Raw genomic sequence first — 143,145 nt, forward strand, 5'->3', positions numbered from 1 at the left:
CAGCACAGGAAAGACTCACCCCCATGATTCAATTATCTCCCACTGGGTCCCTCTCACAACATGTGGGGATTATGGGAGCTACAAGATGAGATTTGGGTGGGGACACAGAGCCAAGCCATATCACAGGCTTTAGCCTGAATGCTGTATATAGAGAACCGCCACCACAGACTAGCTGTATGCTGTATACAGAGAACCTCCACCACGGACTAACTGTGTGGTCTCAGACAAGTCACACAACCTCTCGGTGCCTTCAGTTTCCTAACCTATAAAATGGAGAGAATGGTAGCATTTATGCCCTAGGGTTGATATGAGAATTGAAGTCCTTAGCACCAGGCCTGGCACACACATGTCCAGTGAGTGCTTAATTTGCAGAGGTCTCTGAACCCCTCTTCCTGGGGAGCTGGAAAGCCCTGAACATGCATAGTTCCCAATCAATGGGGGAAGGACAGGACCCCAGATTGTATACCCACGAATAGAGATCCTAGCAGTTATTGATAAAGCAGAGGTCCCTAATCCCCGGGACACAGGCCAGTACCAGTCTGTGGCCTGTTAGGAACCTGGCCATGCAGTAGGAGGTGAGCAGTAGGTGAGCAAGAGCAGAGCTTCATCTGTATTTACAACTGCTCCCCATCGCTCACATTACTGCCTGAGCTCCACCTCCTGTCAGATCAACCTCTGCATTAGATTCTCACAGGAGCACAAATCCTATTGTGAACTGTGCATGTGAGGGATCCAGGTTGTGTGCTCCTTATGAAAATCTAATGCCTGATGATCTGTCACTGTCTCACATCACCCCTAGATGGGATTGTCTAGTTGCAGGAAAACAAGCTCAGGGCTCCCATTAATACTACATTATGGTGAGTTGTACAATTATTTCATTATATATCACAATTATATATAACAATAATAATAGAGACAAAGCACACAGACGTAATGCATTTGAATCATCCAGAAACTATCCTCCTCCCAGTCTATGGAAAAATTGTCTTCCACAAAACCGGTCCCTGATGCCAAAAAGGTTGGGGACCACTGCCCCAGGGTTGATGTGAGAATTGAAATCCTTAGCACCAAGCCAGGCACACACATGTTCAGTGAATGTTTACTTTGTAGAGGCCCCTGAGCCCCTCTTCCTGGGAAATTAGAAAGCCCTAAACAGACACAGTTCCCAATGAATGGGGGAATGAAAGGACCCCAGACTATACACCCACAAACAGACATCCCCCACAGCAATCGATAAAGAATCTCCCAGCAATTGATAAAGAATCTCTAGTCTCTGTCCATAATGAAAACAGCCCTAGCAACTCCAGCATGAGCCCCAGGCCTGCCCACCCACCAGGCCCCGCCCCTGGCCCCGCCCACCCACCAGGCCCCACCCCCGGCCTGCCCACCCACGAGGCCCCCTGGCTGACCGTGTTGTTGATGGTGTGCCAGGATATGTCTTGGATTTTCTTCAGCTGTCGCTGTAGGGGGTAGTAGGAGGCGACGCTCTGGAAGGGATTCTGGCTCAGGCCCCATTGCCACTGGACAATCTCCAAGTGCAGAGCCATGTCCCCTTGAGGGTCGAAGGAGATTTCGTGGTCCAGGAGAGTGAAGTTGACCTTCCAGATCTCCTTAAGCAGCTGGCAGGGTCAGAGGGAAGGGAAGTGGAGCTAGCATCAGAACCGAGCCAGAATTTTTCCTGGGCCTGGGAAAGATTCTACCATTCCACTAGCCTTGATTTCCAACTCGGTAATATGGAGGCAATAAATCTCCAAAAAGGTGGCAGTTTAGGAGTCAGTGGCTGAGAGCTCTGCTCTGGAATCAGATATATCTGGGTTCAGGCCTCAGCTCTGCCTCTTGCTGTGAGACCTTGGGCCTGTTGCTTAACCTCTCTGAACCTGTTTCTTCTTCTGCAAAGTAGGAGCAATAAAAACTATAAAAAAAAAAAATAAGTTCATCTATGTTAGGGACTTAGAGCAGAGCCTGAGACAGGAATCACTTCTACCAAGGTGCTAATAGAATTCCTTTTCCCTGGAAGTTACCTCAGTCATCCCTCTGGAACCCAATACATGAGATGAGGTACAGAGTCCACTGTCTCTGTCACCTGCAAAGGTCAGTTGGGATCTCCCCTGATCCCTGGGTCCTTCCTGTCTCCCCAGACCTTAGCGTCAGCTCTCATTCCAGTCTCTCCCCAGCCCCCCATCGCTCTCAGTAGGCAGCAGCTGGGACAAACTAGAGCACACTTTGAGGTGGGCATCCTCCAACCTAAAGTCCAGTCCCAGCTCTGTCCGCAATTTGCTGTGTGACTCTGAGCAAGTTTCTGAACCTTGCTGGGCTAACCCTGAAAGGACTTCAGCTCAAATATCCCATGGACCTCGCTCCTAGATTTTCCTTCCATAAATGGGAGTGTCCATTCGGCTACACCTTTAGGGCTGACCTGGCCTCAGGGACTGACAGACACACAGACAGGTAGCCAAGGGAGTCCGGTCCTGGCCTTCGCTCTTCCCTGCCCGACGGGTGAGGTCCTGATTCAGAAGGACTCTTTGGAATGTGCACAGGTTTCTAGGCCCAAGGGCAATGGTCCTTCGCACCAAGAAGAAGGAGGCTCCAACCAGGTGGTCCGCCTGAGGATGAGGATCAGGATGGCTGAGGCCCCTGGGAGTCAGGTCCTGGGTGTCCATGTTGCACCTCTGTAGTGACCTGCCCAAGCAGGGTTGAGCACCTGGGACTGGAGGGATCCAAGATATCACCCTCAAGGGGTCAGAAAGCACTGGCCTTGTAATTGTCCTGAGTGGGTGGGAGCCTAGACTATTATTGGCAGGGGCTTGGGCACCTTGGGGTTCCCTCATCAGGCTGAACCCTGTCTTCCCTTCCCCATCTAGCCCCACCCCTACCCCAGCATAAGCTGTATATTTAAGGCAGACTCAGGTCCACCTCTCCAGCCCCGCACTCTCTCCTGAGGCCAGCACTTGGTGTCAGAGAAGAAGAAGAGGAGTACATTCAGCCTCTTAGCTGCCCCAGGTAATTTGCATCATGATTGCAAATGCCCTCAGTAACTCAACAGGGTACATATGATTCCTTCCATTTAACAGATGAGAAAACCAAGGCTCAGAGATATTAAATGTGCCCAGGTTTGCACAGCTAGTAGTGGCAGCGCTGGGATTCCATTCCAGGTTTGATTGCTAAGCTCTGCCCAGCTCACCGCCACCTGCCTCACAACGTACGAACAGGTGGGCCATATCCGAGATGCCCGAGGGGTGGAGAGGGGTGGAGAGAGGTGTGTGGGGAAGAGCCAGACCACTGCCAAGGGCCCCATTTGTGAAATAAAAGGATTGGACCAGAACCTGAGAAGACCTCGCAACCCTGACCCTCTATGATTCAATGACTGGCTGAATTTTTTTTTTTTTTTTTAAGACGGAGTCTCACTCTCTCGCCCAGGCTAGAGTGCACAGGTGCTATCTCAGCTCACTACAATGTCCGTCTTCTGGGTTCAAGCAATTCTCCTGCCTCTGCCTCCTGAGCAGTTGGGATTACAGGTGCCCTCCACTATGCCCAGCTAATTTTTTGTATTTTTAGTAGAGACGGGGTTTCACCAAGTTGGCCAGGCTGGTCTCGAACTCCTGACCTCATGATTCATTTGCCTTGGCCTCCCAAAGTGCTGGGATTACAGGTGTGAGCCACCACACCCTGCTAGTCTACTGAGCATTTTTGCTGGGATGGCCACAAATTTGCCAGCCTGGATTTACCCAGACTCCCACTGATCTGACCCCACCACCACCATCACCACGGGCAGCATATCCACCCAGTGTCATCTCCAACTCTTCTCATCGCCCCCGAGGCCTCTCTCTCTGCCTCGCCTCTCACAGCGGTGCCCATCCCCACTACTCCAGCACTATTTCATCACCACCCCTGGCCACTCCCTAGCTGGGTGCCTGTCACCTCTTTAAACCTCAGTTTCACCTGTGTATGGGAGAGCACCCACATAGTCACAGTATCTGCTCAACAGTGTCTGTCTGGGCATGACTGAGAATTCACGTAAAGAGGTGAACACAGTGTCCAGCACATAAGTACCCATTCATTCATTCATTCATTCATCCATTCAATATTCACTGAGAAGCAACGCCAAGCCAGACCAGTGCCAGCAACTTGGGATATGGCGTTGGAAAGGATTGACAGGGTCCCTGCTCTCACTGGCCTCTGTTTGGGAGGTGTGGGGAATAGCCAATAAACAAACAAAGGATATCAACACAATCACAACTTGGGATACCTGTTACAACAAAAATAAACAGAGTGTCGTGGTGTGACCTGGCAAGGAGGGTGGGAGGTAGTAAGGACACCACATACCATTTTGCAGGTTGTGCCCTGCAAGAATGGGTCCAGTTAGGACAACTGGGAGGAACAGCTGGAATCCAGCCGACTCAGGTCACCAAGTCATGCGCTTGCCACAGGTCTGCGTCCATCCGAAGCCAAAGAGCATCGTGGTCTAACGTGTATGCACAAAAGGGTATCATTTTCTAATTCACACAAGGACTCTGTTTATGCCAGTGGAGACCCTGGGTGAAGCCTACATAGGGTGGGCTGGGCTCCCTGCTACTTGACTGCATCATCCCCCACCCCAGCTCTAAATTGGCTTGTTGGGCTGTCTCAAGAACGTCATCTCAGGGCTTGGAATGCTCTAGGAACTCCTGCTGCCTCTGGACAAAACCCCCCTCTCCTTCACCTGGCACTGGATGTCCTCCAGTATCACCTGCAGTTTGGGTCACCTCTCAGTCTTTGCCACTCGAGCCTGACCACGTGGCCAGGCCACCACTCTCCCACTCTCCTCCTGGAAGGTCCAGTGTCTGTTCACTCCCTACTTCAGCCCTGCCTTCCCTGACCCTCTCCCACCGTGATGATGCCCCTGCCCCGTGCACAGCTGCAATTTTGACTTCCTGCTGCGCTTGGCAGACAGATCTTCTTAACGGTCCTCATCTCCTCCTGGGTTGGTGGTCCCCCAGGCCTGGCACATAGTAGGTGCTCAACAAAAGGGATGGGACATCCTGGTTGCTATGATTGGTGCCCTTTGGTCTCTGCTGTCACCTGTCTTTCATCATAGCTCCTGCCAGTTGCAGCTGGGAGGATGCCTGGAAGGTGAAGTGGGAAAACCACAGCAGAACAGGCCAGACCTGGGTTCAAAACCAGGGTCCACCACTTACCACTGAGCGATCACGGGCTAGTCACTTTGACTTCCTGTCCCTCAGTTTTTCTACCTGTAGATTATCCTCACAGGAGGGTCATGAGTTAGATGTGATGTATACTAGGCATTCAGCGCCTAGTAGGCACTCAAAGAGCAGTAAAGCACCCATGATAATTATGTATATTATTAATGTAACAGGACATATAGCAATAGGCAGTATTTTTACCAGCTGGCACCAGAATTCCTTTTAAAGAATAAGTGTAATCTTTTAAAAGAAAAGTGCTTATGGTTGCAAGGTTAGGATCTGAGATTATGGGATAGAGAGGTACAATTAAATAGAATGAGAAAGAGCAACTTTCTCATTTCTTCAGAGCAAACTAATTTGTTCTGTTAAAGAAGTGAACACTTATTTGAAGATGGGAGAGGGATCTAGCAAGTGGCGAAAGGGGAGAACAAAGAGGGAAGATGGGCAGGGTTTAGGGAAGTGACTAAGCAACAGGGTGGGAGGCTGGCCCCAAACTACGAAAAAGCCAAGGAACCGTTTAAGAACAGAGATCTCCAATAGCAAAGTATAAAGTGTGCATCTCTAATGTAAATCCCCTCTGCTCCTCTGATCCTCAGTGAAACCTTCTATATCCCAGAAGGCTTCGTGGTGGGGGGGTTTCTGTGTGTGCCTGTGGATGTGGATGTGTGTGTTAAGCTAGAAGAACAGATTTAAAGTCTATGTCTGAACCAGGGTGACAGAGAACTAGGGTAATGAGAAGATCCATAAAAGCAATGCAAGGCCTTAGAGGGTCCACAGGACAACACAAGCTCGTCCCAGGCTCTCAACCCTGGAGAGACTGGGTCGGGGGGAGGTAGGGCGGCGGGGCTGTGGTTCCCACTGCCTGTGGGATTTCCTTCTGGTGAATTCCACCTGAATCTCCAAGAACAGACTACTATCTTGAATGGTGAGCATTAAATTAATTTAAAAAGCAATTTTGTTTTGGCATCAGGAAGGACTAGTGCTATGTGTCTGGAAGAATGGGATACCCGTGCCCTTTCACACCCATTTGCCCAGAACCCCAAGAGAGGAGGATGGAGGTGCCCTGCAGTCTCTATGGCAGCCACCCCCTCACCTGCCAGGGATAGACCTCCCTCTTGGTGCAGGTGCCGTGGTCACAGCCGAGGAGGCTGTGCAGGGCGTGGGCCACAGCGTAGACCGCAGAGTACACGCTGTAGACGACACGCTCCCCAGAGAGCCTGAGAACGTTGTTGAAGGACAAGGTGCCATTCAGGCAGCTGTCACACTCCTGGTTGCAGGTAGACCTCTGGCTGGTCCTGCTGAGGGGTGGCGGCCCAGCCTGTGGGTCTCGCACGCGGAACTCACTGAAGCCAGGGATGGGCACGCTCTGGATGGTGATGCCCAGGAAGGTACCCATGTGGCGCAGCTCCGTGAGGTTGTGCAGGACCGGGTCAATGGCCCAGGACTCGGAGGCGATCCACACGGCACCCGTGAAGTTCTGGCGCAGCACCTCATTGAAGAAGTTGTACAGGGTCAGGTCGGGTGAGAACACGACCACGACACGTGCCGTGCTCTGCTGCAGCTTGTCCACAATGGTCACCAGGCGCTGGCGCTCCTCTGACGTCATGTTCTGGTTGGGCTGCACTGTGGGCAGTGTCTCCTGGAAGGCGATGCAGATGTCGCCCCGGGCCAGGCGATCGCCAAGCAGCTGGCCATTGTCACGGCCATAGGTGTCGCCGCTCACCAGCACGATGATCCAGTTCCAGCGGAAGTGCAGCATCAGCTGCACCATGGCCTCGATGTGGTGGTCGGCGCTGGGTGCGGTGCGCAGCAAGGCCGGGAAGCGCACCTTGTCTCGCAGCTCATCGCTGATGGCACTATAGGTGATCTGCGAGGGGAGGGGCCGTGGCATGAGCGAGTGCCCCACTGGGTGCTCTGCCCCCACCCCAGGGCTGTATCCACCATCATCATTTGGGAAGCACCTAGTGCAAGCCACCCCAGGGGTAGGTGGTTTACACCATCGTCAAGCATCGTGGTCCCCAGGTAGCCCCATGCAATAAGAACCTACTGTTTGCCGGGCCCTAGGGCCAGGTGCCTTACCTCAGCCTCATCATGATTATTGAGCACCTACTATGTACCATGCTCTGGGCCAAGCCACATACACCATCATCCTCATAGTCATCAGCACACTGGCTTTTAGTGAGAACCACATCCTGGGCTAGGTAAATGACATAGCCATCATCCCTATCACCTAGAAACTCTTACTGGGCACAGCACTTTCCTCCTCCCCCTCATCACCATCAGGCTCAGCAACTAACCACGTTTCTTCCTTCTGCCTCCAGGGCTCCATGGTTTTCCTCCCAACTCACAGAGTGTTCCATCTCCTTTCCTGGCTCCTTCTCTTCTCTATGACATCTTAATCTTAAAGGACCCTGGGCTCAGGCTTCAGTCCCTGCCTCTTCTCCAGCTGCTCTCCCCCTCCCTTGGTGGTCCCATCCAGCCTCACGGCTTTATATCCCATTTCCACACCAACAACTCCCAGCAGATAGCCCTGGCCTGGACTTCTCTCCTGAACTTCAGATGCATACCACAACTGCCTGTCTGACATCTCAAACTTCACAAATCGAAACTGAACCTTTGTTCTCCTCTGAGCCCGTTCCATCCACACCCTCCCCCATCTTGATTGATGATGAATCCATCGTTCCAGTGACTCAGGCCAAAAACTCTGGAGTTGTCCTTGACTCTTCTTTCGCACACAGGTCACACTGGATCCATCAGCAAATCATCTTGGCTCTACCTTTAAAATATATCCATCCAGTGCCTACCAGCTCCCCGCTCCCTCCTGTCCAGCCACCATCATCCCCGGCCTGCACTGCAACATTACCCACCCACCTTTCCCCTGCAGTCTAAGCTTAACATGGCAGCCCGGTGACCCTGCTCACACACACGTCCGGTCACTTTACTCCTCTTCTCAGAACTCAATAGCTCCTAACGTCACCCAGGAAAAGCCAGAGTCCTTGAAGAGCCCCTAAGCGCTCAATCATTTATCTGCACACCTGTCTGATTTCATCTCCTTCTCCTCTCCCTCTGGCTCCAGTTGTGCTCATCTAGTTCCACGAACACACCAGGCACCTCCTAGCCTTGGCACTTGCTAACCCCTCGTCCTGGAATGTTCTTATCCTAGGTCCCTCATGGCTCCCTCATTCCTTCACCTCCCTCAAGTCTTTGCCCAATTGTCAGTGAGACCCACCTGACCACCCTGTTGAAAATTGCAATCTCCCTCTACCAACCCCTCCTTTCCACTGATGTGCCAGAGCCCCCACATTTTTATTTTATTCATTGCACTTCTCACCTCTAACATCCTGCATCACCTATTGTTTGCACTTATTTTCTGTCTCTCCCCACTAGAAGAGAAGCTCCATGAAGGCAATGATTTCTATGTTGTTGCCAGCTGTACCCCAGCACCTACAACAGTACCTGGCACATAGTAGGTGCTCAATAAATATCTGTTACATGAATGAAAGAATGAATTCAGTCCTCAGCTAGATGCTTCATGTAAAAGTACTAACATTAAACAGTAACAATCACAATATTCGTGACTACCTAACTGTGTGCCACGCTTTTTGCTAGCTGATCTTTAATGAACATGTAGCCTGTACCAGTACTGCACTTGGCACTTTCAATCATGATTATGATAATAGTTATAATAATAGTCGTAATACAAATCACTCTTTCGTGAGTACCTACTGTGAGGCAGACCTTGTGCTAGGCAGCTGTACAGAATAATACTAAGCACTTCAAGTTTTTATTCCTGTGTAAGATGCTTTATAAAACAACATTATTTACCACCTACTGTGTGCTAGAAATTTACACAGGTTGAACCACTAATCTTCAGATAGTCCTGGGATGGAACGCTTATCATCCCACTTTACAGGTGAGGAAATTGAGGCCTAGAAGAGTTAAGAGATTTGCCAAAGGCTTCACTGTGGCCAAGACTCGGTGCCAAGTTGCACAACCAGATCTGCCCACTTCCAAAGCCTGAGCCCTTACTCCATAAGCTGGGCTGTCTTCTCAAGATTTGGGCTAATGCCCTGACCCTGCTTCTGGTCCTATCATCACCTCCCATGATTGTTGGAAGAAGTGGCCTCTGAGGCCTATAGACAGCCACTCCTCTGCCCCACTCCCCAGGGCCCAGGAGCCTCACCTGTGGAAGGAGAAAGAGGGAGAGGAAGTTGGCCACAGTCATGACAGCGTCGGAGTTGTCAGGGCCAATGACAGCCACCACACGGGGCACGTAGTTACTGTAGTTCTCTTGGATGGGAAGGAGGTCATCTTCCTGTGCCAGGAAGTAGAGCACCGGCTGGACGTTGTTGGAGACGTAGCACACATCCACCATCTCGTAGCCTAGCAGCACATCAGGCAGCAGGCTGCTGTCATTGTTGATCTCCTCCACCGCAAAGCGCATGGCCTGCATGAGGTTGTAGCCTATCACCTTCGTTTCATACCTGGAGGGGCCACAGCAGTATGAGATGGAAGCAGATCCAGATTGAAGAAGGGAGGGATAAGAGAACCAGTCTGCTCCTCCTCCCTGCCACAGGAAAGCCAAGGCATTGACTGAGAAGGAACCGCTCCAGAAGACTCCGGCATTTTCACCATGTCATTGTCACCATACCACATCTCTAGGATCACCATTGCCCATATGGCCACCACTGACACTATTATCCATGTGGCCATAATGAATACCATCCCTATAACCTCCATTGCCACTCTACTGACGTCCACTAATGTGACCACCATTATCCACTAAAACTTCCATCATCACCATCACCACTATCACCATCATCACCCACTACCCGTATTACCAATATCACCACCAGGGCCATCACTGTCACCACAACCTTGTGACCATCATCACCACCATCATCACCATCACCACGACCACCATCACTATCAGCACCATCACTATCACCACCATCATCATCATCACCACCATCACCACCACCATTTTCACATCACCATCACCATCACCACTACCATCACCAGCGCCATCAGTAACACCCTCACCACCGTCACCATCACAGCACCATCATTATCAGCATCACCATCACCACCACCCTCATCACTATCATCACTACCATCACCAACACCATCACTAACACCATCACCACCATCAGCACCATCATCAGCATCACTACGATCACCACCATCACCATCATCAACCAACACCATCACTAACACCATCACCAGCATCACTATCATCGCCATCATCACCAGCACCATCACTAACACCATGACCACTATCACCATCATCACCCACTATCCGTATTACCAATATCACCACCAGGGCCATCACTGTCACCACAACCTTGTGACAATCATCACCACCATCATCACCATCAACACCATCACCATCACTATCAGCACCACCACCATCACCACCACTATCACCACTGTCATCAACATCATCATCGCCATCACCACCACCATTTCCACCATCACCACCAACATCACCACCACCATCACTACCACCACCAACACCATCAGTAACACCATCATCACCATCATCATCAGCAGCACCATCATTATCAGCATCACCATTATTACCACCCTGTCACCATCATCACTACCATCACCAACACCATCACTAACACCATCAACACCATCAGCACCATCTTCAGCATCACTACGATCACCACCATCACCATCATCACTACCATCACCATCATCACCAATACCATCACTAACACCATCACCAGTATCACTACCATCACCATCATCACCAACACCATCACTAACACCATCAGCACCATCATCACCAACACTATCATCAACACCACCATCACCATCATCACTACCACTGCCATAATCACCAACACCATCACTAACACCATCACCACCATCAGCACCATCATCAGCAAAACTATCATCAACACCACCATCACCATCATCACTACCACTGCCATAATCACCAACACCATCACTAACACCATCACCACCATCAGCACCATCATCAGCATCACTATTATCAACACCACCAACGCCATCATCACTACCATCACCATCATCACCAACACTATCATTAAAACCATCATCATCATCACCATTATCACTGCCAGTACCATCATTACCAACACTATTACCACCACTGCCATCATCACTACTGTCACCATCATCACCACCGTTACCACCATCATCATCACCATCACCATCATACTTTTTCTCATTGTCATCATCACCAGTATTACTGTTATCAACATTGTCAGCATCATCACCATTACTTTCATCACCATCACCTTCATTATACTCCCCACCATGGTCACAAGCATTAGAAAATCCAGCATTGTGCCTGGTGCCATCACCTTCACCATTCTCAAGCCAGCATATAATCTTTCCCAATTTCATAAATAATGCATTTCTTATAGTCAACCCTTAATCATCTTTTGCACTGTCCTACCTTTCTCCTTGTCTCCCACAATACCTTCACCCTCTCTGCAAGAGGTCACTGTTTTATAGTCCCAGGCTGGTTCTATGTCCCAGCCTTTGTGCTTACATGCAGATGCACCCAGCCGCCACAATCTCCAAGTGATGCCATCATCCCAAGGGGCTCATGGAGAAGGTGGGGGAAGAGGAACTCCCCTCTAGGCCCCAAAGCACCCCTGCCCACCCAGCCACAGCCCTTGGAAGATGCAGTCTGAGAACTTGATACAGAAAAATCACATTCTGCCTCCCAAAGGATTTCAAATGGGCTTTTACATGGACCCATTGGGAGTCCCCCAGTTGCCAAAGTGGGTGGGAACAGTCTTGATCGCCTCTAAGAGCCCTCTAGATTTGAACATTCTGTAACTCTATTTAAAAAAAAATAAATGACACTGAGATGACCCAAGTCTCAGTGTTTCAGAGCACAATCGTCAAAGATTTTGGTAACCCGTGTTGTATGAGGCCTCCCCGAGGGCTAGGAGCATGGATCTAGAATAAGGGGGTTGGCAGTGAATGGGGAGGAGTGCTCTAAGCCCTTGGTCCTGGCCTAGCTCCCAAGGACCCACAGGACCAGACCTGGCCTCCCACCCCATCCCCATTGCCACTTCCAGCCCCACACTGGAGACTCACTCCTTGCACATGGGCACCTGCAGGTAGTCAAGGTGAACAATGCCCTTCATGTTGGCATGGAGGGTGAAGAGGCCACCCAGGAGGTAATCCCCAGGCAGGTAGAAGTCCGAGTTTTTAGCCGGCTCAGCCAGGACCCGTAGCAGGAAGAACAGGGAGCAGATGGTCGTTGCCCTGGGCCGCATGGCTGGGAAGTGATGGTCTCAGGAGGTAGTCCTGCCTCACTGGAGAATTGGTGGCTTGACACCAGGGTATTTGCACAGACATTTACATAGCGATGGTCGTGCCACGGACTGTGGGGCACCTGGAGCAGGTGGAGATGTTTAGGGGCCCAGGGGGAGGAAAGGAGGCTGGAATTACAATGATTCTTTCTTAGAGCATAGTGGGGCTAGGTGGTCTAGGGGAACCCTATTTGGAAGGAGAGAGAGCATCCTGATAACTTGGCCATGCCCTGGCCTTCTGTCACTTGTCCAAGGACAAGTCTCGTCTTCCTGACATTTCAAATATTTCAGGAGTAAAGGACATAGGTGCTCTCAGGAGACAGAGTACTGTGGCCAAAAGAGCCCAAGCTCTAGAGCCCAGCCAAGTCAGGCCAGGCATGTAGTGATGTATAGGTGTTCAGCAAGTGGTCGCCATTGTCAGTAAGAATCAGGCATCATGCCGGTGTTTGTGGTTCATCATCTCATATAATGGTTGCATCTCATATAAGGGGACTATTACTAACCCCATTTCAAAGATGAAGAAATGGAGGCACTGAGAAATTAAGAAATCCAGCCCGGGCTACCTGACTAGCAGAGCTGAGATTCAAACCACATGGCCTGACTCCGGGGCTGGTCCTTCATCGCCACACCACATGACATCACAAAGTTAATGCTTTTGATAGAAAAAAAACAGTAATGGTGGCCAGGTGCAGTGGCTCACATCTGTAATCCCAGCACTTTGGGAGGCTAAGGCAGGCAGATCACAAGGTCAGGAGACCGAGACCATCCTGACTAACACGGTGAAACCCTGTCTCTACTAAAAATACAAACAAAATTAGCCGGGAGTGATGACAGGTGCCTGTCGTCCCAGCTACTCGGGAGGCTGAGGCGGGAGAATGGCGTGTACCCCGGAGGATGAGCTTGCAATGAGCCGAGATTGCTCCACTGCACTCCAACCTGGACAATGGAGCAAGACATTGTCTGGAAAAAAAAAAAAAACATAACAGTGGAGAAGAGGTTCGGGGAAGGAGTGAGGGAGGGGTGGTCTCACTCCCTCTGAAGGCTGCCATCAGTCAGCCTAGCAACACCCGCTCTGGGTCCCCCATCCCTTGGGCCCCACACCAAAGGGCAGGGTTGTGGGCAGAACAGAAAGTTGAAAATTCCTAAATTCATAGGTGAATACTCTCAAGGAGTCAGAGGCGGGGAGGTGGCTCCAGTGAATTAGGGACCCACTGGAATCAGAGACCCTTTGTCCAATTAGTGCTATTTTGTTCCTTTCCAGTCCTAACAACATGTGGCCGAGGCTTAGGGAACCTGCCACACACCATGCGCCTAGAATGGGTCTGTCACAGGCACATACCCGGCTGCTTGGCTCCGGGGTTCTGATGGGCAGAGGCTTCAAGGTACAAAAAGGTGATTGAAAACCCCGTGTTCGGCTGGGCGCGGTGTGTTACGCCTGTACTCCCAGCACTTTGGGAGGCCGAGACAGGCAGATCGCCTGAGCTCAAGAGTTCGAGACCACCCTGGGCAATGTGGTGAAACCCCGTCTCTACTAAAAATACAAAAAAATTACCTGGGTGTGGTGGCAAACGCACCTGTAATCCCAGCTACTTGAGAGGCTGAGGCGTGAGAATCGTTTGAGCCTAGGAAGCAGAGGTTGCAGTGAGCCGAGATCGTGCCACTGCACTCCAGCTTGGGCTACAGAGTGAGACTCCATCTCAAAAAATAAAAATAAAAATAAAAATATGCTCTTCCCTGCCCCACCCCAGCTAAGCCCTGCTCCTCCTTCAGGGCCCAGTCTGAGCTTCTCCTCCTCCTAGGAACCATTCGTGCCCACCAGTTCAAGGGAAACTCCCCTGCTCTGAGCAGCAACAAGCCTCCTGTCTGCATCGTCACTGGACACTGGCTACCAGCCCTACATTGTTAACCGGATCCTGCTGTGAGTGTCCACTCTACTTGGGGAACCTTGAAACCACGTGACTTGGACCCACCTGGAGTTGACATGGGCTATTTGCTGGATGAGCACGTGCAGGTTCCTTAACCTCTCTGAGGCTCTGTTTCTTCCCCACTGAAACAAGGATAACAATTCCAGCCTCATGGATTTGGTGTAGGAATTAAGTTAAATAAAACTGGGGGGTGCGGAGCAGGCTTGGAGAAAGGGGAGTTTGCCAAAGTGCGAGGTTGTTTCTTTTTACGACGAAATCAGCAGCCGCAGGGGGCACCGTGGGCTCCGTGACCAGCTGAAAGTGCCCCTTTGTGTCCCAAAGCGTCTTGAAGTTACCCTGAAGGATGTTGGATGTCTTTAGCCACTGCAGAGCCGAAGTGGCACCTACTCCCCTGCCCCTGACCTCTCCTGGGGCAGGCTCATCCCGTGGGCCTGTAAGCAGACAGGGGGAGGTCTCCTGGTGCTACAGGAAGAGACAGAATTGGCTGTGTGATCGGGGCCTGTCCCTGCCCCTCTCTGGGCCTGTGTAAACCAGTGGATGGGAGGTGGGGACTCATACAATAAAAGGAAGCGCCCTGCAAGGGGTGTTTGGAGGTGCGGGTTCTGGGCCTGACTCTCCTCTCTCTGGATCTCAGTTTCCTCATCTGTATAGTGGGGAGCCCTTTTTTGCACTGCCCGTGTCTGCCTCCATGTCTGCTGGCCCAAACCCCAGCGCTGACCCGCCGCTGCCTCATGGATTCTCTCTACACCCTCCCACTTTCCACACCACACCCCCCGCAGACCCTCATCACCCCCTTTCTGCACCTCTCCATCTGCCCCACACTGACTGTTGAAAACCCCATACCACAGCTCTCAGTTCATCACTCCTCTGCTCTAATACCCGCCGGGGGCTCCCCGTCACCAGCTGGATCAAGTCTGAGCTCCTTGTTCTGGCATTTGAGGCCTCTCCAGGCTGGCCCCAGCTCACTCATCCTCCCTTTCCCGGTCTTCCCAGCCTGGTCTCTCCTGCACCACTTGCCACAAACCACAGCCACACTGGCCTCCTTGGGTCTGGGGCCTTGGAGTATCTTCCTGGGATAGCATTCTAGGGGCCTCCAAGGCCACAGATGCCTGCCCTGCCAAATACCTAGGGGTTTATGAGTGGGTCATAACAACGAATAGCGCCTTTCCCAGAGTGTGATTTATTGTTTCTGTTTTTTAGAGACAGGGTCTCTGCCACCCAGGCTGGAGTGCAGTGGCGTGATCAAAACTCACTGCAGCCTCGACCTTCTGGGCTCAGCTGATCCTCCCACCTCAGCCTCCTGAGTAGCTAGGACTACAGGCACGTGCTGCCACACCCAGCTAAGTTTTTTAATTTTTCGTAGAGATGGGGGTCTCTTTATGTTGCCCAGAATGGTCGTGAACTCCTGGCCTCAAACGGTCCTCCCTCCTCTGCCTGCTACAGTGCTGGGATGACAGGTGTAAATCACCACGCCAAGCGTGTATTAAATCCACCCAGAGTCTGTTAAATGCCAGACATTGTGTGAAGCATTCTATATACATTATCATTTAATTCTCACAACTCCCCTTCAAGGTAGTCATTTTTACTACCATTTGGAAGATGAGGAAACTGAAGCTCAGACAGGCTAAGCAACTTTCCAGAAGTCACAAAGCTACTAGGTGGTAAAGCCAGAATGTACATCCAGGCTGCCCAAGCTCTTAGCCCCAGTGCTAAGTGTGTTCTGCCTACAGAAGCTGCCACTGCACCTCCTGCCATGGGGGTTCCCGGATGGCCCTGCCCTCCCTCAATGCAGGTCACACCCCAGGTGTTGGGGAAGGATTCGTTCCTGGTACAGCCACAAGAAGGCACCTATGACTGCACATGTCAGTTCTGAATTGGGGAATAAAGAGGCCAGGAGGCCCTGGAATGTTCTGGAGACTTCTAGAAAAGCCACATTATTTGGCAAAGCTTAGGGGTGAGGGTATGCCAGAGAGAGAGAGAGAGAGAGAGAGAGAGTATCTAAGTTAACTGGGAACCACAGGATGTAGCCCTGATCTCAGGGCACCCCCTCCCCTGCCCCTGACCACTCCTGGGGCAGGGTCATCCTGTGGGCCTTTAAGTCAACAGGAGGAGGCCTCCTGGTACTGCAGGAAGAGGCAGAATTGGCTGTGTGATCGGGGCCTGTCCCTGTCCCTCTTTGGGTAAACCAGGGGATGGGAGGTGGGGACTCATAAAACAAAAGGAAGCGCCCTGCATGGGGTATTGGGACGTGTGGGCTCTGGGCCTGACTCTCCCCTCCGTTTCCACATCTATAGAGTGGGGAGGCTCTCTTTGCCCTCTTTGCACTATCTTTATCTGCCTCCATGTCAGTCGGCCCAAAGCCCCAGTATCAGGGTTTGGGACGGGGAGGGTGGTAGGGAACAAGAATGGCTAAGCAAGCTGTTAATCCAGTGGGCATCAGCTGAGCTGACTGTGTGGCATCCGGAGACAAACCAGGGCCCCAGTGAGGCCAGTGCACACTGGAAGACACCAGGGAACCAGGCCCATCCGCAGTGTGATGTCTTGTGTCAGAGCTGAGAGAGCCTACGGAGACCCACAAACCTACCCAGTATACAGATAGGGAAACTGAGGCCTGGAGAGGGCCAGTCACCCCAGTCCAGAAAGGCACATTGACTTTCAGGACCAAGTTCTTTCTGGACCAAGTCCAGAAAGGCAGATTTCTTTCAGGAACAAGGGACGAAGGCTGGGATTTGAGCCCTCTACTCTAACAAAGTCAAACAAAAGTGCATCAGGACAGTGTGTGATGCCACTGGGATAGAGTAAAGAGGAAGGAAGGCACCGACCAGCCAAGAGCTCCTTGGGGGAGGCAGGGTCTGTGCCGTGAAACATGGGACAATGATGGTGATAGTGAGCACGAGCAATTTCTGTTTTAATGTGATTTGAATGCTCATGATCCGCCGGGTGCTGCGCTGCCCCTCGCCATGCTGCGCCATTCTGTTTTATTCTATCTTTCTTTCTTTCTTTCTTTTTTTTCTGAGATGGAGTCTTGCTCTGTCACCCAGGCTGGAGTGCAATGGCACGATCTCGGCTCACTGTAACCTCCACCTCCTGAGTTCAAGTGATTTTTGTGCCTCAACCTCCTGAGTCGCTGGGATTACAGGCATGTGCCACCACACCTGGCTGATTTTTGTATTTTTAGTAGGGATGGGGTTCCACCATATTGGTCAGGCTGGTCTCAAACTCCTGACCTCAGGTGATCCACATGCCTTAGCCTCCAAAAGTGCTGGGAATACAGGCGTGAGCCACTGTGCCTGGCCTATTCTACCTTTTAAGGTGCTACTATCTCCTCATTTTGCAGAAGAGGAGATTGAGGTTCAGAGAGGACCAGTAACTTATTCAAAAGCATTTAGCAAGTATGTGGATTGGAACACCCCAACACCCTGATGGGGGCTAATGGGAGTGGTGGAGACTCAGGGGCTCCGACGAGGAAGAAATAATGGGGGTTCCATTGACAGGAAGAGCTTTTTAGTGTGGGCTGCCAGTATGGATAGATGATGTCTCTGAAGACGGAAATCTGAAGGTGCACTGGACAGAGAGTCAAAACCCTGGTCCGGCTCTGCCCCAACTTGCGATGCAGCCCTTGAGCAAGTCAATTCCATTCTCTGGGCCTCATCCTCCCAGCTGTAAAATGGACTCAGTGCTTTTTAATGGTTTGGGGATGAGCATCCTTTTGAGATTCTGATGAAAGCTCTGCATGCCAACACACCCCCAACAAATGCAGCCATGCACCCACATCCAGGGCGTAGCCAGCCCTTGAGGCTCATCTGAGAACTCAACTGAGATGACCGGCAAGGTCCCCTCAGGCCATGATGTTATCTAGGAGGGGCAAACGGATGCTGTCCAGAGCAGTGACTTCCCTGAGGACAGATGCCTGGGAATGCCTGGGAATGCCTGGGAATGTCACTGGGATTATCCTTCAGTGCCGCACACACAGCACGTGCCCCCATGTGGCTGGACACAGCGCAGGCCAGCCCCAGCCATCACCCTCACCGTCTGGTCCAGGGCCTGCCATCCCCATGCTCATACCTGCGTGGCTGCCAAGGTGACCAACAGCCATGACAGACTTATGCAAAGTCCACGGGGGAGGGAGAGAGGGGTGAGCCATGGAAACAGCGAGCCAGGAGCTGCCCATTTGCCTTGGCATCTGCTTCCCCTGAGGTGCACGGAAAGGAAATGGGCATGTCAGCTGGATGGGGCTGCCCTGAACATCCTTCCTCCCCCTGCCCTGTGGTTGGATGGGGGCTGGGGCACAGGGGGAGCCCCCAAGAGGGTCCTGACGCAAGGGACTGGGGGATACATCAGCTGCTGCCCCTGCCCTACCCTCTGATCTGTCTCCGTCTCTCTGCTTGCATATCTCTCCATTCGCTCCTGTCTCCTCCTTCCCCACCCACCATTCTCTCTCTCTGTTTCTCACCAGCACTCCATACTCCAGGACAAACCTGGGCTGCTAGAAACCCACCTCCAGTCTGGCTTATGATGGGGAGAGGGTGAGCATGCAGGACCACCCCAGGAAAGGTCTGGGGGATGAGCAGTCCCTAAGCCAATCCACTTGATTCAGAAGCACCTCGGAGGAGGGTTGCTGGGAAGTCTTCAAAGCCAGTTCTCAGAGGGCCCAGCCTCATCGGCATTCCTCACCCGACTCCTCTGAGACAAGAAGTCCAAGGAGTGGAGGGGTGTGGGCTCCTAAGACCTGAGGAAGGGACTCTGCTGTGGTTGGGGTACTCTTTTGCACTCAGGGATCCATTCAAGCCTCCTCACCAAACTTTGCTGAGTGATGGTGAGCAGGTTGCCTCTCAACCAGCAAAAGAGCTGGAGGTCTCAAATGACCACAAGCTCAATAAGAACCAACAGGGTAATAGTAACTAAAGTCTAAAGGAAAGGAAGCAGCTTTTATGGAGCCTCTGCAATGCTTTCAAACATCACCGCATCTGCTCTCCAGAGTTCTGTGGACTTTTTATCCCCATTGTACAGATGAAGAAATCAAAGCTCAGGGAGTTACGTGGCTTGTCCAAAGTCACTGGGAATTGACTCTTTTTTTCTTTTTTAAGAGAAAGGATCTTGCTCTCTTGCTCTGTTGCCCAAGCTGGAGTGCATTGGCATGATCATGGCTCACTTAGCTTCAATCTCCTGGGCTCAAGAGATCTCTTGCCTCAGCCTCTCAAGTAGCTGAGAGCACAGTCACACACCAGTATGCCTGGCTAATTTTTAAACATTTCTTTTTGTAGAAGTGGGGTCTCGCTACATTGTCCAGTCTAGTCTGAAATTCCTGCCCTCAAGTGATCTCCCTCCTTGGCCTCCCAATGCGCTGATATTACAGGCAAGAACCACCCCGCCCGGCCTGAATTCACTTTCATGGAACTCCAGAGCTCTTAATCTTTCCATTGCATTAGTGTAAGCCAAGTGAAATTTAAGATTATAGCCAAAAGAGCAGATTGTCCAGAACAAGAGAGGTGATCATCTTGCCGTGTGATGTGGTGATCAGACCTCACATGGGTGTATGACCTTAACAGTACTGCCTCATGTTGACTGACCTGTTCCTGGCCACCAGGCCCAGCAATAAATCTGTTTTCATGTTTCAGATCATTCAATCCTCCTAACAACTGTAAGGGATGAGTACTATCAACATTACGTCCCCATTTGACGGGGACTGAGGGTAGACTGAGGCCCAGAGAGGGGATGTGATTCAGCCAATGTCACACAGCCTGGATCCCATTTCAGGATGATTCCAGAATGTACTCCCTGGCATCACCAGAGCAGGTCACTAGGTAGACGAAGATCCAGAAACGATATCCCACAGAGAGTAGCTGAAGGAATAAAAGATGTTCAGCCTGGGAAGGAAGAGGCTCAGGGAGATCTTGATGGAAAGTAAAGGGCTGGGATGAGGACGAGGGAGTGGTCCTATTCTGTGGGGCTCCTGAGGCCCCAGCCTGGCCCAAGGGACAGGGGACAACAAGCAGGCTTTGACTCTTCAAAGCTTCCCCACCTGTAAAATGGCCACAGGCACCCTCAAATGGTGATTAAATGAGATAATACATCAAGCACCTGCTCAGTAAATGCTCACCAATAAATGCACTCCAGTGCTGATGGCTTCATGCCTGGCATGGTACTGGCAAGAGACCCTCAATTTTTTTTAATTTTTATTTTTGAGATGGAGTCTCACTCTGTCACCCAGGCTGGAGTGCAATGGCACGATCTCAGCTCACTGCAACCTCCGTCTCCCAGATTCAAGCGATTCTCCTGCCTCAGCCTCCTCTGTAGCTGGGATTACAGGTGCCCACCACCACGCCCGGTTAATTTTTGTGTTTTTAGTAGACACGGGGTTTCACCGTGTTGGCCAGGCTGGTCTCGAACCCTCAACCTCAAGTGATCCTCCCGCCTCAGCTTCCCAAAGTGCTGGGGTTACAGGCGTGCCCTCAATTTCAGCCCTAGTGAAAGGCTAGGGTCTATGACTCTCTGACTGTCAACTAAGACTCTAATCTGACTCACTGGGGTTCCAGTTCTGGCTCTGCCACTTGCTGCGTGGCCTCTTCTGGGCATTTCCCTCGCTGAGCCTCACTCTCCGTCCAGCGATGCCTGCCCCGATGCACATCCCGGAGCAGGTGCCCAACAGAACGTCAGCTCCCTCCAACCTCTATGGACCAGACGCTCAGGGAAAGAGGGCAGCTGCCTGGGCACATAGGGCTGAGGGAAAGCATGGCAGAGGCCTGGAACAGCTTTTTGCTCTACCTTGGGTGCCTGAGGGGCATGTGGTACCTGCTCCATCATCCAGGGGGCTGGCAGCCCCCCGGACACAGAAGGATAAGGCTGGCTGGTTGTGTTCAGAGCCATGACAGCAGCAATGCCGCCTCCCACCCATGCACAGACCACCCAGAAGGATGGATTCCTGTGGGGGATGAGGACAAGGGGTTGATGGTATGGTCATCAGAAACAAGTTCTGTTCTTCTCTGTCCCTTACTAAGCAGGTCTCTCTTCACCTCTGTAAGCCTCAGTCCTCACCCGTGAAATGGGGCTAAAATACTATCTCACAGGCCAGGTGGTCCAAGGGAATTCATAGGAACAATTGACCTATTAATAGGTGCTCATTTAAATCTGGCTTCTCCTCTTTCCTGGAAACATACCTATCTAGGATGAAGAAGTGTTGAGGTTGAAAATTAAAAGTTCACATTGATTGGGCACCTCGCCCTGGCAGGCCATGGGATGCAGCGTTTTGTTTTTAAGTATTTCATTTGGTCCTCAGCTCCTGGAGGAGTCTGAAGCTGGGAGGTCAAGGCACAGGAACCAGGGGCTAAGGGTGGGATTTGAGCCCAGCGCCTGTCCAGCTCCAGGGCACCGTGCGGTGGTGGTAATGGCCAGGGGCTTAGGAGTCAGAGGTGTGGGACTGAAACCCAGTCTGCTCATTTCCTATAGGCATGTTAGTTACTTAACCCATCGGTGCCACAGTTTCCTCCTTTGTAAAATGGAAGCAACAGCACCTACTTTATGAGATTGCCGTGAGGATCCGAGGCCATGATGTCCGAAGCATTTAGCCCAATGCCTGGCACACAGCCTGTGTTCAAACAACGGTGGCTTTTATTATTCACTAATCTGGCCCCTAAACAGAACACCCAGGAAATAAGACGATGAATTCGGGGAGATGAACTAGTGAAAATGAAAACTCTCTGCAGAGGGTGGGTCTGCCTCCTGCCGTTTCCCCTGACCCCCACCCCCCGGGAGCTCCAGGTCAGCGTGGTGGCCTGCAGCCAGCACAGGTGGCCCCTCATTTCCTTAGAGGGCATGCTCCACTGGCGGCCCGTGGGACAGTGGTGGCAGGGACATCCGGCCTCAGTCAAATGGTTCATGCTCCAGGCCCTGGCCCTGGCCACAGCAGGGAAATGAAGGGGCTTCTTGGGCCACCGCAGACACAGGGACTTACTGTGGTGACCATGCAAAGAGGCCTCAGTTCCCCAAGCAGTCACTGGGCCCTCAAGAGCCACTAGCTCCAAGTCTAGGGGATGAGGGAGAGGAGTGAGAACAGGGTAAGCAACAGCTTTGAGTCACCCCTAGTTCAAAAGGAGGCAAAGGCGGCAGGTTGGGGAAGGTTAGATAAAATAACAGTGGGAGAGGAGGAGCTTGGAAGTCAGGGGCCCAGTGGAGCAGGTGGCTAGGAGCATGAGCTATGGGCACCCACAGACCCGAGTGCAAGCCCCAGCCTTCATCCTAACCAGCTGCATGAGCTTGTGCTAATTATCCCGCCTCCGACCTCCATGGGTCCTGCCACAGTTACCTGGTAAGGTCACCGCCAAGGCTCTAAGCAACCAGGTAGGTAAAGCATTTAGTAATTAGCCAAGTCTGTCTCAGTGTGATCTTGAGCAAGTCACACCAACGGTTCAAACCCATTCACAGCCTGCCAGTCCCATGACTATAAATGCAGTTGCCACCCTTCCCTTCTGTACTCCAGCCTAGGGCACTCTGGGTATTGCCTATTGTCCCTGGAGGTGTCACTGTGGTTTACAAAACAGCCCCTTTTACATCATGGGCAGGTGGGGACAGGCCAGGTCACACGTTTCCGCCCCTCCACAAGTCACCTGGCCTGCCTGGTGGCCCACAGCCCTGGGCTCAAGCTAACTGGCCACAGTGGCTCCTCTCAGTCATCGTTTGGCCAGCTGAGTGTGTCTTTCCAAGACAGCTCAGCACTAGCCGTGGACATCTGGGTGAAGGAGAGAGAACGGACGACTGTGGAATCAGACAGACCAGGGTTTATGTCTCAGCACTACCATACCCCCAGGAAGTCCCCTGACCTCTGTACCTAAATTTCCTTCTCTCCAAAATGGCAATGTGGCAGAATTTCCTTCCAAAGGCTGTTGTAAGGAGACATACCCTGGGGCTTCGGCACACATATTCATCAGGGTCCTCCAGAGACACAGGAGCAAGACAGAGGTTTTAAGAATTGGCTCATGCGATTATGGAGGCTTACTAAGTCCAAAATCTGCACGGCAGCCCAGCAGGCTGGAGGCCCGGGAAAGAGCTGCAGCAATTCAGTGCGAGGGTAATCTGCTGGCAGAATTCCCTCCTGCGTGGAGAGCTCCTGCTTCACTCTATTAAGACCCTCAGCTGATGAGACCACGCCCACCCACAGGATGAAGGGTCATCTGCCTTGCTTTTTACTTTTAAAACTCCACTGGTTTAAATGTTAATCTCATCCAAATACACCTTCACAGAAACACCCAGAATGTTTGACCGAATACCTGGGCACCATGCCCAGCCAAATTGACACATAAAATTAACCATCACAACACAGGATAGTGGTTCTTACAATGAAAATGGGTAAAGGGTAACTTTTTTTTTTTTTTTTTTTTTTTTTTTTTGAGGCAGAGTCTTGCTTTGTCACCCAGGCTGGAGTGCAGTGGCGTGATCTCAGCTCACCACAACCTCTGCTTCCCAGGTTCAAGTGACTCTCCTGCCTCAGCCTCCCCAAGTAGCTGGGATCACAGGTGCATACCGCCATGCCTGTTTTTTTTTTTTTTTATTTTTAGTAGAGATAGGGTTTCACCATGTTGGCCAGGCTGGTCTCAAACTCCAGGCCTCAAGTGATCCGCCCATCTCAGCCTCCCATAGTGCTGGCATTACAGGCATCAGCCACCGCACCCAGCCTTATGGGTAATATTTTTGAATCATTATGTGTCTGGCACTATTCTAAGCATGTGTATATATTAACTCATTCAATTCTCATGATGACCCATGGCAGGGGGAGGGGGCGCTTACCCCATCTTATGGATGAAGGGATAGAAGGTCAGAGAGGTCAGAGAGCACTGTGCCCGTGACCGGCTGACACACTGGCAATGCCACCAGATTTAAAAGATGTTGGCTGCCACCACCATCCCCTCCAGAAAGACCACCAACCTCTTTGATTAAGTAACAGGTATTTTATTGGGTGGCATCAGAGCAAATCCCATTGCCACCTCACAGTGTAGAACCAGTAGAATGGAGAACACTCCAGCCTGTGTCCCCCCAGCCACCTGCCCTGGCCCCTCATGGGAAATGACACAGATCCTGGAAGGACACAGAACCCACAGCCAGCCCAGGTGGCACCGGTGCCCACCCCCATCCATGAGCCGGTGGCACTTGGGGAACGGCCACACCAGCTCCAGGGGGGGTCCCATGCAGGCATCCTGGAGGAAGTCCCAACACTTTCACAGTGCCCTAAAAACCGTCCTTGAAAGTCATGCTTTATGGATCCCTGACCACTCAGAATCCAAGCAGCAGGCATCTGTAGAAGGAATCGTGGTCACAGATTGGCTGTGTCAAAAAAAGAATGGGCCAGTGAGGGACTGGTCCACACAGAGCCACTCCCACGCAGAGGAGGAGGATTCTACAGGCAACGTCCTCAGCCCAGGCTGAGGAACCCAAGGCCAGGCCTCTGGGGACTGGGAGAAGGGAGGGGCAATGTCTGCCTCGGCCTGTGTCACCATGGCATGGTGGTGGCTGAGCTCCTGCAGGGAAATCCCAGACCCTGAGACTGGCTCTAGGAGTGGAGGTCTCTGGAGGTAGGGCCTGAGGATCCGAGGGAAGGCTGACATAGGACGAAGGCCCATCCAGGGTTTTCCAGAATCATGGCCCATCCCATGCCTTGGCAGGTGGCCTCCAGCGGCCCCCCAGCCCCGCCACGTGGCGCAGACCAGGAATCACATGGGCCTCGGCCGAACACAGGCAGCTGGAGAAAGGCATGCCGGCATCTAAGGTGTATGGCTGGGTACAGGGGCCTACTGGCCCACGTGGGTCTGGGCAAAGATACAGTGAGGAAGGTAGACAGCCCAGACCAGAGAGGGTAAGGCCAGCTGGTACCCCCTGTGCCCCACAGGTCAACCTGAGTTACACTTTACTCTGGACACCTGGAGGGGCAGGGATCAAGGCCAGGAGCCTCTGTGAGTGGTGAGGTTTGCCAAGGGGCCCAGCATGGTCTCCATTTCCCCAAAGAATCCCGAGAGCCGCTCCATCTCCTTCCCCCGGGTCCCTGAGCCACTGGGCCCAGTGGAGGGGAGAGAGAGAACCTGCCAGGCACCACCATCATACCTCCCACATGGCCAGTGGGATAAGGGGTAGTGGCCCTGTTCCTCCCCAGCACGGTCTCAAACCAGAGCCTGAGGCGTGGGAGAGGCCAGAATACGGTGGTAGGAAGGAGGTCAAGCCTGGATTCTAGAAAGGCAGCTGTGCATGAAGAAGGGGTGGAGGGGCTGGAGCGGGGTCTGTGCAGTGAGGTCGGCTGCCTGGACAGACAGACAGCAGGACGGTGGAGTCCGAGCAGGGCTCACTGCATGTACGCGTAGCTCCAGTCCCCCAGGGGCTTATGTGTCTCCTTGATGACCTGGGGCGACGTCCAGCGGAGGATGTAGTGTGGGCCCCCTGGCTTGTCATTGGTTCCTGCAGAAAAGACACTTCTGTTTTTCTCCGAAAAGACACAACAGCCTGGACAGAAGGGGAAGGGAGGAGATGATGGAATCAACGGGCCAGCGGCGCGGGCGGATAGCAGCGGGTCTGCTGCCAAGCTTGGGGCATGCAGAAGAGCCAGAGGGATGGACAGGAGCCCCTGTCTCCAGTCTCCAGTCTGCGGGGAAGCCTCCGTTGTTCTCTCCACATCGCACCCAGCCTGGCATCCTTGCTGGGATGCTACCATGTCTAAGAGGCAGGGTGCAGCATGGAGAGGGCACTGGACTGAGAGGCAGGGACCTGGCACGGTCCTGGGGTGCCATAAGAAGTACATGTCTAGCCTTCATCCCTGGTTCCTAGCCAGAGCTCCTAAAGCTCTTGGAATTTCCTGAGTGATGGGGGTTATTCATAACAAGCCCCTTCTAATCACACGAGTTTATGCTAATGAGGGCTCTTGCAGGATGGCGCTGATTGGCAAAGGAACCAACCCTGTGATTAGAGGCTTGGAACCTTCAGCCCAGGGAGGGCAGAGAGGTTGGAGGTTGAGTCGACCCCGATGGCCGATGATTGAATCAATCATGCCTGTGTAATGAAGCCTCCATAAAAACCTAAAAGGACAGGGTCAGGAGAGCTTCCAGATTGGTGAACACGTCCACGTGCCAAGGGGGTGGCACAGCCCCAAACTCCAGAGTAACGGAGGTACCCATGCTGGGGACCCTTCCAGTCTTTGCCCTATGTGTCTGCGCGTCTGGCTGTTCATCTGTATCCTTTAAAATCCCCTCTGCAATACACGGGTAATAGTAAGTATGCTTCCCCTGGGTTCCGTAAGCCGTTCTAACAAAGTATCAACACTGAAGTGGGAACTTCTGATGTGTCGCCAAGTCAGACAAGGTGTGGCTAACCTGGGGTCCCAGTACTCGCGACTGGCATCTGAAGTTGGGGAGTCAGTCTTATGGGACTGAGTTCTTAACCTATGGGGTCTGCACTAACCCCAGGCAGTTAGCATCAAGTTAAACTGTAGGACGCCCAGCCAGCGTCCACCAAGAACTGGAGAACTGGTTGGTATGGGAAACCCCAGCATGCCAGGGTTCAGCCCTGGCTCTGCCACTCAGGAGCAGTCACCTTTGGCAAGCCGTTGCTCCTTCTGAGCCTCAGTTTCCCACTGTGAAGTAGAGCTGGTTGGACTTAAGGGACACTGGCTACGGTGCAGGAAACACGGTTGCTGGAACCAAAGTTACAACCCCACCAGGGCCATGTGGCCTCGAGCCTCAGTTTCCTCCTCTGTAAAATGGGAAGAGTAGTCCCTTTGCTCACAAGTGCGCTGAAAGGACCCTGAGCTAGCGCACTTGCTTGGCCCACAATCAGCGCTCAGTAAATGGTATCCTTCCTGTTACTCTGAAGCCCCTCGAGACGCAGCACTGAGGGTCTCCCACCAGGAACTCAGCTCCCCTGTGGGAAGGGGGACCCACTCACCAGAGGCTCGGGCCCCCCCGAAAGGGCTGCTGGCCCACCACCGAGCCGGTGGACTTGTCGTTGATGTAGAAGTTGCCGGCAGCATTCCTTAGCACCTTTGTGGCCTCCTGCACGACGTCCCTACAAAGCAGGGCAGTGGTGACAGAGCAACCAGCTCATCTGCCCTCCAGCCCCAGCTCCAGCCTCAACACCCCTGTTCCAGCCCACACTGGCTTTCCAGGTTCAGCACGAGGCCGAGTCGGGGATGAGGGATGCTGGCCAGCTGTTGGCTGTGGGCCTTCAGTCAGGTTACCCAGTCTCTGAGCCCAGCTTCCTCCTCTGGGGAGGGGCTTGGCACACCTCATCGCAGGGCTACTGCGAAGTTCAAGGGAGTGGCCTGTCCTGGTCCAATGTTCCTGTCCCTCAGGAGCAGGGGGCCCTCTAGCTCCCAGGCCCCCACCCTTCCTCCCTCTCCAAGTTCACCTCCACTCGCTCACAGAGGCAGACACGGGGGCAACCAGTGACGTGGAGGAAAGAAGAAGCGAAGCCTCAAGTTTAGCCTTATGGGACCCAGGTTCGAATCCTGCCTCTGCAGCCCCTGGCCTGCCCTGCTCTGCAGCATGGGACAATCGCCTCGCTCAGTGTGGCCCCACCAGATCCTGCAGAGCCGGTCAAAGGCACCAATTCCTGGCCCTGCCCCTAGAGGTTCAGATTCACTGGTCCCCAGTGGCACCCTGGCACTGGCACCACCAGTACTGGCAACAAAGAGCCTGCTGCTGTGGGCCCATGTGGGGAGCCCTGGCTGCCTGCCTGGGCTGAGGGGAGGGGACAGAGAGAAGGTAGTGGCGGCATTATTACTGGGAGCCACGTCCAGGAGGTGGGGATGGGACAAGGGCCGACAGGGACAGGACACCCAGAGCACAGCACCTGGGCTGCGGCCTGGCCACTCACTTATCCTGGGAGAACACTGCCCCCGTGAGGCCATAACTGGTGGTGCTGTCAACCAGCTGCAGTGTCTCCTTGTACTTGTCATCCGGGTAGACGTACACAGTCAGTACAGGCCCGAAGATCTCCTAGCAGAGATGCCCCAGTGTCAGGCCCTCCACGGGACCAGGGCCCTGAGCCCTCCCAGTGCCCCTGCTCTGAATCCCCTCTCCCCAGTCTCTGGGCCTCAGTCTACACTTCGGTGTCTGCAAGAAGGGTCAGATGCCATCTCCTCCTGGGTTCCCTCCAGGACAGCAACGTGCCCAGCTCCCTGCCCTGTCCATCTCACCGCAAGCCGGCAAAAAATGCAAACATTTCCTGGCTCTCCCTGCCAAACCCACACCCGGAGAACAAAGGGTCCAGGTCCCAGAGGCTTCCAGCAGCAGCTGGCATGAGAGTTGCCCAGAGATACCATTCCCTCCAGAAGGGTTCATGGTTCCCTCTGCTACCAAGGGGCTGGGGGAAGATCTTCACAGGCAGACTCCAGCCCTGCACTGCCAACTTGGACAAGTGCCTTGACCTCAGTTTCTCATCTGTAAAATGGGAACAGTAACAACCACCTCATCTCAGCCAAGTGTTCAGCCACGGCTGGCCCCACAGTAAGTCTATCAATGTCAGCCATTATGACTGCGGTAGCCGTGGCTGCTGTGGGTCGTGGAAGTGCTCAGACCCAGCCAGAGCCAAGGACACTGCCCTGGATTTGGAGTCAGGCAGCCTGAGCTCAAAACCTGGTTCCACCCTCTCCTGGTAGGAGGCATTCCCTTTTAGGGTCTCCCTTTAGGGCCTCATCTGTGAAACAGGAGAATGTCTCCAGGAGAACTGTGTGTGTGCTGTGCTCCAGTGGGACTGTCCTCCTCTGGACCCCAGGCTGCCCGCCCCAGTCACCTCCTTCATGATGGGCTCCTGAGGGTCCTTGCTTTCCACGATGCAGGGTTCCACAAAGTAGCCCACGGAGTCATCACACTTGCCCCCGGCCAGGATGGTGAGGCTGGGCGAGGAGCGCGCGTGCTCCAGCCACTTCTTGATACGGGCAAAGGACTGGGGTGGGCAGGGAGGGAGGTCAAAGAGGCTGGGAAGGCATCCCTGCGGCAGCCCCCACAACACACTCACCCCGAAAAACCTGCCCCTGAAGGGCCCGACTCCTGAAATAGGGGCAGGGGCGGGGGACACCAAGGGCAAAAGCCAGGGTCTGGCTGAGCCACAGCAGAGACAAGGACGGACACGCACACTATGTGTGTACACACGCATGTGTACGTGTGTTAGTACTACAGGGGCACTCCCGTATAAACAGACACACATCAATCAATGCATATATAGGCATATGCATGGTCACATGTCTCTTGAAGCATATAAGGATCTGTATGCCTTCTACATGTACATGCGTGCGGCTGGACTTACTGACATACGCATGTGTGTACTTATGTGCAAATGGATGTGCAAAAAGACCTACATGTGTAGCCACCCAGAGCCCTATATGAACACATTCATGAGCACATGTGTACATGCACACATGCAAATGCTATTAGGAGCTCGCTGAGCCTGGTTCCAGGGTGGCCACGAGATGAGCTCTTCTTGGCTACGGCTGATTCTACCCTTTCTGAAACTGGAGGTGTATGTGCGGCTGCTGAGCTGCCTTGATCAAAGCAGTGGGGCTGGGTCATGCCCCGGGTCAGGGTCCCCCATATCCTCTTCCTCCCTCTCCCACCCACTCCAGGGCTTGCCCCCCTCCCCGCCCCAGGAATGCCCACTTCCCACCCCGTACCTTGGCATCAATCACTGCAGAGAAGAAGGTCCCAAAATCCTCTGCAGGCTGGAGGCATGGGAGACGCCAGAAGAGATGAGCCGCTGCAGGCCGAGACAAAGGGAGCCCCTCCCCACACACCCCAGCCCTGGCTGCAGAGGAGCCTCCCGGGGACCCAATCCCATCAGCCCCCCACTGGGCCGCGGCGGGGGTGACGGTGCCACTCACGTCGCCCACTTTGATCCGACCGTGCTCCTCCAGCAGCCGCCCTTTGATCTGCGGCCACAGCGAGTGTGGCACGTAGAGACGCGAGCAAGCGGAACACTTCTGACCGCCGTACTCGAAGGCTGAGCGCAGGGTCCCGCTCACCACACTGTCCACGTCGGCCGAGCAGTGCACAAAGTGGAAGTTCTTTCCGCCGCACTCTACAGGGGCCGGAGATGGGGAAATGACCAGGGGAGCCGGCTCCCCCAGCTGCCTAGGGACCCAAAGCACCACCTATGCCATCCATGGCCCGGGACCAACACGAGCACAGAGCAGACCAGAGCAGGAGCAGGCTCAGAGCGAGCGCTGGCCAACATCCCAGAGGGCCAGGCCTATTCTCCCACTCCACAGACGAGGAAACTGAGGCCCAGGGAGGGGTGAAGGGCATCAGAGGTGATCAGGTCCAACAGCCCCATTACACCAATGGGAAGACTGAAACTACCCAACACAACGGCAGACGACAGATGAGAACCCAAGGCCCCCGAAAGCCAGTCCATTCCCAGAAGTGGGCACGGCTTTTTGTGAGGTTCTCCTGAGCCCTTGTCCACGAGGGACAGGGGAGCCCACCCCATGTCGGCTGCCAGGGCTGGGCCCCTCCTCCTCACCCATGCTGGAAACCACTCCCCCGTTTCCCCAGTGGGAGGGAGCTTCAGGCAGGTCACTTCACCCTCCTGGCCTCAGTTTCCTCCCCATGTGGGAAGCAGCAGCTAATAGCAGCTGGAAGCACTTAACAGCTGCCCAACTCTGGACGAAGTACTCTACACTTTATCCGACCGAAGCCTCGCAACAACCTCCCATTACTATCCCCAATTTCAAGCCAAGAAAACTGAGGCACAGAGAGACAAAGTCACCTGCTCCAAGTTGGAGAGTGTAACCAGCCGCCTCTCCCCCTCAGGGAGGCAGGGAAGGAGGCTCTGAGAGCAGAAAGCCACACAGCTGACCCTGAGGAGCGTTCACCTTCCCTGACACCCCCATCTGAGCTCCCACCAGTCCAGGAACAGGGTCCAGACTCCCCGGTGGGCCCTACTTCACCCCACAGAGAAACATGCTGAACCACCAGTCCCAGCTCTGCTGGTCACGTGCTAGCTGCAGCTCTTCCTCCCTCTATGTCTCAGCACATTCCCAAAATGTGCTCCACAAAACACTTGGTCCATGGGGTCTTTGCAGAAACGGGGTTCCATGGCCCAGTGAGTGTGGGAAATACTGCATGGCAGACCTTGCCCTTGAAGATGTGCCATGCATATTAGAGCAATCAAGGCTCTGAGAAGTTCTGCACGGGAGGAGTCCATTTTGCTTTAAAACCACACATGCCAAATTCCTTTGACCATGAAACGGTTTCTTTGTGGGAAAATTTTAATATGCCAACAAGGTCCAGCCATGACTACCTCTCAGCCCGTATTCTCCTACCAGCCTTCCTCCCTCCCTACTCACGGGCTTTGCTTTGTTTCTTCAAATACAAGTTCATTCCCACTTCTGGTATCTGCATTTGCACTTGCCTCAGCTTAGAGCTGCACTGCCCGACACAGCAGCCACCAGCCATGAGTGGCTACTAAGATTTAACTTAATTAAAATGAAAGAAAACTAGATACGCAGTTCCTCAGTCACACAGGCCACCCTTCAAGGACTCCATGGCCTCGTGTGGCTGGTGGCTGCGTATTGGAGAGTGAAGGTCCTGGACGCATCCCTCATCACAAAAAGTTCCATTGGGCAGTGCTGGTGCCTGAAATGGTTCATCCACCTGACTCGTGGCTGGATCCCCTCTACCTCCCTCCTCTTTCATAATGGCCAGGGGAGGGGTCCTTGGGGCCACAGGGGAGGAGGAGGTGAGGCAGGCCTTACCTCCAGCCAGGCGTGGGAAGGTGCGGAACCGGTCCAGGTTCTGGGCTACCTGCTTCCACAGGTGTTTGAAGGTGCTGGAACCACAGGAGAAAGGGTGGAGATCAGGGAGCCAGGCCAGAGGAAGGGGGCAGAAAAGCCCAGGGAGGAACACTGTGGGGAGCAGCCCAGCAGGAGGTGGGAGCCAAGTCGGGGATGGCAGCTGGGAACAGGCTACATTCCAAGACTACAGGGAGGGGGCAACAGGGGGCTAGGCAGCAAGATGGTGCAGAGGAGGTCCACGCTGAGCCAGGAGGACACTCAGCACTGTGTGATCCTGGGTTCATTACTTAACCTCTCTGAGCCTCGAATTCTGCACCTCATCTGGGAAGCAGGGAGAACAATCCTGACCTGGCAGGGTTGTTTTGTGATGAGTTCAAGTGTGAGGCAAGTGCTTAAGACATGCTGGGCACACTGCAGGTATCTCGAAGGGGACAGATCCCGCTGTGGTCTTCGAAGGATCCCTGCCAAGCCCAGCGCCCAGGCCTGAAAGGCCAAACCAAGCAGAGTCCTGGGAGAGGGAGCTCAGGCCACATCCGAAGCTGCCACCCTGGAGGGCCTCGCCTCCTCCCCAGGCTCCAAGTGTGACCAACCTCAGCACCACAAAACAATAAAAATGCTAATCACCCGGGAGCCAGCGACACAGTAGCTAATACTAATTTATGGCCTTCCCACCTTTAAGCCCGCTGCTCATCAGAGCGTGGAGAATGGGGGCCAGGCCCGCTCCACCCGCTGATAGGCGGGGAGCCCCGGGGCCCGTGGCTGCCGGAGCAGGCCTTTTGGAAAACGGCCCTTCTCAGCAGTTCTAACGCTGCCACCACCCACCCCCACCCCCGGCAAAGCTGCAGGGAAGGGGGTGGCAGAGCTTGGGGCCTGGAAGAGGAGGTAAGAAGGACCCCAAGCTGCAGACCCAGGTCTCTGGCTGCCTCCAGGCATGTCCACTCAGATAACACCTGAAGTGACCAACACGAGATTCATCTTCCCCTGAGCCCACTCGCCCTTCCAGGTGCCCATCTTGAACATTCTCGCTGATTACCCCCCTCATCCCCACACCCACACCCACCCCAACCCCAACTCCAGGACAGGCAATGGGCCCTGTGCTTCCCTGCATCCTACTCACCTCAACCTGCCCCCTTCTCCACATCCCCCGTCTCTCCCCTGGTTCAAGTCCCCCCCACCCCTCCCTGGAGGTCGACAGCTCCTGGCTAGTCTCCTGCGTCAGGCCACAGAGAGATCATTGAGGATGAGGGTGCAAACACAGGGACCCAGAGGAGTCAGCAGGGAAAGGAAACAGGGTGGATCAGGTATGCAGAGAGCCACAGCGCACCCACTCCAGCCAGTGGTACCACCAGGAAATGCAAGATCAGAGCATCCAGATCCAGGGCACCAAGACAGGCCAAGATTTGGATTTATCTGTGAAATTGTCCCAATTATACAAACTTGGGCCATCACTGTTAGGAGTCAAAAAAAGTAGAGCCTCTTGCCAGAAACAATTTGGGGGCCATGACTTGCAATCTCTGCTGACACAGAACTCTGACTCAGCCACTCTCCCTGCTTGATACCTTCCATGGCTCCCATCACCTTCAGGATAAAGGCCAGACACCTTTGCAGACTCCTAAGTATCTTATGGTCACCAGACTAACCACCCCCCACTGCCACCTCCAGCCTGAGAGCTGGGACCTTGTCCCTGGTGTGTGTTCACCACTGGGCCTTAGTGTGAGCTCCAAATTACCTGCTCAGCCAGTGAGTGCATGCACGGTCGAGATCAGGTAGCAGCTTGCCTCCCCTACCTCAACTCGAACCATGCCCCGCCCTCACTCTCTTGCCCTGTCGCCCCCAAACTCCACACTCCAGCCACACAGGATCCGGCCATGCCCCAGAACACATGTTTTTGCCTTGACGACATCGTATGTGCTGTTCCCTCTCCCAACATATATATTCTTCTCCTGCCTCTTCCCCTCTGCCTGGCCAACTCCTCTGCTTAGATGCCACCTCCTCAAGAAGCCTTCCTGACTCCTCCAATTCATTCTATGCTCCCCTGTGTCCTCCCCAGTAGCAGAGGTAGCACTGAAATCAATATCACCCACAGCCGTAGGGTGCACTTCCAGCCTGCGAAGCTCTTTCCTGTTCATTAACACGTTTAATCCTTGCAATGACTCTGCAAATTAAGGATAATCACTCTGTGTACAGATGAAGAAATGGAAGCTCAGAGAGGTGAAGTGGCTCACTCACAGCCACACAGCAAGTAAAGGAGTAGGGTCAGTGTATGACCCTGGGTTCACAGACAGCAGGTGACCGGGGTTGCCTGTGAACGTCCCCTAGCCACCCCAGCCTACAGCATCCCCAGGGACTTACGGCACACTGCCTGTGAAGTTGATGCCACAGAGGTGCTCTGAGCTGGTGACAGTGTCCCCAAATAGAGGCCCATCCGCTGGCACAAACTGGATGATGTTGGGGGGCAGGCCGGCCTCCCGGAGGACGCGGTAGACGGCATAGCTGGCCAGCATGGCGGTGTCACTGGGCTTCCACAGGACCACGTTGCCCTGCACGGGAGGTGTTCTGGTGATGCATGAGGATGGCGCCACCAGCCCTCAACCCCCACCCCCACCCTACAGCATGGTCGTCCCTCACCTGGAACCACCAGACCCTGTGCCAACCAGGACATCCCCTACTGGACCCCACTCCTCCAAGGCGTCTGGCCCCGTCTCCAAAAGTCCCTGCCAAGGAGACCACGGCACGGCCTGATCTACCCCATGCTCCGGCCAAGGCTCCCTTTCCCCAGCAGCCTGCACCAACCAGTCCTGCCATCACCTGGGCAGGTCTGTTCTTTGTGCTAGTCGCTGAGTGCTCACTGGGCGCGGCGGGGCAAGTGTACACGGGCTCTCTCAGCACACATCCTGGGCCAGGCATGTGCAGCAGCCAGGCACGTGGATGCCTGGCCATGTACCGTGTTTGTCTGTGCACAGATGCATGAGGATGTTCCCACGCATGTCCCTAGTACACACCCCGGCATCAGCATCCAGCGCCCCTGTCTGGGGCTCGGGGTTCCCGATGACTATGTGGACCTCTCCCGCCCAGGCTGTCTGGGAGCTGGGCTGAGTCTCCCCCATAGGCCAGAGACTTCATCCAGTAACAGCCACCCTCACTCCGATAATGGCAGAGGAGTGACTTGAATACCATCAACCCCGAGAGAGACTCTACATCCAAATCCTTCTCTGCTCCATCATTTATTTACTAGTCACTCAGTCTTGCCAAGTAAGTCACGGCTGCGTGTCTCAGTTTTGTCATCTGGCAAAGAGGCAGAGTCACAACTCCCTCTCGGAGCTGCTGAGAGGATGAAATGAGATCATCTCCATGCCACGCTTGACAGCAGCAGGCACGTGGTGAGCACCGAAGGTCAGCGGTAATTGTCATCAACAGAGCCGCCAACACTCAGCCACCTCCGGGCCAGCCCTGCCTGCTGCTGGATGTGTCTCATTTGAGTCTCACAACCCAGTCATGGAGGCTTTCCTATTATTTCCACTTTGCAGATGAGGAAATTGTGCCTCAGAGAAATTTGGGGACTGCCAGGGTCTCCCAGGTAGAGAGGGACGATGCTGGGATTCAAACTGGGTCTCTGGTCCCAAAGCCTACCCACGGCCCCAAGCGGCCTCCACCTTCTATGCCTCTCCCCATGACTAGGCTGAGACCCAAGGGGCTCAGGGTGGCCTCTGTCTGTCTGCTGGGACCAGGAGGACAATCAGCTGCCGCTGTCCCACCTGTGCCCACATCTCACCATCAGGGCCGGTGCCCCTGCCAGGTTGCCGCCTATTGCAGTGAAGTTAAAGGGCGAGATGGCCGCCACGAAGCCCTGGGGAAGGAGGCAGCAGTGAGGCCAAGCCCACGGCGTTGGGCTGCCCCGTGTGTCCGCCCACTGCCTCCTGCAGGTACCTCCAGACCCCGGTACACCGTGCTGTTGGTGCTCGGGGGCACGCTGATGGGCTGCTGCCCCTCCAGTTCCACCGCATACTTGGCGTTGAACCGGAAGAAGTCGATGAGTTCCGCTGCAGCGTCAATCTCCGCTTGGATCACGGTCTTACCCTGCAAGGCAGAGGGCCAGGGGTCAGGAACAGCTAACAGCCTCCTGTCCATCCTCTTCTCACATCTGACCCTGTGCCCAACGCGAGCACTGAGCCAGGCCCCAGCAGGGACCAGGAAACATTTGGAGGGCTGACCAGGCCCCGTCCCGGGGGCTGAGAGGGAAAGGATTCTCAAGCCCTTGAGCCAGCATCTCCTGCAGCCGGCCCTCTGGGCTGGACGGGGATCAGCAGAATTGACTGATCCTCTGCAGCAGGCCAGGTACTTCCCATGCACTGTCTTCGTTTCATAGCAACTCTGAATGGTGGAGGATGGCAAAGGATCTATGGTCAAGCCTCAGACCAAATTCAGGATCAGAGCCTTCCAGACAGAAGGGCAGACTAGCATGAGCCGGAAACTGGTCACTGGAAAACCAGGACAGAGACTCGGTGTGTGGGAGGCGGATGGTTCCTTCTCCAGGAATGATGTTTGGCCTTGCTGGTTAGTTTGGGCCAAAAACCAAGAGGAGAGTGACTGTGATTCCCTTAAACCGTCCATTGTTACTAACAGTGAATGTGAGCTGCAGGGAAAAAAATTGTGTACAGCCAAGAACAGGGCTTTTCCAGACTGACGTGGCCCCCTCTTGGCACCCAAGGTCACTGGCAGGTGCATGACCTATTACAGACACACAGCCCAGGAAGCTGAGCTAAGATGTGTACCTGGCTTCCTAGAAGTTCCTGAGTCTTAGGCCAAATACAGAGAGAGCCTAAACTGATCCTAGACTGTCTTCCCAGCAATGTGCGGCTCACCGGGAACACGCAGAGCTGGACACCCACCCCAGAGGGCTGCTGAGCCAATCTAAGGAGGCATTCAGCAGGATGAGGGGCTGCCATACCAGCTCTGTGCAGCAGAGGGGGTGCTCACCATGAGGCCCGGGGAGCAGGCGGTGGCAAGCAGCCTGGGTTCTGGCTCCTGCAATTTACCCTTCAGGAACCCAGGTTAGTTGGCAGCGTAGGGCTCAGGTCCTGGAGGTGGTGAAATAAACCTTTCTCTCTCGGCTCCTGTCCCCCACACACTCTGCCTGCTAGAGACACTCCTCCCTCAACTTGCATTTAGCAGGGCGAGAAGCTGTCGTGCCAGCTCTGTGCAGAGAAAACCATTGATCAGGGGCTTGCTATGCCTCGTGAAAGGTATCATGCAAAGACGAGAAAAAGACTGAGAATGTCAAGACATGTTTACTATGTCCAAAAAGCTTGTAAAGAGGCAGTACCTAGGAACTCACTCTACTCCAGTACAATCTGAGCTGTAACTGATGCAGGAACAACATGCTCTGGGGAAACAGAGGCAGGAATAGTCCTTTCGGCTGGAGAAGACTCAGGAAGCCTCACGGAGGGGGTGACATCAGGGCTGGACCAGGAGGTAAGAGTTCACTGAGCACGGAACAGACAGCAAGCATTCCAGGCAGGAGGACACAATGGGCAGAGGCAGAGAGGATGTCTGCCGTGACCAGGGAGTCCTGCTAAGTCCCAGATGGCTACACCATGGGTGGGACAGCTTGGCAGGGAAGGGCAGGATAGCGGGCGAGCCGGACAGAGGTGGGCAGAAGGGCCCTGGATATGGGGCTCAGGTCTTGGGACTTGCCTCTCAGCGGTGGAGAGGTCTGGGTGGGTCGTAAGCCAGGAGTGACATCCTGGAGGTGTTGGAAAGACCATTCTGAGGGCGGCGAGGGGCTGAGCAAGCTGGGAGGCAGGGAGACAGTGCAGGCCACCACCAGTCCAGGCAAAGCATGACGAAGCCTAGGAGCGAGGGCAGAGGGATGGAGGACAGGGGACATTTCCGAGGCAGGACGCACGGGCTCTGCACAATAACTTGTGATCATCCATCCCAGCTCCTAGGCCTTGTCCCTTGAGGACATCTCTGGGTCCCCAAAAGGGCTTGGGACCCAGAAGCGCTTCAGCTGATGTCTGCTGCCATGGGTGGGGCACGGCTGACTCCCAGCCCACCCCGTTCCACCCACCCAGACCCACCAGCACCTCACCTGTCCCACCATGGTCTTGGCGAGGATCTCAGCCCTGTGAGGCCCACTCAGCATGTCTGCCGCCTTCAGGAAGATCTGGGCTCGGTCTGCAATAGGCTTCAGGTCCCACTCCTTCCGGGCAGCCAGGGCAGCCTCGATGGCTTTGTTGAGCAGGCTCTAAAGGGAGAGGGAGAGGTTGGGGACTGCCGCCTGCAGCGGGAAGGGCCCTGGGGAGTAAGCGAGGGAGGAGAGAGCTGGAAGGCCACTCTCTTCCATCCAGGGACAATGCCTGTCGCCTGGTCCCTCAGCCCCCTGCCATCACAACTGCCAACAGCGTCCCGTCAGAGCCTGTAGCGGTTGGCAGTCTGAAGCCTGAAGGGCCCGGCCAGGTTGGTCAGCTCTCTAAGGCCTTGGCGCTGAGTCCCACAGCTGTTAAACTGGCTCCACTTTCTCTCTGGTCTAATGAAAACCTCACCTTATTCTTGGGACCTGATGCCCCTGAACCCACCATTCAGAAACTTGAGGTCAACTGGAGCCTGAGACATGGCTCTGCTGCTGGCCTCCAGACCCCAACTGCCCTCATCGCCACACAATGCCAGCTCCTGGACCCCCAGTCACCCCAGCCCCTCGTGCTGGCCCTTTCCAGTGCCAATTCTCGGCCTGGCTTTCCATCGATGGTGTCTCCAATTGCCCTGACTCAGCCTTCCAGAATCCACCTCCTCCCCAGTCCAAGATCTGCCCTACCACGGGCGTGTCTGGGAATGTCTCGGCCCTGGCTGAGGCAGCTTGCATTTGGCTCAAGTTAACCTTTGCATGCCTGGCCCAGTCAAAGACATCACCCAGGGACTCCCTCAGTGCCAGCCGCCCCCTGGCCACCTATCTACCATGGCCAAAGAAGGACACAGCAACTGATGCCCACCCCCATATCAGCAGCTGGCAGGGCAGGGCAGGGGCAGCAACCCTAACCCCCCGGTCACCAGCAGCAGGAGCTCACTCACCTTGTCTGCGTAACAGAACTTGGCCACCTTGTGTCCATGGTTAAAAGGCTGAAAGGAGAGAGAAGTGAGGTCCCTGTCCAGGAGGGAGGTGCCAGGATAAGGATGGAGAGGGCCGAGCTCAGAGCTGGTTTTCCAGGAAAGACCTGGACACGGCCTGCTGTCCCCGGCCTGCTCCCATGAAGCCCTCCCCAGTGCCCAGCCCACAGGTTGCTCCCTATTAAGAGTGCTGGTGTACCCACCATACAATGAGTAAGAGTGGCTCCTTCTCCGGAAGGCTCGCCGTCCAGGAGAAAGGCACACACCACAGGTCTTTCTAGGAAAGCACGGACCTTTGTGGTCAGGGAGACATGGGTTCGAATCCTGGCTCTGCCACCTACCAGCTGTGAGGCCCCAGGTAAGCTCGCTTCCTCCCCTAAGTCTCCTCATCTAGGAAATGCGGACTGCCCTCCCTGTCTCTTAGCATGGACAGGAGAACCAAAGGGGATCATGGATGAAAATTCTTTGGTCCAGCATGAGGCTATGACCATGGGCAACATGACCAGGTGAGGTCAAAAAGAACGCACCGGTGTTGTGAAATGCTTGGGACTTCCGCCCTGCCCCAAAGCCATTATGGACAGAGCAATTGCTTCCTAAGCCCCAGATTTACTAATCTAAATAGGAAGATCCTCAACAAACATTTATAAACAGAACCTGGTGTTGGTTCAAACTGCACCATTTTGTAAGCTCCCCGCTATTTTGCAGGCCTTGGTCCAAGTAAAACATTTCATGGGAGCTCAGGTCATGAGAAACATCCGGCTCAGCCACCTGTGACCGCAAGGCGGACAAAGGCCACCTAAAGAAACTTCCCTATCGGCCGGGCACAGTGGCTCACGCCTGCAATCCCAGCATTTTGGGAGGCCAAGGCGGGCGGATCACAAGGTCAGAAGATTGAGACCATCCTGGCTAACACGGTGAAACCCCGTCTCTACTAAAAATACAAAAAATTAGCCGGGCGTGGTGGCGGGCGCCTGTAGTCCCAGTTACTTGGGAGGCTGAGGCGGGAGAATGGCGTGAACCCAGGAGGCGGAGCTTACAGTGAGCCGAGATCTCGCCACTGCACTCCAGCCTGGGCGACAGAGCAAGACTCCGTCTCAAAAAAAAAGAAGAAAAAGAAACATCCCTATCATATCTTGCTGGGTAAAGGTATAAGGAACACCACGATGACATCCCACTGGAGGGGGCCAAACCACCTGATCATAACAACCTCTTATCAATATCCTGCCAGGCAGCAAGCCATACTGCCCAGACCCGTCCACCTATACCATGAGTACCCCAGCCTGGAAGCAGCGGTGGGCCCTGGCATTAAGCTGGTCCCCCACTTCCTCAGGTTTCTGCAATATACAGTGTTGCTGTCTCAGCCGCCCTCTCTGTGTGTGTGTCTTTCTTTAACCCTTGTCTTCCCTTCAAAACCTAATGCCTGGCAGTGGTGAATGCCAGCACGACCAACAGAGTAGGGAGAAATTTCACTTCTTTCCTTCCCAGGGCTGGCAAGAGAGTTTATATCACAACAGCTAACACTTTTGCTACCTATCCGTCTTCTGGTGAGTTATTGGAGCTTTCCTGTCTCAAACAGTAGCCACGAGCCACATTTCACATGCTGGACAACCACACGTGGCTCGTGGCCGCTGGAACGGACAATGCAGATCTGGCACATTTCTGCCGTCACTGCAGGAAATTCTATTGGCCAGCACTGGTCTAGGCTTGAGTAGAAAGTGACCATTCTCCTTCATGTTAAACTTTGGCACAGTCACTGTATATTCTGACCCTACCTGAGATTGGCCTGTGATGCTTAGGGGCTGAGAAGGTGGCTGCAACCTGGGCCCCAGTGGACTACAGAGCCCCGTCAGTGCTATGTCCCAGCAAACATAGATCCTGCCCTCACATGCCCCAGTACCCCAAATGTCTGGTGCCACAGTGATCAGCACGTGGCCAGAACCTCCAGCCAGGTCGGCGAGGCAATGTGGGAAATGAAAATCAGCAGTATCCACCCAGGGCCTTATCAGAATGCCGGAGCCTCGCTGCCTGGAAAAATCCCGGCTGCCATGCGGCCTCGGACGCCCGGGGAGCTGCAGGTAAGGGCAGGCTCTAGGCAGTTACAGAGACAACCAGGGAGCTGGGCGGTGGGTGCTGCTGTCAGTTGGCACCTGCACACACACCCAGTGCAGACAGAGTGACCTGGCCAAGGCCTGCAGACCCCAGGCCACGCTTAGACAGCTCCAGGTAGTCCTGACCCAGCGACAAGAGCTCCAGGACACCTCTGTGGTCAACTGCTGCCCCAGGCTGTCCTGGGAACCTTCAGACTGGGGGACCTGGGTCCTCCCGCTCAGTCATCCCTCCCCCTGCACACATCTGCCCAGGGTTTCAGCCGGACAGAGCCAGAATGTGCTTGCCCTGTTTGCAAAAGGCCCGACCTTTTACTCTCCTCCAAATCACAGACCTATGAGTTTCCTGGCCCATGTAAAGTGCCTGCCAGTTTCTGGAAGGATGAACTCCAAGCATGGGGGCTTCTTAGGCCAATGCCATCTGAGGAGCTCAGGGCCTGGGGCCCAGCTTTTTGCCATTAGCTCCCAAATCCCCTTGGCAAGAAATCTATGAGGAATAACAGAAGATGCTGTGTGGACCCCTCATGGCCTTTCTTGCCCAGACACACGGTGCCGCTAGCAGCTGGATGCAGTGTGGGTGCCGTCCTTTGCTTTGGGAAGTTTTACTGGTCCACAGAATTCAAAATCTGGGGTGGGGAGGGGCACTATAAAGGCCTTGAAGTCAGAGCCCACACATTATAAGCTTACGAGCTGTCAGAGAAAGAGGTCACATATTCAGGGGAGGGGCTGAGCCCTGCCCACCGGCTGGACATACCGACACCTGGTACTGCATGTCCGATGTCCACACCTCCTCATCCCCCACCACGCATGGGATGGCTTCCGTCCGGCCCTTCAGGTCCTTCAAGGCCTAGGGAGAGGGACAAGAGCGGGTATGGTCACTGCCTTCCTCGCTTCCTCCCATCTAAAACCCTAACGCAGAGTCCACAGACAGAGAGGCCAAGGCTGACACAGAAATGAGAAGGGGGCCAGGCCAGGTCGGCGGCCATCAGAGAACGTGTGCTCCCCTCGGGGGCAGCCGAACTCTGCTCCAGCCATTGTCACCCTGCAGGAAGGTGAAGTCTACCCATGACACAGAGATAAAAAAACTGCACCTGAAACTTATGCGAAGTCTCATGATCTTTAAAATGCTGGCAATTAACTGGAAAACATGTTTCAGTATAAAACAACTGGGCTTATGACATCTGACCTGGCCTGAGAAGCCCCAAAGTAGCTCTAGGCTGCCACGCTGGTCCTCACAGCTGTTCCCACACTCCAGACCCACAGCCCTCCCAGGCTTCCTCCCAAGGCTGGGAGCAAGAGTGGAAGTGGGTGATGGCTGCAGGCACGGAGCACTAGCTCAGGGCTGCTGGGGGCGGCCTCTGCTCCGTGCCCTGTACCTCTCGGGTGCCCCCCACCCTCCCCGTTACCTTTTGCAGGGCCTCTCGCTCAGGGCTGCCCTGCGTGAAGGCTAAGACTGGGCTCGTTGGCCACCTTCAGGGAGGAGGTGTGCTTCCACTGCAGCCTGGGACACAAGGGCAGGGGACACAGGCAGAGAGGTCAGCAGTGGCCCCATCACCAGACCCCAGCCCCTCTACCTCCAACAGGGGGTCCTAGGTGGGCACCCAGGGCCTGAAATCCAATGCAACTGGAAAGTAGGGGGTCAAAAACCCACCTTGGCCTGGGCACAGTGGCTCACACCTGTAATCCCAGCACTTTGGGAGACCGAGGTGGGCAAATCACTTGAGGTCAGGAGTTCAAGACCAGCCTGGCCAACATGGTGAAATTCTGTCTCTACTAAAAATACTTAAAACATTAGCAAGGTGTGGTGGCGTGTGTGCCTGTAGTCCCAACTACTCGGGAGGCTGAGGCAGGAGAATCGCTTGAACCCAGGAGGCAGAGGTTGCAGTGAGTCAAGATCATGCCACTGCACTCCAGCCTGGGTGAGAGAGTGAAAAACTCCGTCTCAAAACAAAAACCCACCTTGGGGGTCCACAACCCAAGGTTCAAGTCCCAGTCCCACGGTTGTGTGTCCTTGAGCCTGTGACTTGCCTCCTCTGAGTGTGGTTCTCCATCTATCAAGCAAAAATAATCACACTGAACTCATGTGGTTGTTTGAAGTTTAAACACATAGATGCAAAACCATGTTTAAAGTATTTTGCACATGCAAAGCGTTACTCTCCCTTTCTTCTCCCACAAGGCAGGCTTTATCCCGAAAAGACCCAAATTCCTTCTCTTTCTAAGCTGAAAGGGCAGCACATTCCAGAACACAGTCTCCTCAGAATGTGAACCAGCTGAGATCCTCTTGGCACAAAGGGCTGAGCGCTCCGGGTGGGCAGGAATGTCCAAGATGTGGACCATGAACTTGGAGGGCTGCCCCCAGCTCAGCTCACGACCCGGGAGGGCTGGCCCTGGGGGTGAGGTGCTTGATTCCAGGGCACTGAGTCTCAAGAACTCCTTGCTCAAATCCTCTGACCTCTTTCCACCACCCCCGACCACATCTGAGGATTACAAGTGGGAGGTCAGGTGGCTCAAAGCTAGGACGCTGGGGTCAGTCATTCCAGAGCTGGAGCCTCAGCTCTGCCACCTCCCAGCTGTGGGACTTCCCCTTCAGGCCTGTTTCCCCCTCTGTAAATGAGAAGAATCATGATGACAAAGTCAGCTAACACCCAAAGGGCACTTGAAATTCACAAACTTCCCATCTACCGTGGCATCGGATGGGTCCCACCAGCCACCTCTCTACAGAAATAAGGTCATTTCGGTCCTAAAAGGAAAATGACTAGTTCAAGATCAAGAGTAGGAGAAATCTGCACTTGAGTCCAGAAGGCCCAGATATCATATCATCTGTCTCGGGTGTCAATGACCCCAGACAACCCAGAACAGCTGGAGGTGCACAGGTGGGGCTCACTGGTCGGCGCAATGAGGGAGAACACACAGCGTGGGGAACCACAGGGCGTCTCAGTAAGATGCTGTTAGGATCCAAACCCCCGTGGGGTTTGGCAGCGTGACTTGAGGAGGGTTTAAGGAAGCTAGGGTGAGCTCTGGATTGGCTGCTGTCAGAAAGTGGGGGTGAGGCTGACTGGGAAAAAAGGAACATTTACCAAGATGTTTGGTGCTTTGTGGGTGCCACAGAGATCTTGTTTTTGTCTGTGCTTAGACAAAAATCATGAAGAGGAGGCCGGGCACGGTGGCTCACACCTGTAATCAAAGCAGTTTGGGAGGCCAAGGTGAGCAGATCACTTGAGGTCAGGAGTTTGAGACCAGCCTGGCCAATAAACTCCGTCTCTACTAAAAATACAAAAATTAGCTGGGCATAGTGGCCTGTTCCTGTACTCCCAGCTACTTGGGAGGCTGAGGCAGAAGAATCGCTTGAACCTGGGAGGCAGAGGTTGCAGTGAGCTGAGATCATGCCACTGCACTCCAGCCTGGATGACAGAGCGAGATTCCGTCTCAAGGAAAAAAAAAAAAAAAAAAATCAGGAAGAGGGCTTATTGTGTCTCATCTGATCATAGTCTCAGAGGGACATGGCCTGAGGCTAGTGTTCTGAGATTGTTTATGCCCTATAGGAGACAGAATGGCCTGGCTATGAGTGTCAGGGGCCAGGAGTCTGGGGCTCAACGATCCAGCCGGGGAGGTCTGAAGGAAGGACACAAAACCAAGGGAGTGTGGCCAGACCCTATGTTCATTCCGCAAGGTTGACTGATGACCTGCCGGGTCTCTGGTGTCATCTCAGACCCTGGAGGTAAAGCAGTGACAGAGACAGCAAGGCCTCTGGCTGCACACAGGTGACCTTCAGTGTGAGGCCTGGTCAGGAAATAAGCAAGGTAACTGCCAGGCCTCTGAGCCCAAGCCAAGCCATCGCATCCCCTGTGACTTGCAGGTATACACCCAGATGGTCCGAAGTAACTGAAGAATCACAGAAGAAGTGAAAATGCCCTGCCCCGCCTTAACCGATGACATTCCACCACAAAAGAAGTGAAAATGGCCGGTCCTTGTCTTAAGTGATGACATTACCTTGTGAAAGTCCTTTTCCTGGCTCATCCTGACTCCAAAAGCTCCCCCACTGAGCACCGTGTGACCCCCCCACTCCTGCCCACCAGAGAACAACCCCCCTTTGACTGTAATTTTCCTTTACCTACCCAAATCCTATAAAACAGCCCCACCCTATCTCCCTTCGCTGACTCTCTTTTCGGACTCAGCCCGCCTGCACCCAGGCGAAATAAACAGCCATGTTGCTCACACAAAGCCTGTTTGGTGGTCTCTTCACACGGACGCGCATGACAGTAACCACAGATGGTGAGCATGGCAATGAGTAAACAACGGGGAGAATAGGGCTGCTTCAGCCACGGTGGTCAGGGAAGGCCTCTCTGAGGAGGTGACCCTGAGCGAGACTTAAAGGAGGCTTGAGAGGAGCTGGGAAGAGCATCCCAGGTAGAAGGAGGCAGAGGGAGGGGCTGAGGGGCCTGCATAGTTGAGGCAGAGGGAGAGGCAGGGGCAGGGGCCAGTCCACCCAAGAACCTGGCAGGTAAAGTGAGTACATGGGACCTTCTCTCCCTCCCCATCCACATCCACCCTGGGCTGGCAGCTCTGCATGCGCCACCCCCACTTTGCCTCCAGCAAAGTGAGCACATAAGACCTTCTCTCCACTCCCCTCCCCTCCCCATCAACCTCCACCCTGAGCCGTAGCTGTGCACCCCCCCACCCCCACTCTGCCTCCCACTAGCTGTGTGACCTTGGGCAAGTCACTTGTCTTGAAGCCAGTTTCCCTCTGTAAAACACTGACACCCCCTCATGGGGTTACTATGGAAATCTGATAACGATAAATACATTAAAACCTGCATTACCCTCTCCCGCCTACTGTCATGGGAAGAATGGAGAGGCAGGCCGCGAGTCTGCGAGTCTCCACAGTCCCTCGGGAAGGGGCAAGGGAGTGTCAATCCCCTGGGACCATCTGGAAGCTTCTGACAGGGACCTCAGCTAAGCTCCTGACCATGCATTCCAGCAGCGCTCCAGGCCTCAACAGCACCACACCCACCAAAGATGGTGAGCCAGATAGCACCATCAACTCTTTCAGCCGAGAAGTGGAACTCTGTCCCAGTCCCCCTTTGGAGCCCAGGTCCTCGTGGACGGGAAAAGCGCAGGCCCAAGAAGCAGACAAATCTGGAAGCAAAGCTCACACCTGCTCCATGACCTCAGTGCATTCTTAGAAAGTCTGTGAGCCTCAGTTTCCTCACCTGGAAAATGGGGACAATACTACTGAAAAGAGAAAAATAGCTCAGAGCAGTGTGAGCTATGTGAAGTATGCAAAATGTATGAGGCCCCGGGGAGACACAAACACAGACCTGAGTCATGCCCTTTGCATTCACGCCCGGTGGCAATTATTTCAAGGCATTTTGTTTCTGACTAGCTGCCTCATCCATTAATTTTATAATCCTGGAAAGCATCATACAAAGAACAACGCACAGCCAATCAGTAGCTTTTTTTTTTTGATTCAGAGTCTCATTCTGCAGCCCAGGATGGAGTGCAATGGTGCCATCTCAGCTCACTGCAACCTCCGCCTCCCGGGTTCAAGCAATTCTCCTCCCCCAGCCTCCCGAGTAGCTGGGATTACAGGTGCCCACCACCACACCCAGCTCATTTTTGGTATTTTTAGTAGAGATTGAGTTTCACCAGGTTAGCCAGGCTGGTCTCGAGCTCCTGACCTCAAGTGATCCACCCGCTTTGGCCTCCCAAAGTGCTGGGATTACAGGCGTGAACTTGGCCAGTAGCTTATATTGTTTTAATATAAATTTTTGGTAAATGACTTAGAAACTGCCTCTTTCCCCTGCACCTTAAAAAGCCCACTTGTTACTACAGTTAATCGGAGTGTATATTCAGGGTAGCTTGAATCTATGCTCCCCGGTGGCCATCCTCAACTTCAGAGCCTAAATAAACTCTACTTAATCCTACTTTCTGAATCTCACTATTTAAGGTTGATGCGATGCACCTTGCAGGGTCATCAGGAGGATTAAAAGTGTTGGCCTTTCCTTACCCCTCCCGCTCTTGCTTTCCAAAGAAAATTCTAAAGGTCTCAGAATGCTATGTCACATGGGCTCCCAGATGCCCCCAAAAATCACAGCCTCAGGGGCTGGCCCAGGTACTCAGCAACTACTGGAGGAATACACAGCACCATATTCCATCCCCAGGTTAAAACGTAGTAGGCAGGTTGCAGTGGTTCATGCCTGTAATCCCAGCACTTTGGAAGGCCGAGGTGGGCAGATTGCTTGAGGTCAGGAGCTCGAGACTAGTCTAGCTAACGTGGTGAAACCCCATCTGTACTAAAAACACACACACACACACAAAAAAAAACTAGCCAGATGTGGTGGCGCACACCTATACACCCAGCTACTCAGGAGGCTGAGGCAGGAGAATCACTAGAATCTGGGAGGTAGAGGTAGCAGTGAGCCCGATCATGCCACTGCACTCCAGCCTGGGCAACAGAGCAAGACTCCGTCTCAAAATAAATGAATGAATGAATGAATGAATGAATGAATGAATGAATGTAGTAGCAGCCAGTTCTCCTTTCTCCATTCCCTCTCAGGAAACGTCAGAGATAGAGATCCTGTAGGCCTCTCTCCCCCTTCCACAGGGCAGAGACCCAGATGCCCACTGTGACCTCAGGATCACATGCCCCCATGGCTTTCTCTGTGCCTGGAAGTCTCCAAGCACCGGCCCAGCTGTCCATCCAACAGTCTGAGTGTGGCCTGGAGAACAGACACTAGTTCAAAGTTCAGCCTGAGTCAACTGCAGCTAAAAATAACCTAGGGACTCCCATCAATGTTTTCTTTTTTATTTTTATGTCTTCATTCATGAACCATTTTGGACTAACAGGAGTACCCATTCACTGGCTGCTCGGGTGAAGGCAGAGATGAATCAGTCACAGGACTTGGGGCCTCAATGAGGATCCATGAGGACCATCTTGGCATTCCTCATCCATTCATGCATTTATGCAGTCAGTACACATTTATTCCACATGGCAAGGATGGAGAGATAAATCGGATCAGGTCAATAACAGCTCCCTCAATAATTCAGCATGCGTTTTCCAAGCACCCAGGAAGTGCCTGGCTCTGGGGGGCGGATATGGATCCAACTTAACCTTTCTCAGAGCAGCCCTCAGTCCTCCCACTTAGGGAAAGTGGCACAAGACAGAGTCTGAATCTGACTCAGGTTTCCCTGAAAATCTGCAGTGCCCTTTCTGCTCGTGCCCTGAGCCTGAGACCTCAAGTTGGTCCCCCTCACCCTCTACAAGTGGGATCTGATCTGTGAAGGCCATGCACCATTTCACCTCCTGCACCGGAAGATGTCAGGGCTACAAGTGCTGGGATCTGATCCACGAAGGCCATGCACCATTTCACCTCCTGCAGTGGGAGACGTCAGGGCTGCAAGCACTGGGATCCAGTCCATGAAGGCCACGCACCATTTCACCTCCTGTGGCAGGAGATGTCAGGGTTACAAGTACTGAGATATGATCTACAAAGGCCATGCACCGTTTCACCTCCTGCACCAGATGTCAGGGTTGCAAAGAGCTGTAGGCCAGCCAATGCAGCTTCAGAAATCTACAGAGGGAAAAACTGAAAAGACACAGAGGGCCCGGCCTCCACCTTGTCCAAGACACCTGGTCCGAGGCACTATTCACTTTCACCTGGACTCATGCCATGCCAGTCCTGCTCCAGTCTCCAAGTCCTTCAAGTCCACACCGTAACCAAAGTTAATATGGAAATCTGATCATTAGAGAGATGGCGCAGTGGGGAGCTCAGTGAGAAATTACTCAGTGGCTTCTCATTTCTTCTAAAATAAAGACATCAGAATCCTTACCAAGGCCTCCAAATGTATTCCCCGTCACTCTGCCCCATTTGCTGCAACCCAGCCACCCCGGTCTTTTCTGGGGTCCCCTCTGCTTGAGATGGCCTCCATTGGTCCAACCTCACACAGCTGGAATGGGGCTCCTATCGGATCCTCTCATAGCTCTAGATTTTTCTGGAAGCACTAGTGACAACCCTATTATAGAGCACTGACTGACCATCTGTGTACCCGCCAGCCCACAGGCTCCACACAGCCAGCCCGTACCCATTCCATTCACCACCGGGCACCCCGAGCCTAACACACGGACCGGCCACAGTAAGCACCTGAGAAACACAATCAATGCATGAGTGTCAGAGCTGACGCCAGGCCCCCAGGACTGGACTCCAAGGCCAGTGCTCTTCTGCCATCACCTGGGGCTGCACACAGGCCCCTTGGGTTCCCGAGTGGCTAGGGTGAGGGCTTGCCAAGGACAAGGAAAGGAAAAATTGAAAGGAAATTATCTTTGCTTCATTTAGCCTCCTGGATTGTCCAGCTGTTATCTGGAGCCTGATAAGGCTAATCCTCCGTATCACTGAGATAAAGGCAACACCAGGTGAGCAGAGAAAATACAGTGCCCAGGGCAGGGCCGAGAGGGAAAGAAAGGCCCAGCCAGGCACAGTGGCTCACGTCTGTAATCCCAAAACTTTGGGAGGCCGAGGCGGGTGGATCACTTGAGGTCAGGAGTTGGAAACCAGCCTGGCCAACATGGTGAAACCTCATCTCTACTAAAAATACAAAAATTAGCTGGGCGTGGTGGCACGCACCTGTAATCCCATCTACCTGGGAGGCTGAGGAAGAAGAATTGCTTGAACCTGGGAAGCAGAGGTTGGAGTGAGCCAAAATCATGTCACTGCACTCCAGCCTGGGCAACAGAGCGAGACACTCTCTCAAAAAAAAAAAAAAAAAAAAAAAAGGAAAAGACCCGACACCAGACGCCAGGGATGAACTGCTTCAGCCACTGCCCAGCAAACATCACGCAACGTTTGTCAAGCACACCACATGCCAAGCACTAACCTAAGTGAGACAGGATCATCTCACTGAATCCACCACACAAATGTATGAGGGAGGCATGACATCGCTGATCCAAAAATCCCAAATCTGAAATACTCCAAAATCTGAAACTTTTCTGAGTGCCAACATGACGCTCAAAGGAAATGCTTATTGGAGCATTTTGGACTTTGGAACTTGGGAGTAGGGATGCTCAACTGGTTCAGCAAATTCTCCAAAATCCAAGAAAGTCCAATATACAAAATACTTTTGGCCGGGCGCAGTGGCTCATGCCTGTAATCCCAGCACTTTGGGATCCCCTGGGGTCCCCTCTGCTTGACATGCCCTCCACTGGTCCAACCTCACACAGCTGGAATGGGGATCCTATCGGATCCTCTCAGGCCAAGGAGGGCGGATCACTTGAGGTCAGGAATTCGAGACCAGCCTGGCCAACATGGCAAAACCCCACCTCTACTAAAAATACAAAAATTAGCTGGACATGGTGGCGTGTGCCTGTAGTCCCAGCTACTTAGGAGGCTGAGGTAGGAAGATGGCTTGAGCCCAGGAGGAGAAGGCTGCAGTGAGCCGAGATCTTGCCATTATACTCCAGCCTGGGCGATAGTTCAAGACTCCGTCTCAAAAAAATAAAAACCCAAAAAACGAAACACTCTGTTCTCAAGCATTTCAGATGAGGGATAATAAACCGTAGAATGATCTGTTTACAGATGAGGTTCCGAGTTACTCACTCCCGGCTCAGGTCACGGCTCATGAGTGACACAGCAGGATTTGAACCCAGGTCTTCCTTACTCAAGAGACTTACAGTATGGCTGAAGCACCTGCAACATCTCAGAGGCCCATGGTCAGGTGGGGTGATGGGACACGTTCATCCTCCTCACCATACAGCTAGAACCTCATTTCCACCTGAGGAAAGTGACTGCCCCAAGGTGGGCAGTGACTTGCCGAAGGTCACTCAGCTGTCCACTGGCACTGCAGCTCAGCCCAGGGCCTCTTCACTCCGTGACCTCTGTCAGGAGAGGGAAGGTTTGGGGATTAAGGAGCCTGCAAGAAGCAGAGAAGGGCCGGGTGCGGTGGCTCAAGCCTGTAATCCCAGCACTTTGGGAGGCCGAGACGGGCGGATCACAAGGTCAGGAGATCGAGACCATCCTGGCTAACACGGTGAAACCCCGTCTCTACTAAAAAATACAAAAAACTAGCCGGGCGAGGTGGCAGGCGCCTGTAGTCCCAGCTACTCGGGAGGCTGAGGCAGGAGAATGGCGTAAACCCGGGAGGCGGGGCTTGCAGTGAGCTGAGATCCGGCCACTGCACTCCAGCCTGGGCGACAGAGCGAGACTCTGTCTCAAAAAAAGAAAAAAAAAAAAAAAAAAAGAAGCGGAGAAGTCTCTTCCATCCCCTGAGGTGAGCAGGGTCAAAACCCTAATAGAAGGTCAGGCGCAGTGGCTCATGCCCATAATCCCAGCACTCTGGGAGGCTGAGGCAGGAGGATCACTTCAGACCAGGAGGTTGAGACCATCCTGGCCAACATGGTGAAACCCCATCTCTACAAAAAAATACAAAAAGTAGCTGGGCATGGTGATGTGCGCCTGTAGTTCCAGCTACTTGGGAGGCTAAGCTGGGAGGATGACTGAGCCCAGGAGGTTGAGGCTGCCGTGAGCTGAGATAGTGACACTGTACTCCAGTCTGGGCAACAGAGTGAGACCCTGTCTCCAAAACAACAACAATAATAATAACAGAAGGGGTTTGGCATCTGGGGTACTTAATTGGAACAAAGGGAAGAGACCGAGGACATCTGAGTTCCATACCTTCCCTCCTGCCACCATCCTTCACTGCTGGGACCCTGCCGTCTTGATATTCCTGATCGAAGATGATCACTCCAGGAAGCCCATTGGTAGGAGAGGGGATCATCATAACCGCAGCAGCACTAACTGAGTATTCCAGGTGCTGGGCACTCCAAAGTGCTTTTCATGTGTGAGACCATGTAACCCACAGGACAATCCTATGAGGTGACTACTACTGTCATCTTTATTTTCCATATGAGAACATAAAGGAGCCCAGAGAGGGTGAGTAACCTGCCCGGGGCCACAGAGCTGTCAAGAGTTGGAGCCAGGATCCAAGGCATGCCGTGTTCTCGGCCATCTCAACAGCAACTGTTCAACGCCTACTGTGTGCTGGGCCAGATGCGGGGCACAGGAGGCAGGCTGCTCCCGGGGTGCCACTGCCAAGCACTGCCTCAATGGCGCTTTCACTACTTTAGAAGTGTGAAGATAATCACGTTTTAATTATTCTTCCACTCAAATACTCACAGAGCACACATTCGGTACCAGGCACCCAGGAAACCACTGGTCACATCACTGCTAATCCTTGCAGCCACCTGCTATGTGGCTGTTAATACATCCCCATTTTGCAGATGAGGATACTGAAGGGACAGAAGCTGCCTTGCGAAGGCCACAAAGCACTGGATGGGCTCACCGAGGTGGCCAGCGGCACATTCCAGGCCAAAGGCACCGCCCCAGCCACTGGTCGGGGGAGTTCAAGAGCAAAGAATGTCTAAGGAATGGTGGGAAATGCCAGCCACCAACCCAGGGCAAGCTGTGCCCATCCAAGGGCCGGGCAGACTGGGAAAAGCATTGGGTGCTTTTGATATTTTGAAAATTAAACCATCAGGTAGCCTGAGAAGAGTCCAAAATCACCCAGGATCACTGCAGGGGACACGGTAGTAGCCAATTCTGGCCCATAAGCCCCCTGATGTCAGATGGGATGGGCGGGAGTCATGTCTGAGCTTGGCACAAGAAGTAAGGAACAGAAATGAACTTATAAGCCTACTACATGCCTGGGCTGGCTATTCATCTGCATCCTGCCTGTTTCCAAAGAGAACTGAGGACACCAATGGTAAAGCTGATTGAGAAAAAAACAGGAAGTCAGGGTTAAAGGAGAAAAGAGGCAGTCAGTTGGGAGGCCTGGTGTTCACCAGCTCAAGGCCTTGGACAAGTTTTTCTTAATTTCCATGGGCCTCAGTTGTTTAATCTGTGAAATGGGGGTGGTAACCCCTACATCACAGGCTGCTGAGAGGCTGAGTAAAATAATCCACATGAAAAGTAAATGGCAGTCATTGTCATCAGCCGCCATCCCTGGGCCCACCTATGAAGGCCACACGTTTGTGGTGATTGTCCTGAGGCTGGCTGTGATAAATATCGGTTGACAAGCAAGGGCTCACATGACAAGTTCATTCATTCCCTAAATGTTTGCCAAGGGCTTACCAGGTGCCAGACACAGTTCCAGGGCCTGGGAATATACTGTAAGGCAGACAAGTGTATAAAGGGAAGAAACAAGCTACAATAAAGTACATGGCAGATGAGCTTGTTTCTATGAGGTTTTTTTTTTAAAACATATATATTCATATAAAGTTAACATGAATGAAAATGTTAACAGTGGGTACCTCTGTGTGGTACAATTTCAGGTGATTTTTCTTTTTTTTTTTTGCCCTATCTGTAGTTTTCACAATTGACATGTATTAAACTAAAAGAAAACATGTATCAAGGGTATTTTTTAAAACTGGCAGAGATTCCTGGCACTCAAGGCAAAAAAAGAAAACACTAAGAAACATCTCCCATACGTGTTCCTCAAAAGCAGTGGTTTTTCTCAGGACTAGAGTTTTACACATAGGACACTGAGGGATGTCACTGAAAACGCCCTGCAACTGTTTCCCCATAAATGCAGACACGGCACGCCACAGGTGTGCCCTAAATGTTCGTTGAGTACATGAACAAGTGATCGAATACCAAAGCTGTTCCTCTAGAGCAGTGGCTCTCAACCAGAGGTGATTTTTGTCCCCCAGGGAACATCTGGCAATGTCTGGGAACTTGTGTTTCCTGTTAGGGCCAGAACTTCTTTTGTAACTGTCAGGGCCGGGGGTGCCCCTGACATGGAGTGGTTAAAGGCCAAGGACTCTGCTAAACATTCTACAGTGCACAGGATAGACTCCACAACAACAAAAATGTAGCCCCAAAAGTGAATCGTGGTGAGGTTGAGAAATCCTGTCTAGGGCATGCGGCCAGCTGCTGCATCAAAGGAGTAACCTGAGCCCAGGGAACCGGTTGCGAAACGCTCTTTCTCTTTCCCCTCTCAATTCAGGAGGCCTCATAATTCAGAGCATAAATCTGGATTTAGACCAACTGTAATTTCAGTCATATATCTCTGAATGGCAGATCATGTCCCATGATAATACAGGAATGAGACGGTACTTATCGGCTCGGTGTTAAGCCCGTGGTGCCTGATTGCTTGATAATTATTATTGTTATCATGGGCTTATCTTTTAGAATATGGATTGCTTTCTACTAGATATCGGAGGTTTTTTCTATGCATTTCTCCCCTATTAAGCTGAAAACTCCTCAAAGGCCCTACCCCATGTAAATTCCCTGGGTACTCCTCACCTCTAGGGTGTTTGGTAGAGCATCAGCTCACAGTAGGCACTCAGTATAACACTGGACTCTATAAGCCCCATCTTCCTGGGCCTCAGAGTGCAGGCAAGGCCTGCAAATGGCATCGCACAGGGAGTATGGCAAGTGTGGCCCCAGTCTCAGCCTAGAAGAGGAACTCTTCTGTCCCATGTCCTCTTCCTGCACCCTTTCCTATCCCCTCCTCACCCACAGAGGACACGCAGCAGGGTTGAAACTCACTTGCGTTCAGGGCACCACCATGTCATCCTTTGGGGGAAGGGAGAGGGCCACTGATTAACTCAGAAAGGGCACAGCTCATCAGGAGAGAGAGAGCCGCTAACAGCCCCGGAGGTCAAGCAAACAAAACTCAAATGGGAGGAGGTGCTGACCCACAGGTGCGCAGCCCCGCCAGACTAGGATCCCCTCCGGGGCAGGGTCTGTGTCCCACCCACCTCTCCAAACCTAGCCCCGAGCTGGAGGGCCTCTCTGAGAATATTTGTCACTGAGTGGGCAAGGATCCAGACACCGGGCTCCACAATGGCAGGGTTTGCAAATCTGGATTTGAAGGGCAGCTCCACCCCTGAACTGCTCCTGGTTTTCTTCATTATTTGGAATAATACCTGCCTCACAGGAGTGAGAAGTTTAAAAAGAGGTGATAATGATGATGATCATGGCGATAATCACAACCGGGCGCTGCCTTTGGGCCGGGCACTGTTCAGGGTACTCCCCGTGTAATAACCACTTAATCCTCATGGTAAGACACCTGCCAAGTGCCTGGCCAGCATTTGGTTCATTATAAGCACCCCATAAATACGATTATTCCACCTACAAGAAAAAAGGAGTCCCTCTTTTCTGTCCAACATTTAACTTGAAAAAAAAAGCGGGCGGCGGGGTGCGGGGGGAGCGGAAAAGAGAGGCAGAAGTCCTGGTAGAAGGAGAGGAGGACTCGGGGAATCCGGGGCGGGATGGGGGCACTGAACGTGGGACGAGGGTGGGGAAGTGAGATGTGTGGTGTGCTAAAAAACAGAGGTGCCCCTCGGGGGAAGCTCGCAAATTGCGAAGATCCAGTATTAGGAGTGAGACGAGTGACTACAGAGATTACTTTCCGAGCGTGGGAACCGGCAGGGCCCCCGAGGCACCCTACTCGGTCGCAGGATTCGGGAAGAGGGGTCCCCTCGCTAAAGTAAGGTGACTACCTGAGGGAGGAGGCTAAGGGATCTCAGTGGGAGAAAGGCCTGTGTGGGGGTCGGAGGGGAGCCCCTGAGGAACCCGGCGGTGACCCAAGCAGCTTGGGGGTCCGGCAGGGAGGGAGTGCGGCGCTGGGGACGCCCAGTGACTCCCAGGCTCCCGGGCCCCAGGCGCGCGCTCGGGCCGTCCCGGGCCCCGTGCTCACTCACCCGGTCCCGGTCCAGGGGCGGGACAGGAGGGCGCGGCGCAGCGCGGACGCCGGGAGCAGCATCTCTGGGTCGCAGCGGGGTTGTTTGCTGGCTCGTCCGCCCAGGCGCCGCTAGAATGCACAGCCCCGTCCAGAGCGCACCACCTCGATCCGCGGGGGGAAACGGATCACGCCGGCTGTCCTCCGAGCTCGGGATCAGCCGAAGTTCCACTATATTTAGCTTCGGCTAATAAAAAGTATCTGTTCGTGCCATAATAGGGGCATAACACAACACAAGGCAAGGGAACCCGAAAGCGAAGTCCTGAAATGCATGCGTTTTCCCCTCCTCTCGTTATGGTATGACCCGAGAGGGCGTGAACCCCTCCTACCAATCAGAGTGACACACCAAAGCTTCTGAACCAATCAACGGTGCGGTCCTGTTGCAGCCTTCCAAAGTGGAGCAGAGAGGGGCTGAATAGAGCCAATGAGATAACCGGAATGGGACACGTGCTGAAGCGGGGCGGAAGGACTCGCTGCGCCCGGCCCTCTGGTGTGTGCCCGGAGTCCGGTGGGCGTCAGACTGGCTTCTTTCAGGCCGCCAGTGGTTTGTGCGAGGCCAGAAACCTGTCCGTTACCAGACTCCTCGACCCCGCAGGGCCACAGCGCGGCCAGCCCCCTGCTGCTTCCCGGGCACTGCCCGTGGAATGAGCCTGCCTTTCCAGCCTCATTGGCCAGGACCCAGCCGCCCTCCACCTACCCGCCAGGCCCAGCGCTGGCCAGCTTCTTAGCTTTCTTGCAGATTACGATCAATGCAAGATAAAACCTGAGCTGGCCAACGCTTAGCTTTTCATTTTAAAGCCTTTGGCCGCAAAACCATGTTGTTCCTGAGCCTTTTACCCCCAAGTAAAAATGTCAGCTTTGCAAAATGTTGTGTGCTTGGTAAACACTCGAATGCTATTTAAAACTTGGATTCTGAAGTCTTCTCTGATGACGAGGTCTCAGGGACCCAATCTATTCCTAAAGTAGTGTTACGTTTCCTTACTCTCTCTTCTAATTTGTTCATATTTCTTCCAGCAGCATGAACCGGGCACCTGCTTAGGAGTCAGTTCCGATGCTGATTCTGGTTCCTCAATAGGGCACTAGGCAGACTACAGATCCTTTCTGGGCCTCAGTTTCCTCATCTGTAAAACGGAGGTAATAATACCCAACTCACAATGCCCCCATGATCTTAGGCCACTTCTTTTTCTCCGGATTACACCATTTAAGATACTTTGGGAGAATTTAAACATTTAAATGAAGAGTTGGGGAGGGAAAAGTGCCAAGTATTAGGAATGGCAAAAAGCAACTTGGAATTGGTGGCGGCTATTTGTCTTCATCTTTGGAGAAGACCCTAGACAGGTGGGCTCAGTTCACATTAGGGCAATGTTGCCCTGAACGTGCCCATTAACAAGAAAAACTAGAACGTTGGATAGTGTCAAATGCAGAGCCTGGGGAGGTGACCTCGTGTGGGCACGTTGGAGAGCCTGGAGAAATGGGAACTTTGTGGTTAAAAGGCCATCAGTTCCAAACCAGGCCAAGCCAGTTACTGAGCCCGTGATGTCTCGGGTCCTCTCTTCCCCTTCAGTAAAATGTGTGTAATGATTCCTGCTTTATCATCTTCCAAAGCTTTTATTGTGAGCTACAAATGTAACAGGTGATATGACATCCCCTATTTTATGGCTAATTAGCTAATGAGTTTGAGTGTTTCTGTGACCCTCAGTCCTCTTACCCCTCCCCCAACAGCAGATTCATCTTCTATTTAAAAACAAAAACAAAAAAAAAAGCACCATCAGTTCTAAGACACTTCACTTTATTTAAAAGAAGCCAATATACAGGATATAAAGGGCATGATATTTACAACAGTACAGTAAACAGGTTGGTTTCCGGTAGGATCAGTAGTCTTTCCGTGAGTATAAACCCCCCTTCCCTGTGATGCTAGACCCAGCTGGCAGACAACAGCAACGGTGGGGCAGGATGGAATCATGGGGTATAAAGTCTCCCTGGATGGGGCTAAAAATCAGGTAGATGCAGAAACGTCCACAAGGGGTCTTGCAGGGAAGGGCTTTGCCTCGTTTCTTTGAGGGCTTGGGAGGGAGGGGTCTTGGTGAGGGATTTGCCCAGAACTAACACACAGCCCACCCTGAGCCTGGAAATCATCCATTCATAGAAAATTCCCTTCCAGAGAGAATCTGGCTTTACCTGCACCCACCCAGCCCCCTCCAGACTCCCCACTTCAGGAGAGAGCTCTTCCAGAGCCAGAGCTTGGTGTCTCAAGGGGGAAGACCCCTGTCCTAGGAAACCCCCAGCACCCTGATCCCTCCCCCAGGACCCTGGAGGGAACACAGCAAGGACTGCAGCCCGGGCTTGGCCTGGAGTAGGCACAGCCAGGGCTGGGCTATGAGCATCTTATGCCATTTCCACTCCTACTCCAGCTGCCTGACCACCTGGGACCCACAAAGGCCCAGGCTCCAAGGAAGTCATGTACTCCCACTGTCACCCATGCTCTGCTGCCTCCCAACCCTCTCCCAGTGCAGCTGAGTTGGAAATGGATCTCGGCAGACCAGAGTCAGAGTAACTAATCAGAGCCTACCCCCAGAGCCCAGCTTGTCCCCTCCCTAGTGTGCCTTGGCCCTTCCCCCACCCACCACACTTCTGAATTTCCTGCAACCTACCCCAAGACTTCCAAGAAACTGAGGGGTCAGAGGAGAGGAGAATGGGGTGAAGTGGGACCTACAGTCTGCTGAAGCTGCTCATGGGTGTTAATGACCAAAAGTGAGGACAGAAGACGAGGCATGGGGAGGGGAATGGGTTCTATTCAATCCGGCAACAACATGCACCATTTCTCGTCCACAGGAGAATGCTGGGCTACCACAACTGCCTACCCTAGATTAAAAAACCCTTCCTTTCATAAAAATAGATGAGAGTCTCTTGCTTTATAAATAGATTACATTTAGCTTAAGTTACATCTTATAATCTTCCCCCACCCCACCCCCTCTCCTCCCATTCCAAGCGTAAGTGGTTGAATTCTCCCTAGGTCATCTGAGTTCTACCCACAGAGTTAGTCCACGATGGATTTGGTCCTTCAGGGACCTCAAGACATTTTCTCAAGACAAGAAAGAAAATGTTGGCTTGCCAATAATTTTTTTCTCTGTTTGGAGTCTCAGAGGAGTGTGTGTGTGTGTGTGTGTGTGTGTGTGTATTTCACAACCAACCAGGGAGCCAAATGGATGCTAGTCTTCCTATCCCTCCCCAATCCTCTGTTTGTATAAAACCCCCAAAAATAGGAGACAGAGGGCAGCGCAGGAGAGCCCATCTGAGACCAATTCTAAAATACCAGTGTCAATATGACACCGGGCTTAGAAATAGAAAGTCAAAACTAAGTATTTACAGCTTTACAAAGGATGGACCAATTCATCCCAGCTAGGACTGGTGCTGCCCCAGCGAGCTTTGGGGTCTTTCTTGGCAAGCTGTGGGCTCATGGTGAGGAGACAAGCACAGCCCACTGGCATTAACTGAAAAGAGCATGTGGTGGAGAGGCAGGCAGTCAGGCAGGCCGGACCCCGGAACCAGCCCAGGAGGCAGGCCTATCACACTCTGGCTTACCCTCTCCCACCCACCTGCCCCAAGTCCTCACTCCCAAGAGGAGAGCAGATATTAAAAGCCAGCAGGAAGGGACTTTCAGGCCAGGATCTCTTTCTGGCTCCTGCCATTTTCAAACTCCCTAGAGTACCCTAGTTCTCAAAGACAAATGACCTATGTATACAAGGAGGAAAGTAAAAATAATACCGCCAGACACCGATCACCACAGTAACCTGTTACCCTCCAACGCTAACACTGCTGCCTTACAGTCTTAACTCTAAAGATACGTCTGTCACCCTCCCACCACCTTGGGGAACAACCCAGGGCTGGCTTCCACACTGCCCACGAAACTCCCACACCACATTGTCCAACGCCTCCCTCAGCCCTGGACGGAGGAGACCCACGAGGGTGGATGTTTTCCTGCCCTCGTGGAAACGGAAAATCTTTTTAGCAGCTGAGGTTCAAGCCCAACTGGCTCTGATAACCTTTGGTTAAAATAAAAATGCAACAACAATAACAACAAGAATCAGGTATGTTTGAACCCTGTAACCTTTAGAACAAGGGTCAGTGAGGAGGAGAGAGAAGGGCCGTCTCTCTTCCAAAACCATTGTCCCTCCAAGTACCTGCCAAAGGGAACTGTTTGGCTAACAAGAGATGCTGACTATGGAAGAGTCACAGCCAGACTGCCGCAGGGGACCTGTGGGAGGTGCCCCCAGCAAAATAAAACAAAGGAAAAAACTCATGACGAAGGCCACCAAATCGTGATAAACTACATCACACGTAGTCACTAACACATTCTCACGCTCTCTCTCTCTACGTGTATCTATTATGTACAGTATTTTCAAGACTGTAACACAGGTGGGGGAAACAGAAAACAGAGAAGACCCTTAAAGGCCATGGACCTCTGGGGACCACAATCCCAGTCAAACCCAGAGCCCCCTCCTCTGCCTCCAGACAAGGCAGAGGGACCCAAGTTCTAGTCCTTGGGCACATTTTGCTACTTTGACCACTAGAGGGAGCTCCTGGGACAACAAAAAATTAAAATTGGCAACAGACCCACTGCAGTAGGTAAAAAAGGTTAAAAAATAATAATAAAGCAAAGCCTGCTCAGCTGGCTCCAAGCTGAGATTTGGAAGGGGGAGGGTCGCCACACAGTGCCCTTCAATGCAGGCCCACTCAAGCCATTCAAGTCTTGGGGGATACTGGCTCAGATCAACACCCTGACTGGCCAGTCAAGGGAATTGCTGAGAGAGGCTTGCGTGTGTCCAGGAGCAGAAAGAGGATGGCCCTCACTCCAGCTCCTGCCCTGCCAGCAGCCCACCAGACCTCTCTCCTGCCAGTGGCCAAAAGCGGGCAACTGCCAGACAGTCCTAACCCAAGGCGGGTGGAAGGGAGCAGAGACCGGGCCTGGCCCCTTCAGACTTTCTCACAGAGAAATTAGAGATCTCTAACCCTCTATTGTTGACTGGCGACGGAGGGAAGAACATCAAGTTATCAGGGCAAAAAGACCCCCTTGGCCCCTGCCCTGAACCCGCAGAGGCCCAGAAGACAGCAAGCGGTCAGGCAGGCCAGTGCCTTGCGGCAGCCCCGGCCTCCTGACCAACCTCAGCCAAACCCACGCTACCCAGTCAGTGCTGCGACACACATCACCCTAACCCCGGCCTCCCTCCCAGCTCCAGGGGGAAGCCAGGAGCCCAGGAGAGGTCCTGCCTTCCACAATGATATAAGGCAAGCTGCTTTTGTTGTTTGTTTTGTTTTTTGCATAGTAGTTTAAACACAGTGAGGCTCCGCCTTTCCCTCACAGTGCCTTGTCCCTTCAACTTTGCCACTCGATCCCCCCAAAAAATTAAAATGTGTCTTCCTTCCCTTCCTTCCACCTTTCTCTCCTTCAGGGAGTGAGAAAATTGGGGTGGTCCCTACCCAGGCCCAGAAAGCTCACAGAGGCAAGCAGCTCCTTCCTGGGGGTTGGCAGAGCACCCCAAGCCCCAGGCTGGTCTGGGCTGGCTCAGGAGGAAGGGAGGGCGTAGCCCATGGCCAATCAGAGGAGCAGGTGGGACAGACGGCAGAAACCACATTACGCCACGGCCAGCCGGCCCGGCCCTCACCTTAAAGTTCTGTATAAAAACACCTGCTAGGAATAATTCTTTGGAGCTCAAAGTGGCTCAGCTTAAGGGAGAAGGCACAGTTAACACTGCAAAGTCCGCACAGAAGTCTGCATTTGTAATGTGGAGAACAATAGAAATTGACAGCACCATTCCTTGGGTGGGTGGGGGATGGAGACGGGGCACCGTTGGTGGTGTGGAAGGAAGGAAGGAAGCAGCAGTCCCTCGGGGCCTCCAGAGAAGGGAGGGCAGAGAAAGTCTGTGTGGTGCGGCTTCGAACCCCACTCCAAGGGGCCTTCCTGGCCCTGTGAGGAGAGGTGGCAGGGCCCCATCACCAAGACCACCAGGCTGGCAGGGCGTCAGTCATCAGCTGACCATGGGCTCCACATCTGCCTCCCGCTCGAACTCATCCTGGATCTCATCTGTACTTCCTGAGTCGCTGCTGGCCACGGAGCTGGGGGACGGTGAATTCCTGAGAAGCACAAGAGAGTGGGGAAATTCAGAGAGCAGCCCTGGGCCTCTCAAGGGTCAAGGAGTAGGAAGGCTGAGCTGCCACTTCTATAAGATCTACCCTTAGAGGAGCCTCGCCCTGAGCTCCTGCCTCACTCAGCTATCCTTAAGATCCTTTAAGCTCACGAGGTAACCCCCTGCACCGCCCCCTACTTGGTCTGGCTGTGTTGACTTCTCTAGCAAGAAAACCCCTTGGGAGCTGGACCGTGGATCAAGTTTGACTGTTACCCTCCAAGCACTTAACCTAGGTCTGGGCACATAGTAGGTGCTCAGTAAACCCTGGATGACTCAGCCCTCAAAAGGAGGCCATGCAGGATACGGTTAACATCACTGGGCTGCAGTTCTGATTCTATCTCAGATGAGCTGGGGGTGGGGGAGCTTAGGCAAACTGTTTAACCTGCCTAAGTGTCTGCTCTTCTGTCTGAATAATGGAGATAACCGCAGTGGGTTCTGCGGGTTTAAGGAGTTAAAGGTCTGAAAGGCAAGGCCACGGCCCTGCACACAGATCTGCTCCCCGCAGGGCTGTCCCTCCCTCTCATACAGTAATGCAGCAAAACGAGGAAAACAACGAAAATGTATTTGTGCTGTGTGGTAGGCATTCTCTGCATATTAGCTCATTCTCAGCATGGCTGCTCAGCATGGCTGTCCCCCGACAAGGCTGTGTGGCCTTGAAGGCAGGGGCTCTGCCTTGTGTGCCATGCCTGACACATGTCAGTCTCCTGGGGACAGGACCTGGGTTGGAAGAAGATGATATGGTTTGGCTGTGTTCCCACCCAGATCTCATCTGGAATTGTAGTTCCCATAATCCCCACGTGTCATGAGAGGGACCAGTTAGAGATAATTGAATCATGGGGGTGGTTTCCCCCATCCTGTTCTTGTGATAGTGAGTTAGTTCTCATGAGATCTGACGGTTTTATAAGGGGGTTTCCCCTTTGCTAGGCACTCATTCTCTCCCCTGCTGCCCTGTGAAGAGGTGCCTTCTGCCATGATTATAAGTTTCCTGAGGCCTCCCCAGCCATGTGGAACAGTGAGTCAATTAAACCTCTTTCCTTTATAAATTACCCAGTCTCAGGCTTTTTTTTTTTTTTTTTTTTTTTTTTTTTGAGATGGGGTCTTGCTATGTTGCCCAAGCTAGCCTTGAACTCCTGGGCTCAAGTGATCCTCCCACCTCAGCCTCCCAAAGTGCTGGGATTACAGGTGTGAGCCACCACGCTGAGCCTCAGGCAGTTCTTTATAGCACCATGAGAACAGACTAACAGATGGCAAAGGAAGAGAAATCACTTCCTGTGAGCAAACAGGAGCATGCCCCATCCGCCTCCTCTGCTCCCAGCTCAGCAGAAAATGGGGCTTCGGCTCCTCGAGGGCAAGGGCTGTACTCACCGGCCCCACCGTCTTGCACAGAGCAGGCCTTTGGCAAGTATCTATTGAATCAACAAGGGGCAGGGTGGTGGTGGGACCTGCACGAGGTTAGATATGTAAGGCATCTGGCACATAGGTGTGCTAATAGTCACTGGAGGTATGTATGTATGGATGGATGGACGGACGGACAGACAGACAGAGAGATAGGTTGGCAGTATGAAACATGGCCAAGTTGCAGCCTTGGGAATTTCCCTCCAAGGATGCCACAGCTGAATCCCCTGGGAGGACAGGCGGGTACCTGTCTGCGGAGCCTTTGATGAGCCGGCGGCAGGTCTCCATCTGCACGTCCAGTCCTCGCTTCATGCTGCACATCTCCATGTACTCATGCAGGTGTCGGTTCATGTCACTCTTGGCTGTGGCCAGCTCCAGCTGGGAGGAACCAATAAGGAAGAAGGGTGAGGGCAAGTCATCCTCGTGGCAGAAGCCTCAGCAACCTCCCCTCCTGGATTCCTCAGGGATGGTGCCATCGAGTCCACCACTGGACACCACACCATCAGGACCCGGCCTCTGGACATCAACCTCCCCCACCCTCTGCTCTCTGCACATGGTTCCACATCCCCTAGAACTCCTTCTGGCCAAAGGGGAATGGTTGCTTAGCAACCCCAGCAGCAGCCCGGCTCTGATGTGCCCCACCCGGTTCTGAGAACTCGGCGTCTCTGGGTTCCTTTATCCAGACCTGATTACAAAAATCCTGAAGGCTTTTTCATGTTTCTGACTCTTGTCCTCTATCAAGTGATACTTCCTCTAGGGAAGGAGCTGGGCTTCCCTTTCTCCTGCACAATAGCAATGACTGTCATTTATAGAAGTGATCACGTGCACAGCCTCTGGAGCCAGAGAGAATTGCACTTCAATGCTGCTTCCTGGCTGCAAGGCCTTGGGCAAGTCACTTGGTCTCTTCCAACCTCATCTCCTCCTCTGTAAAAGGAGTGCATGGTGCCTACTGCATAGGGTAGAGGTAAGGATACCAGGTGTACTCAGCACCTTGCGTCACTCACTATCACTCCAATGTCAGCTCTTTGGTTATTATGGGATCGTCTTCTCAGCTACATATATTCTTTTTAATTCTCTGAGGCAGGCAAGGATCACCACCCCCATTTGACAGATTAGGAAACTGAGGCCCTAAGAAATATGTTAGTCGCCCCTGAGGCCTCCTGACTCCCAATCCTATGCCTGTCCCACTCTCCCAGCCCCTGCCCATGACACATGGGCATTTGGTCGCCAGGATCTCAACCACGTGGACCTCAGGAGAGCCTCACAAGTGGGCTCCACGTCCCGAGCTCTCACCTCAATCTGACCGATCGTTTCCTGGTACTCCTTGTCTCTCGTCTTGAAGAAGGATTCGGTCTCGTGGATCAAGTTGCCCAAGTTTTCCTCTTGCTGGGGAAATAGAACAAAGGGGACAGTTTATTTGATTTATTGATTTATTTTTGAGACTGAGTCTTGCTCTGTCACCCAGGCTGGAGTGCAGAGTACAATCTCGGCTCACTACAACCTCTGCTTCCTGAATTCAAGCGATTCTCCTGCCTCAGCCTCCCGAGTAGCTGGGATTACAGGTGCACACCACCAGGCCTGGCTAATTTTTATATTTTTAGTAGAGATGGGGTGTCGCCGTGTTGGCCAGGCTGGTCTCGAACTCCCGACCTCAGGTGATCCGCCCGCCTCGGCCTCCCAAAGTGCTGGGATTACAGGCATGAGCCACTGCGCCCGGCCCAAAGGGGATAGTTTAGCTGGGTGGTGGGGGCTGTAGGAAAATAACAGGGATGAGGGACCATTGAAAGGAGGTGCCCCCCCAGGTCCCTAGTCCTGGCCTTTGGGAAGCCAGGCGCCGGGCTCACCTCGCCCTGCAGGTCGATGGTCGGATTGCAGTTGGTGAAATCCTCCCACAGCAGCAGCGTGTCTTCATTCTCTTCCCACGTCAGGCTGTCACAGTCGTCGTCAAAGTCAAAGGTCTCCCGCCTGTGGGGGTGACACCAGAGGGCATGACTGAACAGAAGCCAGGCTCCAGGGACCCACACAGGGGACAGAAAGGGGCAGCTGCCCAATAGGTACACACCTTCAAGGCTGTCCTCAGAAAAGACAGGGGTAGTAGCCAAAGGCGACATTCGCCATATCCAAAAGGAGTTTAACTCTTTTAAAATGCAGAATGTATTTATGTATCGTTTGTATAATTAAAAATGTGTATTTTTTTTAATGTCAGGCTTTAATTAATTGGGACTAAAGATATTTTCCTCCAAGTCCAATCTTGCAATTTTCCTCATTCATTTAACAGCTATTTCTTGAGCCCCTAGTTTGAGTGAGATGCTCAATATAATACCATCTTCTCTGCAATTTGGGAAGGTTGGTATTATTCCTATTTTACAGATGAAGAAATGGTGGCTCAGAAAGGATAACTCAACTGTCTAAAGTCACACAGCTAGCATGTAGCAGAAACAGGCTAGAATGCCAAATGTTTCCTATAGCTTTTTCCTCCCCATCAAGACACTCCCCAAGCACCCGTTAGGTGCTGGGCACTGGACCAGCCACTAAGCATGCAGTAAAATGCAACGCCCTCAAAACAATTCCACCTCAAAACAATCCCATGAGGTAAGCATAACTATCATTCCCATTTCACAGGTGAGAAAACAGAGGCTCAGAGGGATTGAGTGGCCTTCTAGAACAATACATGCTGGAAACGAGATTTGAATTCAAAGCCTGGGAGATGTCAAGACCTCCCTATTGGCCAGAACCAGAAGTAGGTTGACCAACCATGCAGGTTTGACTGGGACTAAGGGGTTCCCAAAATGCATTGGTTACCCCAACTGGAGGAGACCTAAAGATCAGCTCATCCAACATACCCCTCTTTCCAAGGGGAAGGCTGAGTCTGCAGGAGTGAAATCACTTGACCCAGTGCATCGGTAGCACACGACAGTGTGGACCCTGTCTCCAGGCTGCCCTCCCAGGGCTCTCCCCATTGCCCGCCCTCCCTCAACTCCTTCCTGGATCCTCAGGGGCAATGAGTGTTCCCAATGGACTGGGTTGGAGACTGGGCAGGTCCCAAGAAGGCTGTCTGGTAAAAAGCTGCCTCGAGCGCCCCCTGGAGTCAGGCAGGGCTGGCTCCCCTCCAAAAGCCATTCCCACAGGAGTCCATAGGTGGCTCCCCGAGTCTAGGGTCCTGAGCTGGGGGGCGGGTGCTGGAGAGGGCCGTATGGCCGGGAGCCGCCAGGGTCCAGCCCTCACTGCATCACATACTCGATTCCTGACTTCACTTCCTTCCCAGCGTCTGGGATCTGAAGGAAACCCCAGCCGAGGGACAGGAAGCTGGAAAGGACAGAAAGATGGGCAAGAGAAGGAACTCGGAAGAGACCCCCACTTCACAAATCTGCAAGGTGGGGCTGAGGAGGAGCCTTGGCCCTGCCGGGGGACAGCTGCACGTTCCCCCTCTTCTTCTTGGTCTGAAGCCCAAACAACCGACTTGGATCAAAACAAAACACGGCTGCATTACTCAAACACTTCATCAGATCTGGCCAGGGGCAGCCTGGCTAGGTCCTGCCCACAGCTGGCGGAGAGGTCCACGGGAAAGGCCCAGGGCCCCGCCTGCGGTGGGGTCAGGGTGGCCTACACAGAACTGCAGAATGGGGGTGGGGGGTGATCAAAGTGATCAGAGGGTTCATTGTTTGTTTTAACTTAGGTAACTTCACAACCAGCTAAATCTAATTCCATAGTGAACCCAATTCAGCTCTATCAACACTGAGGCGCCCGTTCCTGCAGCCAGTCTCGCCTGACTTGGATCTGAATGCTGTTTCCACACACCGGAGCCTTTGCCCATGGGGCCTCCTGGCTTCCACTCTGATCTATCTCCTTTTGTAGCTCACCCCATTCCTGGTCAGCTTAACAATGCCCTGGGGACTTTATAAAAGCAGGGACAATAATTTCTTCAGAGAAGCCCTTTAATTTAACCACGTGGACCCAGCCTGGGGTCTCTGGGGCATACAATCCTGTCTTAGGCTCAGAAATGCCCAGGGCAATGTTTCAAAAAACCTAGATCCAACCACTGGTTCTTTCCAAAAGCCCCTATTGGCCGGGTGCAATGGCTCATGCCTGTAATTCCAGGACTTTGGGAGGTCAAGGTGGGCGGATCACTTGAGGCCAGGAGTTTGAGACTAGCCTGGGCAACATGGTAAAACCCCCATCTCTACTAAAAAAGTACCAAAAAAAAAAAAAAATTAGTGTGTTGGTGTGTGCCTATAGTCTCAGCTACTTCGGAGACTGAGGCAGGAGAATTGCTTGAACCCAGGAGGGGGAAGCTGCAGTGAGCTGAGATCGCACCACCACACTCAAGCCTAGGTGACACAGCAAGGCTCTGTTTCGGAAAAAAAAAAAAAAAAAAAAAAAAAGCCCCTCTTGGCAGGCAGCAAAAGATGAGAAATGAGATGGGGGGTATCAAAAGAGGAATCAAGAATCTAGGGGTCTCCTTATCACCCTTAAATAGCAAACCCCCAAAATACAGCTCCCATCTCAGTTCTGTTTCAAAGGAATGGCAGGTCCAGGAAGTATCAGGCAAAAGAGTTCCTGTCCCCACCCAGTTCCAACCCTGCCCCTGCCTCCTGTCTACCTTAAAAGTCAGCCTAGAATAGGGACAGAAGAGAGAATTCTCTTCCGAGCATGGCATGGGGGACAAAGCACTGGACCAAGAGTTGGGGGCCTGGCTCTGTCCTAACTCCACGTGTGCCCCTCTGAGGGGCCGGGCGGAGTGAGCTCCGGACTATGGAATTCTGAGCCAGCCTCAGAGTTCTGCAGGAAGGTTAGGAGAGCCCATGCCCCTGGCTTTTGAAACAAGTGATGTCAAAGGCATCTGCTAGAAGGAACATGCCCTCTCTGGGGGGGTTCGGGAGGCGGCAGAGCCTCCCAGAGCTCTGATTGGTAGCATTTGCCGATTTCCCGCAATGGCAAATTTTAAGGTACTAACATGACATCACTGAGGCTGCAGTGGGTATAGCAGCTTCTAAGAGCTGGCACCAGCAGGTTTGCCCACCACTGACCATATCCAGGCCAGACCCTGCCACCACCCCAAGCAGCATTTCCTACTGAGAGTGCACTAGTGTGGGAGGCGGCCTGGCTCTGAATCCCAGCTCAGCCACATACTAGCTGAGCAGTGTTGCCCAAATCCCTTCTCCTCTCAGAGTCTCAGTTTCCCTGTCTACAAAAGGGGAGGGATACCCCATCTCCTAGGTTGGGCGTCTGGAGTCAGCAAAGTGACATTTGTGGGGCCCCCTCCAAGTGAACGTCAGGAGCGATTTCTGCAAGCCATGTGGTCAACACAGCCACCCCACCAAGGGCAAACTAGTGCAGGTGGGTCTGGCTAAGGTCTGCTCAAGAATGGCCCACAGGCTAGGTGAGGTAGCTCTTGCCTGTAATCCCAGCACTTCGGGAGGCTGAAGTAGGCAGATCACTTGGGGTCAGGAGTTCGAGACCAGCCTGGCCAACATGGTGAAACCCTGCCTCTACTAAAAATGCAAAAATTAGCCAGGCATCATGGTGCATGCCTGTGATCCCAGCTACTTGGGAGGTTGAGGCAAGAGAAACACTGGAACCCAGGAGGCAGAAGCTGCAGTGAGCCAAGATCTCGCCACTATACTCCAGTCTGCTGGGTGACACAATGAGACTCTGTCTCAAAAAGAAAGAAAAGAAAAGAAAAATAGCCTACAAATAAGACCACATCTGCCATTGCCCCTTCTGGGTTCATGATATCCTTAGACACAGACATGTTTACACATGACCAGGGAGGGGACAGCCCAGCCCCTGTATCTCATGGGCAAGAACACCCCTTCTCCCACCGCTTTTTTGGAGGAAGCTTTCAAAGGCAAGGCAGGAGAATGGCAGACAGGGAACATAAAGGATGCTGGTGAATGGAAGAGTATACCCCTGTCCAGATTCAGCAGCTGCCATCCAGCCCTGTTAAACTGTGCCCCAGGTTCAGCACTGCCTGACCTCTTCAAGCTTCCAAGAGAGGCTGAACATAGGAAATTTCCCAAATCACAAATGTTGAAATGAATCTTGGCTGGGTGCAGTGGTTTACCCCTGTAAGCCCAGCACTTTGGGAGGCCGAGGCGGGAGCATCGCTTGAGCTCAGGAATTTGAGATCAGCCTGGGCAACATGGTAAGACCCTGTCTCTACAAAAAAATTTTAAAATTAGCTGGGCATGGTGGCACATGCCTGTGGTCCCAACTATTTGGGAGGCTGAGATGAAAGGATCCCTAAACCCAAGAGGTTGAGGCTGCAGTGAGCTGTGATCGTGCCACCGCCCTCCAGCCTCCAGCCTGGGTGACAAAGTGAGACCCTGTCTCAAAAAAAAAAAAAAGGAAATGAATCCAAATTCTTCCAGTGCTACAGGCTACTCTCAGCCCAAGCCTCCCATTCACCACCCCTGCCCAAGCAATCCGGGGAAACGGAGAGTGTGCGGGCCACGGGGATACTCACAGCTGGTTAAACATGCGCTTCATCTCATCGGTGATGTTCATGGAGCCGACCTCGTCATCCGAGAACCGGTTCACCTCCCCGTCCTGCTCGGAGATGTCATCATCGGAAGCCACCTTACGTTCTTTCTTTTTGGGGACCACCTGAACCAGAAAGGAAGCAATCAAGGTAACTGAGGGGCTCGGCTAGGATGGAGGGGAGGGGTGAACTGGGAAGGGAGCCGGCATCTCACAGGATGATGAGCGTGACTGGGGCCGGCCAGTGCCAGGAAAGGTGCAGGTCCTCTAAGAAGCAGGCGGCGTTAGCAGGAAGCGTGAGGTGGGAGACATGCAGGGGGACACAGACGGGCTGGACTCTTCCCTGCCCTGGGCGGCCTGGTGGGTGCGCCGGCTCAGCTCGCCCTTTTACCACAGAAGCAACCCCACAGTTTGGAGACAGGAGCAGGCCAGACCAGGACACAGAGTCACCTGGGATATCTCAGAGCCAGCCAGAGAGACGGAGAACCCCTGACAAAGGCCATACGGCCCCATGCTGCCCAGAGCCCTCCTGCTCACATGCAAAGGCAAAGGACAGGCGGCCCAAGGTTCACCAAAAGCTTCCACTCCAAGCAGACAAGCCACAAGCAAACGAAGGCTGCATTGGCCTCCCCTGCTTCCCGCCAGGGGGACAGCAAGAAGGCATGGAGGTGGAGAGAGGGCCCAGGGAGGCCCGGATCTGGCCCAGCGACGTCAGAGTCACACACACAGAGCGACAACACACCGTATTGCCCTGGGCTCAAGCAAAAGCCAAACCACAACCCGAAACTCAAGAAGCAGCCTTTGGAGAATGACATGTGCCTCATTCGGCTGGACTGGCCCCCCAAGCCCTCTCCAGAAGACAGCCTCACTGGCGCTAACCTGATCGCCGTCTCTCGGGGGCACCCACACTTGCACGTTAGGTCGGGGGGGTATCGAGAGCCTCTTTAGGGGGGAATGAAACATAGTCAAAGGCCAACAGCTCCCCTTCTGAACTCTGAGGTCCCTCTACCAGACCTCAGGCCAGCTCCCCCAGTTCTCCCCATAACCTGGCCAGGGTTCCCCAACCGTGGGGATGATGCCCAGTCCGAGCACCCAGAGGAAGGAGCAGGAAGTGGGGCAGTGGGTACAGTGTAGGCTGGTGGACCAAGCCCTGGAGGGGCAGGAGACTGATTTCTGCCACTTCCTTGAGCACAGCACATCACCCTCCGGGCCTCGGTCTCCCCAGCCACAGGATGAAGCAGTCAGACGAACCTATGAGTCCATGGGTGCCTGATTCTACGTTTACCTGGGGAGGCCACAGGGTCTGGTAGTGCTACCTCTCAGGGAAGGGGAGGGAGTGAGTGGGATGTGGAGGGAAACAGGGGTTGGCTGGGCAGGGCTGGAGGCCAGGGCTGCTCCAGGAGAGCGAGGGGTTGGCTGGTGAGCAGGGCAGCCCTAGTCACCTGGAAGATCTTGGACACGTCTTCCGAGTTCCGCTGCTGTGCGACATCGCACAGCTTGGCCGTGATATCGATTCGGCGGCAGATGTCCATGTCCACCTTCATGGCCTTTTCTTGGATCTTTGTGTCCAGGTCTGTCATGGGCTGCAGGGAGGACAGCAGGGTTTACATGAGCGAGGGATGGAGCAAGCCTGGGGGGCCGGGCACAGAGGTGGGGAGACCCCTAGGTGTCAGCAGGGGTGGTGCAGGGAGGCCTCCGGAGTCCGAGGGTGCCTTAGGCTTTTCCGTGGAGTGGAGGGCTGCGGCGCTGCTCAGGGTGGGATGGGGTCGGGGCCTTGGGAGTCGGGGGCCAGTGTGACACCGTGTGTGCTGCTCTCCCTAAGGGCTGGAAGGCATCCTCCCAGCAGACACAGGATCCATGTTTACTTTGTTAGCGCAAAGGAAAAAGCAAGCCAAACTCCCGCTGGAGAAAGAGAGCCCTACTTTTCCCGCCCGCACACCCCGCCTGTCCCCGACACAGGCAGCTCTCTCTCTCGGATGCCTCCCACGACCAGCAGTGGGAGTCACTGAGGACCACAGGGTGGATCCCCTTGGACACAAGTGAGAGGGAGCCCGGTAGCCTCCAACTAGGGTCCTGGGAGGCTTCTACCAACCTCACCCAGCTTCACGCCCCTCCACACCAGGAGCCACGCCAGGCTCAGTCACCCACGTTCTGGCCCCTTCTGCCTTCTGGTGGGGTCTCCCCCTGTACTGCCCAGTGTTGGAAGGAGGAGACCTGGGTCTCCAGCAGCAAGAAGCCCTTTGCGGCCAACAGCTCCCCCCACCCACGGATACTCAGAGGGGCCCCGGATTGTCAAAAAGACACGCACGCCGGCCTTTCCTGGCCTCACGGAGCAACCCTGCCGAAGGCCGCTGGGCCTGCGAGTCTCTCAGGCCCGCACAGACCAGACGGCACCCGGCCCAACCTGCCAGACACCCCGCTGCGCCCAGACACCAAGGCCTGCCCTCATCAAGGCGAGCTGGGAAGGAGTGGGAGCAAACACACACAGACCATCAGGGGAGCCCGGGGCAGGGCGGGATGGGTTAAGCGGCAGATTAATGCATCTCTACTCAGACCAAGGGAAGCGGAAGTGGGGAGGGGGCGGGAGGAGGGTGCCTGGTCTCCGATGCATCCAATGCATCCGTCATCCTCACGGTCAAACACAGCCAGCCAGGATTCTAACTAGAAGCCGAGCTCCAGAGCCTCGGAGGGAATGAAGCATTTTGCATGATGGGTGTGGGGGAGGTCATGACACCCAGGGGCGGCGGGCGGCACTTACGTCACTCATAAGCCCCTTAAACACCACCAGCTCGGCCTTGAGCCGCTCGATCTTCTCGTTCATCTCCTCCTGGATGGCATCAGCCTCCTGTGCTGCCTGCGGGGACGGAGATGGGGAGGCTTCAGAGGGGCCAGGTCTTCTGGGGATAGGAGGGTCTGGACACCTGAGTCCAGAGCCCTAGGCACCCGATGTCCACCCCAGCTGGGCCCCTGCATGCCAGGGAAGGGGCGCCAAGGACCTCATCCTGCCTGGCTTCCCACTGAACACTGCTGACTGCTTAAAACACTTTCCAAAGGATTATCTATTACGTGGGAAAATCCATGGCAGGTATTAAAAGAGCAGGTTAATTAACAAGCAATCCTATTACATTAAAAATATGAGATCAATCCGTGTGAAATTGCCAATATTGGGCCATCTCTGCTTTCAAAAATGACAATGTCATGTGTGTCGACCTAACATGCATCTGAAGAGCGTGGGTGTGCGTCTGCACAGACAAGATCGGAAGGTCACACGCCAGTTTTTCAACTGTGGAGGGGTGGAATTGGAGATCATTTGTATTTTCTTTGTGCTTTTCTATAGCTTCCACATATTTGACCATGAACCCATTAAATTTATAAAGAAAAAAGCACTTTCGTTATAAAAGAAAGGGAGACGTTCAAACTTTTCCTTCTACCCACTGGCAATTATCTTAATCTGCCTCTTTCTTAGACGATAAATGCTTTCAGTATCAGAATGCAATTTCTAGACATTTTTGGAAGAACTTTTCATGCCTTCTCATGGGGTTGCTACTTTTGTTCCCATTTGACAGAGAGGAAAATAGAGGCTGAGAAGATGAAGTTTGCTGCTCAGGTTACACCACAGGCGGGGGAGTTGCAGAGCCCAGAATGCAGAGATTCCAGCTAGAGCAATAAGGGGAATGTTTCCAAATGCCCACCACAGAGAGCCTGCTCAGGCTGGAAGCCCACCTGTGACGTGCCCACCTGCCCTCTCCAAGGCCTTCAGCCCCAACCGGGGGCACCCTTCTTGCTTGGGGGCTTACAGACCACCTAGTCCAAGCCTCAGGTGGGGAGACAGTGACTGGTGAGAAGGGTCGCTGGTCCCAGCTCATACAGCAGCTGGGACTTGCACCCTGGGACCCAGACCCAGGCTTCTCAACCCCTGCATCAGAGCTCTTGTGCAACACTGTGCCGGTCCATTCCCAGCTTCCAAGCAGAGGAAGTGGAAGAGATCTCGTGGCTCCATAAAGGAGAGACTGAGGCAGTAGGAGGTAACAGAGTAGGGGCTGCGCAAGAATTCCCTGGCTTTGCCGCATGAAGACTGTGCCCCTTGGCCACATGGCTCTCTGGCATGCCTCTCCTGGTCGGGATGTCTGAGGGCTCTTACCTCCTGCAGCGTGTCTACCATGGTCTGAAGGTTCATGCGCTTGGCGAGCTCCTCCTCCCATCTGCAAAAGCCAAGAGGAACAGGTGGTCAGAAGGTGAGCTCCCTGTGCCAGTCCAGCCCTCAGACACAACCCCAACACCCACCCGGGGCCTATCTGGAGCTGGGCAAGGAAGGTGCATTGGGGCATCCATCCCTCCCTGCCCTCTGGGAGCTCCCAGCCTAGGGGAGGTGGTGTGAGAGGACAGCCAGGCTGATGTATAACCAGAGTACCAGGTGGTGGTGACAAGCGCCACATTAAGGCATGAGCCCAGGACTTCGTGAAGAGAGAGGTGGGAGAGACCACCACCTGCCTGCATGCAAACTGTAAAGTGCTGTGCAAGCACTGCTTGCTGCTGCTTCTGCTGTTGCTGCAAGATGCAGTAGCAAAGCCAGTCCTTAGAAGCCAGGCTGCAGCCAGCTCCACTCTCAGGCTCTTCTTTGCACCCATTGCGCTAAGCATTGCGATGCCCCACAGCCTCCCCAAACCAACACAGAACTCTCCTATGTCGGTGTTATCATTCCATTTTACAGTTGTGGAAACCAAGGCTCGGAGAGATTAAATAAACGTCTTGCCCAAAGACACACAGCAAGTCAGTGGGTGGGGCTGGAATTCAAACCCAGGTTTGTTTTATTACATTAAAACAAAACTCAATAAATACAGTTCCCACTGATTTAGCGTTTACTATGTGCCAGGCCCTGTTGTTCCAAGGGCTTCCACACCACTACTTTCACATGCATACTGCCCGAAGCTGAACAGGAAAAGCAGGAGGGGAGAAGGCAGAGGAGGGTTCAGCGGACCCCCCTGCCCTTAACCGCAGGAAGGGGTGGGAGCACTTCCCTGGGGCTAGATGATAATACCAATTCCAGAACCACCTTCCCTGAGACTTACTTTGTACCAGGCACTGTTCTACATGAAGTTAATTCAATCCTCATAACCACCCATGGCGTAGGTACCATCATTATCCCCAGGTGCAGAAAGCAAGGCCCAGAGGCACAAGCTGAGCCCAAGGCCAGGGTGAGATAGTGTGGAGCTAGGACTGAAACCCAGGTGGGGAGGCTCCAGACTGGTTGCTCAGAATCCCCTTGCGGAGCTCCTCATAGACCCAGGAACTGTCAAAGCCTGAAGGCCCTAACCCAGCTCCTCCAACAGAGTTCCTCCCTCCCTGGAGGCAGTTGGGGGCAGGTTCTTTCCCTACTGGGATATCTGTCCATCCTGGGACAGACAGAGGAGCTTCTCTCCTTCCGCACCCGACTGCTACCCTCCCTACATGGCCTCGGAGCAGGGCAGTCTGGAACCCTTTTAGGATGCTGTCGGGGCCAGCTAAAAATAGGCCAGAGGGGAGGGAGGGGTGGAGAGCCGGTTACGTCACCGGCTTTTGGAAACAAGAGAAAACGGATAGTGTTTGCACACACAGAGGAAAATTCCTCCTCTCTCCCACAGGAGACAGCCGCGGCCAGGGCTCCTGGAGGACACACACTCTCTCCCTCTCCCTCTTTCCTCCGGCCTTTCCCAGCCCTAGCGTTAGCTGCTAGGCTGAGATCTGCGTGGGTTCCAGGGTCCAGACCTAGAGGGCAAGGGATTCCTGCCAGGGCTAGAGGGCACAGAGGAAGCTAAGAGGGGGCAGGAAGGGAACCTAAGGGCCTAAATCAGCCGGGACCATCTTACTGAACCTCCCCTCATTGTACAAATGGGGAAACTGAGGCCGGATGGTCAAGCCATTTGCCCAGATAACCTAGTATATCAGGAGCAAGGCTAGGAGTCCAGTCCCAGGCCATCTCTCACGGAGAAGAGCAGGCCCCACGTTGGGGACAGGAATCACAATGGGGGAAAGTTCCCAGGCCACTCCACCCCTGCCCAGGAGCACAGGGCATCTGGGGCCTCCCTCGGGGGTGAAGGCTGGAGCACAGGTCCCAAGCTGAATCATCTCTCCTGGCCACGCTGCTCAGAGTGGGGAAGGCGACTCAATTCCAAAGCCACTGAGCAGGGCAGGTGCAAAGGCGAGCCCCAGCGTGGCTCTGGCTGCAGCCTGGCGTCTAGAGCCAGCCCTCTAACACATCTTGCAGCAAGAACAGGAGTAGCAAAGAAGGGCACAAAAAATAAAGAATGACATGGCTCCTCCCTTGGATGCAGGCACCCAGGGGCACCTCCCTGACACTCCCCATTCCCCAGAGGGGCCCTTTGGAATGAGGCCCAGCACCCCTCACTTTTCCTTTGAGCAACCATCTCATGAGGAAGGCGAGGCAGGAGCCAATAGACCCCTTGTACAGATGGAGAAAATGAGGACCGGAGAGGGAATGAGACTTGCCCCAAATCCACCCAAGGTGACAGCGGGAGCCCAGATCTTTGGCTCTCCAGACACAATAACAGCAACAGCACCAGCAACCATTAACTGGGGGGTACGGTCTGGGTGCCACACACCCGGCTCACTGCCTTGGACACACATCACTGGCTTTAATGTGAATTATTAACCCTCCTGGGGAAAGAATTTCTAACTAAGCCTATCTTGCAGATGAGGGAGCTGAGGTTCAAAGAGGTAAAGTAACTTGTCTAAGGTCACACAGCTAGCAAGCAGGGAGCTGGGACTCAAAGCTAGTCCAGTCTCTAAAGCAGCAAGTCTCAGCCTAGAATGTGCACACCAATCACTCGGGCATCTTATTACCATGCAGATCCTGGTTCAGCAGGCAAGGGCTGGGGCAGACAGCTCCCTAGTGATGCTCGGCTACAGATGGCACTGAGTGGCCAGGCTCTGAAGACCACACAACCCAGCCCCTCCACCTCTCCTCTCCCCTCCTGCCCCGAGTTCTGCCCCACCCCCTCCGCCCCACCACGTCTCAATCATGTTTCCTGAGCTGCACACACCACACCCCCAGGATGAGCTTGCACAAATGATTTCATGGGCTTTTTATTTCCAAAGCCAGACTGGGTTGGCAGCCGGCTGGCCTGCTCCCAGGAGGTTGAGGACAGACCCCGTATGTGGACAGCAGCTGGCTTGACTGAAGAGCCTGTCGTCCGCCCTGACATCCCTCCCGGCAGTGGTGGAGAAAACCTGGCTCAGCCAGCTCCAGTGTTGACAATGCAGAAAAGCTCTGTCCTTGGACCGTTCTGAGGACTGGCGTGAAGGGCCAGGGGGGCGATGTGCTTCTTATGGCACTCCAGACACCCGCGTTCCCTCCCCACCCACCCAGAGCCAGGGGGCACTCAGCTTAACTGAGAACTGGTCAACCAAGTTGCTGGCACGGAGATTTCAACACCTGCTTCCCAAGCACAACCCTCCCTCTTCCCTGGGTCTGCCCACAAGAGTAAGGTTTCAGTGGGGAGGGTGTTTCAGACAGAAGAACCAACAGAAACAAAGAGGGCAGCAGGAAGGGACAGCCCAGGCGCTGTCTGCCACCAAGAGACGGGTGCACCTACTTTGAGTCAGAGGTTTGCGGACATCATTTCCTTTCAGCCTGTGCAAACCCCACTCTCAGCCCCAGCCCACGGCTGAGCAAACGACTTGCCCAAAGACTGCCTAGGAAATGGCAGCACCTGGATTCAAATCCAGGTCTGGCAGAATCCTACGCCCAGGCCCTTTAAGGCTGAAAGGGGAAGGAAGGCTGGAGTGAACATAAAGAGATCACTTTGAGGGTACAAGGACCAGTTTCCTTGAGTCTCCCTCAGCAGTCCAGGAGCTGTTCTGTTGGCTGGGGAGGGGTCCTTTCTGGTCTTTTGAAGACTCCAGGATATTGACAGGCCTGTCACTGCAGGAAAATGAGGTGACAAACACATCCCAGTGCTCTCTGAGGGGCAGGGCCTTTCCATAGATCCCCTCCATCATACTGCACATGCACTGGGCTGGAAAGCTACTTTGTCCCCACTTTACAGGTAGGAAAATGAAGACCTAGGGCCTATGGACAACTCCAGCCACGGCCAACATGGCTTGAATCACTGAGAGCCGCCCCTGCCCACCCTGACCCGGCAGTGCATAAAACTTCCAAATCCTTCTCTCTTCTAGTGCTGGATGAGAGAAGAGACGTGTATTGACTACCTTCTCGATGGTGTCCTCCACGTTAGGTACTCATACCTCCCTCTATAAAATCCCGCTGAGCCCTCCCCTGGGGATCATCCCCATGTTGCAGATGAGGCTCGGAGGTCAGGTAACTCATTTCCCCTCTTCCTCTCTCCTCCGCAGCCTCCTGAAACCCTAGCCATTCTCCCAGGTTTGTCTCAAATGTCACCTCTTCCCTAAGCCTCGCATCCACGTCCACTGTTTGCCCCACAGCTGAAGGCAGCGGAGGCCCCAGGATCTCCTCTTCCCCAGTGGCATGGTCGTGGGATCCCACGGCACACAGCTCTCGCCCAAAGGAGCCAGTCCCATGATGCCAGGGCCAGTGATGGCTCCACCGTGCGGTCACCGCCACTTCCACCTTCCCCACCACCACTGGGAGCTGGTACTCATCTCAGGAGGTCTCAGGCACAGAGATGGGGGCAAGGAGGAAGCAAGAGGCAAGGTCCCTGGCCTAGGTGGGAAAACAGGCACAGGAGCCAGGTCTCAAGTGGGGGTCCAGTCCTTCTGCAGGCCCAGAGAGCTGGTTATGATCATTCCTGTGCTTGCTGCTGTATCCCTGTACCTAAAACTGGCTGGGCACTTGCTAAGGAGTCAGATATTTATCGAATGGATTGGTTGGATGGATGGATGGATGGATGGATGGATGGATGGATGGATGGATGGATGGATGGATGGATACATGGATAGATGGATGGATGATTGAATGAATCCAAAGCTGCACTTACTCCTCAGTGCCCTGATGGCCCTCGCCTCCAGCCAGAGCTCCTTTCCCCCAGAGCATCCTTAGCCTGAACCATCCCAGCCCAGGGGGCTCACGGGAGGCAAATTCCCAGCACAGCCCCTGCACTCAGCTTCATCCATTCGACTCCAGAGCCTCTCCTGGGAGAGGCCAGGCCAGGCCAGGGGGAGGGATGGCCAGGGCAGGAAGCAGGCAGGAGAAGGAGAAACCTTCCCTTTCCCACTTCCCACAGCCCTGGGCCAGGGAGGGGAGGCAGGGATGTCAGGACAAAGAGTGCAGGGAGAGGAAATGACTCCACAAAAGCACACAGCAGCTGAGATCGGGGGCCTTGGCCACCATCTTAGCAGAACAAGCACTCTCTGGGGCTGGTGGCCAGGAGGGGGGGGTGGCAGCACCACCCCAGCCAGATGTGGTCTCTTCGCATTCCTGAGGAGCCACCACTGGAACCACGTGAGGGACGAGAAGTCTCCGCTGGCCACTGGGAAAAGGGGGTGGGCAGATCCGATGCCAGTCCCCACCCCCACCCCACTCAGGGCCAGTGCCTCCCTCTCCCCTGTCAGCTCAAGATGACACACAGACCTGCAGGAAAGGGACCGACAAGCCTGCCCTACAGAGGGGCGGAAACCCAAGCTGAAGTCACCAGCAGAGGGGCTGACTCACAGATTTTTCACTTCCTGTGCAGTCAGGGAAAGAGGCTGGAGGCTCCCGCTCAGGAGGAAAGTGGGTGCGGGTCCAGCAACACAATGAAGGCTCCAGGGACGAACCTGGGGCTCCTGGAGTGAGCATCCCAAGACTCCAGGGCAGCAAGAGACGGGTCCAAATTCTGCCCCATCACTTCCCAGTTGCGTGATCTTGAGCAAGTCAGTTACCTTCTCTGGGCCTCAGTTGTCCCCTGTGTGAGTCGGGAAGCCAGCCACCCGCTTTTGAAGGTGGCTGTGAGAACTACAGGAAAGGGACGGTGTGGGTGGAAGCACTCCTGGCACCCAGCAGACCACGGGTGTTCAGCAGCTCCATGCGAACTGCACGGCGCGTGGCCGCCTCCCACCTCCAGAGTTGGGAGGGAGGTGTAGAAACGGCCCACCCCTTGCGGGCAGGCGAGTGGCCGGCACGCCTCGGCCGACTCACTCAGGTGAGGCTGGGCTGGAGCCCTCAGTGGAAGACTTCATTCTGGGCCAAGCGTGGGCCTGGCCTCTGGCAGAGGGCAGGTGGGGGCAGAGAGCAGCTTCCTTCCCAGGGGGTGGAGGGCTGGCACCCTCTCAGCTCCACCCTGGCCTCAGGGAGCTCACCCCACTATAGCAGGGCTGGGTGCAGGTGGCCAGGGGCGTGCTGGAGCCTGGCGGCTCAGACCATGAGAGATTTTGCCTGGCTGAGTGCCCCTCAGCTCTGAGCTGCCCCAGCTCCTGTGTTTGCCCACCTGCAGATGCACAGAGGCATCCCAGCATGGACAGTGCCTCGCCCCAGGCCTCACAACAGAGCCAGGGCCAAGCCTGGGGGCCCCAACCGGCTGTTCTTCTCTAAAATAATATCTGAGCTGGAGGAAGAGGTTGCAGGCACAGTGGCAGACCACGGGAGCCCTTTCTTCAAATGCAGTTTCGCAGAAGCGGATGGGTTGGGAAGACCAGAGCAGGCTCCCCGGTGGGGTCAGGGCTGCGCGCCCCCAACAGCCCCCACTTGCTTCTGCTGAGCCCTTCTAGAGAACTTGAAAACCACAACTGAGTCAACTTCCTCCTTGCCCACCATCCCCCTCTAATACCACAGACAATTCATATTTAAGGCAGAAAAAAAATCCGATAAGGGAGTGGGAGTGGGGCAGCGCTGGGAATACAATGTGGAAATCCCGCCACTGCTGCTAACACAGGGCTCACCTCCCGGGAAGCTCAGCACTGATGCACATGTGGACGCGTCGCCTGCTGACTTCCTCTCCCACGTGGCACACTGCAAGCCTGTCTTCTCCCCCGAAAATGGACAGCCAATAAGCTCAAGCCCCTGTGTGTGGAAGAGGCCCCCTCCTGCCTACCCTAAGCCCCACCCCCCCGCGACACCTGTCACCACCTCTTGTGGCCTCCCAGCTCCCATCTCCATGGAGCCCCTGATCCCCAGGAAAGGCTGCCTCGCAGACGTGCCCATCAGAGCCCGGCTGCCCAGCTGTACTCCGCTGCTCTCGGAAGGAAAGACAAATTAAATGCCAACTGATCGTCTCCACGGAGGAGGTATTAATTTAATGTGAACACTTAACCAGGGCAGCCGATTCCATTACAGGCGGGCAGTAATGGCCCGGGCAGGACGGAGCACAGGCTGCACGCTGGGGATGGGGGCCAGGTTTGAGAAGCCGCTAATCAAGTGTGCCCCAGCACACTGCCACCCACACAGACACACAAAGCTGCTTTCAACCAGAAACAACAGCCTTCTCCAGGGATCCCAGCAGGCCAGGTCTGTGCAAGGCTGCTCAGGGGAGAGGCAGAGGGGTCTGACATCCACAGGGAAGTTCCCTGTGGAAGAGAGCGTACTGGGCTAGGAAGCAGGAGGTCCTGGTTCACGTCCTGGCTGTGTTGCTAATTCGCTGCATGACCCTGAGCAAGTCCCTTCTCTGCCCTGGGCCTCAGTCTCCCCATCTGTAATAGGATCTCCCAAAATCCCTCTGGACTTGATATTTGCAGTGCTATTTGCACACACTGGATAGGGCCCTTCCTTGAAGTCCAGAAGAGGTGACAGCCTCAGGGACACCAACTCCATCCAGAGTTATCCTGAGTGCTATCAGGGCTCTGACAGCCAGCATTCAACAGCAGGCACCCGCTGGGTGCCCTCTCCCAGAAGAAGCAGCACGGTGTGGGAGCATGCATTCATTTGTTTGCCCCCTCACTCATTCATTCCATAAACAGTTCCTGAGGGCTTGCCACGAGCCCCGCAGGCCTTAGAGGGTCAAAGTTGTAGGCGTTTCTGCAGACCTCTCTAGGAAGGGCAGGTGAGCTGAGAAAGTCATCTGCCTCTGTGTGATCCCCTGAGGGCCTGCCTACCTCGAGCTAGGAGCCTCAGTCTCTACCTCTGTAAAATGGGGATAGCAATCCCACCTCGTAGGGCTCATGGACAGATCAGGAGAGCAGGCTCAAGTGAGGCACACAGGCGCCCTTGAGAGATGATGCCCATGCTCTTCACCGGTGTCACCTTGGCTCTACCTGCCTGGGGGAGGGAGGGGCAAATGGGTGGGTGAAAGTCTGGGCCCCCTAAGCAAGGACACTTCTCCATCCTGTCCTGGCCCTCTGGGGACCCAGGAGCAACTGAGAGAGGTGGCGCTGAAATCGAGTTGCTAAGGAGTTTTCCCAGCAAGGAGGTGAAAGTGAGTCCCATCGCCAGGCAGAGGGAATGAGCTGCGTGGGGTCATCACATTGCCCCCACCTGACATTCCCCCAGCTTGTTTCCTGGTGACCAATGGGGCCCTTTGCAGGGAAGCTAGCTGGCCTCTGGGCTGTCTGCGGTGAGCCATCAGGACTTGAGAGAGATGAGTGGGAGAGAACGGCAAGCCCCTAAGTGGGCTCCGGCCCCCAGCCACACACCCCTTCAGGCAACGAGGCGGCAGCCTTGTGCAGGAAGTCCTGAAGCTAGTCCTGCCTCTGCCCCAGCTGGCTGCATGATCTGGGGCAAGTCCCTTCCCCTCCTCTGGCACCAGTTTCCCGTCAGTAATGCAATGATGTCAAGCTGGATGAATTCTAAGGGCCCACCCATCCAAGCCAGAAAACAACTTCCATGATCCCTGGACAAGCACCCTACACTGACCACAAAGCCACCTGACAAACCACAAATGCTCAAAAGCCAGCTGGGATGCCAGTCCTTGTGTTCCAACCAGTGTGTGTAGTGGAGAGGGGAGCAGGGGTTCTGGAGACAGAGGGTCCTGGGACCCAATCCCAGCTATCCATCTTGCAGTTCTGTGACCTTAAGCAAGCTATGACCCTCTCTGGGCCTTGGTAATACCGCCCAGCTCCGAGGGGTTTTGCCCGCATTCCATGGAATAGCATATGAAAAGTGCCCAGAACAGTGCCTGGTCCACCACGAGCATGCCATTGGTGTCATCTTCATCCTCGTGACCTCCCAATTACAGCTGCTCAGAGAGGTGGGGAGAGGCTGGGAGAATGCTCTAGGACCACACTGTAAGTGAGGGGTCAGACTTGAACCCAGGGCCATCTGACCCCAGAGCCACTGTCTGCATCACAGCCATGTTGTTGATGGTCATGACAATGAGCTAGACGCTGCCTTCACCTGGCTGGGTGGCTGGCACTACACGGGGACGGCATGGCAGAAGGAAAGAAGCCAGATGCTAATGCCACAGAATCCCCATGCCAGCAAAACCCATTGAAAGCCCTGTTTTTGCCCTCCACACCCCATAGACGTACCCCAGGAACTAACGGGCATGCCCAGCCCTTTGAGGTCTGTCCTAACAAAGGCCATGATGGCAGCAGGTGGGTCCAGGGCAGGAGAGCCCAGCTGGTCTCACGGCACCTTCCAACACACACAAGGCACTTAAGGGTGTTCACCCAGGCCAGCTGTTGGCTTTTTTGGGCAACATGGGGCCCAGGGAACCCCCGGTCACCTGCCCCAATGCCAATCTGAGGTTTCAGTTGTTTTCTGAGGTGCCTGTTCAATTCCCCTATGTCTATATTTGCTCAGATTCCCAGCATCACTCCCACTTGGTATCGCTTATCGAAAACAACTTTGGAGAGGCTGAACATGGGGGCTCATGGCTGTAATCCCAACACTCTGGGAGGCCGAGGCAGGAGGATCATTTGAGGCCAGGAGTTCAACACCAGCCTGAACAACATATTGAGATCCCATCCCTACAAAAAAATTGTAAAAATTAGCCAGGCATGGTGGCACGCACCTGTAGTCCTAGCTACTTGGGAGGCTGAGGTTGGAGGATCCCTTGAGCCTAGTAGTTTGAGGTTGCAGTGAGCTAGGATCAGGCCACTGCACTCCATCCTGGGTGACAGAGTGAGACTCTGTCTCAGAAACAAACAAAAAACACCTTTGGAGAAACTGCAGCTCTGTGGACACTCACAATCCCAAGCAGCATGCTGGCCAGTGCCCTCCTCCCACTGCTTCTGTCCAGAAACTACACCCAGGTGGGCACTCCCCCCACCCCTAAAAAACCAGGCCACTCCAAGGAGGAAATTGTCTCAACCAGCATCTCACAGGGAGGAAAAATCTGCATCGTAAATTGCAGGCCACCATGAAGTTTCTGGAGCACCAATGCCAACCTCTTCCAGGCTTGGGCACCCCTTCATCACCTCCTCCAGGGAGCTTTCCATGACTTCCCCGGAATAAGTCACTATGCCCATTCTGATGTTCCCAGTCCTGAACTCACACCTTCAGTACTGGCACCCAAGGGCTGTAAATTTTCACTTCCCTGTCTCTCTCATCAGACTCCACTCTTCTACAAGAAGGGAAGAACTTGCGTTTATTGTAAAATGCTGATTAGGTGCTAATCATTTGACTCCCACAATCTCTAATTCTCACCACAGTTCTGCGAGTCGGATGTTATCATTCCCACTATACACACTCAGGTGAAATGACTTGTTCAAGGTCAAATCCAGGTCCGTATGGTTCCCAAGCCTCTCTATGGTTTGACAGTGTCTCGTCGGCTCCATAAGCCCCACTCCCTGCCCACACCCCTAGCACATCACTTCGAAAATGCCCCCGGATTACAATGCCAGGGTCAGACGCACAGATGTGTATACATGGGGTCACAGTCACTGACCCAGAAAAAAAGTCACTTTGCCCATGTACTTATTTCTCAGCGCCAGAGAACCCAGGTGCAGGAAGGCCTCGGCGCACCACCACCTCCACTGCCAAGGCGATGAGCTGCGGCCGGCACGTGGTGAGCGAGAAAGGCGCCAAGCTCTGGAGCTGGATGGAACAAGGTTCAAATCCCAACGGTACCAACCACACGCTCCTGGGCAAGAGATTCCAATCCCTGAGCCTCCCCATTTGGTCATCATAAAGATCCCGCCGCCTCTGGAGGCTGCTACAGTTTGTGAAAAGGAGGGTATACACAGGCTCCGAATAAACGGAGGCTCTTGTCCCTTCTCTGCCTTCCCTGTCACCAGCTCCAGGGTCTGAGAGAGCAGCGCTCTTATTGCTGTGGTCTGGAAAATGTTCTGTTTCTTTCTGGCTCCACTGCGCTATGGAAATCATGGGGTTGCAGGGAGGTTGCAGCTTGCCATCCGGCCCCCAGGCACTGAATGCAGAGATCTCACCCCTGGCCCCACTAGACTAGGATGCCAGGAGGGGCAGAGGGTCTGCACTTCTGAGCTGTGTACCTTTGGGCCAAGCACTTAACCGCCTGTGCTCCAGGTCCCCTAGCTTTGAGCAGGGGCTAACGGAAGCACCTGCCTTGCCAGGTTGTTGTAGTAGATGAGTCAACACACATTTCACACTTAGCACAGTGCCCTGCTCCCAGTAAATGCTCCATAGATGGAGGCTATGATTAGTCATGGAACACGGCCTTTCTGCTGCCCTCCCTGCCATGGAAAATGGTAACTCAGCTGGAGGGCAGTTCCTCTGGGTAGACTGGCCAAGGCCCCAGGGACGAGGAAGGGTACCTGGGTGCCAAACCAGCCTCCTCTGCTACCAATGCCCGGCAACACACGGGCTGTCAAGACACACAGGAGGACGTCCCATCTCCCTTGTGTCCAATTCGGCACCACATCCCAGTGCCTGGCACAAGATCTGGCACTGAGAGAGCCTTCGTGAGCAAGGATTGGGTGTTTCTGGAGACACCCAGGCCTGGCAGCCCGGAGTATTTCCCACAGCCCAACTCAGGCTGGCTACCGGCTTACATTTCATCTTCTTCCCCCAGGACAGAATCAACAAACATTTCCCAAGTGCTCGCCCAGGAGCCAAGTGCTGGGGACACAGAAGTGGATTAAGAGAATTCTCTTCTCACTGACAGAGGGGAGGCGAGTTCCGGAGCTCTCGCCGGGGCAGGACCTCTGGCTCCTGCAGCCTCAGATCTTCAATCCCTTCAACCCAAGAAGCGTGGGAAGATCTGGGCACTGGCTGCCCTGTGCCAGGCAAGCGGGGATGGAAGGGAATGCTCGCCCTGGGCCAGGGGGCATCTTCCTCTACCCATGAGTGAAGGGCCCCATCCAAGTTGCCACTGCCCATTTGTACCCAGGGGCAGGAGGGAGGAAACCAAGCATCCACCATCACACTGAAAACATCGGTTCCCTTCATGGGGGACGTGGGTGACTGGGGATTATGGGGTAGAACTGTCACTCTGTCCCCTCTGTATCTTTTCTTAATACACATAAGAGGCCAGGCACGGTGGCTCACGCCTGTAATCCCAGCACTTTGGGAGGCCGAGGCAGGTGGATCACTTGAGCCCAGGAGTTCAAGACTAGCCTGGGCAATATGGTGAAACCCCATCTCTACAAAAAATACAAAAAATTTAGCCAGGTAGCCAGGTGTGGTGGCACCGCTTGTAGTCCCAGATACTCAGGAGGCTGAGGTGGGAGAATTGCTTGAGCCCAGGACCTCAAGGCTGCAGTGAGCCAAGATTGCACCACTGCACTCCAGCCTGAGTGACAGAGCAAGACCCTGCCTCAAAAATAAATAAATAAATAAAAAATAAACCATACAACACACCATCTTAACCATTTTTAAAGTGGCATTAAGTGCATTCACACTGCTGTGCAACCATCACCTCCATCCATCTCCAGAACTCTTCCATCTTGCAAAACTGAAACTGTACCTGTTAAGCAGTAGCACCCATACCCCTCTCCCCGCAGCCCCTGGCAACCACCCTTCTACTTTCTGTCTCTGTGGATTCGACTTGTGGGTACTTTGTATAAATAGAATCTGATAGTATTTGTCCTTCTGTGAATGGTTTGTTTCTCTTCTTTCTTTCTTTTCTTTTTTTTTTTTTTTTTTTTTTTTTTTGAGACAGGGTCTCACTCTGTTGCCCAGGCTGGAGTGCAGTGGTACAATCACAGCTCACTGCACCTCCACCTCTTGGGCCCAAGCAATCCTCCTGCCTCAGCCTCTGGAGTAGCTGGGACTATAGGCATGAGCCACCACACCCAATTCATTTAAAAAATTATTTTTTGTAGAGACGGGATTTCACCATGCTGTCTAGCGGGTCTTAAACTCCTGGGCTCAAGCAATTCCACCTTGGCCCCCCCAAAGTATTGGGATGACAGGCGTGAGCCACCGTGCCTGGCCTGGCTGATTTCATTTAGCATAATGAAATCAGTTCATCCATGTTGTAGTGTGTGTCAGAATTTCCCCTCCTTCTGTATCTTTTTTTTTTTTTTTTGAGACGGAGTCTCACTCTGTCGCCCAGGCTGAAGTGCAGTGACCGGCTCTCAGCTCACTGCAAACTCCGCCTCCCGGGTTTACGCCATTCTCCTGCCTCAGCCTCCCGAGTAGCTGGGACTACAGACACCTGCCGCCACGCCCGGCTAATTTTTTGTATTTTTTTAGTAGAGACGGGGTTTCACCGTGTTAGCCAGGATGGTCTCGATCTCCTGACCTCGTGATCCGCCCGTCTCGGCCTCCCAAAGTGCTGGGATTACAGGCTTGAGCCACCGCGCCCGGCCCCTTCTGTATCTTTTTAAGTTTGAATGATGTCACGTATACCTGCTCAAAACATCAAAACCACTTAAATTTTTAAAAGACAAAAATACCTGCTCGTGTTACCCTTGCTTTAAATTGCATGAGTGTTTACAATGATTACACAAGACATAGAAAAGAAAAAAACAGGTAAGCCAGATAAAACCAATGTAAAACCCACCCAAATGAATCCCCCTCCCTGAGACAATTACGGTTAACATCGGCTGTATATCCTTCCCAACTTTTTCTTATGAGATTTTCTCTTCTTATGAGATTGTTTTTTAACGACAATGGGATGCGACCATATGTGGTTTTCAAAGGTGTTTTTTCCACCTAACAATATATGGCAGCATCCTCCCGAGCAGGTGACACAGCGGGTGGCTGCAGGGCCAGTGGTTTGATGGGCTCTCTGCTGTCACCGCAGAGTCCTTGCAATCTAAACAAGACCGTGAACACCTTCATACCCTCACATTTGCATACATGTCCAGGTATCCCTCTGGGATACCCAGATTGGGTTTCCGGATCAAGTGTGCAGATGTGGAAAGAGCTTTTGTGCCCCTCTAAAGAGCCATGCGTGACGAGCTGGAGAGAACGCTCTCCGGCATTCTCTACCACAGGCTCCCAGTTGCCCAGGGAGCCAAGGAAAGGCAGGGTCCTGGGTCCTTACTCTAGCTCCTGCAGCAACAATGTTTTGTGCCTTAGTTTCCTCATTAGTCAAAATATTGCCTTCGTCTACCAGTGGCCCTCTACCTTCCCCAAGGAGCGAGGGCTGGGAGATCAGGCTCCTCTGAGAAATGGGCCAGACACTTCTTCTCCAAAAGGGTAGACAGAGGTCTCACCTGGTGGGTGATAAGTCCTGGAGAACAAGGCCACGTGCTACGGGTAGAGTAAGGCTGAATAGCATCCCCCCCACACCTCCAGCCCCTCTTTGCCAAGCTCCATCACACCTCCAAGGCATGTGCTGCATTCTCTGCCCAACAGGTTCTACACCCCTTCCCCTTTGTCATTTTCCTCTCTCTCTCCCTTACCTGATGTGACTTCATGACCCAGCTTATAACCCCCTCCAGGAGGCCACCCCTGACTCCTTGGTCAGGGTCAAGTGCCACTCTTCTGAACTGCAAAGCCTCTGGGCCACTTGGTACTGAGGTATCTGATCCCCTGCTGGTCTCCTCTACCTAACTTGTCTTTCTTTTCTCTCTCTCCCTCTGTCTTTTTTTTTTTTTTTTTTTTTTTTTAAAAGATAAGATCTCGCTGTGTGCCCAGACTAGAGTGCAGGGGCGCAACAAAGGCTCTCCGCAGCCTCAAACTCCTAGGCTTAAGGGATCCTCCTGCCTTAGCCTCCCAAGTAGCTGGGATTACAGGTGCACGCCACCATACCTGGCTAATTTTTCTGGTTTTTTGTAGAGACGAGGTCTCACTATGTTGCCCAGATTGGTCTCAAACTCCTGGGCTGAAACAATCCTCTCGCCTCAGACTCCCAAAGTGCTGGCATTACAGGTGTGAGCCACTGTGCCCGGCCCTCATCTCTTTCAAGATCAGGCCCATCTCTGGGTCACAAATGCAACTCCAGTGCCCAGCACAGAGCCTGGCACAAGGAGGCCCCGTAAATATTCACTGGATTTAAAAGGGCCAGTAAGTGTCATCTCCAGGGCCTTCTCTAGGAGATCCAATCTAGGCCAATGCAGCCCTGTCGCCTTAGACATGGCCTCCCTGCCAGCCCCTCCCTGCCAGCCTCAGTTTCCCCAAACAACCTCCACAGTCCAGGCCAACTCTGCTACTCTCTTCTCTGCACCTTGAAGCCTGGGCCTACCTTGCATGGGGCAGATGATGGGAAAGTTGGTATCCACGGCTCTCCATCCCCGGGACATTGTCTTTCTGCCTAGGCTTGGCCAAGCCCCCATGGACCCTCCACCCCATCCCCATCCCCAGTGTCTGCCGGCTCTCAGTCTCCAGGGCTCCAGCTCTTGCTTAAGTGGAAGCCAGAAGGGGGTCTGGGCAGCAGGTCTGGGCACTCAGGTCAAGAGGCAGCAGGCCCAGGGGGTCCGTGCTCAGGAGAGTGTGAGAGGCCCCCCGGCCCAGGGATATGTTTACAGCTTTGAGAAAAACAGCAACTCCCAAGGCTATTTTGGAAATGTAATATGTACTTTGGGTCTCTCCACTGTTTATTCCAAGTGACTGTGCTGCCCTGGAGGTAAATGTAGGGCACCTCAGGGTAATCTCCCGCATACTTACTCACCCGCAGCCGCCCTGGAGCCAGCTGCCTGGGAGCCCAGATTTTCCTTATCATGTGCAGCCTGAAAAAAATGAGGGGCTGGCAGCCAGGCAGAGCCCACCAGGCGAGAGTCAGCACACCTGGGTTGAAAGCAAGGCTCTGCGGCCTTAAGCCAAGTCGCTTCCCTAGGGCTCAGTCTCCTCACCTGTAAAATGGGTGAGAATGACCCCACTTGGATTAAATGAGGATGGGCAAACACAAACTGGCTCCAGGTGTGGCCAAAAAAAAAAAAAAAAAAGCACAGAACACAGGATCCTAGGACATCAGACGGGGACATCCAGGTCATTCATAAATGAGAAGTCTGAAGCTCAGAGGTGGGAGGTGATATGCCCAAGGTCCCACACAGGCAGTGACTGGCTCAGTGCAACTCCAGAGACTAGGAGCTGCCTGCCATGCAGCTGGTAAGGGGAGGAGAACATTCCAGAGCAATCTCCAGGAGGGAGGAGGGAAGAGTGACAAGGACCCAGCCAACAAAAGACACGTTGGGCTTGTGCAACCAAGGATGGGTGACAGGGCAACGGCCACCTGTCTGTGCAGCGCCATCATCGTCCTCACTGGCCGGGAAGGGGCAGGTTCCAGCGTAGCTGAGACAGGTAATTAGACTGCAAACACGCGCACAAAAGAATTAGTGACTAAATACAGCTCAGGGGGATGGACTCATTACTTAATCCCAGGCTCCTGTCATCACGGCCGGCCCTGGCATTCCACCTGATGTGAACCAGTGGGGAGTGCGGAGGCAGGGCACCAGGCAACCCCACAACACACGAATGAGAGTGTTCCTCCCACCGACCCATGGGGCTGGAGAGAGAAGTCAGTCCCCTTAAGATGGGAGGGGGAATGAAATGGAACAAAGCCTCCCAAGGACTCTTCCATGACTGCAAAGCCCCTCGGAGGGCATCTTTATTGGAGCTTGTCATCTTCTCACCCCCATTCTGCTGATGGGGAAACTAAGGCTCACCAAGGCGCAGTGACTCATCCAGGGTCACATAATCATAACAGCATTATGGAGGCTCCCATTGGCCTGGCCCAGCCCCCACTGGGGGGCCAGAGCCTTGGAGCCCTCAGAAGGATGGAGGGTCCCCCAAGGGAAATCCCCCAAGTGCTGCCCAGATACTGCCGGGCACCCCACACAGGGGAGGCAGCCCCAGCTATGCAAAAGAACCGGCACCAGCACAGCCTCTCTTCTCAACTCCAACCCAGCGGGGGGCTCTCTTCCGCCTGAGATTTGGGCCTCCAGCCACAGGATTCCCAGCCCGGACTCAGCAAAAAGCCAAAAAGAAGATGGTCCAGGCCAGCGCAGCAAGAAGGAGCCAGCCTGGGGCAAAGCGGGAGGCCATTTGCAGCCGCCCCCTGCCCCTTATCCCAAAACGCTTTGCTGTCAGGCAGAGCTGGGATGGGTGTCCAACTCAGCCGCTCCCCAACTGGTGATCTGCTAAAGCGACTTTACCTCTCTGAGCCTCAGTTTCCTCATCTGTAAAATGGGAATAACAATAGTACCGACACCTCCCTGGATGGTGAAGACCCCACAAGATCATAAACACCAGTGCTTCACATCATTTTGCTCCTCTTAGCGAGCAAGCCCCACCTCTAGCTGCTGGGAAGGCTGGGAGGGAGGCTGCTGGGAGGGCTGCTACAGCATCCAGGGCCCCGGGCTTGGCTAAGCTGCGCCATGCTTCCCTTTAGAAGCTTTGCCTCTGGGTTCCCTCTCCCATGCTGGGACTGGGGAACTGTCTGGTATCCAGAGTGACCAAGTGCCCAGCACATAGTAGGCCCTCAACCGGTACTGACTGGATGAATGAGCTTGTGAGCTGGAGCCACAGGGCATAGCCACCAGCAGGGCCTTGGGTGAAGCCCAGCTCTGCCTGTGCCGACTTACTGTGTGGCCTTGAGCCCATCCCTGCACCTCTCTAGACCTTCTGCACAAGGAAACTCTGACCACATCAGGGATGCAGACTCCCCCACCTCACAGCTAGGGAGACCCTGCAGGGAGCGTGGCCAGAGGACAGTCTGCCCAGTGGGGAGCCCCTTCCCGACTGGCCTGGCCCCCCAGGGACAGACAGCAGGGTCCACGCCCACCCCTGCAGGCCCTCAAAGGCAGTAGGCAGTCTCCTCCTGGTGACTTTGCCTTGGGACAGATGGGACACAGTGTGGTATCTGTCAGGCCAGATGGCCTGGTTGGCCCCAGGGGCTGGGACACCAGCTGGGAGTCCAGCCCTGGCAGGCAACACTGCTTAACCCCTTCTTGCCCCAGCCACAGGAGCCAGTGTCCCCCCGGCAACTTCATCACTGCTGGACACTCAGGCCTCTGTCCTCTCCCCTTGGAGGTGAGGGGCCTCCCTGGCACCTCTAGGGCCAAAAGGGAGTCTGGGAGGCTGTGGGAGAAAGGAAGCCACAAGGTGGGTGGGAGCGGAGGAGGTGCCACTGCTTGGCCCTGAGGGCAGCCCAGGAATCTGCCAACCCAGGGAACCAGCAGGCAGGAGCACTGATTCCAGGCCAGGGAGCCCTCTGGGGCCACATGGGGCTGGCTGTTCTGCTTCCAGGACATCTGTCTGTGGCAGGGACCACCAGGCCAAGAGGCCACCAGCCACCTTTATCAAGCCCCCTGCCCAAACCACAGAAACAGCATTGCATGAAGGAGGACATCCAACGCAGACAGGCTGGCTGAATGGCTGTGGATGTGTTGCTCAACCTCTCTGGGCCTCAGTTTCCCCATCAGGAAAGATGGGACCAGAGTGATCCCTGGGATCCAGGCCACTTCTGGCTCAGAGGGCTCCATGACTCCTGAAAAAGGAATGTGCCTCCCTCCCAGAAACTTGTGGGATCCTACAGGGAACAGCCAGATCTTTTCTGCATGAAGTTTGTGTCTCAACTTGTATCTGAGTCAAGGCACAGTCTCTCAGGAAATGGAGAAAAGGGGGATTGTAGGTGGGAAGAGGGTACGCAGCAAAATAACGGTGTTGCCTTGAGAACCACCAGGGAATTGATGTCCAACCACTTTCCTCCTCTGTGAAAGGCTAAACAAAGGGGGAAGGCAGCAGTAGGGATCATGGTTAGACACCAGGAAGCACTTCCCTGGAAAAGGCCACGAGGACACTGGACGGCCTGTCTCAGAAAGGACTCTGGAATGTGCTTCCTACGCAGTAAGATCTTCAGGCAGGATTTGCAATGATCCTAGCCCCAAGATGAGGAAGGAACAGATGACCTCTGGAGACCCTTGGAGGAAAAGAAGCCAGTGTCCAGTAGGGTAAAGTAAACACGGCCTTGGAGTGTCTCCCCTCAGGGACTCAGTCAACCTGCTGTTCCAGACGCGGGAGGATGTCATCTCAGGGCAGAGCATGGCCAAGCTTGGCCCCAGTGTAGGGCCTGCATGCTGGTTCAGTAGACACCTCTGGAAGTCTTTCAGAACAGAGTCTGCCAGCAACTCCCAAAAAGCCAAGAACACATCAAAACAGCAGAAGAGGGAAGAGCTAGGTAAGGCGGCTGCCAGCCAGGAGTGAGAGCTGTCTGTTGACACAGCGGAGAAGCAGAAACATGGGGCTGGACCTACAGACCTGACTTTGAGCCCTAGCTCTGCCACTTGCCATGCAACTTTGGGCAAGTCACTGTCCCTCTCTGACATAAGGAAGAGAAAAGATCTAACCAATCTCTAAGGACTCTTCCAGCCCTGATTTAACAGTCACTTGGCAAGCTCCCCAGATTCTGCAAACTCCTAGTTCAGGCAGCATCATCCCCAAAGCAGCATAGGGCCTGAGCACAATGGCCCAGAAAAGGATAGATGGATGGACAGACTGATGGATGGATGGATGGATGGATGGATGGATGGTTGGATGGATGGACAGACGGACGGACAGATGGATGGAAGAATGAATGATCAAGTAGGGTAATCCTGGCAAAGAAGAGCAGAAGGTCCCAGGTGTCCCCTGGGATGACTCCTTACACCTGCCCACAAAGCCTCCCTGGAATCACCTGCCGGTGATACAGACCCTCCAGTATCCAATTCCCTTCTTTAACTTATATGTACATGTGCAAATACCTACACATGCAGATACAAATACGCAACACGTGCTCGAAGCAGTGACCCAACTCTGAATCCTGACAAGAGAAAGCTCCAGGTACCCCGCAAAACCCATGAGGTTTATCTGCTCCAGTCTGATTCTAGGGTATCTTGGCTTTTAGAATTCCCCTTCCAAAGCTGGGTGCAACATGAGACTCTAGTGGTGGAACCCAGTGGGGATCTTGGAAGCCAGAGACCTGAGGTCACGTGCCCACTCTGCCGCTTTGTAGCTTTGACAAGGAACAAGTCATTTTACCTGGCACGACTCAGTTTTCTCATCTGTACAATGGACATACCCACAGCCACCTTGCTGGAGTGGTGCGATGCTCCAGAGAACACATGTGTGAGGCTTCAAACGCTGCAGTGGGTAGACAGGGCGCTCTTGGGAAGTGAGCAAGATGGCTATAGAATTATGAGATCTTGGCTCCCTTCTTAGAGGGGCTGAGCATAAGCCAAGCCTTCCAAGGCTTCTCTGTTTGGGCCCTGCAATCCCTTCCACCTCGTTTCCCACCTTGGGGGGTGATGTGCTTGGGCTTAAACCGGGCAGAAGCTACAAAGCAGCCTTTGTCTCACAGATGAAACCCTAAACCAGCTGCCCTGACGTCAACCCTGGAAAAACAATGCCAAGCCAGCCTTCAACGTCACTCCTCTGCCAAGGTCTGAGAGTGGGCCCTTCACCCACAAGGCCTCGCAAGGCAGTCCATGAAAACACAGAAACCATCTACCCATCGCCTACGGAGGCCCAGAAGGAGGAACAGCTGCCGTTCTGCTGCTGGGCGCAGGGCAGGGTTTGAACCCCTGTCTTTCAACTCCCGTATCTCAGCCTGCCAGAATGAGCTCGCGTGTGTGGCAGAGAGTACTTTCGGTAACAGTCTGCAAGAGGCAGGTTCGAATCCTGGTCCTGGCCCTACCTCATCGTGAGACCTCAGACCAGCAACGTGACCCCCTGAGGTTGCTTCCAAATCCACACAAGGGGGAGGCTGAGACAGTCCACGATCCCCAGGGAGGTGGGGACAGCGAAAGACTTCCCCATTCATGTCCACATTCCATCAGGCCCTCCTAGGAGCCACAGGCTCCAGGCGATACCCTGCGCTGGACACAGCCTTGAATGCCAGGTCTTGCCTTCCCGGTCACCCTGTGCTGACAGTCTGCTCGAGAAGAGAGGGGACATGACCTCCTCCTCGCTGCCCAGGCAGCTCTACTGGGGAGAGGAAGTGCTCGGAACACAAAAGGCCAGTCTTCAGCCAAAGGGGGAGGGAGCAGGCAGTTCTCACTGTGCCCCGTTTTCCTTTTGTATGAGATGGGATGGAATGATGAGACCCACAGGGTGTTGGTGAGCCTGGCGCAGGAAAGGCTGCCCTGTCTCCTCATCTCCGGGGTAAGCCCTGGAGCTGGAAGGCTTGAGAACTTTGCCTAGAATGTTGGAGTTGGGTGAACCATAGAGGCTGATCCTTCATTCCCCGCAAAGATTATGTTTCCAGAGCTCCTTGTCTGGGGATGTGGCCTGACAAATAGTACTTTGGGATTTGCACATGTTTTTATATGTACAAATTGGGGCCTGGGGGCTGGTGGGAGCCAGGCCAGGGCAGGAGGGAGGGAGCGGTAACAGCTGAGGGCCCAGCGGCACACTTAGCACTCTGCAGGCAACATCAAATCCTTGCAACCCCATCAGCTAAGACTGTCATCCCCATTTTACAGATGAGAGAACTGAGGCTCAGAGCAGTAACACAACTCCAAGCGGTGTCACCTCAGAGCCAGAGCTCCCACCCAAGAGAAGGCCCAAATCACGGGCCAACAGGAAACATGAAGCAAGAGCAAATGAAGCAATTTCTTTTTAATTCCCCACAATTGAATTATGCCTTAGGGCTCAGAAAAAGAATAACCTATAAGTTGGAGGTCCCTCAACTTGGCACCAGGTTAATTCTGGCTCTGCCAGCAGTAGCTTGCTGAGTTCAAGCCTTCAGTCTCCAAGTCAGATGAGTCCTGATGTTTTATTTTATATTATTATTATTATTATTATTATTATTATTATTTTTGAGATGGAGTCTCATTCTGTCGCCCAGGCTGGAGTGCAGTGGCAAGATCTTGGCTCACCGCAACCTCCACCTCACAGGTTCAAGACATTCTCCTGCCTCTGCCTCCCAAGTAGCTGGGATAACAGGCGCGTGCCACCACACCCGGCAAATTTTAAGTCCTAATGTTTTAAATGCTAATATTTTCTTTAAAGGCAAGTGTGAAACCAACTGCAATGTAATATCAAGACTCGGCCAGGCATGGTGGCTCACATCTGTAAACCCAGCACTTTGGGAGGCCAAGGCAGAAGGATCACTTGAGGCCAGGAGTTCAAGACCAGCCCTGGCAACATAGCGAGACCCTTATCTCAACAAAAATTATTTTTTAAAAAAAAATTAGCTGGGTGTAGTGGTGTGTGCCTGTAGTCCTAGCTCCTTGGGAGGCCGAGGCAGGAGGATTGCTCGTGCCCAAAATAAGAAAGAAAGAGGGAGAGGAAAGGAGAGCAAGACAGAAAATGAGAGCCAAGAAGAGCATGAGGAGGGAGGAGGGGACAAGACAGGGAAGAAGCAAGCATAGGACAGGCCAAGTTCTGGCAGTGCCAGGCTCAAGCCCAGGAACCAGGAGCAGCTCCACACTGTGTCCTGCACAGCAGCTCAACTCCAGGCTCTTGTACAAGCTGTCCTCTCTATCTGGAGCACCCTTTCTCCTTCTCTTCCACTCTTACTAAACCTTCCAAAAACAACCTAGGTGATGTCACCTCCAGGAAGCCTTCCTTGACTGGCTCTAAACTGGCTTGGGTACCTTCCAGAATCCCTGGGTTTGGGGCACCCCAGGGTCTCACCAGCGTCCCACCCAGACCTCCAAGACTCTCCGGTCCTGACTTTGCAACAAGCTTTCCCTAAAGCTTCCACTACCACCCCCCAAGATGGCCTTCTGCCTATTACCACAGTGGGTCAGGAGCAAAAAGGGGGTGCCAGTGGGCCCTGGGAAGATGGGCTGACCCTATACAGAGAGGAGCCTGTCTGCCGGGGAATTTCACAAGGTCTACTTAGACCAGTAGCTCTTCCCCTCCCCCAAGACAGCAAACAGGCGGCAGCGAGCCAAGAACCGTCTTAAATAACCCAAGTAATAAAGATGGCCAATTAAGAGGGCGGAAGGCGCTGTCTCCACTGCAGGGGCCTCTTTCCATCGAGCAGCAGATGAGCAGGGTCTGTGTGAACACACATCCCAGAGTCGGAGCACGCAGGCCAGAGAGCGCTGAGCAAGCATCTCAGAGACAGGCCCCACCCCCAGCACGGCCACGTGGAGGGGCTCCTGCCAGGGCAAGGGCCCAAATGCCATTCGATTCCTGCCCAACTCCTCTCCCCAGAACCCCCAGCCTTATTTAGTGATTTTTGCCACGGCAGCCGGAATCAGAGCACCATCATCGCCCTTGCCTTCCATGCAACGTGACCATTCCCACTTTCCAGATAAGAAACAGAGGCTCAGAGAGGCAGAGTGACTCTCCCGAGGTCTCAGAGCTGACAGGCAGCAGAAATATATGCTGCAGGTTCCTCTCTTCCCAGCTTTTGGGTTCCACATAAACCTTCTCCCCTAAGCTGTCTAACATAGCAGGTTTCTGTCCAACATCCCATCCCAGGATCCGGGGAGGTGTGAATGTAAAGGCAAGAGAGGACAAGGCATTGCATGGAGCTTCACAGAGCTTCAGGCTGCGTGGGAAGTTGGAAAAGAAACCGCAGAGCAGGTAGAGCTCAGGACTCCCAAGGATTTAGTCCCTACAGACACTCCACTTGCCAGTTTTCAAAGTGCTTCACAGGTACCATTTTAGACGGTCTTCCAAACAGCCTCATGAGGTCAGATTTATTACTCCCATTTCATAGAAGTGAAAACTGAGGCTCAAGCAGGAAAGCTGCTTGCAATGGGCACGGCCCTTTCTGGGACTGCACAGGTTTAAGGTTGGAACTGGAGCCTGACTTTCTGGGGTCAGATCTGGGCTTGCCACTTTCTTTTTTTGTTGTTGTTTTTCTGTTTTTTGTTTTTTGAGATGGAGTCTCACCCTGTCACCCAGGCTGGAGTGCAGTGGTGAGATCTTGGCTCACTGCAACCTCCACCCTCCAAGTTCCAGTGATTCTCCTGCCTCAGGGTCCTGAGTAGCTGGGATTACAGGCGCCTGCCACCTCGCCTGGCTAATTTTTTAAATTTTTTTGTAAAGACGGGGTTTCACCATCACCATCTTGACCAGGCTGGTCTTGAACTCCTGACCTCATGATCCACCTGCCTCAGCCTCCCAAAGTGCCAGGATCACAGGCGTGAGCCACCACACCCAGCCTGGGCTTGCCACTTTCAAGGTGTCTTGGCCCAGTTCCCTCCCCTGTCTCTGTGGCTCAGTTTTAGCATCTCTAAAATGGGCTAAGGACAGTACCCAACTCACAGGGTTATTAGAGCTTCCATGAATTAAATGTTTGCAAACCGCTTTGAATGAAGCCTGGCAAAGAGTAAATGCTGTATAAATATTTAATGAAATTCATTAACTAATACATGTTTATTGTGCTCCTACTATCCACAAGCACTGTTGGAGAAGGTACTGGGCACATGCTGCTATCACGTGATGCTGCCACATGGCATGACACATTTGTCTATGTCCCCAGATTCTGAGTTATCGAGGGCAGGAGCCTGGCCCATGGTGGGTGTTCAGCCACTGTTCTGAGAACACCACCTCTTTGGCTCCTCAGACATCCACACCCGGCAGTCTCATCTTCCCCAACAAGAGGCGCCAAATGATTGTAACAACTTCCCTGTTCCCTGGCAAAGTTCACAGCACTGACTGAAAGCAAAAGCTAGGGAGACTCCAGCCCAGGGCGGAGGTGAGCTCCCAAATAGCCACCAGAGCACCCAAGGCCCTCTGCTGCTGGTGATCCGTGGATGAGAACCTCTGGCTGTGTTGCCCTGAGGACACTCAGGGGCCGGGCAAGATAAATAGAGCATTAATTCAGAGTCTGAGATCCACAGCCTGCCCCAGCTTTGCTAGACGACATTTCACAGAAGTGAAAACTGAGGCTCACAGCAGGAAAGCGGCTTGCAATGGGCATGGCCCTTTCTGGGTACAGCACAGGATAAAGGTTGGATCTGGAGCCTGACTTTCAAGTTACTTCTCCTCTCTGAGCTTCGGTTTCCATCCTGCAGTGCCACCACCGGGTTTAAATGAGACCTCATGGAAATCACCAGACGGGTCATAATATGTGTTCCCTGTTCCCCAACTCTTCCCCTGCCAGCCCTGCCAGCCCCCAATGAGACCTTCTCCAAAGAGCAGGGGACTGGACAGGCCTGCTACAGTGGCCCGGGAGCCTCATCTGCCTGCTACTGCCAGTGATTCATTTGCTTTCTCAAGAAATAATTACTGTAAAGTGACAGCAGGGAATCTTCCCAGTGCAGCAGCCGCCTCCTGTTCTGCCACCCGCCGTGGCAATATTGTGACAGGTGCTGGGGAGACCCCGTGCCTCCTGCCTGCCTCCTCACCCGGAGCCAGCCTTCGCCAACCTCCAGGGACACAGGACAAAGCCACCTCCTGGGAGGAGCACTGACCTTGGGGTCCAGAGAACCAGATGGACTCATGGCGAGATCTGGGACGGATGTCTTCACCTCTCTGAACCTCTTACTTGTAAAATGAGCATAATCACTTCCCACCTCTTGGGACTGCTCTCATAATTATCACTGCACCTAGCACAAAGTAGGTGCTCAACAAACAGGAGCATTAAGCCATATTGATTTATTTTCAAACCCTTTTGCAAAATGTTTTCCTACTGCACTGTTTGAATTGATTTTTACCTCTACCCTGAGAAGCGGAACTTGTAAGAAACCCCACCCCCATTTTAGAGAGCAACAAACTGAGAGGCAAGCAATTAAATGGCACGCACGGAATTGTGCCACATTACGGAGAGAATGCAGTCTTCACAGGGTTGCTGGGCAAGCCCACTTTCCCACTGTCCCCATTCCCAGGTGGGCATAGTGAAGACCAGACCACACTGCAGGCAAACCCAGAGCAGAACCTGGGCTCCACGGACCCTCGAGAGAACCAGGCATTGCCATTTGCCAGGTTTACTGTTGGGTGACAACTACCCTCTCTTGTACCAGATCTAGAATGAGAAACCACATCCTGCCCAGGAAGCCAAGCGCCCGGTGCCCAGTGTGGGTGGGAGGATACTCCCCTGGTGGGCAGGCGGCGGCAACGTCACAAACCTTTAGCAGCCTCCCATCTGGCCTGGAATTTTCTAAGCACCTCACAGTCTGGCAATGCTCAAAGGGCTGTGCAACCCACAGATGCTGCCAGCAAAGGGCACGGGACACCCTCTCCCGGTTTCCAGCTTGGTTCTCAACCTCTGCCCACCCCACAGGGCCAGCGCAGCTCAGCCTCTGTAGGGCACCCACTCTCTGCCCTGTGAAATCATTCCGAACTTGACCATTTACACGTGCTGTGCTGTAGCTAGGTGAGCTCATCTACTTCTTCCACAACCTCTAGACACAGAGCTTAGCATCCCTGTTTTACAGATGAAGAAACTGAGGCTCGAGAGGCAGTGACTAGCCCAAGCTCACTCGGCTTTTAAGTCCTGCCCTGGGGCCCCAGCACCCAGCACTGCCAGGCTAGGGGGTTCATTCAAACTTTGAACTTTGGCCCAGACCTTCTGATTCCAAGTGCAGGCCATCCCCTCCACAAGCAGCCGAATCCCTGGACGTGGTCTATGTCGTCCGTCTTCTGTCTCATCCTCCTGGAGGCCTACTAGCTCACAGCAGCCAGACACACAGGCCTCCCTGCTGCATGAGTATTTACTCAGCATGGACCTTGGCCAGGTCCTGGCTGGGCTCTGCCAGTGGGAGACGAAGCCAGAGCTGGAGCCGGCCCCCACAGAGCTTCCAGTCGATGCAGGCGCAGACACATGCCAGGTAGTTACAGCTCCGGGTGTGGAGGGCTGTGATGTGGGAGGTGGTGGGCGCTCAGGACCGCCTAACAGCAGAAAGTCAGGAAAAAGCAACACATCCCTAATCCTGAGTACAGGGACGTGGCAGGGCTGCCTCCTTCCCGTCCCGGGCCTTCAGCCATCCGCGACATAGGAAATAAATGGAACGCCAGCCGGCTTTCACCTCTCAATGCGATCAAAAGCCAGGACTGCAAATGCAAAGCCCACAGCCTCCGGTGTCACTGACACATGGCACAGTTTAAATCAATTCTCCTGGAAGGCAATGCATCTCGTTGCAGCAAAGGGCGTGTTCAAATTCCAGGTCTACCCTTCTGTGTCCTTCAAATACAGTCATGTGTGGGGACGTGAGCTACAGGACTGAACGGAGAGCCTGGTGTGTGCATCTGCATGTGTGTGTGCGTGTGTGTGTGTGCATGTGTGTGAGACTGTGCATACACGTGGGGGGAAGGGGGACCCAGGGGCCCCGCATCCGGTCTCGTTTGCCAAGGCAAAGCCCCGCCTCGCATTCCTCTGAGAAGGAATCTTCAGCGTCAGCTGTCTCCCTGCTTCCTTTTCTTTTCTGGGACCTCATTCTCCTCCCTCTAGCTTGAGGCTCTGAGAATCGCTCCCAAATTTGTCCCCAGTGAGAATGCCAACCCAGCCAAGGGATTCTGTAATATAGTTCTCAAGAGACCCGAGGCGCTAGATGGAGGGGTTTGTGTGTTTCTCTTAAAGGAAGTTGGGAGAAAGGGCTGGGGGATGGCGAGAGATTTCCGGAGGCACAAATCAACGGCTAAGAGTAGGTCAAACAGGCTTCTTAGATGCTGGACAAAGAAGCAGCCCTTTCCCTCCACCCCCAACACCACCTCTGGCGCCTCCGTGGGACAGAGAGAGCGGCAACGTGCCCTGAAATGGACTTGTTAGGCAGTCAGGGCCATGCTGAGAAATCCTTGTAAATTAAAGGAACAGACTTTGCCAGGGGAAGGGGGCTGGGCTGGGGGGTGGGTAGGCATGCCCAAAACCTGCCAGGCCCCAGGTACCTTAACACCAGACCTCATTTGTTCCTTCTCAATCCCTGGGAGAGCAACAAGATGACCCCTCTTTTACAGAGGACAAAGCGGGGAGCTCCACGGGCAGCTTGGAGTGACCAAGCCACTTGCCCATGTTCACACGGACAGTGGCAGAGCCAGGATGTGAAACCCTGTTCCACCATCAAAGGCTGCCTCACTGGAAAATCAGAAATCAAGAATCCGTATTGGTGCCAGCTTCAGAAATAACGAAAGTGTCAATGGGAGTGGCAGGGAACAAAGCCCTCAGCTTTCTATTCCAGGGCAGCATTCGAGCTTTGGGACATTCAGGGGCCAGCACCCACCTGCTTGAGGGCCCCCCTGGGGTGTGACGAGAACGGGCAGGGGACACTCCAGCTGACCCACCCACCATCCCTTTTTGGAGTCCTTCATTCCGGCCGACAGCCCAGCCCCTTCCGGCTCACAGTCAGAAATAGCTGTGACAAAAGTCCCTCCCATCCCAGAAAGTGGCTTTTTAAAAAAAAATGTTTAAAGCAAACACACAAAAAGATGGAAAGAACATAACAAAGCCTCGACTGCAGGAAGATGATGCGGGCATCACGTCGAGGTGGGGAGGCCAGCTCTGCACAGCAGACGGAAGGTCTGCCCAGTTCGGCACAGACAGACAGCCCCCTCTGGGCCTTGCTTTCCCCACCTTTAAAATGAAAGCACTCAGCTGAATCAGCAGTTTCTTTCTTTTCAAAAACTGCAGAACACTTTTTAAAATGGAATCTTTTTTGGACAATCTGGGAGTCAGAGAAGCATGGAGTTACGGTGGGCAACATGGGTCAAATCTCAGGTGCTCAGCCTCCCACTGTCCCCGAAGTCTCCCAAGGCACCCTGCTATGGACTCCAGGGCTCTAAAAAGCCCACTTGAAAACCACCAGGCTGGATGATCACAGTGGTCTCTCCAGGCTCCCAAACCACCCTCCAATCACCCCAGGCACCAGGAAAAAAGAAACCTAGCCTCCAGGCTGACTTCAACTGGGGGGCGCATACACTCAGCCCCTCGCACGGGAGGGAACAAGGCCAGCCAGCTGCAAATCACACTGGGCCTGAGGGGGCCAGGATGGCTGGACAGGCTTCTGGACAGGGGCACCAGGCCCCCAAAAGAGTCGCCCTGTCTGACAGGCAGCTAGGCCAGCACTACCATGCCGGGCAACTTCCTCTACCAGCCCAGGGCAACTTCCTCTACCAGTCCAGAGCAACTTTGCAGCAGCTGCCAGGCTGGAGGGACCTTTTTCTTGACAACCTGAAAGCTTTCCCGCGTCCTTCTTTGGAGCCAATGAAGAGAGGGGAAATGGTTGAACCAGTTAAGCTGGGGGATGGGATGACCAGTACTGCCCATGCCTGGAGCCTGGACCCTAGTCATCTGGGGCAGAGACAAGAGAGGGAAGGGGAAGCCCAGAACAGAGAAAGGCTTCAGAAAACACACTGTGGTCTCCAGACGCAGAAAGATCAGCCACGACGCGGGCCTCCTGGAGTCACGGACCTCAAGTAGAGAGCTGAGAGAGCTCACCTACAGGAACTCCTGCAGGTAAAGGTGGAGGATCTGAGGCCCAGAGAGGGCAGCGGTTGGCCAGAGGTCACACAGCACCTAGTGGCAGAGCTGGACCTAAAGTCCAGGTCTCCTGGATGCCAACTCAGGGAACTCTCCACTGTTGAGTTCAGATAAACTCAGTGGGAATCTCCAGGGAAAAGCCCCCAGCTTGCAAAGTCAGAACAGGATATTTTAGTGGCCCTGGGTGGTGACAGAGTAGAGATGTTTGTTTTGGTTTCCAAATCAACGCTTGACAACCTTGTCCTCATTGTGGCTTCAGCGACCACATTTCCCACGTGGTAAAGACCTGGTTGGGCCAAGGGAAAACCAAAGCAGTGGTGACTGGGGCCAGGGCCCAGGCACCCCAGGCCAGGGTCTCTGGTTTGGGTTGGTGTTTCCAAATCACGGTTCGTGGACCACTGATGGCACATGAGATGATGCTAGGTGGTATACGGTTGACGTTTTAAATTTAAAATATATTGAATGCCTGGGTGGATTCATAAACAAAATATGGGCTACACTACAGAGGAATATTTTTTGCCATAAAAAGGAACAGCCTACGAATACATGCTACAACATGGATGAACTTCAAAAAAACATTCTCTAACTGAAAAAAGCCAAACACAAAGACTACAGAGTGTATGATTCTATTTCTATGAAATGTCCGGAAAAGGCCAATTTCTAGAAAGACAGCAGGTCCGTGATTACCTGGGCTGGTCTTGGAATGGGAATTTTCTGTAAATGGACATGAAGGATCTTTTTGGGGGGTGATGCAATGCTCTAAAACGGAATTGTGGTAATGACTGCACAACTCTGTGAATTTGACTTGTACACTTAAAATGGGCAGCTTTTGTGATGTGTAAGTTGTACCTCAATGAAGTTGTTAAAATATTTTATGTAAGCAATAGCACAGGTGGTAGTACGTGGACATGGCCAGAAACCACGAAGGTGGAACTCAACAAGCCTCCGGCTTGAAGATTGCTGAGTTTCACATCCCAAGTTGTCCTTTGGGGAAGCAAGTGGGGGTCTCTGGAGCTGCAGGTTCCTCTAGGTGGACCAGGGGAAACCCTGGAACCTTTTCCTTCTGGGTTAGGCTCCTTCTGGGCATCACTGCTTGGAGTTCTGTGATAGACATCCTGGGATGATTTAAAACCCTTTGTGGCCACAGCAGTACAGGCAGACACCTGGATCTCATCCCTTAGATGGTGACTTCTCTTATGGCCAGGGGATCAGAAGCGGGCTGGGAGCTCAAACTCAGATTTATATATTGCCAAGGCTGGGAAGACCCTTTGAGATCATCTAGCCCAGTGGTTTTTCAAGTTTTTAAAAAATGTTTATCAAATGTCTGCCCTCCTTCCCAAAGAAAATTCTTAGGAGGTACCCAAAACATACTATTAACAAGTTACGGTGTTAGTGGAACCCAATGAGTTAATATTAAGAACTTAAAGGTGAGTAAGCACATTTTTATCACTGTATTGTCTTAATGTTATTTTAAATGATCATTTTTATTAGATATTCAAGGAACCCCTAAAGCATCTCTAAGAAAGCCTGGGGTTTCAAGGACTACAATTCTAGCCCACCTGCCTCACTTCACAGATGGGGAAACTGAGGCTCCAGGAAAGGAGTATACTTGCTTTGGAAAAATTCAACGTAAGTCTTGAGTCAACTTCAGAAACAACGTGGAAGAAGAGGTGTGCGCGCATCCCAGAAGGGCGGGAAGAGAGACACCCGCACTCCACCTGTCTCAGCAGCACCGTCTCATTCCAGGCCAGCGCCAGAAGCTGACATCACACCCCACGCCCTGGGTGCAACTTGAATAAAGCATTGCTCAATGCCAACCCATCTCCCTCCAAGACTGGGCACGGCTTTTCCATCCCCTTAGTAGCCAGGTCCAAAAAAGCATACACACAATAAAACAAACACAACACAAGCCTGAGGCATGACGACACGATCAACAGTGGCAGACAGGAGGGCCCGGCCCATCCCTCCCCAGTTTCACCATCGAGAGCAAGTGCCTGTTTCCCTAGCCTGCCCCAGTGACATTGACCATGAGGGGTGGAGAGGTGGCCTCTATGTGGCAAGGCACCAGGTAGGCCATTCTCAAGTCCTCCAGAGAAAGAGGTAACGCAGGAGAGAGGGCACCAGGTGGGCCATTCTCAAGTACCTCCAGAGAAAGAGGTAACTCAGGAGAGAAGCCCATCTCCCAGTGGAGTGTAAGACCTACCCCCAGGAAGTGAGGTGCTGCATGAGAGAGCTTGAGGACTCTCAGCGTTTCTGCTCCCCGCTAGCTTGACAAAGTGCCTATCATCTTTAATAACATCAGCTTGATTACTTTATACCTTCTGAAGAGCATCACCGTCCTGCTCTCCCCTCGAGCAACTGTGGGCAGATTTTATTATTCCCATTTCTCAGATGAGCAAACAGGATTTCAAGTGGTTTGATAATCTCACCAGCAGGTATAAGGCTGGCTTTTGAATCCTACCCAGTTGCTAGCCTGTCCAATGGGAGAATAAGGAAGGAGACCTATGCCCAGCTCCCTGGGCAGACCTTTAGAGATGGAAGGAAGGGCCCTTCTCAGTACATCCTCCAAGCCCTGGAGTTCAGAGCCAATAACTCCGGTGGAAGGCTGCCCGTGCCTGGAACAGCGACTGCCAGGGCCAGAGGGCCCCTCCCCCAGCCAGGTCTGAGATGCCAAAGACAGACCCCTCTACCCTATGGGAAGAGGAGGAGGATAGGAGACCCCTCTCCTCTCATCAGAAAGCCAAGCAGACAGTATTGTTGGCCAGACTTCAGGCAGGAAGCAATGACAGTTTCCCAGCTGGGGAATCTGAGCTGGGCAGGAATGCACTGGCCAGTCCTACAGAGTCTGGACCCCAGTTCTAGCCAGAGATGGTGGTCTCAGTCCATTCAATGTCCAGTCTCCAACCCAACATTATCTTCTCCTGGGGGCTTTTAAGGCTGAGTTTGTTAGGGCTCAATAAACCATGAAACTCAGGGAGTGGGGGGAAGAGGGATGAAAGGAGGCATTTTATAAAAGCTTGTGAGCAGTCTGCTATAGTTGTGGTTATCCAACCCAGCAAGCTGGACGTTACAGAGCTGGAGCAAGACGGCAGACACTGGCCCCGGGGGCAGGGGCAGATCCATCCATTTTCAAACACATGATCTCATTTAATTCAAGAAATAAAAAGGCAGTGGGTTGGTTAGAGTTTTTCTTTTCATCTGTTGAGGGAGGGGAGCCTACTTCCTACTTCCTTGGGAAAAATACCTATGCTAGGAGACAGACTAGCCAGGAGTGGTTAAAATCTCTGGTTGAAATCCTGGTTTCACAACTCCTTCGCCAAGCCACCTTAGGCAAGTCACTTAGCATTTCTGCACCTCGGGTTCCTCATCTATAAGATGAGGATAAGTCTGCCTTACACGCTGTATTGTGCTGAGAATTAAATGAGATCACATAAAACACAGATAGTTATTATGTCACCTAGAAAACAATGTGCCTAACCAGTGATAGCATCGAGGTGGCCCCCACGGTAGCCAGCGCCCACCCCCATCCTGGGATCTAGATAATTGGGCCTTCCTGGCATGTGTAAGGCACTCTGCAAACACAGCTTCCAGCCCACCTGCCAGGACCAGCTGCCCGCCCGGCCCCCGTCCCGCACACGCATTCCGCGGCAGCCTGGACCTGGGCGCCCCCTCCCAGGGTGGCGGGGGAGGGGCGGCCACTCACCTCCGCTTGTACTCGTCGCGCTCGCGCTTCACCTTGGCCAGCACGTTGTAGAGCGCGCGGATCTCCGGCGTGATGGTGTCGATCTGCACGCCCACGCCGTCGGGGTGCACCCACGACACGCCGGGGCCCTGCACGGTCTCCACGCCGCCGCCGCCCGTGCGCCGCACCTGCGTGTAGCTCCAGATGGTCCCGGGCAGGCGGCCGTAGTGCTGCGGGTGCGAGCCGCCGCCGGGGGGCAGGCCGCCCAGGGCCACGGCATTGGCGTTGACGCCGGCCGCCGCGCCGCTGCCGAGGCCGTGCCCGCCGCCGGGCGCTGGGGGCCGCAGCAGCTCGGGCCCGGTCTGTACGGCCTGCTCGCGGGAGAAGGTCTTGTAGCGCAGCCGCCGCTCGCGCTCGCTCTGCTGCTGCTCCAGCTGCTTCTCCAGCAGCCGGTTGCGCCGCTCCAGCTCGTGCACCTTGGCCAGGAAGCAGCGGAAGCGCACGTTGAGCCCCTTCAGGAGGTGGATGTTGGAGCCCAGGTCGTCCCGCAACGCCGCCGTCACCGGCGACGGACCCGGCCCGGCCCCGCCGCCGCCGCTGCCCCCGCCAGGGCAGCCCCCGCCGCCGCCGCCCGGCGGGCAGCCGAAGGCCAAGGCCATCTCCCCGAACAGCAGCGAGTTCACCATGCGCCGGCTGCGCGGCTCAGGGCCCCGGGCCCGCGGCTCCAGGTGCGGCTCCAGCTCCGGGCAGGGCTCCCGGCGCGGCCGGGCTAGGGTGGGCGCGGGCTCCAGCGCGGCCGGCCGGGCGGTTCCAGATGCGCGCCAGATGCGGCCTCCGCAGCGACGGCGGGACGGATGGCCCCGGATGCGGGCGCCGAGGCGAGAGAGGGCACTCGGGCGCTCCTCTGGATGCGGTAGAGGCCGCGGTATCTGCGCGGGGCCAGAAGGGTCGCGGGTCTCACCGCCCGGGCTGTCAGAGACGCTGTGGAGGGGCCGCGGCAGCCGCACGCAGAGGACTCTCGGCCGGCACTGCCCACTCTGCGGCGGGCCCCGCCCACTGCAGACACTGGCCCCGCCCTCACCGCGGCCCCGCCCACCCCTCCTCCCTCTGCGGCGTTCCCGGAGCCAGAGGCTCCGCCCCACGAGGCCCGCAGAGCCGGGCCCCACCCACAGACCCTTGGCTCCGCCCACCGCCGGGTTCTCCCGCTTTCGCCGCAGCGTCGACTCCGCCCAGCTCCCCGGCGGGGCCACGCCCTCTCCTGCGTCTGGTCCTGCCTCCCCGCCGGGTGCCGATTCTCTGCTGGGGGACCCGGACCGCAGAGCTGCACCAGGGACCGAGTTAGCTGGAACCGCCGCAGAGCCAGCCGGGCCTCTTAAAGGGGCCAGCAGCCTCGGCAACGCTCGCTTTTCACTTTTTAGGGCGCTCCTCTCCCTCGTCGCCTGCCGAGAGGGCTCCGTTTCTCTGTCCTCTCCGCCCCGAATGCCCCGGCCCCAAATTCCTTCGGATGTGGGCGACCGCGGCTGGAAGGGCTGGGGGAATCACAGTATCCGAAGGTGCACCGGCACCCCACCCCCACTCCAGCCTGGGGAGGCCCAGATCCACCTTACGGGGATAAGGCGGCGCCTAGGCCGGCACGTCCTCCACGCTGCGGACCCAGGGGTGGGCTCCTCGGACGCTAGCTGCCGGCCTCGTCCCCCCGAGATCAACTCGGGCACCGCCAAGCCCGCCGGTTCCCCCGCCACTGAGGCGCCGAGCAGCATGGGGGTTGGGGAGGCTGAGCAAGACCCTCCCGGGATGACACCCACAAACTCGGCCTGGGCCTGGCCTCCGCTGAGCTGCTGAGCACCTCCCCACCACCCACGCTGAGATGAAGCTGACCCCGAGAGCTGGGAATTCATTTCACAGACATGGGGCTTAGCGGGCAGCCTGGGGCAGACCAAGGCAACCCGAGGAACCATTCATTCATTCATTCATTCATTCAAATGTTTTCACACCTACCACGTTAAAGGCCAAGTTCTCCAGTCTCTGGGGTCTCCTGAATCATGTTGCAAACATCAGTATATGTCAGGCACCATACTTATTTATTATCCCCATTTTACAGAGAAGGTCACTGAGACGTTAAGTAGCCGCAATGGTCCAAAGTGCATACTCTAACCGGCCTTCCACAAAGCTGGCCTCGTGTCCATTCCCGCATTTGGTCCTCACCGAAAACCTCAGAGGGGAGGTGACCCCCACCTGTGAACGCCTGTGGCTTGTATTGTATGCACTTAACCAGATATGTGGCATGTTTCAGATTCTTCCGACTGAATTTTTTTAATTGCAATTTAATTTTTGTCTTGTTATTAACTTTTGTGTTTGTTTTGTCTCTTTGTATGTAAGCTTGAGGACAGGCACACTGTCTTACATGGACAATGCCTTGGTGTTGTTGGTGACAAAGGAGACACGGGCTTGCCCTGGAGTGATGTGGCTATGATGTTAGTCTGCTGTGTTTTTGATTTAGCCATAAAAGCAAACCCTCCCCATAGTTCCTTCCCTCAACCGCAGTTCCTTGCTTCCTGCCAACACGGACTCACCTTAAACACCCAGCTCTGAAACTCACCCATCTAGAAACCTTTCTCTGCTTAACCCAACCCAATCTGGACACTGCCCTTTACTCTTCATTCTCTCATCTCTTGAGGATGTTCTTGTTTATCCAACCTAAAGAATCAAAACCCCTTTGCCTTGAAGCAGAGGTTCATGGACCCCCAGGAAGACTGAGGATAGAATTCTGGGGAGTTCATGACACGGGGGTGGACAAAAGTTTTATCTTTATCCTCACTAATCTCTAAATGGTTTTTTGTTTGTTTGTTTGTTCGGGACAGAGTTTCGCTCTTGTTGCCCAGGCTAGAGTGCAGTGGTGTGATCTCAGCTCATCACAACCTCCACCTTGGGGGTTCAAGCGATTCTTCTGCCTCAGCCTCACAAGTAGCTGGAATTACAGGCATGCGCCACCATGCCTGGCTAATTTTTTGTATTTTTAGTAGAGATGGGGGTTTCTCCATGTGGTCAGGCTGGTCTCGAACTCCCGTCCTCAGGTGATCCACCCACCTCGACCTCCTGAAGTGCTGGGATTACAGCCACCATGCCCGTCCAATGGTTTTTAACATATCCTTTGATTATGAATGTAGGTAGCAAGTAGATGTCCCTGTGATTTTGTCACTAGTAGAAATCACAGGTATTTACATAACACACTACAGTTACTGTAAACATCTCAAGATATCATCTAAGCTACCAGAACTGTGAAATTAAAGTCATATTAGATCCACCACTAAATCTTATTTAATGTATTAGTAAAGGAGAACATATATCACTATATGACAAATTGTTAATACTTTGATATCTATTTTAGTAAATGATTTTTCATTGTAATCCTAATGCCGTTGTAAAAAATTATTCTGAGAAGGGGTCCACAGGCTCCACCCAATGCCTGAGTGGTCCCATGGAAGACAAAGGGTTAAGAAGTCACACCTGGGGAGTGGCTCCCTGCAACCTCTTCCAGGAAGGATCTGTCCTGCCAACAAAGTTGCCCTGGAATTGGGGTGTGAAGCCCTCCTGGGGGGTGGGGGCAGCCCTGCCCTGGGCCCTGGAGATATTCAGACTTTCCGTGATGACTTGTGGAGCACCTGCTTCAGCACAGATCCCGCATTAAATGCAGAGGAAGGAACTAAAGGGGTTCCAGGGGAGCTGATGGAGACAACCAAAAAAGACCATCCTGAGGAATGGGAGGGGGTGCGGGGAGGGGGGAAAGGAGATGGTCAAGCAGAGCCCAGAAGATCTGAAGGAATTGAGGGAAGTGGTAGCTGGACCTGAGAGGGTTTTCAGCTGAGCCCTAGAAACACGATACATACAAACAAAATGGCTAGAAAATAGTTCTGTGGCCACATAGGAACAAAGGCGAGATGCTGCATGTCTTGACTTGGTGGGTAAAATGCGAGGTGAGGTTAACCTAACAGTCCTCCAGCTAGGGTGACCAACCATCCTAATTTATCAGGGACTGAGAAGGTTTATCTTGATGCTAAAACCTGGAAAGTAAATCTGAATGAGCAAATCAGAACGAATGTGTCACCCTACTTCCAGCCCATATCAATCTGGAGGCATCTGAGGCCAGAAGTCTTGTAGCTCAGGATGCAGCCAGCCCAATGCTCTTGTTTTGGGGACCAGAAAACTTAGGACCACAGAGAGGTAAGGACTAACCCAGGTCACCCGAATAATTGGTAGCAAAGCCTGGTCTAGAATTCTGGTCCCATTCCCTTTCCAATGGTAGGTCCCCCCTGGTCCAGACAATGGATTCAGTGGTTTCCTCCCCTTAACCCTGGATGCTGGCAGGCTGGCTCCCTGATTCAAGATCCAAAGGGGGCTAAAGATGGGTCCTCAAAGCAGGGGGAGGGTTCCAACAGACAAAGGAACATCCCTGAGGGTCAGGCCAACCTCCTCTCACTAAACAAGGATAATTAGGTTTTGTTTTTTGGCAGGGTACCTCCCCCTGACCCTCAAAGACATAGCGGTGTGTCTAACCTGCCCAGATTCTTTTTGGAGGCAAGAGGAGAGAGTGGGGAAAAGTGGGCTTTTAAAACAAGAGATTGGCTAAGGTTTGTATCTGTGCTCTAGCAAGTCACTTTACCTCTCTGAGGCTCTATTTCCTCATCAGGGAAATGGGCATAACTGCTCTCAATGAAAGGTTGCTGAATGAATGAATAAAAGAATTAAGAAATGAATGAACAAATGACTTTTATTCTTCCTGCCCCACTCCCCAGCCATTTCACCTGCTAACGACTCCTCATCCTTCAGGTCCCAGCCTCAAGCACGGAACCTTCTCTTCTCAGAAACTTCTCTTCTCGGAACCTTCTCTTCTCAGAACCTTTTCAAGTCCCTGCCAGGTCTGGGTGGAAGGTGCTTCCTCCAGGCTCTGCCAGCACTGCCCACCCTGTGGCAGCCCCAAGTATACTCGCTTGTCATTGCTGGATTTCTCGTCTGCATCTCCACCCCTTCTAGCCCAGCCTTCTAACACTTGCTAACCCATATTCTCCATTAGAGCAGAAACACTTGATCAGATTAACCCTGGAACCCACATCCTGGCATGGAACCTGGCACATAATAGGTGCTCAATGAAGATGAGTTCAGGTGAACAAATGAATGAACTGTTAGTTACTGGAGAAATTCCTGTAAAGTGGATCATGGCTGCTTAGGAAATGTTATATTTGCAGAATGTAATTGCATTTCTTTATTTTACAACCTTATTGAGGAATATTTTACATATTATATAATTCACCCATGTCAATTGTTTTTAATAAATTTACCAAGTTGTGCAAACAACACTATAAACCAGTTTTAGAATATTTCATCATCCCCACTCCTACCCCCTGCCCCAGACAACCCCTAATCTAGGATCTGTCTCTATAGAGTTGCCTTTTCTACATATGTCAGATAAATGACATTCTACAAGATGTGATCTCTTGTGTCTAGCCACTTTCATTGAGCACCATGTCTTTGAGGTTCATCCATGTGGTAGCATGTATCAATAGTTTGTTCCTCTTTATTAATGATCTCTTTTTAAATTTCAATAGTTTTAATTTTTCCTTTTCTGTACTCAGTTCTTCATCTGGAAATAAGACTATAGGACTATCTGACCTGGGGCCAGGTGCAGTGGCTCACACCTGTAATCCCAACACTTTGGGAGGCCAAAGCAAGCAGGTCACTTGAGACCAGGAGTTTGAGACCAGCCTGGCCAAGGGCTTAACACCGTCTCTACTAAAAATGCAAAAAAATTAGCTGGGCATGGTGGCATGTGCCTGCAGTCCCAGCTACTCAGGAGGCTGAGGAACGAGAATCACTTGAACCCCCAGAGGCCAAGATTGCACCACTACACTCCAGTCCAGCCTGGGTGAGAGTGAGACCTCGTCTCAAAAAATAATAATAATAATAATAATATCTGACCTGGTGCAGTGGCTCACACCTGTAATCCCAGGATTTTGGGAGGCTGAAGTGGGAGGATCACTTGAGCACAGGAGTTCGAGTCTAGCCTGGGCAACATAGTGAGGCCCCATCTCTAAAAAAAAAAAAACTTAAAAAAAAATTAGCTGAGGCCAGGTGCGGTGGCTCAAGCCTGTAATCCCAGCACTTTGGGAGGCCGAGACGGGCAGATCACGAGGTCAGGAGATCGAGACCACTGGCTAACACGATGAAACCCTGTCTCTACTAAAAATACAAAAAACTAGCCGGGCGAGGTGGCAGGCGCCTATAGTCCCAGCTACTTGGAAGGCTGAGGCAGGAGAATGGCATAAACCCGGGAGGCAGAACTTGCAGTGAGCTGAGATCGGGTCACTACACTCCAGTCTGGGCGACAGAGCGAGACTCCGTCTCAAAAAAAAAAAAAAGCTGAGCATGGTGGCACATGCCTGTGGTCCTAGTTACTTGGGAAGCTGAGGTGGGAGGCTCATGTGAGCCTGGGAGGTAGAGCCTTCAGTGAGCTATAATCTCGCCACTGCACTTCAGCCTGGGTGACAGAGTGAGACTGTCTCCAAAAAAAAAAAAAAAAAGCCGTGATTGTAAGGTTAAGTGAGTTCATACATGGAAAGTCAGTATGTTCAATAAATGTTCAATCAATGCCAGCAATGCGCAATAAATGTGAACTATTATCATTGTCATTTTTTAACTTTGCTTAAGCAAATGTGGAAAGCCCATAAAATGTATAAAGAGGCAGAAAAAAACAAACATCTCACACCCAGTGGCCCTCTGGCACCAAAGTTCAGTCCTGCTGCCATGGAGAATAAACTGCTCCCCACTCCCCGCATCCCCTGTCCCCACCCCCAGGCTGCAGTTTCCAGAACATTCCTATCAAGTCTCTTCATGGTGGAATTAAAGAGAACAGTAAAACATGACGGTGCAGAGGATAGGGAGTGGCTGTGAGTCCACATGATGCTGCAGGTGAGAATTCAGCAGCACAGGCGAATTCCTGAGATGTCCCATCTCTCCTCCCAAAAAACAATGACAACAGCTAAGAAAAAAAAAAGGTTGGCAAAAAGGGTGACTCTTGCTGGTTTGGGCAGTGGCGGCTCATTGCCGGGCCTCAGCCTTCACAGGCACCTCAGGGCTTATGAGCGGCTTAAGCTGCTTGTTGCCTCAACAATTATTATGAGTGGGTTTGTCTTCCTCGAAAAGGGTGTGGACTTTGTCAAAGTCAGGGCATTGGAGTGTCCCCCTGGCTGCCCTGACAGCACTGATCCTGGTCAGCAGCCCTGGGGGAGCCCTGGTTGCCTTTGCCACCTTCTCCAGGCCACCCTGTGGAGGCAGCTTGGGCGGCCCCATCTGTTCTTGCCGTGTGGTAGTGTGGTTAGGTGCAGGGGACGAGGGCCAGGCTCCATCAATTATTAACAGAGTGCTTTTGTGCAAGTCACTCAAAAGCTCTGTGCCTTGGTTTCCCCTCTGTAGAATGGGAAGGTAGACATCCATAGGTAGGCTAGGAGGATCAAAAAAGAAGTCCACAGGTATGACACATTTGGAGCAATGCCTGGCACGTATTAGGCACCAGCTATTACAACCCAATGCTCCTTGAATCCCTGGTATGTGCCAGGCACTGTTTGAGTGGTGGTTTGAGTTCTATGTGACAGATGATCAATGCTGGGGTTTGCAGAGGCCTTATCAGGGCCACACTTAATCACTCTAGGGGAAGCCATGGGCCTGGCATGGGTCCCTTGCCTTCAGACCTTATTCCCTCATTCCCATATGATGGGCATCTGTTGAACACCTCCTGCAGCCGACTTTCTCACTAAAACTGTATATGTTAAGAAGACCTGCTTACTGATAAGTAAGGGGGAACTGAGGCTCACAGGGGAGAAAGGGCTTCTCCAAGAACACACATTCATGGCATAGCTGAGCTTTGAATCCAGCTTTGAATTCCAAGGCCAGCCCCTCTCCTGCTCTGACTGTAGCTCCTCCCGCAACAACTCAAAGGTAGAACATTAAACATGGACTGGAGGAACATGCTCTTGAAATGACGTCTGCCAACCTGGTTCACTGTGTCGGTGGAAACCTCCAAATGAGTGGAAGGGAGCATAGAGAAGAGAGGGACAGGAGCACCATCGGCGATCCCAGAGCCAGGCAGAGAAGCAACACCACACACTCGTCGTGCCCCTGGGTCTTCGCACCTGCTGGCTTCTCCTCCAAGACAGCATCTCCCTCATCACTGGCCGGCCCTTACTTATGGGCCAGGTCTTAGCTTTGGGAGCCCTTCTCCTTCTCTTTTGTTGTCTTGTTCTGACTTTGCATAAAGGTGCGTATATAGGTAAAGTGCACAAATACTAATCGTAGAGCTCTACATATGTACCCCTGATGAACTCACCGGGTCATTTCCCACACACCAGAAGGTCCCCTCATGCTCCCTCTCAGTTGATACCTCCCAAAGGTAATCAGGTGCTGACTTTTCTTTCCCCAGATTCCTTTCTAGGCTGTTCTAGAACTTCATTAAGTGGAATCATGCGGTCTAGTTTTGGCCTCTTTTGTTCAACCCTACGTGTATGAGATTCATCCATTTAGTTGTGTGTTGTTTTGCTCTTTTTCCTTGCTACATAGAGGTAGATGGTGTGAGCATCACCATTTATTTATCCATTCTACTGCAGATTTGGGCTGTGTCTTAGTTTGGGGATGCTAGGAGTCAAGCTGGAACCTTCTCACATACGTCTTTTGGTGAACACATTACTTGTTCTTCTTGGGACTCGCCCTAGGGGCAGGATTGCTGTGTCACAGGGGACGCGCGTGTTTAACATTGGCAAATGCTGCCAAACAGATGTTCAAGTAGCCATACAATTTTACCTCCCCATTAGCAACGCATGAGGGTTCTGATTGCTCCACCTTCCAGCTAACATTTAATATTAAAGTCAGTCCCTTTTATGTTAGACTTTCTGATGAGGGTAAGGGCAGCATTTCCTCTTAGAAGCTACCTCACACCCCCTAACCCAGAGTTGGGGCCTCCTGTTCTTCTCCATTGTAAGCATTCATTTCTCTGTAGCATTTCCACCAGTTTACTGTCTTCCCCATCTCAGGAAGGGACGGTTCCTTGAGGGAGGGAAGGACACTATCTGCCCGACTCACAGTTCCTTCCAGAGGGAGAAGCCAGACCCTGTGGCCCCAGCCCCAAGCACCCTCCTTCTGACTCTTCTCCCTACAGCCAGAAGTCCTGCCCTGAGAACACAGTACCCCTGTCTTTGATGTACCCTAATTATTTAATTTTTTGTTTTTGTTTTTTTTTAGTCAGTCTCACTCTTTCTGTCACCCAGGCTGGAGTGCAATGGTATAATCTCGGCTCACTGCACCCTCCGCCTCCCTGGTCCAGACAATTCTCACGCCTCCCAAGTAGCTGGGACTACAGGGGTGCACCACCATGCCCAGCTAAATTTTGTATTTTTAGTAGAGATGGGATTTTGCCATGTTGGCCAGGCTGGTCTTGTACTCCTGACCTCAAGTGATTCACCCACCTCGGCCTCCCAAAGTGCTGGGATTACAGGCGTGAACCACAGTGCCTGGCCCCTAATTAATTTAAAGCCAAATGCTTAACAAGACAGCTTCTTCCAGAGGCCTCTCCCAGCCTCAGTTTCCCCATCTGTAAAATAGGAAGGGCACCTCTGCCCCTTAGGGTTTTGGTGAGGGCTAAACGAAATGCTGTCCAAGTGCTTGGAAGGATGCCTGGTAGAGGGCAAGTGCCGCATCAGGGTGGTTCTCTGAGGCCACTCCAGAGCCTGCAGCCCTCTCTCAGCAGAGACAGCCTCTCTTGCCTCATTCTTATCATCAGGGAAAAGCACTGTAAAGTGCCCAACAGTATGAATTGATGCATCTACTATCTCTGCCCAAAGAGACGGCTCCCTGACCTCAGGAACCAACACCCCTGAGCACCTTCTCACTGCTCCACACACCGTGTCTCATTCATCCTCACCTCACCTTGCTCAGATCAGTTCTAACGGCAGTGGTTTATGGAGCACCTAGACATCAGATCGAGTGCAAGGCATCAGATGGAGACTTCACATGCATCATTTCATTCCATCCTAACCTCGTCAATTTCAGGAAGGCTCATCATTCCCATCTTACACGTGGAGACACTGAGGCTTGGAGAGGAGAAGGTCACTGGCCAAGGGAAGATTCCAGGGCCTGAACATCATAGGTCCAAAATAGTAAGCCAGGTCCTGCCTAGAGACTGCAATGTCCACACCAGCCTCAGGGCAACGGACGACTCCACAGCTGAGTACAGGACCAGGATAAGTGGGTTGTTGCCAGGGAGACCCTGGGAGTTCCAGAAACCCCAGGGTAAAGGAGGACAAGGGCATCCTTGCCCCGGGGGCCCCGTCCTGTCTTCTCCATCGGCTTGCTGAAGGCGAGCCCGGTAAATCCCCACTTACCTCATCTCTGACGGCTGGTTTACAAATGACTCTCTCACGTGTCAAGGAAAACCCTCTGAGGGAAGGAGGGCAGGTCCCCTGAAGCTTCATCATCTTATTTCTGCTGAAACAGATGTCGCGGCAATGGAGACACCTCTTGGGAGGTGACTGAAAGGAAAGGTTGACTCAAAAGGCCTTCTTCCCGGAGGACTGCCCCGTCCAACTCTATGAAAAGGAGGAATGCGGCTGAGCTCATCCCAGCCCCACGACAGGAATGTCTCCCTCATTGTCCTTAACACAACTTCAAAATTACTTGCCAGCCAGAAGTCACTGTGTCAGCCTGGTGACATCCCTGGCGGCTGATTTGTAACTGCAGAGGCTTCCGCCGGTGGGAGGCTTCCTTGGTCTACACCTGTCCAGCACTTTCCAGCCCTACCCAGAACAGATTATGGGAATCTCTAAGTGCCATCAACAGGAGATTGACTAAATAAGTCATGGCACATCCATACCATCTAATTCTCGGGACCATCCAGCAGGATAAAACACATCTATATTTATTGGTGTAGAAAGAGTTCCTCCACTTATCTTTAAAGTAAGAAGGCATGCTGTAAAACACAGAACGACCATTTTTAAAAGTGTGTGTGTTTTATGTCTCTGAGTTGTCTAAATTTATATAGTGGAGGCTGGGTGCGGGGGCTCATGCCTGTAATCCCAGCACTTTGGGAGGCTGAGGTGCGCAGATTACGAGGTCAGGAGATCAAGACCATCCTGGCCAACACGGTGAAACCCCGTTTCTACTAAAACTACAAAAAATTAGCCGGGCGTGGTGGCGGACGCCTGTAGTTCCAGCTACTCGGGAGGCTAAGGCAGGAGAATGGCGTGAACCTGGGAGGTGGAGCTTGCAGTGAGGCGAGATCGCACCACTGCACTCTAGCCTGGGCGACAGAGTGAGACTCCCATTGCAAAAAAAAAAAATGTATATATATATATAGTGGGAAAAAAATCAGTAAGGACTTCCCACAAGGTCAGATGTTTTTTTACTTTTTGAAATGCCCTATGCGTTTTTTGAACTAATGAAGATGACAATACTTAGAAGGCTCTGGACAGACACAATGATAGGCACCTTACCAGCTTTCTCACAGGTAATCCTCGCATCAAGACGATGGAGGGAGGTAAAATTCTTTCCCTAGTTTACACTTTGATTGGAGAAAAAAATGGAAAAGCTATTTGCACTTTGTAAAAAAAACACGTTGGTTGGATATGACTGCATCAAAGGTACTAGGCCAAGTGGGAAATCTAAAGATGTTTGGGAGTGGCCCTTGACTTCAAGAAGTTTCCAGCCCCAGGTGTCTAAATAACAAGAATATCTGTTCACATTTGGTAAGTGGACCAAGGGAGGAATTGGAGATGTGTTAAGAGAACACAGAACAAGACATGGCTTTGGGGGCAATGAAACCTGTATTTATTGGGCAGCTACTATGTGCCTACTGCTCTGAGAACTTTATCTCATTTTGGGCTCACGATAGCCTTCAAGGTTAGTGTAACTTCCACCCTTGTACCCTTGAGGAAATGCAAGCTCCTGGCTTTTTCCAGAGCTATGAAACTAGTAGTAGTGGAGATGGGATTCAAACTTCTGTCTCCAAAGCTGATGCCATCTCTCCTGCCCTCACCTTTCCCAAAATCCCTGGGGATATATTGAGGACAAAGCAGCTTTCGAGGCCAACCTTGCTTCATGTTTCAACAGCAGGAGAGGAAAAAGAAGGCAATTCTCTCTCCAAGCCTCAGTTTTCCCACCTTTAAATTGGGGGTACTCATACCTACTTCATGGGGTTGGTGTGAGGATTAAAGAAGAAATCCAAGTTATTGCAGGGCAGATGCAGTAGAGATAATCCTGAGCTTAAAGCACCTGGATAATATGCCTGGCTCAGGGGGAGTGTTTGGTGACTTAGAAGCTGTATGGGTTCTAGAATCAGGCCACATGGGTTCTGAGAACCTGGGGAGGCTTCCTGGAGGAGGTAGCCTTCCTGGAGGAGGTAGCCTTGAACTGGGTCTTGCAGGTGGTGGAGCTAGGATACCCCTTGGGGACCCTACACTTTGTAGCAACCCCTCTGCTTAGACAAGATGCAGCAAAGAATCATTTATGGAACTTCTACCCAGTGCTTAAGACATACAATCCTAACTGTGACCCTGTGAGGTGGCTGTCACTGTACTCATGTTTTAGATAGGGAAACTGAGGCTCAAAAGACTAAGTAACGTGTCTAGGGTGGTGGCGTGAAGGTTGATGCCAGGCCCATCTGACCACCAAACCTGTGCCACTCATACAGTAAAAACCCGGTCCCCAAAGGTTAGAGCTGGTCCCACTCCCCACATGACCCCATCCCACTTCGCAGCCTGGGCTCAATCCAGCTTTCTGCCTTACTTGCTGTGTTACCTTAGAAAATGTACCCCAATTCTCTGATCCTTGGTTTCCTTATCTGAAAAATAGACAAATGGACCAAGGGAATCCTTAAGTAAAAGTCCTTATTTAGAAGACTTTCTGTGAAGATTAAACAAGATGCTATATCTGATGTGCTCAGCACAGCCCCTGGAATATTATAAGTACCCAACAGTTGATAGCTACTTTGTTATTCGACACGGTTTGGCTCTGTGTCCCCACCTAAATCTCATGTCAAATTGTAATCCCCATGTGTTGCAGGAGGGACGTGGTGGGAGGTGATTAGATCATGGGGGCAGATTTCCACCTTGCTGTTCTCACTGCACTTGTGAGTTCTCACGAGATCTGGTTGTTTAAAAATGTGTAGCACTCCCTGCTTTGCTCTCTTTCTCCTGCCGCCATGTGAAGGTGTGCTTGCTTCCCCTTTGCCCTTCTGCCTTGATTGTAAGTTTCCTGAGGCCTCCCCAGCCATGTCTCCTGTACAGCCTGTGGAACTGTGAGTCGATTATACCTCTTTTCTTTATAAATTACCTGGTAGCGGGTAGTTCTTTACAGCAGTGTGAGAATGGACTAATACTGACTGTTTCAATTATTATTAAGGCAAATAGTATCTATTAAGCAGGCATCACAATTTCAAGTACCTACAGAGGGTGAGCAGACAACACAAATCTATGAATAGGGCAGTGGGCAATAATAGGGCATGGTGGGGTCTGTGGCAAATTGGAGTGTGCATGCCTTTGCTTAAAGGCACTCTATGATAGAATTTAAAAATAAATATTTGATCTTTTTCTTTGGTTTCTAGTTTTCAGCAGAGTTTCTGAGTTTCTTGGAATTTACTGTACTTTGTTTGCTAGTGAGGGGACTCCCAGAGAGCTTCAGGATGGGGGCTAGTCACCAAAAAGACCAAGCCATGATTAGAGGGTTGAAACTTTCAGCACCACCACCCATCTCTGGGAAGAGGAGAGGAGCTGGAGATGGAATTCAATCACCCATGGCCATAGATTTTAATCAATCATGCCTAAATAATGGAACCTCCATAAAAACCCCTAAACAATGGGGTTCAGAGAGCATCTGGGTTGGTAAACACATGGAGGTGCTGGGTGGGAGGGAGGGGGCCTGGAAAGGACATAGAAGCTCTGTATCCCTTCCCCAGTACCTTCCATCTGGCTGTTCCGGAGTTGTACCCTTTGTAACAAGCCAGCAAACGTAAATGAAGTGTTTTCCTAAATTCTGCAAGTCATGCAAGTGGAATATTGAGCCTGAGGAGGGGTCATGAGAACTCTCAATTTACAGCCAATTGGTCAGAAGTCTGGGTGACCTCCTGGGACCAGTGTCTGAAATCAGACCGTTTTGTGGGACTGAGCTCTTCACTTGTGCAGTCTGCACTCATTCCAAGTAGTTACTGTCAGAATTGAATTGAATTACTGGACACTCAGTTGGTGTCAGAGAATTGCAGAATAGGTGTGAAAAAAAACAAAACCCACAGTTTAGTGTCAGCTTAAAAAGACAGCACATGGCCAAACTAAAAATAATAATAATATTTGAAAGTACAGGCTGGGTGCAGTGGCTCGTACTTGTAATCCCAGCACTTCAGGAGGCCAAGGTGGGATGATTGCTTGAGTCGAGGAGTTGACCAGCCTGGGCAACATGCCAAGACCCTGTCCCTACAACAAATTTAAAAATTAGTCAGGCATGGTGGTGTACACCCATAGTTCTAGCTACTCAGGAGGCTGAGGTGGGAGGATCTCTTGAATCCGAGAGGTGAAGGCTGAAGTGAGCTATGATCATGCCACTGCACTCCAGCCTGGGCAATAGAGCAAGACCCTGTCTCAAAAAAAAAACAAAAAAAAAAACACAGCACAGTGTCAAGTGACTGAAGGAGGCCCGGGGTGAATCCTGAGGGGCCAGCCATACTTGGTTGGTGGTTACCCCAATATCTGCTAGGTGACAGTTCACTGAGCCAGTTGATAAAGTACTGTACTTGTTTCTGTCTGTGTTATCACATGTAATAAATCCCAAAAGCTGTTTATAAGTATTTAACTATACAAGTCAAATGAAAAATATCTAAGGACCAGATCTGGGCCCCAGGCAGTGTGTTTACTATCCCTGAGTTAGGTACTTCCTCCCAGAATGAGAGCACCTGGCATGCTGCAATCACCTGGGTACCAGGAGTTAAGAATCTCATCGAGTAAAAGCTGACAGAATTGGAACAGGACCGGAAGAACTCATCTGGTCCATGCACATATGCTATTATCATTCCCGTTTCTCAGATGAGGCCACTGAGGCCCGGAACACCAGAAGGCATCATGTCATTAGGACCATAAAATTCCCAACAGCCTGACTCTTTTGTCCCGTCTTCTTCACAAGCCTCATGAAGCCCCCCAGCAAGCAGGTGTCTAGAAAAGGCAGGCGGGGTTGCGAGGCTATCTCAGTCGGCTTTTATGTTCTCGATTCTCCCTTGTTGCGATTTCAATTATTATTTTAGTGATGCTTTTCAAAAATACTCCAAGGCCTTCAGGCATTAATGTCTCATCAACCCGGATTCATCATAATTTTGATTACTGTCTTCTTAAGAATAATAATTCTCTGCACCGGCCATCAACTTGTCAGTGGGGAAGCTCAAAACCCTTAGCAGAGGTTGACTTATGCCCCAGAGGCTGATCAGAGACAGCAATTTTCTCCCCAGATATTCAGCAACCTCGATTAGAACTCAGGGCGCCATGCAGCCACCAGCGGTCTCCAGTATTAGAGCCAGGCTCATCTCTAAGCACTGGATGACATCACGTCAGTGCTGCCTACCACCGTGGATCCCAGGATGATTTGAGGCCATACAAGGCAAAGCATTGAATAAACATTGGCGTACACAAAGAGATAACCTTTCATTCATTCCTTTCCCATTTTTTCCCCCAGATTTCAACAAGAAGAAAGTCTCAGTCTTGTTTTCATCTGTCCTTGACACCTCTCTATTCCTCTTCAACAAAGAAAGAACAGGCCCCAGGCTCAGACGAGAGGCCTGTCGAGAATTTAATAATGTAAATTTGCATTTATCTTTTTTTTTTTTTTTGAGTCAGAGTCTCACTCTGTTGCCCAGGCTGGAGTGCAGTAGTGCGAACTCAGCTCCCTGAAACCTCTGCCTCCTGGGTTCAAGTGATTCTTCTGCCTCGGGCTCCTGAGTAGCTAGGATTACAGGCGTATGCCACCATGCCCGGCTAATTTTTGTATTTTTAGTAGAGACGGGGTTTCACTGTGTTGGCCAGGCTTACCTCAAACTCCCAACCTCAGGTGATCTGCCCGCTTCAGCCTCCCAGAGTGCTGGGATTACAGGCGTGAGCCATCGCAGCCTGCCTATCATAGTTACATGGCCATCTTGTATCTATGTTAAGTGATGTTGGTATGATAAAAATTTCCCTTTCAAAGGAATTATTTAAGTAAGTAAAAGGTGAATCTAAAAAAATATATAATAGTGTAGGTTACGGGTCAGCAAACTATGAGCCAAGGGTCAAATCTGGCCGACTACCTGTTTATGCACCATTCACAAACTAATAATTAATTTTATGGTCAGACACGGTGGCTCACGGCTGTAATCTCAGCACTTTGGGAGGCCAAGGCAGGTGGATCACAAGGTCAAGAGATCAAGACCATCCTGGCCAACATGGTGAAACCCCGTCTCTACTAAAAATACAAAAATTACTTGGCGTGGTGGTGGTCGCCTGTAGTCCCACCTACTTGGGAGGCTGAGGCAGGAGAATTGCTTGAACCCGGGAGGTAGAGGTTGCAGTAAGCCAAGTTCGTGCCACTGCACTTCAGCCTGGTGACAGAGTGAGACTCCACCTCAAAAAAAAAAAAAAAATGGATTTTACATTTTTTAATGGCTGGAACAAAGATCAAAGGAAGAATGCTATTTTGTGGGAGTCAGGCATGGTGACTCACACCTATAATCCCAGTACTTTGGAAGGCTGAGGCAGGAGGATAGCTTGAGGCCTGGGGTTCAAGACCAGCCTTGGCAATGTAGCAAGACACCATTGCTACAAACAATTTAAAAATTAGTTGGGCATGGTGGAGTACATCTGTGGTCCCAGCTACTTGGGAGGCTGAGGTGGGAGGATTGCTTGAGCCCAGGAGGTTGAGGTTACAGTGAGTTATGAGCACACCACCACACTTCAGCTTGGGTGACATAGCAAGACCCTGTCTCTAAAAATAATAATATTTTGTGGTAGTGGCAAATATATGAAGTTCAAATTTCAGTATCCATCAATAAAGTTTAATTGGCACACATCCAGGTTCATTCATTTACATCTTGTGTAAGGCTCCTTTCCTGCTACAATGGCACAGTTGAGTAGTTGCAACAGACCATGGACTGCAAAGTCTAAAATATTTATTATTTAATCCTTTATGGAAAGAGTTTGCCACCTCCTGGTGGAGGTGGTTGGCTGATATGGCAAAGATCTTGGTGATATGGCAAAGATCCAGTGAACTCCTCACTGGAACTCTGGGAGATTGTCATCATTTATTTCCATCCAGTTTATAGATCAGGAGGAAACTAAAGCTCAGAGAGGTTCAGTGGCTTACCCATGGTCACACAGCTAGTCAGCAGCAAGCAGGGATTTGAACCCAAGTCAGATGTGAAAGCATTGGGGGATACACAGGGCTAAAGATAACATATGCTTTGCTGAGCTTTCCACAATTTCTACCCCCTCCATTCTGCATGTCCCCCAAACACTTCCTACTCTCTCTCTCTTTTTTATTTTTATTTTTTAAGAGATGGGTATCTCGTTATATTTTCCAGGCTGGATTTGAAGTCCTAGGCTCAAGAGATCCTCCCGCCTCATCCTCTCAAGTAGCCGGGACTGCAGCCCTACCCCTTTCTCCCTCCCTCTATGGGAGGAAGCTGTGGATTCATCATTTCCTAATAATGTGGCTCGTCCCCTCAAGCTCAGGACAGGCCCCTGGGGAGGGAACTGTGTCTTATACAAAGTTCACACACTTTAGCAGGACGGGAGAGGCCCTCTGTGGCTTAAGCCTGGTCTCCAGCCTCACCTCACCTCTCCCTTGCTTATGTTTGATGCTCCAGCGACCCTGAATTGTAACTCCCAAACCCATCCCCAAGTAATACCACTACCAGTTACAACTTCCCAAGCCTATTGTGCCAGCTCAGGATTCCACCTTTACACAGGCTGTTCCTTCTGCTGAAACCTCCCCTGCCTCTGTTGTACCTAACTCCTGTTCATCCTTCAAAGCCTCAATCAGGCATCAGTATGGAAACCACTGTGCACTCCAATCTCACTCCTAACAGAGAAGATCCGTCCCCCGTGCTGCCTCCATGTCTCCTGTTATTGATAAGGTCATAAAACGGGCAGCTTAGACTGCAAGTTTTGGAGCCAAACAGCCTAGGTTCCAATCTGCCTCCTCCTAGTTCTAACTGTGTGTTCTTAGACAAGTGACTGAGCCTCTCTTTGCCTCAGCTGCTTCATCTGTAAAATGGGTGCAGTGACAGTAGATTGTGCCTGGGATCAGTGTTAGGATTGAATGAGATAACACACGTGAAACCCCTGCACATAAGTGCTGGATACATTTTTGCTGTTATACTGCACTGTATTTGTAATTGTCAGTTTATTCCCCCTCCCACACACCCTGCAATTGATCGATCGGGGGTTCTGTGGTACTGGAGACTGGCTCTTGCCTAAGGGGACAACTTCCCAGTGCCTAATGCAGTGTCAGATCTCGGCTAGATACTCAGTAAAGGTGAGTTCCTTCCCATCTTTTTCCTCCTCACCTCCACCCTACCCCTGCTCCCAGCTGAATCAAGCAAACGGAGTCCAAGCAAACTTGTACTAGTCTGCCCAAGTACAAGTCTGCTTTCTCACGGGGGTCCCAGGGCCATGCCAGGAGCTGCCCCTGCAGTGTCCCTTCCAGTCCCTTGAAAATCAGAGGACAGGCCGGACGCCATGGCTCACGTCTGTAATCCTAGCACTTTGGGAGGTCGAGGCAGGTGGATCACTTGAGGTCAGGAGTTTGAGACCAGCCTGGCCAATATGGTGAAACGCCGCCGTACTAAAACTACACACACACACACACACACACACACACACAAATAGTCAGGGGTGGTAGTGGGTGCCTGTAATCCCAGCTGCTCGGGAGGCTCAGGCAGGAGAATTGCTTGAACCCAGAAGACAGAGGTGGCGGTGAGCCAAGATCATGCCACTGCACTCCAGCCTGGGCTTCAAAGCAAGACTCCATCTCAAAAAATAAAAATAAATAAATAAATAAAGGAAAGGAAAGAAAGAAAAAGAGAGAGAGAGAGGAAGGAAGGAAAGGAAATCGGAGAAGAGTACCCTATAAATGCTGGTTTACGAACCAGGAAACAGACTAAGAGGCTTGTCTTGTTCCTGAGTCGGTGGGACCTCAAAGGAGACCACAGCAGTATCCTTGTTCCCAGTCCAGCCCCAGTCTCCTGTGAGTGGCCTTCCCCGCTAAACATAAATCTGTTTAAAAGAAAAGAACAAAACAAAAAAAAAACCCAGCCAAAGATATGCCTGAATGGTGTCCTCCCAGCTGGGCTGGGGGCCAAGGTAGCAGGAGGCAGAGCAAGGCCGAGCCTCCCCTGTCAAACCAGAGTCCCCATCCGTCTAAATGGAAAGGAGGGGGGTCAGCTGCAAAGCAGGGCTGAAAGGCCAGGTATAACCCCTTCGTAGAACTCGGGCCCTGGGTTCAAATGTGAACCTCACAACTTAGTAGCTGTATAACCTTGGGCAAGACACTTCACCTCTCTGAGCCTCAGTAAAATGGGAATGGTAGCATCCTGTCTTATAGAATGACCATGAGGATGAACAAGCACCGGAAAGTGCTTTGCACACAGAGCCAGGCACAAAGCACTGTCATCCGTCCTTCCCTGCAGCTTCACCTTCCGCAGTTTTGGTTACCCCTGGTCAACAGTGGCCTGAACACAGGTGAATATGTACAGCACAATAAGAGTTATTGAGGGAAAGAGAAAGATCACATTTACGTAACTTTTATCACAGGATATGGTTATAATTGTTCTCTTTTATTTTTATGGTTGTTAATATCTTACTGTGCCTAATTTATAAATTAAACTTTATCATAGGTATGTATGTATAGAAAAAAACATGGTATATATAGGGTTTAGTACTATCTGCAGTTTCAGGCAGCCACTGCGGGTCTTGTAATGTAGCCCTGTCAGATGAGGAGGATAATTGTAAATCTTTACTTCACCCAGCTCTTCTATTTATTTATTTATTGAGAAAAGACCTCTCTCTGTCTCCCAGGCTGGAGTGCAGTGGTGTGATCATGGCTCACTACAACCTCGATCTCCTGGACTCAAGCGATCCTCCCACCTCAGCCTCCCCAGTGGCTGGGACTACAGGCTCATGCTACCACGCCAGGCTAATTATTGTATTTTTTGTAGAGATAGAGTTTTGCTATGTTGCCCAGGCTGGTCTCAAACTCCTGGGCTCAAGCAATCTGCCTGCTTCCAGCCTCCCAAAGTGCTAGGATTACAGGCATCAGCCACCGTGCCCGGCCAACCCAGCCCTTATCTTCAGTGTAGGCACTTCCACTGACTCACGGGAATCCTTGGGACCCCGACTTTCCTTCTCTAGGCCTCAGCTACTTCAGGGTAAGTCATTCCTTATACTCGCCTCCTCAGGGTGGAGAATAGAAAGACCAGGCTTGTGGGACACACTGGGAGCAAGATGTGGATGGGCCAGCAGGGGTCATGAGACTCATCTGGCCCCCATAGGACCATAATCACAACTAGTGCTAGGGAGCACTGCCTAAGCCAGGGTGTCCGCAAAAGCTGATCTGATACAAGGCTTCGTGTACCTGAATATGTCGCTTACTGGAGTCAGAAGTTTGAGACCAGCCTGGCCAATATGGTGAAACCCCCAATATGGTGAAACTGGGGAGGTGATCCCAGAAAACCTGTGTAGGGGGTGAGGAAGTGAGACAGAAAAAGGAAGGCAGCCAGCCACCTCCGTGGACAGCTCGTGTTCATTCCTTCCCAATGGGGGGATCCTGGGAGCCACTGGAGAACACGAGCCGAGGGGTCTGACGTCTTCTTACACCAACTCCCGTTTGCCATTTAATAGAGGGCTGCTATCTACATATGTGTTGGAGGAGTGTTAATTCCCCATCACTTTATACCTGCGGAAGCAGCATGAGAAAGTCCCAGGTAAAAAGTGGGAGGGGCCGGCAACTGGAAATGGGGCACGCGCTGTGGCCAATGAGGGTGAGGGATAGTGGAGGCACCCACTGCACCTGCTCCAAGCTCCTACTGTGTTCCAGGCACTCGGGCACCATCCACACGATTTCTCACTTAATCCCCCCAACAACCTTGAAAGATGGACATCACTATCTCCTCTATTTTTATTTATTTATTTTTATTTTTATTTTTTCTTATTTTTTTTTCTCTCCTCTCTTTTTAAAGCAGCTTTATTGGCCAGGCACAGTGGCTCACACCTGTAGTCCCAGCACTGTGAGGCTGAGGCAGGCGTATCACCCGAGGTCATGAGTTGGAGACCAGCCTGGCCAACATGGTGAAACCTCATCTCTACTAAAAATATAAAAATTAACCAGGGGTGGTGGCGCGTGCCTGTAGTCCCAGTTACTCAGGAGGCTGAGGCAGGAGAATCACTTGAATCTGGGAGGTGGAGGTTGCAGTGAGCCGAGGTCATACCATTGCACTCCAGCCTGGGAGACAGAGCAAGACTCTGTCTCAAAAACAAAAAATAAAAAACAGGGAGCCACCGTGGCTCAAGCCAGTTGTCCTGGCGCATAAGGAGGTGATGCTACATGTTCGAGGCCAACCTAGGCAACATTAAAAAAAAAAAACTCTCATTCATTTAAAAAAAAAACTGCTTTATTGAGGTATGATTTATATACCACAAAATTCTCCCATTTTAAGTGGACAATTAAACTTTTGTTAGTCTATTTGCAGAGTTGGGCCACCATTGCCACAATCTAATGTTAGAACATTGCCCGTTTACAGTCAGTCCCCATTTTCCCACCACGGACACCTCCCACCAGCCCTAGGCACTCATCAACTTCCAATTTTACTAATTTCACTAATTTCACTATGTCCTGTCTCCATACGTCTATCTATTCTGGACATTTAATATACATGGAGTCATACTGTGTTAGTCTGTTTTTGCTATGCTATAGAGGAATATCTGCAACTGGGTAATTTATCAAGAAAAAAGATTTAATTGGCTCATAGTTCTTCAGGCTGTACAGGAAGAACAGTACCAGCATCTACTTCTGGTGAAGGTCTCAAGAAGCTTCCATCACGGTGGAGGCAAAGGCAGAGGATGTGAGCCACGTGGTAAGAACAGGAGTGAGAGAGGGAGTAACAGGGCTGGGGGGTGGTTGATGCCACTCTTAAACAACCAGATCTTGGGTGAACTCACTGAGCAAGAACTCACTCATCACCAAAGGGATGGAACCAAGCCATTCATGAGGGATCCACACCCACAATCCAAACACCTCCCACCAGGCCCCACCTCCAACACTGGGGTTTACTATTCAACATGAGATTTGGAGAGGACGAACATCCAAACCATATCACATAAAATATAGGGTCTTTTGTGTCTGGCTTCTTTCCCCTAGCATAATGCTTTTGAGATTCATGCACGTCGTAAATGTTTCAACACTTCATTCTTTTTTATTGCTAAGTAGTATTCCATCATATGGATGCACCACAGTATGTCTATCCCTTCATCCATTGATGGAAATTTGAATTGTTCCCACTCTCTGGCTATTGTGAATTAGCCAACATGCTATGGACATTCACATATGAGTATTTGTGTGGACATCTGTTTTCACTTTCCTTGAGCAGACTTAGGAGTGGAATTGCCTGATCGTATAGTAGCTCTGTTTACTATTTTCAGAAAACACTTTTTCAAAACCACTGCACCTTTTGGCATTCCCACTACAATGGATGAAGGCTCCAATTCTTGACCACTTTGCCAACACCTGTTATTATCTGTCCTTCTCGTGTAGCCGTCCTGGTGGGTGTGAAGTGGTATCTCACTGTGGTTTTGATTTGCATTTCCCTAAGGATGCAAAGCACTAAGCATGTGGAGCAGCTTTCCATGTGAAAATCTTCTTTGGAGATGACTGTTCAAATCCTTTGTCCATTTTGTAATTGGGTGATGTGTCCTTTTTACCATCTCCCTTTTACACAGAGCAGCTTGTGGGGACCAAGCGGCCTGACCCCTGGTCACTGCCCTACCCCAAGCTGTCTCCAGATCCCCGTTTGACCTGATTGCCTGGGGGCAGGGTTAAATGCTGGATGGGAGTCAAACTTTTGGTTCTTTGGAAATAGGGGTTGGGAGATTCCACATTACTCCTGCTTTCAGAGGCCTGTGATTACCAGAGAAGTCCCAGAGAAAAGCACTTTGCTTCAGCCTGCTCCCCTCGCCCAGATAAGCCTGCACCTCTTCTAGAACGAGGGACCAGGTCCCAGCCCAGGCCCATCCTGCCAGGTTCTCTGAGTTTGCAGACGTGTGTCGTGGACCACGTGGCTCCTTCAGCCTCTTGCCCCCTCCCGCCCAGCCCTCCACTTGGGAGCATGGCCTGCTTTCTCCCGACCTCAGGCCTTGGCTCTGCTTCTTAGCTACTATTCTCGGCTCTTCTCTACAGTGCAATGATTGCACTAATGGCCCTGTGGGTAACACCCCTGCTGGGCTGACCCAGCTCTCCTCTAGAAGTCATCAGTCAGTCCTCTCAATGGACATTGTCTTAGTACCTGCTTGGTGCAGGATGCCGGGGACATGGAGAGAACAGGACAGTCTGTGCCCCTGACATAGCCCCAGCCCTGTGGAGGAGGCAGAATCATCAGTGGTTGAGGGCAATGAAGTTTTATGGGAGGAATATTAGGCATGAAAAGTCTGTTGGAAAACTGTGGGGTGAGGGGTAGGAGGCAGAAGTGAAGCCAGTTTCATGGACAGCCTCACTGTTGGAGGGTCAGGATGGGAAAGGGCGTTCTAGGCAGAGGGAACAGCAAGACCATGGCGGAGAGGTGCAGAATACGTTTAGGGAAAGGCAGGTTGCTCTGAGTTGTTGAGTCATAAAAGGAAGGAGTGGGGACCTAGTAGGGCTGGGGTCATAGAGGTTCTTGAATGCCATGCAAAGGAGTTTGGAACAGGGGGAGTGAATGAGGGATTTAAGCAGGAGAGGGGCTGTTCAAATCTGTAGTCTGGAAAAATACAGCCATGCGGATGAGCTTCTATTTATTTATTTATTTTATTTGTTTATTTTGAGATGGAATCTCACTCTGTTGCCCAAGCTGGAGTGCAGTGGCCTGATCTCGGCTCACAGCTGGGATTACAGGCGGCTGCCACCATGCCCGGCTAATTTTTGTATTTTTAGTAGAGACAGGGTTTCACCATGTTGGTCAGGCTGATCTCGAACTGCTGACCTCGAGTGATCCACCCGCCTCAGCCTCCCAAAGTGATGGGATTACAGGTGTGAGCCACCAAGCCCGGCACAGTTTCTCTTTAAATGCAGCCCTCTGCTGCTCCCTGGGGTCTCTCATGCTGTCAGGTAATTCCACTACATTTCCCAATCCTCTCACACTCCTACTCTCTTAAATGACCATTTCACACCTTCCCTCTCCCATAGCTCTGACACCTCCTCCCCATCCTCCTTCTTAGCTAATGACCTTCCTTGCTACTTAAGAAGAAGAGAAGCAACCAGAAGAGACAGCCCACACCCATCCATCACCTCATTCCCAACCTACGTGACTCTGTGCTCTGTGGTTCCTTCTGTTGCTATGAGTGAACTCTCCCACTCTTGCCTGACCAATTCCTCCCCTTGTGTATTGGACCCCTTCAGCTAACAAGGACATCCATCAGCTGGCCCCTGTCTGCTGGGTCATTCTCCTCGCCATACAAATCTCTACCTTATGATATGGTTTTGCTTTGTCCCCATCCAAATCTCATCTTGAATTGTAGTTCCCATAATCCCCATGTATCGTGAGAGGGACCCAGTGGGAGATAATTAAATCATGGAGGGAGTTACCTCCATGCTGTTCTCATGATAGTGAGTGAGTTCTCGAGAGATCTGATGGTTTTATAAGAAGCTTTCCCGACTTTGCTCTGCACTTCTCTTTCCTGCTGGCATGTGAAGAAGGATGTGTTTGCTTCCCCTTCCACCATGATTGTAAGTTTCCTGAGGCCGCCCCAGCCCTGCAGAACCGTGGGTCAATTAAACCTCTTTTCTTTAGAAATTACCTAGTCTCAGGTATTTCTTCATAGCAGCATGAAAATAGACTAATACTCTTACCTTAAGGTAATTTCTCAATCCTTGCTTTTTTTTTTTTGACCCTACATGTCCCTCCAGGTACTAGCTCATTTCTCTGATCATTTTCACAGTAAAATTTTACAAAAGAGTTGTGAATTTTTCTCCAGTCACATTCAAATTAAAGAATTGAATCAGTTAAAAGATAATGAAACTAAACATGAAACAAGAGACTGTAAAATGCTCATGAAGATTTGAAAAGAACCCAATACAATTTTTAGAAATGAAAAATATATTAATTGAGATTTAAAAATCAGTGGCTAGATTAAAAAGCAGATGACATAGGGTCAAAAAGATAATGGATAAAATGGAAGATAGATCGGAAGAAACTGTCCAGAATGCAGCACAGAGACAAAATTATAAACTATGAAAAAGAGATTAGAGACATAGAGGACAGAGTGGGAAGATCTAACATGTATCTCATTGAAGTTTCAGAAGGAAATGAGTGTGGTAGGATTAAAAATTCAGAAAGTTTCAGAGAAAATGAGTGTGGTAGGATTAAAAATCCCCTCCCTCCAGATAGCCATGTCCTAATCACTGCAACCTGTGAATGTTACCTTATGCAGCAAAACAGGGAAGGGGATCTTTGCAGATGTGATTTAAGTTAAGGGTCATAAGATGGGGAGATTAGCTTGGGTCATCTGGGTAGACCTTAAAGGCAATCATATGAGTCCTTGTAAGTGAGAGATGGGGACTCAACAACACACAGAAAAGAGGTCTATATGAAGACTGAACGGGGAGAGATTTGAAAATGCTGCCCTTGAAGACTGAAATGCAGCTGCCATCAAACAAGAAATGTTGACAGTCATCAGAAGCAGGAAGAGTCAAGGAATAAATTTGCCCCTAGAGCCTCCACAGAAAGCATGACCCTGTCAGCATCTTGATTTCAACCCAATAATTTTGATCTAGTACTTCTGGCCTTCAGAACAATGAAAGAATACATCTCTGTTTTAAGCCACTAAGTTTGTGTAAATTTGTTACAGCAACCACAGGAAACTAATACAATGGGAGAGAAGCAATAATCAAAAGGATGATAGCTAAAAAATGTACAGAAATTGATGAAAGACATAATTGTCAGATTCAAGAAGTGCAGGAAGTAAAGAGCAAGATGACAGTTTAAAGCCACATCTAAATATAATATAATGAACCTGCAGGAGCGTGTGGTCAAAAATGAAACATAGGCCAGGCGTGATGGCTCATGCCTGTAATACCAGCACTTTTGTAGGCTGAGGCAGGAGGATTGCTTGAACCCAGGAGTTAAAGACAAGCTTAGGCAATATAGGGAGACCCCATCACTACAGAAAATTTTAAAAATTAGCCAGGCATGGTGATGCATGCCTGTGGTCCCAGCTGCTTGGGAGGCTGAGGCAGGAGGATTGCTTGAACCTGGGAGGTTGAGGCTGCAGTGAGCCATGATCACATGACTGCACTCCAGCCTTGGTGACAGAGTGAGACAAGAGAGGAAGGAAGGAAGGAAGGAAGGAAGGAAGGAAGGAAGGAAGGAAGGAAGGAAGGAAGGAAGGAGGAAGGAAGAGAAAGGGAGAAAGAAAGAAAGAAAGAAAGAAAGAAAGAAAGAAAGAAAGAAAGAAAGAAAGAAAGAAAGAAAGAAAGAAAGAAAGAAAGAAAGAGAAGGAGAAGAGAGGAGAGGAGAGGAGAGGAGAGGAGAGGAGAGGAGAGGAAAGGAAAGGAAAGGAAAGGAAAGGAAAGGAAATGAAGTCAGAGAGAAAAACAACAGATTACCAACAAAGTAACAGGGACTAGTGGGCAGCTGACTTTTCAACAGTAACAACTGTAGCCAGAAGACAGTGGAACAATATTTGGAAGGGCTAATAGAAAATAACAGTCTAGAGGGTGGTTCCAAGATGGCTGAATAGGAACAGCTCCAGGCTACAGCTCCCAGCGTAGCGACACAGAAGATGGGTGATTACTGCATTTCCAACTGAAGTACTGGGTTCATCTCACTGGGGCATGTCAGACAGTGGGTGCAGGACAGTGGCTGCAGTCCACTGAGCGAGAGCTGAAGCAGGGTGAGGCATCACCTCACCCGGGAAGCACAAGGGGTAAGGGAATTCCCTTTCCTAGCCAAAGAAAACCGTGACTCACAGCACCTGGAAAATCGGGTCACTCCCACCCTAATACTGCGCTTTTCCAAGGGTCTTAGCAAACGGCACACCAGGAGATTATATCCTGTGCCTGGCTTGGAGGGTCCCACACCCACGGAGCCTCCCTCATTGCTAGCACAGCAGTCTGAAATCTAACCGCAAGGCAGCAGCGAGACTGGGGGAGGGGTGCCTGCCATTGCTGAGGCTTGAGTAGGTAAACAAAGGGGCCAGGAAGCTCGAACTGGGTGGAACCCACCATAGTTCAAGGAGATATGCCTGCCTCTGTAGACTCCATCTCTGGGGACAGGGCATAGTCAAACAAAAGGCAGCAGAAACCTTTGCAGATTTAAATGTACCTGCCTGACAGCTTTGAAGAGAGTAGTGGTTCTCTCAGCACGGAGTTTGAGATCTGAGAACGGACAGACTGCCTCCTGAAGTGGGTCCCTGACCCCTGAGTAACCTAACTGAGAAGCATCCCCCAGTAGGGGCAGACTGACACCTCACAGGGCCAGGTACCCCTCTGAGATGAAACTTCCAGGGGAACAATCAGGCAGCAACATTTGCTGTTCAGCAATATTCACTCTTCTGCAGCCTCTGCTGCTGATACCCAGGCAAACAGGGTATGGAGTGGACCTCCAGCAAACTCCAACAGACCTGCAGCTGAGGGTCCTGACTGTTAGAAGGAAAACTAACAAACGGAAAGGACATCCACACCAAAACCCCATCTGTATGTCACCATCATCAAAGACCAAAGGTAGATAAACCACAAAGATGGGGAAAAAACAGAGCAGAAAAGCTGAAAATTCTAAAAATCAGAGCACCTCTCCCCCTCCAAGGGAACGCAGCTCCTCGCCACAATGGAACAAAGCTGGACAGAGAATGACTTTGATGAGCTGAGAGAAGAAGGCTTCAGATGATCAAACTTCTCCAAGCTAAAGGAGGAAGTTCGAACCCATCACAAAGAAGCTAAAAACTTTGAAAAAAGATTAGACGAATGGCTAACCAGAATAACCAATGTAGAGAAGTCCTCAAATGACCTGACAGAGTTGAAAACGATGGCACGAGAACTACGTGACAAATGCACAAGCTTTAGTAACCCATTCAATCAACTGGAAGAAAGAGTATCAGTGATTGAAGATCAAATGAATGAAATGAAGTGAGAAGAGAAGTTTAGAGAAAAAAGAGTAAAAAGAAATGAACAAAGTCTCCAAGAAATATGGGACTATGTGAAAAGACCAAATCTACATCTGATTGGTGTACCTGAAAGTGACGGGGAGAATGCAACCAAGTTGGAAAACACTCTGCAGGATATTATCCAGGAGAACTTCCCCAACCTAGCAAGGCATGCCAGCATTCAAATTCAGGAAATACAGAGAACACCACAAAGATACTCATCAAGAAGAGCAACTCCAAGACACATAATTGTCAGATTCACCAAAGTTGAAACGAAGGAAAAAATGTTAAGGGCAGCCAGAGAGAAAGGTCAGGTTACCTACAAAGGGAAGCCCATCAGACTAACAGTGGATCTCTCGGCAGAAACTCTACAAGCCAGAAGAGAGTGGGGGCCAATATTCAACATTCTTAAAGAAAAGAATTTTCAACCCAGAATTTCATATCCAGCCAAACTAAGTTTCACAAGTGGAGGAGATATAAAATCCTTTACAGACAAGCAAATGCTGAGAGATTTTGTCACCACCAGGCCTGCCCTACAAGAGGTCCTGAAGGAAGCACTAAACATGGAAAGGAACAACCTGTACCAGCTACTGCAAAAGCATGCCAAAATGTAAAGACCATCGATGCTAGGAAGAAACTGCATCAACTAATGAGCAAAATAACCAGCTAACATCATAATGACAGGATCAAATTCCCACATAACAATATTAACCTTAAATGTAAATGGGCTAAATGCTCCAATTAAAAGACACACACTGGCAAATTGGATAAAGAGTCAAGTGTGCTGTATTCAGGAGACTCATCTCACACGCAGAGACACACATAGGCTCAAAATAAAGGGATGGCAGAAGATCTACCAAGCAAATGGAAAATAAAAAAGGCCGGGGTTGCAATCCTAGTCTCTGATAGAACAGACTTTAAACCAACAAAGATCAAAAGAGACAAAGAAGGCCATTACATAATGGTAAAGGGATCAATTCAAAAAGAAGAGCTAACTATCCTAAATATATATGCACCCAATACAGGAGCACCCAGATTCATAAAGCAAGTCCTTAGAGACTTACAAAGAGACTTAGACTCCCACACAATCATAATGGGAGACCTTAACACCACACTGTCAACATTAGACAGATCAACGAGACAGAAAGTTAACAAGGATATCCAGGAATTGAACTCAGTTTTGCACCAAGCGGACCTAATGGACATCTACAGAACTCTCCACCTCAAATCAACAGAATATACATTCTTCTCAGCACCACATCGCACTTATTCCAAAATTGACCACACAGTTGGAAGTAAAGCACTCCTCAGCAAATGTAAAAGAACAAAAATTATAACAAACTGTCTCTCAGACCACAGTGCAATCAAACTGGAACTCAGGATTAAGAAACTCAATCAAAACCGCTCAACTACGTGGAAACTGAACAACCTGCTCCTGAATGACTACTGGGTATGTAACGAAATGAAGTCAGAAATAAAGATGTTCTTTGAAACCAATGAGGACAAAGATACAACATATCAGAATCTCTGGGACACATTTAAGCAGTGTGTAGAGAGAAATTTATAGCACTAAATGCCCACAAGAGAAAGCAGGAAAGATCTAAAATTGACACCCTAACATCACAATTATAAGAACTAGTGAAGCAAGAGTAAACACATTCAAAAGCTAGCAGAAGGCAAGAAATAACTAAGATCAGAGCAGAACTGAAGGAGATAGAGACACAAAAAACCTTCAAAAAATCAATGAATCCAGGAGCTGATTTTTTGAAAAGATCAACAAAATTGATAGACCACTAGCAGGACTAATAAAGAAGAGAAGAGAGTAGAATCAAATAGATGCAATAAAAAATGATAAAGGGGATATCACCACCAATCCCACAGAAATACAAACTACCATCAGAGAATATTATAAACACTTCTACGCAAATAAACTAGAAAACCTAGAAGAAATGGATAAATTCCTGGACACATACACTCTCCCATGACTAAACCAGGAAGAAGTTGAATCCCTGAATAGACCAATAACAGGCTCTGAAATTGAGGCAATGATTAATAGTCTACCAACCAAAAAAGTCCAGGACCAGATGGATTCACAGCTGAATTCTACCAGAGGTACAAGGAGGAGCTGGTACCATTCCTTCTGAAACTATTCCAATCAATAGAAAAAGAGGGAATCCTCCCTAACTCATTTTATGAGGCCAACATCATCCTGATACCAAAGCCTGGCAGAGACACAACAAAAAAATAGAATTTTAGACCAATATCCCTGATGAACATAGATGCAAAAATCCTCAGTAAAATACTGGCAAACCGAATCCAGTAGCACATCAAAAAGCTTATCCACCATGATCAAGTGGGCCTCATCCCTGGGGTGCAAGACTGGTTCAACATACTCAAATCAATAAACATAATCCAGCATATAAACAGAACCAAAGACAAAAACCACACAATTATCTCAATAGATGCAGAAAAGGCCTTTGACAAAATTCAACAGCCCTTCATGCTAAAAACTCTCAGTAAATTCAGTATTGATGGAATGTATCTCAAAATAATAAGAGCTATTTATGACAAACCCACAGCCAATATCATACTGAATGGGCAAAAACTGGAAGCATTCCATTTGAAAACTGGCACAAGACAGGGATGCCCTCTCTCACCACTCCTATTCAACATAGTGTTGGAAGTTCTGGCCAGGGCAATCAGGTAAGAGAAAGAAATAAAGAGTATTCAGTTAGGAAAAGAGGAAGTCAAATTGTCCCTGTTTGCAGATGACATGATTGTGTATTTAGAAAACGCCATCGTCTTAGCCCAAAATCTCCTTAAGCTGATAAGCAGCCCTTCAGCAAAGTCTCAGGATACAAAATCAATATGCAAAAATCACAAGCATTCTTATACACCAATAACAGACAGAGCCAAATCATGAGTGAACTCCCATTCACAATTGCTTCAAATATAATAAAATACCTAGGAATCCAGCTTACAAGGGATTTGAAGGACCTCTTCAAGGAGAACTACAAACCACTGCTCAATGAAATAAAAGAGGACACAAACAAATGGAAGAACATTCCATGCTCATGGATAGGAAGAATCAATATCGTGAAAATGGCCATACTGCCCAAGGTAATTTATAGATTCAATGCCATCCCCATTAAGCTACCAATTACTTTCTTCATAGAATTGGAAAAAACTACTTTAAAGTTCATATGGAACCAAAAAAGAGCCCACATTGCCAAGACAATCTTAAGCCAAAAGAACAAAGCTGGAGGCATCATGCTACCTACTTCAAACTATACTACAAGGCTACAGTAACCAAAACAGCATGGTACTGGTACCAAAACAGAAATATAGACCAATGGAACAGAACAGAGCCCTCAGAAATGATACCACACATCTACAGCCATCTGATCTTTGACAAACCTGGCAAAAACAAGAAATGGGGAAAGGATTCCCTATTTAATAAATGGTTCTGGGAAAACTGGCTAGCCATATGTAGAAAGCTGAAACTGGATCCCTTCCTTACACCTTATACAAAAATTAATTCAAGATGGATTAGAGACTTAAATGTTAGACCTAAAACCATAAAAACCCTAGAAGAAAACGTAGGCAATACCATTCAGGACATAGGCATGGGCAAGGACTTCATGTCTAAAACACCAAAAGCAATGGCAACAAAAGCCAAAATTGACAAATGGGATGTAATTACACTAAAGACCTTCTGCAGAGCAAAAGAAACTACCATCAGAGTGAACAGGCAACCTACAGAATGGGAGAAAATTTTTGCAATCTACTCATCTGACAAAGGGCTAATATCCAGAACCTACAAAGAACTCAAACAAATTTACAAGAAAAAAACAAACAATCCCATCAAAAAGTGGGCAAAGGATATGAACAGACACTTCTCAAAAGAAGACATTTATGCGGACAACAGACACATGAAAAAATGCTCATCATCACTAGCCATCAGAGAAATGCAAATCAAAACCACAATGAGATACCGTCTCACACCAGTTAGAATGGCAATCATTAAAAAGTCAGGAAACAATAGGTGCCGGAGAGAATGTGGAGAAATAGGAACGCTTTTACACTGTAAACTAGTTCAACCATTGTGGAAGACAGTGTGGCAATTCCTCAAGGATCTAGAACTAGAAATACCATTTGACCCAGCCATCCCATGACTGGGTATATACCCAAAGGATTATAAATCATGCTGCTATAAAGACACATGCACATGTATGTTTATTGCAGCACTATTCACAATAGCAAATATTTGGAACCAACCCAAATGTCCATCAATGACAGACTGGATTAAGAAAATGTGGCACATATACACCATGGAATACTATGCAGCCATAAAAAAGGATGAGTTCATGTCCTTTGTAGGGACATGGATGCAGCTGGAAACCATCATTCTCAGCAAATGATCGCAAGAACAGAAAACCAAACACTGCATGTTCTCACTCAGAGGTGGGAATTGAACAATGAGAACACTTGGACACAGGAAGGGGAACATCACACACTGGGGCCTGTTGTGGAGTTGGGGGAGGGGGGAGGGATAGCATTAGGAGATATACCTAATGTAAGTGATGAGTTAATGGGTGCAGCACACCAACATGGCACATGTATACATATGTAACAAACCTGCACGTTGTACACATGTACCCTAGAACTTAAAGTATAATAAAAAATAAATAAATGTTTTTTAAAAAAGAAAATTGTCTAGAATTATGTACCCAGCAAAACTATCTCTCAAGAACAAGGACAAAATGTTCAAACAAAGCAATGTTGAGTGTGTTGGCCACCAACAAACCTTCATCAAAGGAGTTTATTAGATATACCTCAGGAGGAAGGAAAATGATCCCAAATGTAAGGTCTAAAATGCAAGATAAAACAATAAGAGGAAAAAAGAGGCAAACAGATAGGTAACTATTACTAAATACTAACTATAAAAATAGTATCTGTACAAATTAATTTATTATTCAATGCAGCTCCAAATTAGACCCCAACAAGGTGTTCATGGCCTATGACAATCTCTATAATTTAGAAGCAAAGGGTCAAAAAGAGCCAAGACATTCCCGAAGAAGAATAACAAGGAGTAGGGCTTGGTCTACTAGGTCTCAACACAACATAAAGTGATAATTAAGATTTATTTTAAAGCACTAGTAGTCAAGATAGTGTGGAATTGGCTCGGGGATAGACACATAGACAGCGAATGAGACTAGAGAGGCCAGAAGTAGACTCAAGAATAAATGAAAATATGATCTGTAGATGACATGGTTTTGCAAAATAATGTAAAAGATGAACTATTCAATAAACATAGCTTATGTAGTTACTTATCCATATGGTAAAAAACTGAAATTGTATCCTTCTCTATACAAAATCATTTCCAGATGGATTGAAGTCTTAAATGCACAAGGCAAAACTTTTAGAAGAAAATAAAGGAAAACTACTTCTGTGACCTCAGGGGAAGGAGGAATTTCTTTTAAAAGACACAAAATCACAAACCATAAAGAAAAGCATCAACAAATTCTACTACATTAAAAATAAGGACTTCGGCCAGGTGTGGTGGCTGATGTCTATAATCCCAGCACTTTGGGAGGCCAAGGCAGGCGGATCACAAGTTCAGGAGATTGAGACCAGCCTGGCTAACATGGTGGAAACCCGTCTCTACTAAAAACACAAAAAATTAGGCAGGCATGGTGGCACACACCTGTAGTCCCAGCTACTCGGGAGGCTGAAGCTGGAGAATTGCTTGAACCTACGAGGCAGAGGTTGCAGTGAGCCGAGATCACACCACTGCACTCCAGCCTGGTGACAGAGTGAGACTCCATCCCACCCCCACCCACCCCCGCCAAAAGGAACTTCTGTTCACATACACAAAAACACCATCTGGAAAATGAAAAGACAAGTCACAGGTCGGGAAATGATACTTAGGATGCATATAATTTACCTAAGATTAGGATCCAAATATATAAAAGGCTCCTGAAGAATCAATACAAGAAAAGAAACACAAAAGAAAAAGGACTAAAAACATAGTCAGGCCTTGTGAAGACAAGGAAACAAGTATTGCCGATAAACATGAAAAGATGCCCAAGTTCATTAGAAATTAGGGAAATGCAAGTTTAAAGCCTCTGTTTTATGCCAATTTACACCCACCACGTTGGCAAAAATGTTAAAGTCTGGCAACCTCAAGTGTTGTAAAGGCTGTGGAACAATGCAAGCTCTTATGTATTGCTTGGGGGAGAGTAAATTCATATAAACATTTTGGAAAGCAACATGATATTGTCCGGTCAAGTTCAAATGCACATAGCTTCCTATCCAGAATTTCCATTTCTGTGTACAGACTCTTACACATGCATATCAAGAGATGTAATAGATATTGATGAGAGCAATCCTATGTCCGACAAGAGGAGAATGGATCCATAATCTGTGGTTTATTAATACAGTACAGGGCCAGGCACAGTGGTTCATGCCTGTAATCCCAGCACTTTGGAAGGTGGAGGTAGAAGGATTATTTAAGGCCAGGAGTTTGAGAGCAGCCTGAGCAACATAGCAAGACGTCATCTTCACAAAATATTTCAAAAATTACCCAGGCATGGTGGCACATACCTGTAGTCCTAGCTACTCAGGAGGCTGAGGCAGGAAGATTGCTTGAACCCAGGAGTTCCAGGCTGCAGTGAGCTATGATCACACCACTGCACTCCAGCCCAGCTGACAGAGCAAGACCCTGTCTCTAAATGAACAAACAAAAATACAATAAACTACGTTATGGCAGCGAAAATGAATGAATCACAGCTATACTCAACAACACAGATGAATAATGTGTAGCAAAAACACACACGCTGCAAGAAAACACATATGGTACAAATTTTCCAATTTCCAATGAAAAAAATGCATATGTTACATATGAGACTATTTCTCCACAGTTCAAAGGCATGCAAAACTAGACAATATATTGTTCAGAAATGCAACCCTCTGTGAGGAATGAGTAAAGAAAAAGGCAAAGAAATAATAAACATAAAAATCAAGGCAATCATTACCTCTGGATGAGAGGGAGAGGAGAGCTTGAGGAAGTCATGGGGGAAGATTTCACAAACTTGTAATGTCAGCTCTCCGAAGTTGAATCTCGGGTACATGGATTTATTATTATTGTTATCATCATTATTTATATGTCACACATATGATATGTTTTACGTAGATGGATGTTCTTAATTTTATCAAGGAAGTGATTGTGGGATGAGAGCCAATAATGATTTCATTATTTCATTGTGAGTGTTGATATACTTAGTATTTGCAGAAAAAGCAGGGACTAGTAGGGAGAAGCGAATGAGGGTCTCAGGGGTGATGGTTGTTTCTGATGCAAGTTTGGGTCACATGGA

At 51.9% G+C, this 143,145-nt stretch overlaps 3 protein-coding genes across 3 annotated transcripts in view; all 3 read right to left on the minus strand.

Annotated features, from left to right (window-relative positions):
- The window catches only part of TAS1R2 (taste 1 receptor member 2), a 21,274-nt gene extending 8,826 nt beyond the window's left edge, over window positions 1–12,448 (minus strand). The window contains exons 1-4 of the mRNA XM_050790664.1: window positions 12,267–12,448; window positions 9,364–9,664; window positions 6,274–7,047; window positions 1,410–1,619 (exon numbers count right to left, since the gene is read on the minus strand). Coding sequence (XP_050646621.1) covers window positions 1,410–1,619; window positions 6,274–7,047; window positions 9,364–9,664; window positions 12,267–12,448 — 1,467 coding nt within the window. The remainder of the gene's footprint in view (window positions 1–1,409; window positions 1,620–6,273; window positions 7,048–9,363; window positions 9,665–12,266) is intronic.
- An 11,887-nt stretch (window positions 12,449–24,335) lies between these two features.
- ALDH4A1 (aldehyde dehydrogenase 4 family member A1) lies at window positions 24,336–56,375 on the minus strand. The gene is given in 16 exon segments (XM_050791638.1): window positions 24,336–25,845; window positions 27,325–27,349; window positions 27,351–27,444; window positions 28,255–28,376; window positions 29,173–29,325; window positions 30,050–30,097; window positions 30,257–30,453; window positions 32,132–32,205; window positions 34,523–34,710; window positions 35,943–36,017; window positions 36,098–36,247; window positions 38,262–38,417; window positions 39,239–39,286; window positions 42,134–42,226; window positions 42,786–42,880; window positions 56,075–56,375. Coding segments are annotated over 14 exon segments (1,461 nt in total). The 5' UTR covers window positions 42,152–42,226; window positions 42,786–42,880; window positions 56,075–56,375; the 3' UTR covers window positions 24,336–25,732.
- Window positions 56,376–57,880: 1,505 nt separating this feature from the next.
- IFFO2 (intermediate filament family orphan 2) lies at window positions 57,881–108,372 on the minus strand. Its single transcript, XM_050791563.1, has 9 exons — window positions 107,364–108,372; window positions 74,314–74,374; window positions 72,931–73,026; window positions 71,615–71,755; window positions 70,159–70,298; window positions 65,537–65,657; window positions 64,986–65,078; window positions 63,940–64,070; window positions 57,881–62,244 (listed from the first exon to the last, which is right to left on the minus strand). The coding sequence occupies exons 1-9, from the start codon at window positions 108,026–108,028 to the stop codon at window positions 62,139–62,141; spliced, it is 1,554 nt and encodes a 517-aa protein (XP_050647520.1). The 5' UTR covers window positions 108,029–108,372; the 3' UTR covers window positions 57,881–62,138.
- Window positions 108,373–143,145: the final 34,773 nt, after the last annotated feature.

This window comes from Macaca thibetana, chromosome 1 (assembly GCF_024542745.1).
Source record: "Macaca thibetana thibetana isolate TM-01 chromosome 1, ASM2454274v1, whole genome shotgun sequence".
Classification (NCBI taxonomy): Eukaryota; Metazoa; Chordata; class Mammalia; order Primates; family Cercopithecidae; genus Macaca; species Macaca thibetana.

Coding starts and splice junctions, on each gene's coding strand:
- IFFO2 (XM_050791563.1), bottom strand. CDS start 108,028: ATGGTGAACTCGCTGCTGTTCGGGGAGATGGCCTTGGCCTTCGGCTGC. Junction 74,375..107,363: donor CGCGACGAGTACAAGCGGAG/GTGAGTGGCCGC, acceptor TGGCTTTTGCAG/ATGGGAGGAGGAGCTCGCCA. Junction 65,079..65,536: donor CCATCGACCTGCAGGGCGAG/GTGAGCCCGGCG, acceptor CTATTTCCCCAG/CAAGAGGAAAACTTGGGCAA.